At 39.7% G+C, this 113,527-nt stretch overlaps 5 protein-coding genes across 11 annotated transcripts; 1 reads left to right on the top strand and 4 right to left on the bottom strand.

The window, feature by feature from the left end:
* Positions 1-1,519: 1,519 nt before the first annotated feature.
* Positions 1,520-20,957, bottom strand: tmem192 (transmembrane protein 192). The gene is made up of 6 exons (XM_021320259.2): positions 20,800-20,957; positions 18,025-18,177; positions 17,670-17,931; positions 15,524-15,646; positions 4,940-5,045; positions 1,520-2,084 (listed from the first exon to the last, which is right to left on the bottom strand). Exons 1-6 carry the CDS (start codon positions 20,827-20,829, stop codon positions 1,970-1,972), a joined length of 789 nt encoding a protein of 262 aa, XP_021175934.2. The 5' UTR covers positions 20,830-20,957; the 3' UTR covers positions 1,520-1,969.
* A 1,416-nt stretch (positions 20,958-22,373) lies between these two features.
* On the bottom strand, positions 22,374-70,296 carry LOC105931337 (LIM and calponin homology domains-containing protein 1). 7 transcript variants are annotated; one of them, XM_036137508.1, is made up of 31 exons: positions 69,989-70,296; positions 57,445-57,515; positions 57,267-57,336; positions 57,066-57,172; positions 56,952-56,982; positions 55,969-56,079; positions 54,951-55,078; positions 54,738-54,808; positions 49,496-49,697; positions 49,183-49,380; positions 48,122-48,430; positions 47,719-47,961; positions 44,899-45,156; positions 42,847-43,206; positions 42,419-42,760; positions 40,541-40,873; positions 40,297-40,332; positions 38,714-38,843; positions 38,473-38,630; positions 37,172-37,775; positions 34,510-34,821; positions 31,759-31,858; positions 31,645-31,670; positions 31,331-31,444; positions 29,689-29,781; positions 29,362-29,581; positions 29,168-29,267; positions 25,982-26,056; positions 25,789-25,897; positions 24,583-24,685; positions 22,374-24,189 (listed from the first exon to the last, which is right to left on the bottom strand). In XM_036137508.1, the coding sequence occupies exons 1-31, from the start codon at positions 70,049-70,051 to the stop codon at positions 24,164-24,166; spliced, it is 5,103 nt and encodes a 1,700-aa protein (XP_035993401.1). In that variant the 5' UTR covers positions 70,052-70,296; the 3' UTR covers positions 22,374-24,163. The 7 variants fall into 7 exon arrangements, with proteins under 7 accessions (XP_035993401.1, XP_035993402.1, XP_035993403.1 ...); XM_036137509.1 differs by having other exon boundaries at positions 40,541-40,870; XM_036137510.1 differs by having other exon boundaries at positions 42,419-42,745.
* A 3,022-nt stretch (positions 70,297-73,318) lies between these two features.
* On the bottom strand, positions 73,319-78,090 carry uchl1 (ubiquitin carboxyl-terminal esterase L1 (ubiquitin thiolesterase)). Its single transcript, XM_012869933.3, has 9 exons — positions 77,957-78,090; positions 77,848-77,859; positions 77,334-77,462; positions 75,973-76,114; positions 75,478-75,563; positions 75,181-75,228; positions 74,965-75,034; positions 74,825-74,883; positions 73,319-74,070 (listed from the first exon to the last, which is right to left on the bottom strand). Exons 1-9 carry the CDS (start codon positions 77,987-77,989, stop codon positions 73,987-73,989), a joined length of 663 nt encoding a protein of 220 aa, XP_012725387.2. The 5' UTR covers positions 77,990-78,090; the 3' UTR covers positions 73,319-73,986.
* A 6,898-nt stretch (positions 78,091-84,988) lies between these two features.
* On the top strand, positions 84,989-96,660 carry anxa5b (annexin A5b). The gene is made up of 13 exons (XM_012869863.3): positions 84,989-85,122; positions 85,386-85,430; positions 90,284-90,368; positions 90,715-90,809; positions 92,210-92,323; positions 92,417-92,507; positions 93,373-93,452; positions 93,534-93,584; positions 94,994-95,087; positions 95,282-95,377; positions 95,493-95,551; positions 96,116-96,238; positions 96,328-96,660. Exons 2-13 carry the CDS (start codon positions 85,428-85,430, stop codon positions 96,388-96,390), a joined length of 954 nt encoding a protein of 317 aa, XP_012725317.2. The 5' UTR covers positions 84,989-85,122; positions 85,386-85,427; the 3' UTR covers positions 96,391-96,660.
* An 8,392-nt stretch (positions 96,661-105,052) lies between these two features.
* On the bottom strand, positions 105,053-106,930 carry LOC105931316 (fibroblast growth factor-binding protein 1). The gene is made up of 2 exons (XM_021320283.2): positions 106,734-106,930; positions 105,053-106,319 (listed from the first exon to the last, which is right to left on the bottom strand). The coding sequence occupies exon 2, from the start codon at positions 106,312-106,314 to the stop codon at positions 105,715-105,717; it is 600 nt and encodes a 199-aa protein (XP_021175958.2). The 5' UTR covers positions 106,315-106,319; positions 106,734-106,930; the 3' UTR covers positions 105,053-105,714.
* Positions 106,931-113,527: the final 6,597 nt, after the last annotated feature.

The following is a 113,527-nucleotide window of genomic DNA, read 5'->3' as shown; positions in this document are numbered from 1 at the left end:
CATTAGGATGAGAAACTGTCCTCCGTTCAGGACAAAGGTTTGAACCATGAAACGTTACGACGGCGCAGCGCTCACAGATGTGACCTTAGAGACCCGCGAGCTCCGTCACTGGAATCTCATTTTTTAGAGATCTCAGCCGAGAGAAGATTTATCATGAAGAATTTGTCCTATAAAGCTGCAGACCAAAGAGCTTGAACAATCTTTAAAAGTGTTTATAATGTATGTATGTATGTATGTATGTATGTATGTATGTATGTATGTATGCACTTCAGCTGTTATTTTACATTTTAACCTTTCTAATAAAATGTGTACAGGTGAATCTTTTTTTCTTTTTGTGTGATGGTGTCCGGTAAAATCCAAATCCAGAATGCTGCCTATTTTTTGCACTTTTTCACCTGTTCTAACGTTCCAAACACAACGATGCACCGAGACCCCCTGACCGAACACTTGGGGAAGTTTTTGATGCAATCACAGCTGCTGGTCTCCACCAGCTTTGCACGGTGGAGATTAAAATTGTCAGGGACATTTTAAAACCTTGCACCAGATTCTCAAATAAATTAATTAGGTTTTGGACTTTGACTAGGCCATTTCAAACCATGTCCCGAAAACATAAATTTTTTGGTCTTATCTGACCAGAGCACCTCCATCCACATGATCCCCGGCATTGGCAGCCTTTAGCTACAAACAGAATGCCTGGCCGCTTCCTTCTGTTCTCCTCCCTAATGGCTAGATTTGTGGAGAGCTTGACCTGTCAACAGAACGTCCCACCTGAAATGTTAGATCTTTTTTTTTTTTTTACGGTACCCTGCTTTCAATTTCTCTGAAACGTTCTCCCTGACCTCTTCTTTGTTCCTTAGCCGTTTGTCCAATAAAGTTTTCTAACAAATCTCTGAGAGCATCACAGAACAGCTTGATATATATAGAGTTTGAATTACCTAGACATGGACTTTTTGAATTAAATACTTTCCGATGGCAGCTGGTTGCACAGGACTTCACTTTGAGGTAACAGAACACAGGGGGGGATCATAACATATGCATGTTTCCTCCCTTTTCAGATTTTTAATTGTACAAAAGAAGAAATATTTCTTCCACTTTATATTCTATCTTGGCTTATCACATAAAATCCTAATGAAACGTATATAAGTTTATAGTTGTAACATGAGAAATCGTGATGAACTAAGTGGTGATCATACTTTTGCAAAAAAAGAAAAATAAAAAGTGTAGGAACCTGATTTTTAAAGTTTTTAAAGTGTTTTTTTTTTTTTTTAATAAGAGCACAAAACACCTGCAGGATTGTTATCTGAGCTCCCAGCTGAAGCTGCATGGGAACGGAGTCGTAAAGGCGGCGCTCCCTGTTGGGTTACAGATGCCAGAAAGGGAGCAAACACCAAGGGTTCGAGTGACAGCCTCGATATTTTCAAGACTATTAACTTAACACGCAGCAAATGAAACACAGTAATGTCCAAAACAACATGGTCCTAGAGTCTAAACTGATCCAAAAGTCCAGCTCAAGACCAAATAAAACCAGAAAATCCACATTTTTATTGAGATACATAATGACAAAACAGGTAAGAAAATTAAGCAGATTGATAAAACAGTACATTTTAACCCCACTTGCTTGGGCCAGATAGATGATAACCTCTCTGTCCTTTGTGCAGTTGATCTTACGGCTCTACGGGTCAGTGAAGCTCGTGGCACAAGGATAAAAACCCCCCGTCACCTCTGATCTGTGACCCACGACTCCGTCTCCTCCCTTCCACCTCCCACTCTCCTCCGAATCTCCTCCACTTTCAGTTCCTGCTGCGTTATCAGTCCCTCTCAGGTGTGGAGGAGCCGTCTGTGTGTACAGGTGCATTTTGCTCCGCTTTAGCCTTTCAGATCTTCTCTCAGAGCAGTAAACCGATCTTTCTCCTGAGTGCTGGAGGCTTTCACCGGCGGGCTGGCGTGCAGAGCTGAGGCAGGAGCGGGCTTAGTGCTGAGCAGTGAGGTTGAGCAGCCTCTTGCTCAGCAACGTGTTGTGCTTTTTCAGGTACTCAATCAGGTCGGCCTGCTTCTCCACCACCTCCTCAAGACTGGACGAGCCTCTGTGAGACAAAGACAGGCAGGCAGGGATTCAGGGGATTGCTGTGAAGAAAAGCTCAGTTACAGAATCCTGGCCTGTTTTGCTTTTCTACTCATTTTTCTGAACAGCCATTTTGCTATCATCACTCCCCACTTCATCAGTAAACCAAGCTTAGGTTTGCTGGGACCTTGCAGATGCTAAAACCACTGAGCTATATTATACAATGGAGTGCTAATCGCCTGTTAGAACGAGTCGCTGTGAAGCCACCAGCCGCCATATTGGTACTCCCCATTTCCCCCCAGTAACTAAGGAATATGTGCGCTACAGCATCGAATATCGAGGATTTTTTCATGTTCAAGGGGGCTTAAAACTTATGTCAAATGCCATATACTTTTATGTTATGTTCTAAAACTATCAAGTACTGAGAAAGTCATGTGCTGAAATATTTAGCATTTTATTTATTCAAATATATAACATTTATAAATATATAAACAATATACAAAAACATATATTTACATGTATACACATATATATATACATATATAAATATACACATACTTATATATACATATATACATATATTTAATATGAATAACATGTAAAATATTTCAGCAACTAATTTCCTAGTAGTTGATAGTGTTAGTACATCCACTGACTGTAGAATTACCTGTGAAACGTTTTCACTCAGCCAGAAAACTGTATGTTGTTGCAACCAAATCCTATTGAATTCTGTGAGAGTAGGGAGTAGCAAGATGGCGGCCAGTGACTTCAGTTTTTCGGCAAAATCAGCACTCCAGTGTATAATATAGCTCAGTGGCTAAAACACTATTTTCAGTCATCAGAACTGTCATCGTTAGCGTTTGTCCAAGTTACAACTAAGAAAATGGGATCAAATTGTGTTTTTATGACAGGCTACTGGTAAAGAGCCTTGAGATCACTTTTAAAGTTTAAATCTTTTCCATGTTTTATTTTTGACGCCACTGGTTTAACCCTTGAATCCAGGTGGCTTTTATGAGCGAATGAAACAAAACAAAAAAACAAAAAAAACATCCCCTTCCTCCGAAAATAGTCTTTTATTGGACTTGGAAAACTTGGAATTACCAAAAAGAAGAGCAGAAGAAGAAAAAACGGTCCGCCAGGAAAACTCCCTCTCTGTAGAGGTCAGAAGTTCAAGAGGTGCAATAAAAAGCTGGTGCAATATGTTGGGACGGTAAACAGGAGAGAGCTAGGATGCATCTGGAGGTCACGCTTTTCTTACAGGTGACAAAAATGGGATATTTAAGCCATTTTTGCAAAATTAATCAGCTACATCAGCAGCTAACACATCTGCACCTGTAAAAATATGAGGTTCCTGCAATCTTAAAAATAAAATAGGAAAGATTAATTTAAGATAAGAAAGAAAGATAAACCAAGCCAACATTATTTAGAGGGGAAAGATAAGGGGCTAAAGTAATGTGGTAGCATAAATATGCATAACCATAAACAAACACTTTATTTACAAAGTCAGTCGTTTTGGGTAGGAGTGAGTCTATGCTACGCTGTGGCACATCTTGACTCTGCAGAACTGCTAGTGAGCGCATCTCCAGAGAACCACACGGTTATGAAATAGACTTTAAATTAAGGATTTGTCCAGGCCATTCCAAAATAACAACCTTCTTATGGGGAACTGAAGGCACTTGTTTTCTGATTTGGATGCATTGGGTTGTTTTCACGCTGAAAGAGGAAGTCTTCCTTTATCTGCAGTTTTCCAACTGGAAGGCGTAAAGATTTTGGGCCAACACCGACCGCTATTTGAAGCTATTCTTAATTCGCCCTTATAGCTACAAAGCGAGATGCAGTCATGACCGTGCTTCACTCTGGGTGTTCTTTCGGTGAAGCCGTAGAGTTTTTGAAGGATGCCAGAAGTAGGGCTGTGCATAAAAATCGATACAAAGATTAATATTGATGTTTTTAAAAATGATTTAATATCGACATTCTGGCTTTCAATATCGATATACCTCCCAACCCTTAGGGGGCGTTATTACAGCGCACCACTCCTGTTTACAGCGAGGAAGAGCAAGTGAGACGAATTTGTGGAACGGCCGACAGGATTTTAGAAAAGGCGTTTTTGGTTTCTGTGATGCGTTAAATGCATTGAACCAAATGCACTTTTTTTTCTGTTACTATATATATATATATATATATATATATATATATATATATATATATATATATATATATATATATATATATATATATATATATATTTATTTATTTATTTATTTATTTATTTATTTTTTTGTCTGCACCATCAACACCAAATCAAATTCCTTGTAAGTGCAAACCTACTTGCCAATTAAACTTGATTCTGATTCTGACTATATCAGTGTTCAATAAATTGATCATAAATATAATATTTGGCTGGTTTTGTTGATTGAATTGAGCTTTAATTTGAAAGTAATAAATATCGATATTGGAGTCAAATCAAATCAAGCTGAGCTATAATCGAGAATCGTATCGAAACGGCTCATCCTAGATGATACCCAGCCCTAGCCAGAAATGTGACCATATCTATTTATTTGCTTAACTTATTTCCCAATGTGCTCCAGTGAGACTTCAAAAGTGTTTTGTTTTTTTTTGCTAAATTTATTCAGCATTAGATTTTTTTTTATTTTTTTATTCGGGCTTTTGTCTTAGATCCTAACCCTAATCGTGTCGTCAACCTCCCTGACCAGTTGTTGATGAATCCCTCCCCAGCCAAACTTTATGTAGGTTAATCAAAGGTGGAAAATGTTCTCAGATGATTCATCTTGGTGTTATATTTTACATCCAAATCTTTGTGTCGACTCTCAAACTGCAGGAATTGAAAGGATTGCGTGTCTCTGTGATTTGCCGTACCTGAAGCCGGTCTCAGTCGGCAGGCTTGTGACGGTGTAGGAGTGCGATTGCTCCTCTTGGCTCACGTCTGGTACGGCTCGCTCGTTGTTGAACTGCATCACCTTGACTAAAAAAAAAAAAAAAAACACAAGGACCCAATTTTACAGGTTTCAGGTAGCAATCTAAGCAAATAAAGCACATAATTAAGAGGTCTCCAGCCACACATTTGTGTCTCTATTGTTTTCCATCTGGTTCAAATCACACCTAAACTGTTAAATCCTACACTCACGAGCCGCCGTGTTCGGCACACGGTCCTCTAATTCTCACACCCTGAGCATCCACCTTAACACACGGTGTGTGGCTCGCAGCGAGGCGTGGGAACAGCCGCGGTAAAAATAAAAGTCGCCGGACGACGGGCCAACGTGTGAGGAAGGTCGACGGGAGTCACCGGCTGGATTTTGATAAGACCTGAGTGTCATTAGCCAGAGGAAACAGTGAGAGAGCTTCTAAAGAGCGTTATCTTCAATTGGCTACAGTTCAGCATCCCATCATCCACACAATCTAAAGAAATACTGCACATTCCTGCATAATGAGGCCCTAAATCTCTTTGAGTGTGTTTGTGTGTGTAAATAAAGCCGCAACAGGCAAGTAGGGGAGTAGGGAGAGAAGGAGGAGTAGGGAGAGAAAGAATGCAGAGAAGCAGAGATTAGGTGAAGAAGAAGAGGAGGAATAAAACAAGGCGGGGTGAAGCTGTTGCTGCTGGTTTTCTGTCGAAATGCATGAGTAAAAATTGCTTTTTAAATATTCGCCAGTGCGTGATGATCAAATTGTATTCTGAGGTAATTACACAATAAAAAGACTACAGAGAGCTTGTGTAAAATGGAAACCCAAGCAATTTTCACTTAGCAACAACAACAAAAAAAAAAAAAAAAAAAATCTGATTTCATGGCTATGAAAACACATTTTAGCACTAAATCCCTATGCACATGCAATAAAATATAGAAATAGACCTCAAAGGGTGACCACAAAAACAATATGCTAATAAATACTAAACTTAGACTTATACAACTTTATTTCGTACAGAACGAAATTTCGTTGCATACAGCTTGTAAATTGCAGTAAAATAAAATTACAGTATAAGGTGCAGGAGTGATTTAAAAGTGAACAATTGAAATGTAGACAATGGAGGTTTGCGATAAACAAAATTTATCCTTAAATTAAGTTAGATCAGTTAGAACCAGCAAAGTTTGTCATTATTTTATTTTCCTTCACAGAACATTTTAAATAACTACACTTAATTTTCAGGAATATATATATATATATATATATATATATATATATATATATATATATATATATATATATATATATATATATATATATATATATATATATATATATATATATATATATATAAATAAACGTGGAATTTGCAGAGTACCTTGTTATATCAATTTCTAATTATGTTCATGAACAGGTTGGAATTGCTGATGCATCTTGGGAGCTGTAGTTACCAGCACCTGTAATTGTTTATGCGGTTGATGAGAAATAAAGCCGAACAACTCGTCCTAAAAAAGACCAAATCTTTAGGTTTCTACCAACAGCTTTCATCAGCTCCTGTAACAGTATGTTGTTTGGGGTAGGATCAGGGATTAGTCTGTATGATTCTGTATGATTCCACAGCTATGGTGTTATTTTGTTATTGTCTTCCAATGTTCAGGTCCCATATGGCTGAACAGATATTCATCCTGCAAAACACCTAGTCATATTTAATTAATATTCTTCCCATTCTCTTTTCTTATGGTAAGGCCCAAGTCTTGCACACAGGGTTAATATACTGTAACACTGCAACGTGATTGGCCCAAAACAGTTAAAGTGGGAGCGGAACAAGATGGATTCTTGTGCGTTTGTGGAACTAACAACACCGTGAGAAATCAGCTCGCAGGCAAGCTTACAAAACTATTTTGGGCTGGTGTAAAACAAGGCAAATCCCAGAAAAGTCTTAAATGTTTTAATCATCATTATGGTTAAACTTCACATCTCTTAATTTTTAATCTCGAGCTCTGTGATTTAAGGTTTCTGGAGGAAAGAAGTAGAGATGAATACCCTCAGATTAGACATTAAATCTGCACATCCTCCCCATCTTTTTCAATGCAGTTGCTTCTCATGGGTTTTCCTTCTTCGTAATCCTGACAGTTGATGATTAATGAAGCGCAACAATGTTTAACTGTAAAAGTGTTCAAACTAAACCCCAATTCCTAACATTTCGCAGATTATGTCATGTAAATCCAGCAGAGCTTACCTTTTTTGTCGTGGTTTTCACCGTTTTCTTCTCTAAATTAATGTTTTTAATAGATTAAACTGAAAATGGTGAACTTTCTATAGCATACACGTGGCCTAATATTTCCCATTATTACCGTAGAGCTAAACCCTACAGAGGTGCACAGACTTATAGGCGGCTACATGGATGGAGGGGGGCAGGCGGCGTGGAGGAGGTGGCACATTTCACACGTTCCCGTTAGAGACTCTCACCAGGTTGGACAGACAGTGCTCAGACCGAGTCTGCGCTCATCTGAGAAGCTTCAATCAGCCACATGGAAGTGCACATTTCCAGGTGATAACAGTGAAGCCGCAGAGGTGCTAACAGCTAATGGCACCACACACGATGGGCTGACGGTGGTGGAACCAAAAGCGCTGACAAACACGTGTACAAGGACAGGTTTTTTTTAAATGCACCATGAGGAGACAACAGAGAAAGAGGATTTTCTGAAGCCTTATGGAGGCCTGTGGACGTCTCTGCTTAACAAACTGAGATGAGTGGGAACTTTAGATTAGCAGCAGTCAGGTTCAAGGCATCGTCTGCTGCTGAAGCCCATCAGCTTTAACGTTTGACATAAACATTCAGAGACGGCATTTGTGCTCATCTTGGCTGTAACGTTATTTCATTCATTGTTTCCTGTTTGCGTAACGATTTTTGGTGAAACCGGATAGGTTTAGTTTCATTTATACCGTTTGTCTATGCCACAACGATGCGCGTTTCCTATTTTAAAAAGGCCACCATTTGAAGACGGTTTCCATAGTGTAGCGTTTTTTAAAATCATACCGCTCTCCGTTGTCGTGTGCTGAGGAAAAACTCAATCAGTTAATGACTCAGTAACGCCTTTTTAAGTGGGGAGTGTTTATACGCATGCGGACGTCGCAGAGTTTCAAATAAAATACCGCCTACTAGTGGTGTGGCAGGGAAATGACATCGTTTTACCGATTTATGCACAGAACAATGTGGCGTTTACCTACTGCTAGCGCTGGATATGTCAGTGAGAAACGGTTTTAACAAAATGCATATTCAAAAAAATATATTAAAAAAATTACTGAACGACATAACAGTTGTTGGATCAGAATCAATAAAAGTGGACTAAATGTTTAGCCTACATTCATATCCACAATATATGGATTTATCTACACATGGCGGGATGATTTTTTTTTCCTTTTTTTACGAAGCCTTAAAGTTCTTCAGCAAATATGTTGCAAAAGGGTTCATTTCTTGAAGCTTCATATAAGCTATACAATATTGTGAAAAGAAAAATACTTGACAGGAAAATTTCTGTGGAGTCTAAACATCTTAATTGTGTGAAATTATGGACTAGAAAATGATTATCTAAACACATTTGCACACGGTTAAAGGCCTCCTGCTTATGTGAGGTAAAAAAGTAAAGATGTAATGTCCTAAAGTGCTTTAGTAACTGGGTCTCATTTTGATAAAGACCTTGTTGGGAGAAACCGGACCAAAGTGCTCCTAAAAAGGGGAAAATGTCCAATTCTCTCCAGTGTTAGAATAATGCACAAGTTGCAGTGCACAGCCAAAATACTCCACTCAAAAAGTCCAACGGTCTCCAACTATATTTTCTAAAGGCACAACTTCCCAAAAATCTAACCCACTTTGGAGCACCAGCTCTGTAAGCGAAGCTTCAAACATCCCGTTTCTCTATTTTGGAATAATCGTCGTCATCAGGGGCTTCGGCTGGAAGCTGAATAAACTAGAAGCTGTACGATAACAAAAAGGTAACACAATGTAGACAGAGGCCGTTTGCAAATTAAAAATAACAATTTACATTCTGAGACTGAAGCAGTTGAAATACCAGTTTGAAAAGCAAGAAGTGTCCAATCACGTGTTTATAGTAGCCTTCAGTAAAATTATTAATTCACAAATTGATTTATAGTTCAGACTGCAGACACCAGGGCGAACTGAACTAGGTTTCATTCTTTAAGACGCATTCAACACCAAACTTCTTTACTAGTAGAAGTAAAACCTACTAATGTGATTATGACTCTGGGAAACTGTTAATACTTAAAGTTTTGAATGGAGGCCTAGTATCGGCTAAACCTCTATAATTATTTAGCCATTTTATTTTTTTATTATAGCCTTGGATCCTGAATTAAGCATTTTCCAGGCATGGCATTACGCACCGACTCAATGTGCTGAACTAACAAAAATCAAAGACACTAGATCAAAGTCCAAAGAAAATCTTCAGAAACCTGCAGAACCACGAATCAAAACAGCTTTAAAAAAAAGAAAAAAGAATGTTTTTATCCTAGGACGCAGTGCCTGAGGAAGATAGGGGCGCAGTGTGTCCTAGGCATCGGCGTTTGCCCTGCGCCCTGCAGGGTTTACACCAACTTTAGGCCTGGCAGAACAGAGAGACGTATTCTAAGAGGAGGCCTTTGAAGGCCGGGTCGTGGCTTTGATGTGCATGCAGCTCTATGGAGCAGAGGGCATTCATGTTAAAATGAGAGAGGCAGAAACATACAGAAAAGCTCAAACACACACAAAAACAATCAGTACGCACTTCAAAGAGAAGCGGAACGAGGCCTTCCTGTATGGACTTCATAGCTGCAGGCTTTAAATCTCACCATGTGTCTCAGCTAAAAATAATTTACTGACGTCACCTTGACTCGTCGTCTACTGCCGTGCTTCGCGTCGTGCTCGGCCGCCCTGATCCGGGCTGGAATGCGACTGCAGAAAACAAGCAGCCCTCCAACCCACGAGCACACAAGCTGGATCAGCTGCACTGTAAACAGAAGGACAATACACCAGCGTCTCTGCCTCACAGAGGGGGCAGAGAGAGAGAGATACCCTTTGGCTACCTTAAATCCGACCGCCCCTTATCTTCCCTTCTTGGCCCGTCCGTATCTTCATCTGCAATCTTTGCCCTTCAGCAGCCAAACAGACCTTTAATATGGGTTTTCCTTTCAATGCAAACTCTTGGATATCAACATCCTATGATCCAGCATCTTTAGCAGCAGTTACCCAAATAAAAAAAGAAATGTACACTGGCATAAACAAAATAATAAAAAAATCCTGGACGGCTCTGAAATAATCGATGCCGCCAGGATTCTCATTCTGTAACAAAGAATATCGTCTTTTTAAACTAATATCTCCTGAACCTTTTCTAATTTTTCCGTATGGCAACCAGTAACCTGTAAGTATTTAACAGCTTCCCATATGATAGTTCAACAATAATTACAGCGCAACAGTAAAGTCAAAGAAAAATGATTTTCTCTTGTCCTAAATAAAATCAAGCGCTGTAGAGCCAGCTGTCTTCAAAACGCACTTACACTGCAAAAACGGATCTAAAAATAAGCAAAATGTTCTTAAACATAGTGTTTTTGTCCTTGATCTGAGCAGGTAAATATGATAATTTGCCAATTAAATGAGTATTTTGAACCCTAAATTAAGATAATTAGACATCCTGCACTTGAAATAAGATGATGGAGATGAGTTGTTCCTATTTTAAGTGCACAAATCTTATTCTATTGGCAGGTCATCTTATTTACCTTCTCAAATCAAGGACAGATACACTAATTTTAAGAAAATTTTACTTATTTTTATTTCTGTTTTTGCAGTGTAATTAATTAAATTACAAGCAGCTGCATGTAATTTAAATACGGGCTGTTTTATGAAGGCCTCCACGGCTTGTTGGAGAACTTTATGAACAAACGGCATCATAAACCCCAGCAGACGGGTCAGGAAGAACGCTGGGTTTGGTTCTACAACATTAAACATCTCACAGAGCTCTGTTCAGTCACACAGAGCCGCCAACATAATAAAAAGGCAAGACAAGAAGAGGATTAATCAGGACAGCAGCCAAGAGGTCCATGGTGACTCTGGAGGAGCTGCAGAGATCAGCAGCTCAGGTGGGAAAATCTGTTCTGCTCTTTTCCGTCAATAAATCTCCACTGGACCCGGCTGGACTCGATTCTACACGTTTCAGGAGGTTTTCTGTGGCGTACTAACTCACTTTGGGTTCATGCGACGCGATTTGTCACGTGACAAACCGCCGTCTAGCTCCCTCTTTAAGGCTACGTTCACACTGCAGCCTGAAGTGACCCAATTCCGATTTTTTTGACCATATGCGACCTGTATCTGATCTTTTTATGACAGTCTGAACGACACAGATCTGATTTTTTTCAAATGCGACTCAGGCCACTTGGATATGTGGTCCTGAATCCGATACGTATCTGATCTTTTCAAATGTGACCTGTGTCTATACGGCTGGGTCGCATTTATCCGACCTGTACGTCATGATACTCGACAAACGTCACTATTCTGCGTCCTGCTATGCAGAAGCTGGAAGAAAGACAACACCCATAGCGGACTACAATGAGAGCAGTCAATGGACGAAAAGCTCCGGTTAGAAAATAAATTAATGACCGCAAAATGTGCGACATCATTATAATCCATGTTTACTTCCACAAACACTAAGGACGCTTGCTACGTCATCAGTGTGACGTCATCGCGTCCCCGAGTGCGCATGCGGGACACTTCGGTTGAACGCATTCAGTTCACACGGGAGATCACATACAAGTCGCATATATTTGGAAATGTGAACGGACACGCAAAAAAATCTGATTTCACAAAAAAAAAATCGGAATTGAGCATTAAGACCTGCAGTGTGAACGTAGCCTAATCTTCACTCAGACCAAAACATTGCCAAGTGCTGCCGCTTCCCTTAAAGCTCAGGAAAAAACCCCGAGCTGCTGTTCTGAGTTCGTTTATAATGTCGGGTTTAATTCTCACAACGCGCCGGTGAGTCAACAGGTGACGCCATCTCTGAGCCAATCAGTGACCGGCATTCTTCTGACGCCACATCTTCAGCTCGACTTGGCAAGGTTCACCGTTTGGCTAATTTCATGTGTTAGAATGGCCCGAATCTAAACTTAAACTTTGTTATAAATTGAATTTTTAGAAGGCTTCAAGTACCCGGTTCGATCCCCACAGTCTGCGCTCTGGGTCCCTGAGCAAGACCCTTAACCCCTGATTGCTCCCCAGGCGACGCACAGTGGCAGCTCACTGCTCCCCAAGGGGATGGGTTAAGATGCAGAAGTGAATTTCTCCACTGTCCAAGATCAATAAAGTTCAATTATTATTAATTATTATTATTATAACACTGATGAAAATATCTGGACTGAGAGTGAATAAATAATCAGCCAAAGTCCAAAGAAAACTTCTAAAGGCCTCTTATAAAGCCAGGTGAGACGGACGACCGTTTCAAAATATTGCAAAAATAAAGCAATTGTTACTTCTAGGTGTGTTAAAACACTTTTGCACATTTATGTCCAAGTGAACAAACCTTCCTGCTGGTTTGAACTTTGATTCTGGCTGTTTTCACCAAATCACAGAATCAATGTCAATAAATTCCCTTTCTTAAACAAACCCAACTAAATGTTGGGTTTCCCTGTTTTTCCCTTTTAAATCTCAGTGGAGTCTGTATGAATGGTGGGTGGAGCCGCGAGCTGAATAATCAAAGCACACTGAGCTTTTAGGCTGGGTGGGCTCCCTGCTTTCTGTTTTAATGGGTAATCCAACAATTAAGAAGGCAAAAAGCTGTCTGCTAGCCGGATTAATGACGCACATTTCCTGTGAGTTTTTCCTCGATGCTTTAAAACAGGGAAGAACAAAAACAAAAGCTATAGATTAATAAACAGAAGAAACGTCCATTGTGTAAAATGTTATTCTGTGGTACCAGTAAACTCTGTTAACTCTGACTGTTCTGGTTTGCTAAAGAAACAAGATGCTAAATTAATCTACTGCTTTTCCACTTAGTTTAGACACCCAATGCTACCGGTCTTAGAATAAAGCAAATTAAAGCCAGCAATTTATTCTTCTAAGCTTAACAAAAGGAGGATTTTTTTTTTTCTTCCAGCTACGGTCAATTTTGATATCACCCCTGAACCTCGGGGTCATTTTGAAGAAGTTAAACGAAACTTAACCAATTCGTTACAGACTTTTAGCAAAAGACAACTGATGCACGGATGGGTCTGGTTATCCTCCTGCACGGTTTGTGCCAGAAGCAAAGAATCAGCAGATCAGCAGAGGATGGACGGGCAGCTGAATGGCTGATTGTCATGCTGTCGGCTCTTAGAAAAGGCAGGGCGAGCATTGTGATGCAAACACGGGCCGACAGAGAGCGGGGGGAAGGTTTTGAGTTTGGGTCTAATGTAATCTGCAAGGTGTGTCTCTGTAAGCGTGCTCATCATTTTCACCTCTTCTGCAGTGTTGCTGTTTTCGTAACCTTCTTGGGTTCAGAAAAGGAGCCGTCTGCTGCGAAACGTTTCATAAAAATCAACCCTTCGACCCGCCGGCACAATGATCTACTGCTGTGCGTCTCAAACTCTTTACAGCAAATGCCAAGTTTTTCCAAATGCACTCATCTTAAAACATATTTTAGAGCATCGCCGCAAAATGGCTTTTCGTTTTGTTGTGGTTTATTATTAACATCAAATGAAACAAAAAAGGAAGAAAAGAAGGAAAACATTTAATAACGTTAACGTTTCATAATGTGAGCATTTTTACAGAGAAGTTGGGAAAATTTAACAAAGATCCCAAGAGCTCAGATGTCCAAGTGGGAAGATCAGATCTTCCTCACCTACCTCCACTTTAAAATCCAACATGGCTGCCGTGCATACAAAATTTTGTAATCAGTGCATTAAAAAAAACAGTTTATTTGCATTTTTGATAATTAGTATCCCACTAAATGTTTTTCCCACTCATTGTGTCCCCCCTGCTGTAAGGAACACGTCGCTGCAGTGTTTAGAAGAACAATATGCAGAAAAATACCTCGTTAATAGCCTGAGTAGCTAATTTTAGCTAGCCTGGTGTCTGACATCATCGATTAGTAAATCTCACAGGTTTTCCAACGTGGAATGGGAACATTGTTAGGCTGGATCGGGTGTGATCACCGACCAAACCACCAGGACTATTTTCCAGGTTTATTGTCGTCCTCTATATTATATTTTAATCATGTAAAGCACTTTGCATTGTCTTTGTACAGAATTGTGCTATATAAATAAATTTGCCTTGCCTTGCCTCTAAGTCAAGGCTTGATTGTTGGTTTTGGCCTCATAAATTTTTATGCATCCGTTTATTTGTATAAGGACAGGCGCCTAACATCAAGAGATATACCATAAACTTTAATATTTACAGTTTAGGCTAATGTGCAGCGCCAATACCAAAACCCAGAGTTTTATCCGAGTACCGCAAACGGCAGCCCAGGCATCAGCAGTCCAGGCTGTAACCGGCCGGAAATATCCTGGAAATATCCTACAACTAGCCTGGACATATTTAAAGTTATTTTCTTTATTCTACTCATAATCTACTGTAAGGCAATGTCTTCCACTCATAAACCTAAAATTTATGATCCAATATATTTGAGCATTTTTTATATAATTTATCAGAAATATTTACTTACCTAGAAAGATAAACAAAGGCTTTTGTACACGAGTACCAACCAACTGGTTTCCTTATTTGAAGGAGATTGTGGGAACAAACTGGGGGAATGAATGAGCAAAGCGGAGAATCGAAACCATCTCTGAATAAATCAGCCGACTGACAAGAAAACACAGTAATCATTGAAGCTGTATTTTCATTTTTACCGCCACCAGTATGAAACCGAAGTCTGTTTTCTGTTTAAAGAAATTACAATATATAAAACATCTTTAATCAACTTTATAGTTGATCCTAACGTCTTGTTTTCCAAGGAGTCGCGCTTTATTTTCTTGAAACTTTCTTTAGGAGTTCAACAGCTTTCTCTCCTATTTGTAGTTTCTTTTGGTAATAGGAAACACATCCATCTTTGCTGAATGTGTTTCTTATTACCTAAAGAAATGGAAAAATAAATAAAAACAAGCCTCTGTAAACTGTTATTAGGCCCAAAAGTTTTTCTTTTTGTCTTCATCTTCCTCATTTTGTTTATTTTTTAAATCACCCATCACACATTATGCTGTTCCAGGTGCACGGACTGGGTAGAAAATCACAAGCTATAGGAACCAATGTCCAAAGAAAAACTCAGGGAGACCCGTTGATAAAAAAAGGCTTTAAAACATTAAAATAAAGTCTGACTCCTAAAGAACAAAACATAAAGAAATATGGGGTGGTTTAAAACTTTTATACCGTAAGATCTAAGTATCGCTTCCTTAAAATGTTGTCAAATGCATGTTAAAAATTACCCTTTTCTAACTTCTCAGTATGCATTCCTCACAACAGTTTGAGGCAAATGAGACGAGCTTCAGTGAACCACGGCGAGCGTCGTATAAGTGATTAGAGTTTACCTGTGTAATAAAGGAGGCAGGGCCAGGCGACCAGAAACTCAACGCCCAGAACGCCGAGCAGCAACGAGGTGTGCATCATCTGTGGTAACCTGAGAGCCGAGAGCAGCAGCACCAGAACATTACCTAGCACAGCAAGAGACAAGCGCGTTACTGCCACCCTGTGGAGAACATTGGGTTTTTATTTTAATGAAATGATTAAAGATCACACACCGTATTTCTTCCACTTTTTAATTATGCACTACTTTAGTTTCCCAATAAAATACACCAGAGTTCATGGTTGCAGTGAGACAAAAAAAAGTGCAAAGGTTCGAAGAGGTGTGAATCCTGAAAGAAGTGACTTCTGCTGCCATCAATAACTGTAACCACAACTGTTATAACTTTGGCCAATAACTAATGTGCAATAATCTATTTAATACACTGTGCTATAACCTGTGCAATGATCCGGAAGAACTTCTGCTGCTATCACAAAGTGAATATATGTCAGTACATATACATACATATACACATATATATATATATATATATATATATATATATATATATATATATATATATATCTATATATATATATCTATATATATATATATATATATATATATATATATATATATATATATATATATTAGGGCTGGGCAACGATTAAAATATTTAATCGCGATTAATCGCCCTGATTAATCGCGATTAATCGCATTGTATTTACAAACTCCAAGAATGAATTCAAAAGTAGTGTAAAGAGCACTTTTATTTTAATGTTCTGCTGCCATATGAACAAAAGTGTTCATATGGCAGCATTTGTAGCACTTATTTTATACTGGATATTTTCAACCCATCTATTGAATTTAGTGCACTAGTTGATCTTTTCTTCATAAGAGAACAGCAAGCACTGCAGCCAAAATATGGCCTTTTTTGACCTGCTGTATATTAGCCAGTCCCTAAGCTTGATGTATCTTGAAACTGTTGACCTTTTGGGTTTTGTGTTTTTTATTTTATTATTACAATTAAATAATAATAATAATAATAATAATAATAATAATAATAACAATAATAATGTTATGTTCAGTGTTTTTTCGCTAATCCACCTCTTATATATTTCAATCCTTATGTAATTTTGTCTGTGTTGTGTGCACCTGCCTGTTGCTTTAATCCTATAAATTTCCCCGTCGTGGGATAAAAAAAGGATTAGCTAATGTTATCTTATCTTCAATAACACTTTTTAATATATGTACTGGGTTCTTTCAAGGTCTTAATTACATGTTATGTGTGGGCTCCAGTAACATCCATCCATCCATCCATCCATCCATCCATCCATCCATCCACTGATCTACCTGGATGTTCCCTGGAGGACTGAAACGCCTCAGTCAGAGACGTCTGTGGGTCTGTCGGGGCAATGAGAGAAGTTTCGTCTCCTCTCTCCGTTTCTGGGGCTCGACGTTTTCATGTTTTTTCACGTGCTTAGATAAATTTGTTGTGTTTCCACTGAAATGAACCGGCTTTTTACAAAACATACAGCTTGATTTCATTTACGGTATTAAAATAAAGCCGAACGGTGCTACTTCCCCTGTTCATGTTTTTTCGCTGCTGCGTTCTCTCTCAGCTGTTTGTGTATTAAGTTTGTGTGAGAGCTGAGTGCGCGGGCCAGGCTGAGCCTGCGTGCTGATTGGCTGGCGCCGCTGAGCCATGTACGAGAGGGGAGGGGGAGCGGGAGAGTGCTGCCTGACTGACACTGACTGAAAGCATGTGAGCAACATGCGTTAATGCGCGATAAAATAAATATCGCCGTTAATAGTCTAATGAATTAACGTGAAATTAATGCGTTAACTTGCCCAGCCCTAATATATATATATATATATATATATATATATATATATATATATATATATATATATAAAACCAGGACGTACACATGACATCATCTGCCTACTCCGATTTCTTTTGTATTTTTATTCTTATTTTCTTTCTCATTTTCTTTTTTATCCACTGTATATAGGAAGATACACCGTATATAACTGATGCATCTTTTCCTACTCCTGACTATTGAGTCGATGTGACAAGTGAATTTCTCCAATGTGAGATCAATAAAGACTATCTTATCTTACTTCTGGAAATCACTGCTGTTGTGACACTGAGGTTTGCATGCTGTCCAAACCTGTCGAATGTATGACGAGCGGCGTCTGCTTCAGCCTCCGCGTCTGTCGGTAAAACCTCAGGTACCCCCGGCACCGGGCGCGGCTGTGATGGTGCTGCATCCAGACGGTGAGCAGCAGCAGCAGCGCCCACAGGAACACCTTTCCGAACACGATGGCGCTGTCGCCTTGCACGCTGCCCAAGATGCGCAGGCACACCTCCTCTCGGCCGAACTTCAACACGCACATTATGCCCACGCACAGCGACAGCACGACGTACAGAACCTTAGGCAAAGAAAACGGAGGATAAGAGGCGGTTAGGTAAGTTGTCATGAGATCAGTGACGACGATATATGAACAGATGTGTGCACGACATACATGGATTAAAGACAGGAAACCAGCAGGACAGGTTGTTGGCACAGCCTGAAACTCTCTCCTCATGGCAGACTGGAGGGCATCTGCAGAGATCAGCGGTCCGTCCACCAGCGAGTCCTCCTCGGTGCTCCGCGCCATGTCTGCTGACGGACCTGCCTGCTCGCAGGAGGAGGATGATATCATTGTAAGGGAGCGTTTGGCTATAAAACTTTCTTTTTGTGTGTGCAAAAACAGCAAAAGAATTAACAGTCTTTGCTCTACCATCTGTTAGTGGAATGGGGTTGCAGGAGGATCCTCTAACTAGGGCAGTTACTTTAGTATAAAAAAACCATAAATATGAAAACTGTAAAACAATATATATACTTAAATGATAGAAAAGTATAGAGTAAGCAATGTTTATCTGTCTTCATTTTCCTCCCCTGTATTTGTTTTGGTTTCTTTTTTATGACCTACAGCTAGACGCACCTTTTCTCATCCTTATTTAAGCAGTGCAACATCTCACCACTAGGGGGGCGCTAGACCAATACCCAATAACGGTCCTGTTTCAGAAAGCTGGGTTAGTGGATATCCAGAGTAATTTCTGGGGTAAATTCCTGCATACTGTGGCTTTTCTGTTTCAGAAAGCTCAGAAGCATTTACCCTGAGTCAAATTATGACAACAAATGACTCCATGAAACAACCCTGTTACCGAGCAGACCAGAGTTTTTCCCCCTTCTAAGCTGAAATCTGCACAAGAAGGTGTCGGAAAAGGCTTTTCCTTTTCTGGAGGAGCCTTTATGTCTCTAACGTAAGAGATGCAGAAAATCTTTCAGAGGCAGCCGTGTGTCGCTCTCAGGAATGTTACTGTTGCACTTGGTTTCAGTCGACTAGTCAAGCTTAAAGGTGTTCCATAGTCTGAGACCCACAAGATTAATAAAATGACTACACAGAATGAAAGCAATAATTTATACTGTATAACATTTTTAGACTTCCGGCTCTAATTTTCCATTCATATATTTTAGTTTCCACTCATATATCCAACCCCCAACACGGTTTGGGCTACGGCACATTTCTTCACTTAAAGGAATGATATTTACAGTGAAATCAACCTAAATTATTCTCAATTTTCACCCGGGATGGAAGTAACATTCCCTATAAACAATCAGTCCTCTCCATCAACAATGTCTTAATCCAGTTTTTCTCCTTTCAAACCTAGAGGTACGGTCCAGAACTACTTTGATTCAATGTGTAGTTTGTGTTTACTTCCCAGTTCCTGAGCCAGTTATGCAGCAGTTGCTGCAGAAAAAGCGAGTTAGTGGCATAAAATTACTAAAAGGATCATTGCCCGAGTGTTTGAGTGCTATTTGACAGAGAATTAAATCTGTATTCTTACACTACACCCAAAGAAACTAATTATTTGTATAGTTGCAACCTGACAGGATGTGGCAGCAAATCAAGATGAAGAATGAAAATACAGTTTAATAAAGTGAGGTCCAGTTATAAGTTATTCTTATGTTTAACTTTAACCAACTAGAGTATTCACTGATTATAATCAATATCTCCTGATTTACTGAAATACCTGATACGTTCATTCATCTTTTTGCCAGCATTAGGCTTCACCCATCCTTCTAAAAACGAGTTGACACTGATTTTCTTGTAGGCGCATAATTTGTGCCAATCTCACTTTATATTAATCATATAGGCTATATTTATATTTTAAGTTAAAGTACAGGTGGCATTATTTAAGTGAAGAACTCTGGCGTAGCCCTAATGGTGCTGGGAGAAAAAAAATATATGAATAGAAACTAAAATATATGAATGGAAAATTCTGTTTAGTTCTTTTTATTAATCTTGTGGGTCTGTGAAGACAATTAAACTTATCAATAACTGAGTGAAGCACTAACATTTCTGACAGTGCGACGTACAATTAAATCTTTTTTAATCTTTCAGATTAAATTCTACGTTATAAAAAATCTGCTGTTCGCATAAAAACGAAGAGCAACACAAAGGAAATTTTACAGAATCGACAGCGTCCCCTCGTTGTGTTATAAGAGCGATGTGTGGCCTTTCCCATTACCTCCTTGTGCAGATCTCAGCTAAAAAGGAGGAAAAACTCAGTTTGCTAACGAGCAGGGTTGTTTCACAGAGTCATTTGTTGTCATAATTTGACTCAGGGTAAATGCTTCTGAGCTTTCTGAAACTGAAAAGCCAGGATTTGCAGGAATTTACCCCAGAAATGACTCTGGATATCCACTAACCCAGCTTTCTGAAACGGGGCCCTGATCTGGAGTCACATCTGTTTTGTTGTTACTCTAGAACGGGTCATGTGACCTACGCTCTAGGTCACATGACCAAGAGCTGCGGATCCATCCGAGCCGAGTTAGAGAGTCAAGAGTCAAAGCATTAGAACTAAGATTATATTAAAAAATGCACCACATAAACTTCATCTCAATATCAATGTTGAGCACTGACGCAACCGTTTGGATGCCAACTGTCCTTAAAGCGTGACTTATGTGTAAAAATAGACCGCACTCATACAAACCGATTGTTGAAATTTAATTACAGGCGCAAGCAAAATGCTACATTGAAACCTACACATAAGCAACCAGGTCCGGATTCAACATTTTCTGTGTTCCGCTTGGTTTTCAGTCCCGACAGTAAAAGCGTCAGTAAAAGCTTCGTGCCTCAACAAGGAAAATGCGCCCCGCTGTTCACACCTGACAGGTCCACCTAGCTAACGAGCTCTAAGGCTATCTGGCTAGTTAGCCGTTAACATGGCAACCATGGCGGGTAACTTACTGAATAAAGAGGCGGTCCCGTTGACTCCATGATCTTAGACGATGTTACAGAGCACACGGAAGGTCAAAAACAAACATTTGGTCACATTTGTAAGCGATAACAACACCGACATACTTCCGGTGTTACGCTTTTCATGCTCGGGGCTCCGCAGGAACATTGGTTCCTAGCTTAGTAGTTCCGGTGGTCATTCCTGTTTTGTGTTGGCGCGGTTAGACGCGTCTGTGGCGTGTAGTTTATGTCTTTTTTCATTATAATACAAGTTGGTCTTCTTATAATCCGCTAAACTATGCTCCAAATATGTTTCTGGTCCAGCTAAATGTGTGCATAAGAAACAGTTACTCCAGTCGATTCTGGTTGCCTAAACAGTTTTCTTCTAATTTATATGCTGACATAACTTCTTAAATTCAGAAATACTGTGTTTGACTGTTTTAAAGCTTCCGCTTTCACATGTTCAATCCTGGTTCTTTGCTATTAGAGCAAGCCATCTAGGCTATATCTTTTTATTTTAGCTACTTAATCAGGTACTCCACCAGAGCACAGCAGCACCAGACTCAAGCTTATCATCTAATTCCCATCTGGAGTCCCTATGGCAGGTAAGGAGGAGGGAAATAAACATCGAGATAGATGAGACGTTAATACAGAAACAAGTCCACGTTGACCAAGTCTCAGCCTAGAAATAACAATGGAATCTCTTCTTTGAGGTTGGATTGGCTCTTTTCCATCTCCTTGCATAGATAAAAGTCTTGATTTTCTCCAAAACTTTCATACTAGTTTAAGGCAGATGAAGCATGTTGGCAAAATTTAAATATTATGTTAATAATTATGAGTTTAACTGTAATTCCCAGGCCAACAACATAACACTGAACAAAAGGAAAAAAAAACATAATCCTTGTTCAACTGATGTTTTGGGTTTAAAACTTTCTGAATGTTTTAGGACTTCTTAAAACTACTCAGTTCCACAATCTTCATTCATATAAAACTGCTTCTGAATTTATGTCATCTTATATAATTAAATAAAAAATAAGAGCCACAAGTCACAGATCCCTGCTTTGGGCTTTAACAAGTGTGGAGTTTGCATGCTTTCCCAGGGCCAATTTGAATTTTTATATGTGTACAAACTATACTTGCAACACTTTTCATACAGCGAAAATTACATTTATATACCATATTTTAACAGATTTCATAAGTGTAAAACAAATGCTTTGCAAAGTTTAAAACAAGTGGCTTCAAAATAAATAGGGTTTAGACAGAGGAAATAAAATTATGTACTTAATTATGTACAGTAAAAAAATAACTATAATAATACCATAGATTCAATTAGAAAATGCATTGGTAGTGAAGGTCGATTTAAATTTTTGAATGTGTTGTCAACTCCTAACCCAGTTCAGCTGAATATTTAGCAATAACGTTAGAGGCGTTTGGAAAAGGAAGATGTCAGATCTGGGTACAGTGGTTAGTCTCAGTGGCCCAGCAGAGGAAGTAAATAATGGCAGTTTGTTTCGTGTGTTGTTGGTTTGTGGACTGTAGCCAAGTAACACTGCGGTCAGGGAGTGTAAAAACCAGAAAGGCAGGAATCAAAAACTTATTTTATTGCATTAACTTAAGAACTTATCTCTTCTCAATAAATCCACTGTAAAGTCTTCACATTAGGTCCAAAGATATTAAGGGAAATAGATAAAAACACACCAGATTAAACTGTTTTATTGATAAACATACACTTGTTATAAAAGACAATCAGAGCTCTGTTCCTCTGAGCGGTAACGCGGCTGTGAGGTGTTTACACCAAGCTGAGACAAAGGAAAAAAATCAGTGGGGAGGCAGCACTTGTGACAGAGGCAAAGGGGGAGAGGCTTTGGGACGTATTGATTTGTCGTAAAACAGTAATTTACTTTATGTCACTGGCTTAATATGTAGAAAGTAGCTGCAGTAGGTAACTTTTGTATAATTTTTCTTCAACATTTGTAAAAACTATTACAATATCCAGACTGTTTAATATGTGACAGATAATCCGTGAAAAAAATAAATAAAAATAAATCAAGCTCATCTGGGTCCTCCCAGTGGTCCTACTGCTATTTGCAGAAATACGCCGCTCCCGGTCATAAACAACCAATCAGAGCCAAGAGGAATGTTTGGCTCTGATTGGTTGTTAGCAGTGTCAATCACTCTTGTGTACGCGCTGCTCTCACCCCTGCCCCTCCACGGTGCTACTGTCATTCAAGCTCAAGATTGCCGGTTGGCAGCAGCTGTGTGATAAAATGGTGGAGAAACAACCTGCTTTAGAGGAAAACGGCCAATTTCTTGAGTGGCAGGTAAACGTTGGAGCAGCGCGGCACGCTTCGGTGTGGGGGAGGAGCTGTAGTACAGCAGAGAGCAAGGAGGACCTGTAAGGTGTGCTTCTTCATATGTTCAGGCTAGGTCCATGGTTTTCTCACAACTCCCTACTGCAGCTTTAATTGAGTAAATTGTGGCTCATCAGACATTTGCTGGTATGAAACTGTACTTTGAATCAAATCACACGCAACATTCAGTTCTATATCGGACATGCACGCACTCAAACAGACATTGTGCCTAGACCCAAAGGTCAAACTGAGTGTAAAACACCTCATCATTGCATTCATTACATAAGGCACTGATCCAGAAGCAGTTTGAGAAGTAAAGCTAAAACATCAAAAACGGGAAAATACTTTTGAGTAAATATTAATAACATGCAGCCCCGTTCTTGTCAAACGAAATATGAAGAAACGTTTGTGTAAGTTAATCAAATTCTTAAAACTGTAAAATCATTATGAATTCCAAATAAAACTAGCGACTCACTGTCCGTCTGAGCAAACAACATAATAACTTATACGTTTTCTTCATGCAAAACTGTAAACACAAAACCCCAAATTATGTGTTAAAAGTTAGGAGTAAGGCATAACAATAATCAAACTACTTTAGGTTATTCAACCTGAATCGCTTTGCATCACATTTGGAAAACGATGGAGGCACATGATCAGTCCAAAAGCAGGAGTGAATGGGCCACCATTTAGTGTTTAAGGGTTTAGCATGTGGCAAAAGAAAGTTCAGGAATAGATGTACAAACCCCTAAATGTGTTTTTTTTTTCATGATTACATCCATGCCACTCACATTAAAAATGGGTGTTTACATGTGTACAGTTAAGAAGTACGTAAACGGTACTTTGTCAACATGTTCAGTCCAGTTCCAGTTTAAAAAAAAAAAAAAAAGACAAAAAAGAGTCAGTTGTGTGTGTGCAATTCAGCGTAAAAACACAATATTCCAGAGATTTCAGGGCTCCTGGTCACACGTCTGGAGTTTATTTCATCAGTGCCTCCAATGTTGTGATTCCAGTTAGTCACTCGGGTCCTAAAGAGGAGTGGGCTGACCTCTGCCTGCAAAAAAAAAAAAAAAAAAAAAAGCAGAGGTTTTATCTCTTTGTGGTGTTGTCTCCAGTAATCTATTAGAAAACACAGTCCCTACCAAACTTATGTTCAGGATGTCAAAAAAAAAAAAGTATTTATTAATTTTACGACAAATGGAATTATTTATTTTCTTTTGCTTCACATTATAACAGGAACTTTTTGATGGTAACATTTGGTCACAGTGTGAAACAGACCGTTGCTTCTTATCAAGCACATAAATACTGGATTCTCTTATACTTCACAACAATGGCAGCAGATTTTTTTTAACACACTTATTAATGCAGTGACGTTTTCCTTGTAGAACTAATGTCAAAGTGCAAATTTCAGTCTGTATTTCATTGATAAATGTGAACGTTTTCCCACCTCGAGATGCGATGTAGCACTCATAACAGCTCAGCAGTCCGTTCCGAATCCTGACATCAGTCCCAGCGGTGGCGTCGCCCAGCTGCCCTTTACATACTCCACACTAAAAAAAATAAATGCAATAAACACGACCAAAGATGAAAAGAGTTATGCTCTCTGATGTTTTGTCTTCTTTCTGTAGATACAGGATTCTTGCATGCTCACAGAGACCAAACAAAGCAATTTCCTTAAGTGGAGTTTATATCACTGTGAGGCTGAATCCTATTTTACAACTTGTTCTTCATACTTAGCCCAAAACCCTAGAATCCCAGAAATAAGGAGTCACAGCTGTATCTTTGGAGGGGAGAGAGCTAAGGGGCGTGGCTTTCTAGCCCTTCAAAATTTAGGTTTCTCAAGAAAACATTTAGTCTGAATCCAATCACCCAAAGCTATCCCTGCCACTTTGTCTTTGGAACTTCAGATAATTGGTAAATTATCCCACAGAGAAATGGGACAATCCATTAAAAAATATGACAAATCATCATTTATTGATAAACATACGTATGCTTGAATTTTCAGCCGTGTTAGAGAAGAACAAAAATATAGCGCCAAAGTATTCCAGTGAAGAATTAATCTACATTACTGTCTGTTAAAATAATTGTTTATGTAGTGCCAAACATATACTATATGGTGCATATTTGTTTGATAGAAATATCAAAATTTCAACGTTCTTTACTTTTTTGTGCCTGTTAAGAAAAAAATAAACAAATCCATTAGTAATTTAGAACAGGCATTGGGTTTAATGGATGTTTTTTCTTATTCTAATTATTATATATCTTTTATAACCTCAGCTGAATGGAAATACAAATGTAATGTCAAAATGTATGTTTTAAATTACCACTATTATCATTCTCGTTCTCATTTTATTGTCTCAGATGAAAAACCCAGTTTGCAAACAGGTAATCTGGGGAAAAATAGACTCTACTCACATCCAACATCACAAACAAGACAAAAACATTAAAATCCACCAAAAATAACATGGAAGACTTAATGACTGTAAGGGTCATTTGAGCCAAAGTTACACAGTAGAATAACTAAGTCTAAACTCTTATGTGAGATAAACATGTTGTAGTCTGTCGATCTATAGCTGACCTGAATTATTTATGTTTTTACTTCTAGATTAAGCGTAGTAATTATAATACATGAGTGTACAGTTATAAAACAGACCTTAAAACACTGCATGTGGAAAAACAGTCCCAGAGTGTCAATGATCATAGCTGCTCCTCTTCCCAGAGGTTTAGAGCAGCCAGAACAAAGTCGCTTCCCACTAACACACCTAAAACAAAGACAGGAGGAAAACAATAGATGTGAACTACTGAGGCCTGGATGTTTTCAGATAATTGTTGGTGAATATCTTAACCTGTTGTGCGACACAGGCTGAGGCGTTGAAGGGGAGAGGTCCGGGTTACTTGTTACAGCATCATGTGATTCTGATCTGAAGGACATCAGAGAAGCAGGATGTTTTTATCACAGAGAGGAGACACGTCTGCCAATCTTTAATTACGGTAAATCACTGAAGCCTTTTCAATGAGTAACATTTCTGTATTTTCTACCCAACATAAAAACCTTTAAAACCTGTTTAGATTACAAGGGTAATAATAATAAATGATAATAATAATAATAATAATAATAATAATAATAATAATAACAATAATAATAATAATAGTAAAGTTATGCAAAATAAAGGTGCTAAAGTTACAACCTTGACTCTTCAAAAACACACTACAGAATCCCCACGGACATTTTAAAGCAAATATTATAGATTTACTATATAATGACCTCATTATACATATACATTACATATTGAACAACATATTGAACAAAGACGAAGCCAAAATTAAATGTTTTTAAACAAACATAAAACTACATATTTGCAGCTTTAATATGAGTTAAGAGAGAAAGCAGGAGCCAAGTGTTGCTAATTAAAAATCAAGTTAATCTATTGGTCACACCCCAATAAAACAGGAGCTTTAAGTTTTCAGACCTGGATCATCACATAAACTTCTTTTAAAACCAGGCTTAAGAGGGAAAAACTCAGCATTAACATGAGAGAAACAACTGTTGCGGCTCAACAATCTGGGAAGGGTTAAATGGCTGTTTTCAAACAATATAAACAGAACATTCACCAGTGGAAAACAATTAGTTCCCAATCTTCCCATGAGTGGATGTCCCACTAGGCTCATCCCAAAGTCGGACCATCTAACGCTCAGTGTAAGATCCCAAGGGATTTCTCTCAGATGCTGCAGAACATAGTTCACCTGCTGAATATTAAAGTTAAGGACACAGTCCTTTGTATTTGATCACTATCTCCAGACTTACGTCTGGAGAAAAACAAATTCAGCATATCAGCCCAAACGTCTTATTTCAATGGTCAAACATGGTGTTATAGGGGAATGAGGGGTCACTAACTCCTCCGTATGCAATCAAGAATCAAGAATATTTATTGTCACCACCTGTTACCATAGTGACATTTTTATATGCATACAGATAACATATAACACGCAGTAAGTAAGTTTATTATTTACATGGAACATTTACAACAACCTCGGCCGACTGAAGCGCTGAGGTTTGGTCAACAATCACATCACAGGTAGACAAAAAAAAAAAAAAAAAGAATAAATAAAAGAAGGTTTGATAAAAAAAGATTAAAACAATAATAAAATTGGCAATAACGTACCAAACACCAACAATCCAAATAAAAACCAAGCCATACTTAATTTCAGTTGCAACAATTTCAAAAGAACTTCAATCAGTTAAGTTCTAATTTCCCATTCTGGTGTTGAAGGCCAGGAAAACAGAAACGTTTTCAGTCTCTGGACTTAAACTGACCCAGTGACTGAGAGAGCTTAACAGACTTGGGGAGACGGTTCCACGCTGTGGGTGCTGCCACAGAAAAGCGGAGTGAAGAGCTCAGCTAAGTAAGAAGGGCCCATAGAGTTTAGACACTTAAAAACAATCAATAAAACCTTAAATTTCACCTGAAAAACAACAGAGAGCCGGTGAGGGGAGCGCAAAACGGGAGTAATAGATTCACACCTCTTTGTTTTTGTCAGAAGACGAGCTTCAGCATTTTACAGACACAAAATGTAATATTTCACCTTTTAAAATAGAAATTACATCAGTTGATTGCACTGATTTCCTGAGAAGCTTAAAGCGTGCAAATAGGGTCTTTATGGTCTGATAGGAGAGTCCAAGAAGTCCGACATCAGTCCCTTTGCGAACAATAAGAATTACTGTGTTTTTGCATGAATTAATCAGTCAACGCTCCCTCGATGATGCACTCATGCCCGGAGTAAATACGGTGCAGTAATTTTAAGCCTTCATTTACAACTGTGCAATCAGACATTCCCTGAGAAACTGGAGTGTGCAAATTCATCAGAAGTGTGTGGTAACATTGCGACTTTTGTCTGACAGCGGAAGCTTGGTCAACACTGATCCCAAACACAGCAGCAAATCCACAACAGAACGGTTTGAAAAAGTAAAGGATTTAGACGTTGCAGTGGGCCCGTCTAAATCCAAAACCTCAGCATGGCTGAGCTACAGCTAGAAGAAATGTCAGAACTTTTCATTAAATTAAATGAGGCGGCGTGGCTCAGAGGAGTGGACAGAATTCATCCACAACAACGTGGAAATCTGATAAAGTCTTACAACAACAAAGCAATTGAGTTATTTCTGCTGAGATAAGACTTTATTCTCTTCCAAGGGAAAAACTGAACAAAAAGGTGGTTCTACAACCTGTTGAATCATGACATACTTCTTTTTTTCACAAATAGTTACATAAAGCTTTTTCATTTTGGCTTAAATAGTCTAGTATTAAGTGTGACAGCAAGATAATTATTGTTAATTTTTGTGCACTAAAAAGGTTAGAATAATTGTATTAGTTGTTGTAGAGGTTTGATCTTAGTGAGACGGCGAGGAAAATGCTATTTCTTACGCTGATATTCTCCAAACCAAAGTTACTATTTCCACTGTCAATGTCCATGTAATTGAAATAAATTCACTCCACAACGTCCTGAAATGAAACCTGAAGTTTAGTGTTCTTCTTAAAGCTTACAAAACGCACATGAACTAACAAAAATATCCTATAATCAAAATAAAAATGGTTTAAAGTCTGTCGTAAAGTTGAAGAGCAACATGTAAGAAGACTGTTCGCTTCCACGGTTCCTTGCGATCTGCCAATAAAGGCGAGAGAGCTATGGAAGCCGGCTCGTCAGTCCTTAAAGCGACAGTACACATTTTTAATCCAAAATCCAAGTAACCTTACAAACATGAATTCTTATTCTTTTAACTTTGTAGATGTAATATTTATCATTTTAATCATGAAATATATCTATCCATGAAATTAGAAATTCAAATAAGATTATTATCTAACTTTTTAAGCATTTTTAAGCGATTTCTATTTATTTAAACTAAAAGTCCACTTCGGCCGCTACAGTTGTGTTATGTTCTGATATGTAATACATTGTTAAATTCAGAGCGGTTGCACCTCATTTTCTTTATCATGTCTGTAAGCCAAAACTGTTCATGGGACATTTTTCACACTCACCTTTTAACGGCTTGAGTCTGGTTCAGCTGAGGGCTGCGGTCCAGAGACGCCGTCTTCCACATTTCCTGCTTCTTTGGGGGCTGATCATCAAATCCAGAATCTACCAGAAATAAACGACCACATATTGTCTCATATTTGCTGCGGTTTTAGACGAACGTGTGGACACAATCTGAGTAGGTCCGCGTCACTCTCACCCTGCAGAAAATGAAGCTTTGACGCATGCTGATCCTGAGTTCCTGTGTGGACTTCTTGTCCGTTCTGCTGCAGAGACACGTTTCCTCCCACTGTGCTGCTGGTGGTGGTGGTGATGTTTTCTTCTGCAGAAAAAGACGCTGCTGTTGTCTGTTCTGACTGCTTCTGCAGCAAGGCAGAGGGGCTGAGCGGTGCAACAGTCTCTTCTAAAATTCGTCTTTCCTGGTTGAATTACAGACGTGGAAAACAAATAGAGGGAAATCTGAGACAACAAACCAAAAAATATATATATTTTTTTATTTCCAGCGTGTCTCTCTAAGGACTCCCACCTCCTCGTTGTGCTTTCTCTCCTCCTCCTCCACCTCCAGCTGGGCCTTTTCCCACTCTTTCTTCAGCTTCTCTTGTTCTTTCTGGTATTGCTCCTAATGACAGGGACAGTTTACGTTACATAATAAGACACACATGCACTCGCACACAAATATAAAAACGCACAGCTCTGGTCAGAAACAACCATCACGGTCATTTTGAGCTTTCAAATATTTAAAGTTTTTTTCCAGGATGATGATGATCCAACAAATTACTTCAATACATTTTAAAACCAAGAACTGGGTTCAAAAGATTTAATAAATCATGGCCTTTCTCAAATCTTTACAGGGCAAAAAATACAAAAATTTGACACTGGGTCACTTATTATAAGATAAGATAAGATAGTCTTTATTGATCTCACAATGGAGAAATTCACTCGTTACATCGGCGTCTCATTCCTGGCGCAAAATCCAGAAACAAACTTGAGAAAAAACTCATTCTAAGCTCTCCAGTTGACTTTGTTGTAGGGCTGGACGATAATTCAATAACAATATATATCGATTAATAGACGTGTGGCGCGATAGAAAAAAACAGGGTCGATAAAACTTCGATATAGAAACAGTTTTCCTTCCTTCCTTTCAGCCTATCATATTAGTTGATGCTACAGTCACTACTTCCTCTCGACCAATCGTAATTGCGGACCCAGGCACGCCGTCACAAAGCGCCGCCCTCTCAAACCACAACACAGAGCACGTGAATATGTCGCAGCAAGGAGCGGCGGAGGAAACGGTCCCAAAACGGGGTTTTACTAATTCGCCAGTCTGACAGAAATAAACCACAGTGATTTGTAAAACTTGCAAGGAACCGATAAAAACAAAGTCTGGCAACCAACTTGTTTCGTCACGTAAGCCGCTCACTCCCGCAGCAGCGCGAGCCGTTTTAGCCCCGCGCCGCTCCGCGTCATCTTCTGAGAAATCTTACGGAGCTTCTTCCAAAACAAAGCAGGTACAGCAGCTAAACTGGGCTCCTTTCTTTGTGATAAAATGGTATTGGTATATTTATTTTGGTCATTTTACTGGTCACTTTAGTTTATTCTTTGTCAGTATTTAATAACATAACTCAGGTCTCTTAAGTCATTTTTCTTTTAAAAAAAAATTCTGTTATGGTTAAAAAATTTGGTTAAATAAAGATTTAATTGGATTTCTGTGTTTGTGTTCTTTATTAAAATTAAATCATTTAGCAATATCATAAAATGTCCAGGCAGAGCAGAGCTGCACATAAAATATGGTTTTAAATATTTTCAATAATTATCGATATCGATCAATATGCATTTTTTTTTTATCGATAAGCTTTTTTTCTATATCGTCCATCCCTACTTTGTTGTTGCAGGACATCGTCCAAATAAGATTGGGTTATCCAAACTGCTTTTCAGTTCATAAGTAAAGAAAAAACACAGACTCTTCCTAATTATATTTCAAAATTGTAAGAGCTGCATGTTGCACAATCACCCTGGAGAAAAAGCTCAAATAATTATTAAAACTCATTAGTACCTATGCCTGCATACATGTAAGCGCCTGAACCCAGCTCTACAGACACATCCAGAACATGTTTTCTCTCCAAAGCACTTGCTGAGCCATGCACATGTACAACCTCACGCTACAGTACCTGTAGGAGGCGCTCCTGCTCCTGCTGCCACCTTTCCAAGCGCTTACGCTCCTCATTGGGGTCCCAGACCCAGTGATTAACACGTTTAGCCAAGTTCAACATGGGGGTCTCAATCTAACCAGCCCCGACCAACAAGCACACGGACACACATATATACGAGGCAAAAAGGACAGAAAGAGAGGAAAGGTGAGGACACAGGTGTGACTACAGCGAGTACAGCGACCACTGGAGACAGAGGGTCAGGACAGGGTCCAATCTGAGGATGGAGTAGAAACAGAACGGAGGACACGGAGCTGATGCTGGGAGATACTTACAGTCACGCTGCTGTCCTCTACTCCTTCTGTGGACAGATGGACACATTAAATACATGAGCGCTAAAGGAAAGAGCCCAAAAGAAAGAGATGGCTGATAAAGAAGAGCATAATTACCTGTAACAGTAGGAGAATAATCCTGCATACTGCTGGGTGATTGTGCAGCCTCAGTCTTTTCCTCCTCTGTCGCTCTCTCGGAGAGTTCAGCCGTCTCATCCTGAGTGTCACACATTAAAAAATCAAATTATTAAAGCCAAAACAAACCCATCTGCAGGTATTTGTCTCTCTGAGAACATTTTCAGAGATCTAGCAAAGTGAAGCAACAGCACTAAAACATTACATCTAACCATTGTGGCGAGCTTTTAAACGTGTTGCTCTTGGAGCGGCCGCTGTTTTGCGTTCATGTAAATGTGTATTAAAATGTACAAGTAGAAACCGGACACCGGTTTTACTCAGCTCTGCAGTGGCTTACTTCCTACCTGACGGACCTTTCTCTGTGATAACTCCTCCTCTCTCCTGTCGGGCGCCACAAGGCTCCATTCTTGGCTCACTTCTATCTCTACATGCTGCCCGTTGGATCGGCTATAACTCAGCACCAGCTGTCATTGTTATGCTGATGATTTACAGATTTATCTATCTTTGAAGCCTTGTTACAGAAATATTAATATAAATATAAACAGTGGAACAACCGAAAGTTTCAGTTTTTAATCGGGGGGGAAAAAAAGACTCAAAGCATCTTATTTAAATATGTTGCTACAACTGATGTCAGTTCTCTGACTTTCAAATTAGAAAGTTCAGTTATAAACCTGGAGTAATGTTTGACAGGTAAAGTCGAGCTTTTTACCGCTTACATCTGATGGTCAAAGTTAAACCGATTTGAAATCGTCCTGCCCTGGAGAAGACCATTCATGCCTCTCTCAATCGTCCCTCAGTCGCCTTCAGCTTGTCCTCTAACTCCAAATTTGATAACGTCACCCCTGTTCTTTCCCGTTTACACTGGCTTTCTCTCTATATTAGAGAGTCACTAAGCAACTAAGTCTGAGTTACTAAGCTTTTGTGTGCCTGGCAGGTCATCAGATCATTTTTTATCGCATATACCAAAGACTGGGTCCAAACACTCGGGTGATCAGGCTTTTTTTTGTGGGTCAGCGGCACGACTCTGGAACCAGTTCCCTTTGGATCTACCCTCCACCGCTGATCTATTAAAAGAGTATTTTTAAATCAAATCTCAAAACTCATTTATTCAAACTGGCTTTTATTAGCAAGTAGAACCCAGAGATCCTATGATTTTTACTCTTTAATGTCCGTTCTTATGGTTCTTTAGAACATGTCTCTACCAGCACTGCATAGCGTTTTTTCTGCTGTATTTAAATCCAGTCATCCTCCCATCAGCTTTGACTAACTTCTCTCCTCCTGGTGAGGAACAGCATCTCCACAGCATGATGCTGCCCCCGCTATGCGGGTCGGGTGTTCAGGATCATGTGCAGCGTTTGTTTTCAGCCACAGAAAGTTTACTTTATGTAACATCTGACCAGGACATGTCCTTCCACGTGTTTATTGTGGAAATATGTGGGAAGAAGGAACTATAGTCAGATTAGAAATAGGTTATCAAACTATGGTTGATAGCATGGCAGTGGCAGAATCATGCTTTGGTCACATTTTCTATTTACAGGGGCTGGAAAACTGGTCAGAATAGGAGGAAATCAAGATGGTGTAGAGCAAAGACAAATTTACCAACAGGAAAACCCTCAATAGACTCATTCCAGCAGGATGATGACCACAAACACAGCATGAAAGCAACACTCTAGTGGTTTAAAGAGAATCAGCAGGAGTTCCTACAATAGGAATTTAGACATGACAGTTGTATAATCAATTAATTATTAAATTAAATCAGTAAGAGCTTATCATATTCACGCCTTTGATGAGTTTGTAAGTGTCTCAGTGGAACCGTACCCTGGGACTGGAAGCTTTTTTGGGAATCTCACACCCTGATACAGATTTACCTGCAGTAAAATCAGTCACTGACAACTATTACACTAACTTTGACAATAAAACCTGCTGTAAAGCTTTGTTTAAGCATCCAACTTTAAAACATATCCAACAATCTACATAAAACTATAGAAGTATATAGCGAATAGCTTCGATCATTTAGAATCACTGAGCTATATAATACACTGGAGTGCTAATCGCCCGCTGTTAGAACGAGTCGCTTTGAAGCCACTGGCCGCCATATTGGTACTCCCTATATGTGGTACTCCCTATATATGAATATGTGCGCTACAGCATCGAATAACGAGGATTTTCTCATGTTCAGGGGGGGCTTAAAACTTTAAAAATGTCAAATGCCATTTACTTTTATGTTATGTTCTAAAACTATCACGTAATGAGAAAGTCATGTGCTGAAATATTTTGCATTTATTTAAATATATATATATATATATATATATATATATATATATATATATATATATATATATATATACATATATATATATATATATATTTATATATATAACATTTATAAATATATAAATAACAATATACACAAACATGTATTTACATATATGTATACATATATATACATATATACATATACACACACTTATATACACATATATATATATATTTAATTTGAATAACATGTAAAATATTTCAGCACATAATATCCTAGTAGTTGACTGTAGAATTACTTGTGAAACGTTTTCACACAGCCAGAAAACTGCTTGTTGTTGCAACCAAATCCTGTGGGATTCTGTGAGAGTAGGGAGTAGCAAGATGGCGGCCAGTGACTTCAGTTTTTTGGCAAAATCAGCACTCCAGTGTATTATATAGCTCAGTGTTTAGAACAGGTATCTTTTAACATGTCACCTGTCCATTGTTCTGGACGTCTGGGTGGAGCGGCTCCACCTGGGTCTTTGTAAGCTCCGTCACAATCGTGGTGGTGATGATGCAGCTTCGGCCTGCGATCAGGGAGCTGATGGCAGAGCCGGCGGTCGGAGTCGCTTTTTCCTGCTGCGGAGCTTCCAGCTGCTCTGCAGGCGTCGGACTTTCCACGGTCTCCTCCGGAGGATCGTGTTTCTGCGTCTGTTCGGAGGAAACATCTTTGCTTTCCTGCAGGGAGTCCTGAAGGGACGGGAAATCCTCCGTCGTCTCTCCGTTCAGCCGCACCGCCTCGTCCATCTGAACAGGACACAACCACAAGGATCTGCTTTTCACATCCAGTTCGCATTTCTACAAGAATTCACAGTAAATCTTTGATGAATCAGTATTTACACCATTTAATGTTGTAGAATGTTGATTTACACCAACATTATAAAATAAGTTTCAAGACTGTGGCTAAAAATTACAATATAATAAATACCAATCTGTTTGTTTATTAGGGTCATAAAAATTGAATCAAAGTTCACAGGTTTTATATATATATATATATATATATATATATATATATATATATATATATATATATATATATAATTTGTTGGTTATTGTGAAAAAAAAATTTCATTATTAAAGTTTTGCTGCTTAGACATAATTAATTAAGCAACCCCGCGACCCCATGAGGGATTAAGCAGTTTGGAAAGTGGATGGATGGATATATATATATATATATATATATATATATATACATACATATATATATATATATATATATATATATATATATATATATATATATATATATATATATATATATATATATATATATATATATATACATACATACATATATATATATACATATATATATAAAAATTTGTTGGTTATTCTGAAAATAAATGTCATTATTAAAGTTTTGCTGCTTAGACATATTTAATTAATTACTGATAAAAAAAAATATCTGTGAAATTATTCGGTTAAAAAACCAAGCCACATGAGACACCAGAATAATGTGTAAACTCGTCTAAATAAATATTCTTTAATTTTCCATCATCTTTTTGTTGACTTGGAGGTGTGTCTGGTTGCTGCCAGGCTTTCATGTTGCTTCAACCTCAAATTCTGACCCTAAAGTCTGACCATTGCAGCTGAAATGGAGACTTATTGGACCAGGAAACCTTTTTCCAAAGTACTGTTTAACACATTTAGTGAACCTGAGTGAACTGTAGCTTTAGTTTCTGCTCTTAGCTTACAACAGTGGCACCAGCGAGGTTTGACCAACAACGCTTTAAAACATGATATTCCACACGGCTCTAACAAGTCATTAATTAATTACAGCATTCATTCAGACAGGTTGGATATTTTTCCAGCTTGTCAGCTAGAAGTTTGTCCGGTAAGTGGTGGGTTGCTAGTTTGAACGCCGCGCTCCTTCTGTCTCAGTTGTTGTGTCCTTCGGCAAGACACTTCACCTGATTTGCCTGTTACTGGTTGTGAGAGAACCGTCTGGCACCTCCGTGATAAAGCGCTTTATGAGCACAGGTAATTTATCAATGTGAGTGAAAACAACTGAAAACAACAGACTAAAATAATCTGGCACCAACAACCGCACTTCCTTCAAAGTTTCTTATTGTATTTGGTCTGTTTGAACCCCAGCTTGTTGTCTCCACCACATCTGGATGTCTAAAAATGTGCTACCAGGCAATTTAACAGGTGTACCAGGTAGGAGTGAGTTTGTGAAGTAACAGACTAAAACCATGATAAGTAATTTTCTAAACTTTTACCACGTTTATGTTTCTTCTGAAAAACTCGACTGAAAAAACAAACAAATCTGTTGGAGAAAAAACAAACATGTCAATTAATGCACTGAATTAACGTCCAAACATTTAAATTAATACTCTGCTGAGAAAGCTCTTGATTCGATTTCAGCTTCTGAGTCGGTAAGATGAGGTTGAGATGAGGTTTTTGTAGGGCAGCTAAATCTGATCTCAGGTGAATCAGATATTTGGTGTTAAATCAAACTGAATGCTGAAATTGTCTTCCAAACCGGTTTCCACATTTTGCAGGATCGGGGTCACATTTAAGGTGGAAAAGGCTTTAAAATAATTTACCCTGGTCTCATTTATTTATTTTTTTGTCCAAAAAATATTTTTACAGTCCTGAGATCCACAGCATAAGATGACAGAAATTAGGTAGGGCTGGACGATAATTCAATGACAATATATATCATTTGACAGACAAGTTGTCTGTCGATTGATATATAAAAAAAGTCAATAAAAAGTTAAATAGAATAACAGTTTTCCTTCCTTATACATTGTATCCATGTAGGTTAATATTACAGTCATTACATCCTCCCAACCAATCACAACGCAGACCCAGGAACCAAGCTCCGCCCCCTTCAAAGAGTTTAGAGAGCGCGTTTCTTTTTTAAAAACGTGTAGTTTTGGTAGAAAGTTGGTTAAATAAAGATTTTAGTTCAAATTCAGTATTTGTATGTTCTGTATCTAAAAATAGGTTGCTAAGCAACAGCATAAAACGGTCAGGGCTACACTTATAACATATGTTTTGAATTTGTAGATAATTATTGATATATTGACTATTCTACCGATGTGCTTTTTTTGTGCGTCGTCCAGCCCTGACAGAAGGTCACAGCTCTTACCTTTTGGACGTGGACGTGTTTGTGTCCAGAGGGAGAGCTTTTGGGCGCGCAGTAGGGCTTGGCCACCAGCAGGGGCAGCGGCCTGGAGGGTGCAGGTAGAGGGGACGGGAGTCCATGTTTAGGTGGAGCAGGTTGTGATGGAGCAGTCTCAGTCTGGGGCGGCGGTGGAGCTGAGTCTGGCTGTTTCTGACGCTCAGGTTGAGGCTCGGTCAGGTGGGACGGCGGCTCATGAAGCTCTTCTGACTGACGCTTCTCATCTCGTGAGTTTGTGTCTGGTGTGGAAGAGCTGGGGGAGATCACACCAGATTCCTCTTTCTCACGGCTACCCTCTGTCTTCACATCTCCATCTGAGGAGCGTTCCTGTTTTATTAAAACGTCAGAGTCCAGCCTCTCTGAGTTGATGACCGCTGATGTGGGCTTGGGCTCCTGGTCTGTCCGGTTTAGGTCCCGCTTGGGTTTGTTGGTGCTCCGGGGCAGCTTCAGGCTGTCCAGCGTTGCGTCGCTGATGGTGAAGCGGAGAGCGTAACGCTGTAAAACCATAGCTGCCTCCTCCGGAGTGGCTGCGTTTCTGTAGGCTTCGCACAGCTCCGCTTCCCTTCGTTCCCTGAAGAACAGGAACAACCGAGACATGATTTCAGACGCTGCGACTGGGCTGGTCTCACGTTAAAGGCAGCAGTCCTATACCAGGGTTCCTACAGCATAAGGCAAGTTAAATTCAAGACATTCTAAGACTTTTTAATGCCACTTGAAATAAAAAGTTAAGACCAACTTCACGATAAACAAGATAAACCTGGTTGCGACAACTTCACCCAAATGTTTATTTTAACATAAACCATTACTTTCTGGCTCAGTAGACATGTTAAAGATTTTGAAAAACATCCCATATAGGAAGAAAGCTAAAAAAAACACACAAATTACAGATATATTTTTAACAACTACCGAACTGAATTCACAAACTTTGTTTTGTTCCCTATTAAAGTAAACTATAAATCAGTGCCAACTCCTTTTCACAGCTATGGTCCGGCCGCAACAGTTTTTATTGGTTCCGCTATCAGGACGGAACCAATAATGGTTACATTGAGCCGTTCTGTAAATTTAAAAAAAATATAATTGTATCAATTATTTTACTGTTTGGTAAGGATTACAAAAATAAAATCCTATTTATGACCTGGTAACAATTTTAAGACCTAAGAAAGATTGATTTAAGACATTTTAATGCCAATTAAGGCCTTAGTTTTATATTACAGAATTCAATGCCTTTTAAGACTTTTTAAGGATCCGCAGGAACCCTGCATACTCACTTCTCCTCTACAATCTCCCTGTACGTCTTAATGCTCTTCCTCCTGTTGCCGTCCACTCCGTCCTCCTTCATCCTCTTCTCCATCCTCTTCCTCTCCTCCTCCTTTCTAATCAGCTCCTGGGAGGCGCTGCGGCGGCGACTCTTCCAGCGAGCCAGGTCCTGGGAGACAGCTCATGGTGTCAATCAGTTTTATTTCTTGCTAATCGCTGCCTCACACGGTTGCAGTACACGAAGAGCCTCACGTCCTGCCAGTGGTCCTCCTCTTCCAGAAAGGCGTTGTACTGCTGTTGCATGCGTTCGTACCGCGATGGGCTCAGCGCAGGTAGGTGCCCCGCCTCTTCCTCGCTGGCCATGTCACCCATGCTAACGCTCCTGGGAATGAAAACACGGCAAATGTTCCGTCTCACTCTGGAAAATACGTTTTTAAAATTACATGCATCCGGTTTTGTTTCAGTGCACACAGTGTTGCTCATTGTGAAGAATGTAATGATGAACAGAATGCAGTGCATGATCAAAAAAAGCAGCAGACGAAACAAAAAAAACAAGTTAGAAACAGAAACGACTGGCAGATAATGATTTTAAAGTCCCTTTTTCTTTATGTTATGCTTCCAAGCAGCCATGAAATAGTAGCCTTAAGTGGCTTTGAACAATATTTCTAAAGGCTTTCTGTGTTTTTTCAGGGAATTTCTCTGGACTTTCTGTTTCTTTCATTAATTTAAATTTTTGCTAATAATTTTTCTTGTTGACAAGCAATTTAAATCTTGCCCATGGATAATAATGCTGGGACATTTTGTATCCATTTCCATTTTGTTCCAATAAACCAACTATTTCATACCTCGTCCGGCTAAAGATGCGTTTTTGACAGATTTTGGGAAACGGTAAGTATTTAAATAGACATTGTTTTCACAAAAGAGGAAAAACAGGCTGAGTTAGTGGGAATATGCACAGTACTGATGTGGGCAGTCTGACTTTTAAGTGTTCATCAGAGAGACAGCCTGGGGAAAGAAACTGTCTCTGTAACAGTTTGTGTCCAGCATGTGTGCGGTCTGCAGAAACGCTAAACGATAAAAAAACAATCAACAGCGCAAAATGTTAAAGAGGAAAAATCACCTTTGCATCATTCAGGTATAAAGGGCTTCTAGACTTGAACCAAAGTTGTTCAGTTAGCACAGTTTTAAGTTCGATCTTTAGGCATTTTAAAATGTTCTTCTTTGTTCTGTGGAAAAATGCCAAGAATAAAATAGTTTGGCAGGCAGAAAATAGTATTTTAGCACCAGCTAGGTCATTTAAAGAGAATTATTAGCTGAAAACTAGACATGTCACTGAAAGATGAAGCTTCTTTTAGACTGTCACGTCTGATTTATTTTTACCTATTTTCTAAAGATATGACTTTCTGATACCGTTCATCATTTGTAAACCTGATGTTGGCCCAGTGCTTCATCTTTTGACTTTCTCTTTTTCACGTTCTCAAACGTGCAGGGACAGAATAGAGAATTAAAGAGCTGTTGAAACGAAGCTAAAACGATTAGCAGAAAATCTGGAAGATTACAACCAAAATATCATGAAACTGGGGCTCATTAACGGCTTTTAAACTGTATTGGCTGCACAACAACTAAAGCTACGGGACTAAATAATGAAACCATTGACTTAAGCAATCAAACATTCATGGTAGAAATGCACGATGAGATGAAGCCGTGATGACGCTCTCAGCATGTTTGCATGTTGCAAAGAGACTCTTTGCTGTTTTTGACCGACATCTTGACATGTGGCATGCAGACCATGCACACGTTATCATGCAGGACCTCGTTCAGATTTTAAAACTTACTCGTTGTCTAAGAGAAAAGCAACCCGTCGGCTCACCCTACAACAGCAGCAGAGGACAGTGGGTGAGAATAATAGCTTTCAAAGAAGCAGTTGAGGAGGTGAAAATGAGAGAAGTTTCAAATATTTTTATTATTAATATGAAGACATTATGAGCGAGACAGAATGAGACGGGCTTTGACGTCAGTGCTGCTGTCCTGCTGGTCAAATCAGAGACATGATGAAAAAAAAGCAAACATTCATCTCACATCATTGGAGGAAGCTCATCCTCCAGCCAAGATGGTTTCTTTTCCAGCTTCTTATCCCCATCCCTGTTTTTCTCCTCCTCTCTTCCAGCCTCCAGCTCGTCCTCCACCTTACACGTCTGAGCCGAGGGAGGACTGGCAGGAGGTTTGGGTGAAGGAGAGGAGGAAGAGGAGGATGGTTCAGTCACATCAGTGACAGCAGCGTTAGGGGCCATCATAGCATCTCCCTTTTCTTGCTTTTCCTTCTCCCGTCTCCCCCTCAGCCCAGGACACCTCAGGCTCGTTGCCGCTTTGAAGGGCGGAGCCTCGTGTTCCGCTGCCATGGTAACAACGCTGCTGAAACAACGACCCAATCACAGAGCCACGATTAACAGGAAATACACCAAAACGGGTAAATCAGAACTGGTTCCCTACAAACCGGCTGCTGATTGCCTCGTTGGGTCAGTTCACTCCGATTTCAAAACATGCTGTGCGTCCTTATTTATCCTCTGAGTGGAGGAGGCTTACTAACTAAATGTTTCTGTTAATTCAGCAGGTAGAGGAAGTATTTATATACTGATTAAAAAAATAACAATGAAAACATTTGGATTAAAATCAAAACAAAATTCAACATTAAAATAAGTCACTGTTATGATTCAAGGATGATAGTTAATTGAACCAAATGCATTCTGCTTTATTGTTTATTCTATCATAATTGTAAAGTCTGTTGATGTTTAAGGTCAAAACCGGCCTAGAAAGGAAACCCTACCAGGACAGCTGGAGTTTATTTTAGGTTCAATTGATTCCAATAACTGATGCCACATGTGAACTGATTGTTGATTTTTAATCAAAATATGCTCCAACAAATTACTAAATAAGTTAAAGGCTTTTTCTGTTATCAAAATAATTAGTTTTTATTTATTTAGGACTCTCTATTTTGAAAGCCATTGTAGTAGAAGTGGCTCAGGACGTTTCTGAAGCCATTTAAAGATTTACTGCGGCCATTACCCCCATTCACCTTTACTTAAATATAGAAAATACTCCAGCACCAGTGCTCGCGTGTTTGCTGCAAACATTTTCCCACTTTTAATAATAAAGTAGATTTCACTGTGCTGAAATATGTTTTGGACTGGATTTCTTTAGAATTTGTTATCTGGTTAGACTGTAATTAATTACATTGAATTTTCCCTGAATTGGATTCCATAACACTGGACTTAAATTAGACCTTCTTTGTAGATTGCCTTGATGTGATATCTGTTGTGTGCATAAAAATAAAATAAACTTAATTCAATATTAGCTTGTATTCAAATTGGTTTAGAGTAAGGATTTCTTTTTTTACATAAATACAAATACCAATTATTTGTATAAAATGTATTGTGCAGTTAAATAATCAGACGTTAAACAGTATTGTAATTTGAGTGAACTTATCCTTCAAGGAAGAGCAGCCTTTTCATTCTGATTCAGTTCTGATTTAATCTGAATCTATAAAACCCAACAGTTTCATTTTCAGCTGAAACTCCAGAACCAGAGTCATGCCAACCAAAGCCAGTTAGTGATGGTAAAACTAAAGAACATAACAATGTTAGCCCTACCAAAGCCTGAGGTGAGCCATTCATGTAAGGAAAACGGCTGATAGGACCAGTTAATCCAGCTAATCCAAGACAACAAGCCATTTAGCGCAGATAAATCCCCGGCAGCCATCCAAACAGATTCAAACAGTCCTGCAGAAAACCAAAACAAGTCAATTCATTCAGGATCAACTTTAAACAGCCAGGACACCAGCTCATGTTAGCCTTTCCATGCACATAAAGCTAATATGATCCAAACCAGTTGTGTAAACTATTCTAGTGTTAATTTCAGCAGATTTCCCACACCATGCCTTCGTTCCGGCACAGTAAATACCTTTCTCTGTCTATGCTTTCTGGGCGTTTAGAGCTGCTGCATGGATGTTTCACTGCAGACGCTGGGCTGATGTTGGACCTGACTGATGCAGGGGCCGGGAGGAACTGATTGAACTGGTTTCTCTTGACCGCACTTGCTTTCTGTAACAATCTGGTCCTCCGAGCCATCATGTCGTCCTTCTCTAGGTCAGGAACACGATCGTTTTTATCGTGCTCGTCTTCCTCCTTGTCGAGTTCACCTTCGGCTTGAGACGTTGCTCTGATCACTGCAGGCTCTAGTGGGCGTGGAGGTGTTTCTTCAGGAACCCTGGGACGCTGGTTCTCCACTCTAAGGCAGAACAGTCTGTAAATTAAATAACTAAAATACCAATCACGACGAAGCAAGCAACCCCAAACGTGTTAGTGGCCTCTGCACCCTGCTAAGCCCACCTGGAGTTGGGCTCCTTGCGCTTTTCCGCCTGCACTTCCGTTTTGTTCAAAGCCGCAGCATCAGCAGCGGCGACTCCTCGGCTGCACCGCTTAGAGCCAGGCAGGGGCAAGAAACGGCTGGAAGCAGCTGCAGCGGTTGTTTGTTTTTGGAAAGTGCCTGTCCTCCTTGCCATCATGTCATCCTTCTGAAGATCAGGGATCCTCTCCTCCTCTTCCTCTTCCTCGTCGTCGTCTTCTTCTTCCGCTCTCTGCTCGTACTGAGCGAAGCGAGCGTCTATCTCGGCGGCCGTGGGGGCGGACTTGTTGGCCCAGGGTTGGAAGTCCGCAGCTTGACTGGGTGCAGATCCATCAATGAGGGCGCTAAAGTACAGCATGAAGGACAAAGCCACAGCGACAGAAGTGGGTGACCGACACCCACAAACTGTTGCAATGATCGGTGTAACATTTAAACATGCAGAGAAACAGGTTAAGAGGAGAAAACAACAGGTTATGCTTCTCCAAGTGCTGTGAAAAATTATTTTATACCGCAAAGGCAGAAATACACAAGCCCAAGAAATAATTCCTTTCATACAGCTGTGACTCAAATAGAGGTGGAAGGGATTAAAATTATGTTTCAAGGTAATAAAAGCAGTGCCTTGCTGAAATATTCATGCATTCGGCAGCAAAGCGTTGGTTAGAGACTGGGAGATAATTAAACAATTTGAATAAGGTGTTTGAAGAAAGGATGAATCTAAAACATGCAGGACATCGACCTCCGAGGAGCAAACGGATGCAGGAAGGAACCACAGCTCTATGCAAAGGTTGTTATACCTCTTGAACTTTGACAACCACAACTTTCAATGTATTTTATGTGACAGACCAACAAAATAACCAAAATAGAGCGAAAATGTGAAGTGGAAGCCACATGATACATGGTCTTCAATATTTTAACATGTTTTCTTTAAAATCTAAAAAGTGTGCCGTGCATTTCGTGCTGTATTCATAACCAATGCTGCACATAAAACATGTTGGTGGCAGCATCATGCTGTGGGGATGTTTTTTTTTCTGCAGAAAAGGAAAGCTGGTCTTAGAGGTGATGGGAGACGATGGATGGAGCTAAACACAGGCCAATACTGGAAGAGCAGCCTGTTGCTGCAACATAGTTGAGACGGTGGCGTTCTTCCAGCAGGACAACAACCCAAAATTGCAGGAAGAGCTCCAATAAAATGGTTACAATTACATCATATTTGCGTGTCCAATTGAAGATTTGATACATGCTTTGAGCACAGAAGCTCTCCATCCAATGAGACTCAGGTTCAGCTGTTTCTGCAAAGAAGAATACGGTAAATTTCCTGTCTATAGTTGGTCAAAAGCAGCTGAAGGTGCTTCTACACAGCATTGAGTCAGGGGGGCTGAAAACAAATGCACTCTGTGTCCAACATGTAAAATGCTAACCACTGAATGTTCTGGGTGTAACCAGATAAATTATTAAAACGTTTAAGGGGTATTAAAAGGTTAGCAAGGCACTGAAGATTAGCGCGCTTAAAGGCTCTAACATAGGAAGCAGATGAAACACACAACTTCAGATTTCTTGGCTTATTTTTACAAAACAAGCGAGTAAATTGATATTCTCCACCTTAATGTGAATATTCAAGTGTTTTTTTTTCCTAAATCTTTAAAGTTTCTTTTCAACATTAATTATTTGTGAACGTGCCGTCACCGATTTATCTGGAGCAGGCTAATTTCACCAGGCCCATCAGACCGATTCATTGGGCTCTTCTTGTAATTCTGCATGCATGCGTGCATCTTTGTTTTCTATTGAAACTATGAGCAAATCGATGCTATGCAAAGCATTAGAGAAGTGCTTTCGAGCTACACAACGGGGGTGAAGGGAAACTGGCCATTAGGACCTTGAAACATTATGAAACGGTTGCAACAAGCAGTTTATTTGTTTAAGTTGATAAGCAAAACAACAGAAAAGGGCCCACTATCGCTCAGAGCAGCGCAGGCTTACGCGGGCGACTTTGGACTGGAGCCACCGCTAGCTCGTCTTGTGTTTGGCCTCGTTCATACCTGCCTTCCCGCTCTGAAAGCTGGGAGCCCAGGCCAATGGTAGGCATGGCTACTGTTGCCTTGGCAAGGAGTCGTCTAAGCAACTCCGTCTCCTCCCCTCCTCCCGACACGACTGCGTCTGTCGGCCGCTCGATCTCAGTGACGCCCCCAAAGGTCACAACTCTGCTGTGACCTCGTGCAGCCTTTGCTGATCCGCTGACAGGGCTCCCATAAGTTTTCTGCAGACAAGCCTGACACACGGGGGCTGGCCTATCCTCGCTGTAAACGCAGCCTCGCAGATTAGGACAAGGAGTCACACAGACGCACAGCAAGCAGACAAGCGGGGGAGAAAGGAACAGGGTGGAAGAGACATAAAAGAAGATCAGACTGTGAAGACAAAAGGTCGATGAGGTTGATACGTTTTGTTAGACAGGAAGTAGTGGAGGACAAAGCATGGGGTTGTCTGTTTGGATCACTTCAGCACACCAGAACACACTTAGCATTTAATCTCCTATACTGTAGGTAGCCACATTTTCCTCCTCACTGCGGCTCCGTCGGAGCACAAAAAACTCTTTATCCTGTTCCTCATGTCGCAATGAGATCAGCACGGAGACAAAAACAAAGCCGGAGCAGAGCTCGCAGCCAACAGTCGCCCATTTTTTTGGTCGAACACACACACACACATCAGGTCCCATACAGACTAGCCAATTCCCCGCTCCTTTTTAAATGCCAGCCGAGCAAGAATAAAGAGAACTGAAAGCTCCAATGATAAAGATAATCAACAGTGAGGCGAGAAGAAAACAGAGAACCGTGGAGGTTCAGCGCTTTCAGAACTATTCAGAACTTTAATGCTTAATTAATGTCACGTTCAAACTTCTAATATTTGTTTTCTGTCAGTGACTGCAAACTACATGTGTTGATGTGTAGTCTTTGAGCAAGACATGACAGACACTATCTTGGGATTAATCATTTCCAACAACTGGTTCAGATGAACTCATATAGCCCCCTCCACATTTATTGGTAAAGATGTACTCAAAGCCCTTTATTTCAGTAACATTATCTCACTTTGAAAATGTAGGAAAACAAATCCTGGCTTTAATTTAAGTTTATGCATTCAGGGATTTAAAAATCCTACAAAATCCCTGGTGTTTGAACTATTGGCACCACTTTGTAGAACCCTCTTTTATTCCTACAGGACAGCAATTAGTTTTCTCCTGTAACATTTCACAAACCTGGAGCACCCAGAGATCTTACATTATTCCTTAGACATCTCCAAACCATCTACTGTCCTGATCTGCTTCTCTTCAGCTAACTCCACAGGTTTGTGACCGCAGCATGATCACAGAAATGCTTGATTTTTGTGTCTGGTGAACCATTGCTGGGATGTTTGGACTGTTTTGAATTATTTTCCTGCTGACCAACTCAGTGATGAAGCATTTTCAGTTTTCTGGGAAAACAAACTACATTTTTATTTCAAACGTTGTGATATTTCAGAAACGTCATGATCCAATGGACTCTAACAAGCGTCTCAGAGCTTTTTGGGGGAGAATTGAACTCATAGTTTCAAAGTCACACAGCTAAACATCCCACTCCTTCAATAAAGAAAGGTCAGCACAAAATTAATTTTTCCTAAAATATTTAAAAGAGACAGAGATTAGGTTTCTGAAATAAAGATGGGTTCATTTTAAGGCTTTAATACTTCTTGTTTTTTACCAGGGTGCCAAATGTGGAGGGTCTGTAAGTTGTTGACAAATTTTCTAAACCAGATTCAAGTTTAAAGGTGAGAAATTTTAATATTAACACTAATGGAGCGTTCATTTTATATTCCTTCTTATGTAGCATTAGCTATATCTAAAGGTAATTTACAACACACACACACACACTTATGGACACAGTCATGTGAAAAAAAGGACCCCCTACCACAGTCTCTTTCTACTGGTAATGTAGAATTTTATATCACTTTAACAACGCTGCAAAATGTAATTAATATTAACTGCTGGCCCAGACATGCTAAAAGCAGTCTCCAAAAAACCCTAAAACCTCATCATGGGATCTGCAGAAGGTTATTGTTCCTGCTGACACCTCTGGAGCGGAGCACTAAACCTGAATTATCTGGACACTAAATCAAAGGAAATATTTAGTAAAAGCCAAATACGACATTCCAGGAAATTAACCTGGTACTTGCTGGTGGACGTGTCATTGTTAGGGGATGCTTTGCTACAGCAGAACACGGCCAGCTCACCATCATATAAATTAGCCTGAATTCTGCCGCATATCACAAGGAGTCGGAGAAAAATGCGAGATCGTCTGAAAAATAAATTAAAGACGAACCAGAACTGAACAGACCCAAAACATACAAGTAAATCCGCAACAGAGCTGCTTAGAAAAAATAAATGAAAAGTCCTGAGCTGAGTCCAAGCCCAGACCTTGATCTCCTCGAAATGCTGTTGAGGGACTGAAACGGGGCGTAACGGCAAGAAACCCCTCAAACATCTGACAGCTGAAAGTGAGGAATGGGGGAGACCTTCCTCAGACTGATGTTACGGACCAGTAGATGGCTACGAGAAGCGTCTTAGTTCAGCTAAAAGGGCTAAGACTAGCTGCTAGGGAGGCAGGGCGTCCAACGGTTGTTTTAAACATGTTTTTGTTGAGCTTAATGACTAAAACAGAGGACATTAACGGTGATTACCTCCAATTAAATCACTGTCTTTTCCTGAGATTAACCAACAAAAATAAGTGTTTTTAAAAAAAATACAATATTTAATGGGGTGTCCTAGTTTTTTCACCTGACAGTACATCCCACAAATGAAAAGCGTTGTACTCAGTGAGTGTGTTTGGCACCTTGGTTCAGCCATCCTGAGTCTCTCCCACTTCTGCATATCGGCTTGACTCATGGAGGATGAAGCAAAGCTTATTGGTCCATCCCGCTGGGGGAGGGGCCTACTTTGGCCCCGCCTATTAGCGAGGTCATCCTTCTGCTTATTGGGCAACAACTTATCTTTTCCCTCTTCTCCCACATCCCCCTCTTCCTTCAGGACGGGGGAGTCTTTACGAGTTATGATGTCAGGGGCTGCTTCCTTCTCACTGTCCAATCACCAGCCAGAGGCGATAAGTAGGACACGTTATCCGTCAGAGTGGAGCAAACGTTACCCGGCGGGATAGCAACACCCACAGAGAAATGGAAAAGGAGAAATGTATTAACGGGTCGGAGAAAATGGGATATAAACACGAGACCTCAGCTGACCTGATCTCCTTCTCCTGCAGGGTTTGCTGTGAAGCCCGTCTGATGCCCTCCCAGCGCTCCCTGTCCTTGTTGGTGCACGCCGGAGGAGGGACGAACTGATGGACCCTGGAGTTAACCGGGCTCCGGTGAACTCGTCGGGATGCCAGGTCGTCTCTGCGAACATCGGGAACTTTCCGCTTTTCCGCTTCCTGTTCCCCGTCAGAGGAGGAATCGCACGCCGAGTTGCGGGAGCTCAAAAATTCATTTTCAGAGCGGAGGATAATGTTCGGAGACGGAGACCTCGCTTCCTTCTCCTCAATTATAGGAGCGCTGGGATTTTAGAGGGGATGGTGGTCATTTTTTCAGAGAAGAAAACGAAACCTTTGAACCATTTGTCAATCAGAAGCAGGAACATGCGGGTTACTTTGGACAGTCTCGTTGGTTAGTTTTCCTTTGAGATGCAGCATTTGATCATTGAGATGCCCCTCGGTAAGCATTAAATATGACACTGTAACACAAACACCAAACCAGCTCTTCTGACAATATCTTTCTCACAACACCAGCAATATCAAAGCCATGGTTTCTCTTGGCAGTGACACAAACTCCATCATGAAGAAGAAACAAAGCAACTGGAATTGTTTTCCGTAGTTGAAGACATTTCGTTTCCTCTCCAGGAAGCTTTCTCAATTCAAAGAGTCTGGAGTAATGATGAGTACCAAGCTTTATACTGCTGCCTAACAAAGCCCTTGTAATGGCTTAGACATTACAAGGCAGTAGTATAAAGCTTGGTACTCATCATTACTCCAGACTCTTTGAATTGAGAAAGCTTCCTGGAGAGGAAACGAAACGTCTTCAACTACGGAAAACAAGTCCAGTTGCTTTGTTTTTTACTTTTTTTCGGAATGACCATGACCTGGATGACTGAGAACCTTCACCAGCATCATGAAGAAGCTACACACAGCCACAACCTCAGTTTAAACCGAGCCCATTCCAAAAAACCTGACAACACAACTTGTTAGTGAGTTCAATAAAAAAAACACACACACACGTCAGCCGCAGCTCTCATGCCCTCCAACCCTGACCTGTTGTAGCGAACTGCAGCAGGAAGAACTTTAATTCCTGCCTTCTTCAACTTCTCCAGCCTCCTCTGCTCCAACACCTCCAAGTCCGCTCCCAGTTTTAGCTTTTCAGCTTCGTTTTCAGGTGCCCAAGTCACCGTCTTGGGGGGTTTGTGGTGCAATCCATTTCTTTTGCTTTGTTCTGGGGTGGTTTGAAGGTGACTGAAGAATGGTGCGTCATAACGCCAGGGACAGATTAGGGTCGAAGACCAAACACTCGTGGGTTTTTACCTCTTTTAGCTCTCTGTAGCTTTTGTTTTTCTTTAAGATAAATTACCTCCGCTGCTCTCCTTCTTCTGTGTGTTGTTTTCGTCGCGGGGCCGGGATGTAGCAGCTGGCATTGGTTCGGTTGGGAAGAAACTGGTTAAAGGGGACCGGGCATCGGGATTCGCTGCTGGCTGTTCTTCTGGCCAACATGTCATCTTTCCGCACATCTGGTTTCCTGCCTGAAGCGTCAGCCTCCGAGTCGCTGCCTCGACCTGGTCATCAAAGAAAATGAGAAAGTCAGATATTATTAATAATACATTTTACTAATAACTGAAAATACCTAAAAAATAAATTACGTTGTAACATGATGTCTGTAAGACTGATAAGGAAAGAAATGCGTAATAAAGCTACAATATATTTTCACTCGACTATGATAACAAATGCAGTCAAAGTTAGTCAAGTAAGTTTATTCATGAAGTGCTTGGTCTTGTAGTGTTTTGCCACCATTGCTTTTCACTCTGTACAACTCAAACTGTCAGCATAGGTCAGAGCACCACCATCTGCAGAAGTACTCAGAGGAATTTTAGTCTGTGAGGCAGAGTTTTAAGACTAGGCTTAAAACTTTCCTCTTTGACAAAGCTTATAGCTAGAGTGGCTCATGTTACCCTGAGCTATCTCTATAGTTATGCTGCTATAGGCTTAGGCTGCTGGAGGACATCAGGGTCTATTTCTCTCACTCTGCTGAGTTCTCCTACTGTTCTCCAATTTGCATTGTTAGTTGTTATTTGAGCTTTTAACTTTTTGGTCTCTGTCATTTTTCTCTTCATAGAAGGTACACCTGGTCTGGTGTTCTGTTAGCTGTAAAATCATCCAGGGAAGACAGATCATCCTCTATTACCATCTAACATAGAATATATTCCTGGGTCAATGTGAGCTTCTGTGCTTTCTGTGTCTCTACTCTGTCTTCTCTAAGCCCCAGTGGGTCGAGACAGATGAGCGTTCACACTGAGCCTGGTTCTGGTTCTGCTGGAGGTTTCCTCCCCTGTTAAAGGGGAGTTTTCCTCTTCACTGTCGCTTCATGCATGCTCAGTATGAGGGATTGCTGCAAAGCCATCAACAATGCAGACGACTGTCCACTGTGGCTCTACGCTCTTTCAGGAGGAGTGAATGCTGCTTGGAGAGACTTGATGCAACCTGCTGGGTTTCCTTAGAGAGGAAACTTTCTGACCAACCTGTATAATCTGATTTAATTTGACATTGTAAAGAGCCTTGAGATGACAAGTGTTGTTAATTGGTGCTATATCAATACAATTGTATTGAAATGAATTGCATCTGCTGCTGTGGGATGTAGAGATGAACAAGAAGCTAAGTATAAATATTATTTCCATAATTAGAAATGAATACGTCAATGTTCACCATGACAACAGACTGGACAGGGGACGGAACAATGGACATAAAAGAACAGATTTCTTCAAGAAGCTTGGATCCTTCAGTGTTTCCAGCAGGCTGACACAGATCTGCTGCAGTTACTTTTACCCTTTAGTCACTGAGCTGGAGAAGTGCTGCCTCACCACCTGTGGACACACCTATGTCCTGCCTGACGTTCCCAACTACCATTACCAGGGAGAAAATATATATTCACAAAATATATAAATGGCTCCTACATCTTCCTTCAGTTTGTTAGTGAAAGTATTAGCTCCTTTTCAGTGATCTGTTGGGGTTGTTGACTTGAGGACCAAGTTTGAAAAGAAGGCTGGCTCTGTTCTGGAGTCACTTCATAATGCCCTGATGCATCTCAATAATCCAGGTAGAAAAATACAAAGAATTTTGTTAGGTCCGGTGGAACAGTTAGAAATTGCCGTGTTATCGCCAACCCACCCACACAGACCGCTACTTGCGGTTTGACTCCTAACACCCACTAGGAGTCATCAGGACTCTGAATCACAGAGCAGACAACGTCCCCGCAAACTTAGAAACTGGAGAGAAGGTGAAATCACACGCAACACAGGCCCTAGAGCAGGGATCAACCTTTTTGAAACGGAGAGCTACACCAGTACTGACCTTTGAACTAGAAGAGTCAGAGCCTTAAGTTTATGTTAAAGTAAGTTTATGTTGTCATATATATTGTTGTTTTTAAATCCATATAAATGCAAGTGTAAACAGGAAGAGTAACTGAATAAAAAAAAGTTTTAGAAGCAGCTCACTGGTGGATTGTGCTGTTTGTAGAACAGGCTCGTGGGCACCACATGTGTTCCCCAGGGGCCCACAGGCACCATATTGGTGACCCCTACCCTAAAGCAATGTGGTTATCCCAACTGGGCTTTCCTCAAAGCAGAAAAGAAACCCAAACAGGACTCCGGTCAGCCATTGGATGTAAAAGAGAACCCAGAAGTTCTAAACATGGCGTCCCAGTGGTTTTCAAACCCTAAAACACATTTTTGGCAAAGACTGGTTCACACCAAAGATCCGGTCCTCCAGCACAAACAGAGCAACGTTGTTAAAGGATAACTCACCCCCAAATAAACTTTGTTTGCTGATAACATGGATGTCTTATAGCACTGTCTACATATTCTGGTCATCATCTTCAATAAATTATTGCATACGTGTTGAAATATTGCTTTTGTGTCTAAAACAGCCAGTCTGGCTCCCTCCTAAGACTAAAATGTAATGTCTCGCATTAAATTTGAATCAGTATTGCTATTGGTTTAAAAGTATTTGTGATGTCACCAAGAGAAACTGATGTCAGTAGCTCTGCCGCTGTGGGATATAAAAGCATCTCAATCTTGAGCCTCCCTGGCGAATTGGAGTTTGAATGGTGATTTTTTTTCACTCCTATCGATTTCCAGGTTAGCGATTTATTAGCTTAGCATTCATTCATTATTTAGCATTTATTTAGCTTTTGCTAGTAGCCCAGCCGTCACCCCAGAGAACAATCCTCACTCACAGAAAGACAGACAGTACCTGTGCTGTTGTTACAGTTATACCAGACAGCAAAGTTAGAAGCACAGCGGTCACCAAGCTTTTACTCTTTTAGAGTAAATGTTACATTTCTTTTCTTCATCAGTATAAGTCAAGTCAAGTTTATTTGTAGCACATTTCAGCAACAAGGAGGTTAAAAGTACTTTACATCATGAACACATCAAACACATTGAAACTGTCACTGGTTGTGAGACAAGTAACAAACATTAAATTGTATCAGGTAAAAACATCAAATCTGTTGGTCAGTGTTCCTGTTATTACGGCTGAAAGCATCTCTAAACAGGCGGGGTTTTTAGTCTTGATTTAAAGGAACTCAGTGTTTAGGCTGATTTGCAGTTTTCTGGAAATTTGTTCCAGATTTGTGGAGCATAGGAACTAAATGCTGCTTCTCCATGTTTGGTTCTGGGTATGCAGAGTAGACCAGAACCAGAAGATCTGAATGGTCAGGAGGGTTGATGCAGCAACAACAGGTCTTTAATGTGTTTAGGTGCCAAGCTGTTCAGTGACTTATAAACTAGCAGAAGTATTTTAAAGTCTATTCTCTGAGATACAGGGAGTCACTGTCAGGACTTTAGAACCGGGTCAATGTTCTATCTTCCTGGTTTTAGTGAGAATACGAGCAGCAGCGTTCTGGATCAGCTGCAGTTGTCTGATTTTTTGGACAGACGTGTGAAAACACCGCTGCAGTAATTAATGCGACTAAAGATAAATGCATGGATGAGTTTCTCTAGATCTCGTTGGGACATCAGTCCTTTAACCCTGGAAAAGTTCTTCAGGTGGTAAAAGGCTGACTTTGTGACGGTCTTTATGTGTCCTTGAAGGTTCAGGTCTGAGTCTACACCAGATTCTAGGGTCTGATCAGTTTGTAGTTGTAATAACTGAAGCTGCATGCTGACTCTTTATGTGCAAAGATAATAACGTCTATAAATCTATATCTATACTAACTATCTATCTATAATAACTCCTTAAAGAAACTTAGATAACAAGAGAAACTGCAACCCTTTGGTACGAATCGTGTTTTATTGAACTGAAGAAAATTTAACTGAATTGGACTAACTGTCATGTAAATAAAGTTGATTTTTCAATGCTACAACTCTCGCCGGAGTCTTATCCTTACAATAAAAAGAAGCACAACTTTTAAACTTTTAAACATTGTGAATTAAAAAAAAGCCTAGAAGCAGTGCTCTCTAACATGATTATTTCCATACTTATTAACAAATTTACTAGACCATCTAACTAATTTGCTCACTGACAGAGGTTCCAGATACACCGCTCTCTCCTGAGAGGGAGAACTATCCGTCTCTGTCAGGAGAACAGAGTAGCTGGACTACACTGCCCTGTTTCTAACATAAAGCCAAAATAATCTTAACTTTTATATTGAATTAACTTACTTGGTTTATTGTTGCTAGCGCGTACTCCGGACAGGGCTGCCTTACATGAATGCACTTCTAGTTTAGACATTACAGTCAGGCAGTCTTGTAGACAGCTCAGGGCTTCGATCAGGTAGTGACACAGAGTACCGTAATGCTCCTAATATCCATAGAGCGGAGCAGCTTTGTTGCTAACCAAAGTCGTACTTACACATTTTAATAGATTTTTGAGTGTATTGTACCACATAAAATCGGTCAGCAAACACAACGGTAATCACATATAAGGCGCATCATCAACTTTTTTAGATAATTTACGTATTTTAAGTGCGCCTTATAGTCTGGAAAGTACGGTACATAAACCCAGTTTTGATGCATCTGGGGGACACACACACCTTTGTTTAATGTACATAGTGAGGACTATGCCTTGTCTTCCCTAGACATTCATTCATCTTCTAGCCTTTCTATGACCTAAGCCTGACTCTAGCCCTAACCTTTATTGGTTTAATACCTAAAGCCACCCTAACCTAAACCTAATTGACACCATAGTGCTAAACCTAACCCCTAGTGCAGAGTAAAAGTGAGGACTGACAAAAGATCCACACTTTACATCAAAGTCCTCACTTTTCTCACTCAGCTGCAAGTACAAGAACACACACAAGCTGTGATGCTCAGCTGTTGTCTGCCCTCAGACTGAGTAGTCACCTTATGCCAAGGGTAAACCCTAAATAAACATGGTAGAGGAAAGCATTCCTTTTATTTATGGATAAATTGTTTTGTATTCACAGGAATAGTTCAGCATTCCTGGACTTTGTTTCCAAGAGCTCTGGGAGACTGTGTCTGCCATTCTCTTGTGTGTGCTTAAGAAAAAAGACCGTTTGTAAATAGAAATGAGACTGAAAGCAGCAGCACAAAGCTGGTTTGGGTCTCTTTAAATACGACAAAAATACACAGATGATAACTAACCATCACTGTTGCCTCGATTCACAACATCAGGGGAGGGGCTTTGCTGCGATCGGGACCCAAACGAATCTAGACTGTAAAAGCAAAAATACCACAGAATATATACATTTGAGTTTTAAATAAAAAAAAAAAAAAACTCAAAAAGTTACATTAATCTAAATACAAACGCAGACTTTATATTGAGAAGGATCAGGCGTGTGTCCACTCATGTCTGACCTGTCCAGGGAGTTGTCCCGGGTGTGACGTGGCGGAGAAAGAGATTCGCTCCTCTCCGAGTCCCAGCAGTCGTAGCCGCTGTCTCGAACGCTGCGTTTCTGAGAGCTGTCGCCACCCTCGTCGCTTTCCTACAAAAACATCAAAACATCAGCGGAAAGTACAAGCTCTGTAAAGCTTTGGTATAAAACTGGACTTTGAGTCTGTAATATGGCACTTCTGAAACAGAATACTGCTCAAAAACCTTCAGTCATTTATCTTTGTGCCATATTCTCCTTCCACTGAGACACATTTTTTGTAATCTTTGAAATAGTCTTAATTATGATTGGGTTGATGATTAGAATCAAGCAATATCACCGATGTATAGAGCCACTGTTTTAAAACCATTAAAGTTTTAGGCTTTGGGATTCCTACTGTTAAAATGCTGGAGTGTCCAAGTTTTATTAAACTCTCTCACAATCACTGCTGTGCACTGCTGACCAGCTGGATCAAAGAAGGCTACTACACGTCTTACCTCACTGACAAGAAAGACAAATTCAGGCTTTGGAAACAATGGCAGTCACACACAAAAAAACACATGTAACCATGGCATGGAAACTTAAGGAGAGCCACGCAATCACCCTTATTATGACAGCGCTGTTTAAAAATAAAGGCTGGCAAGCTATGAGTGGCATGTGTTTGACTGCAGGCTATCTATTAAAGCAAAAGACTGACCAAAAACCAGCTATTTGTTACATTATTAATCTATAGAATACTTGTATCCTCTTCTTATGGCGTATGAAGACAAAAGTCATTCATGTTCTCCTAGATGCCAACAACCTACAATCAGCAAAATGTCTGCCCTGCTTGACTGAGAAGCCTGGCTTTACCAGACGCTTCCCATGGTTAAAGTTTGGTAAAGACAGAAGGCGGCCCGAAACACGCTGGTGCCATCTTGAGAGACCTTGAATGGGGAAAGAATGAATAACGACTGACTGAAAGAATGATGGATGGAGGGAACCAGCGCCAGTAGTGAACTCACCAGCTTCATTTGAGCCAGAAGCCCTTCAAACTCCTTGAGGTTAAGATTAGGACCACTGTAGGAAGCGCAGCCACTGGCCGCTTTTCCGAGCCAGAACACCGTGTTCAGCACCTGGCAGGCAAACATTCGACCTTTGGTTCATATTTATAAATTGAATAACCTGACAACAGCCAGATGCATGTCTCGCTCCACCTAGCTCCACTCACATACATCTGGGACATTGCTCATTGAAAGTGATTTCCCCAACCAAATTTATGGTCTGGCCAATCAGGACGCAGGGCGGGTGTTTCATGGATGTGACGTAGTGGAGAAGCGACCGTGAGATTCCAACAACAATGGCGGCTCGCATCGAGGAAGCAAGCGTTAGCATTGATGCTGCTATTTCTTCTGTGTTGTCCAATCTATCTGATATTGTTTCATTAAAAGAACATCAGAGAACGCCTCTGAAGGCTTTTGTTGGTGGAAACGATGTTTTCGCCCTTCTCCCGACCGGATTTGGCAAGCGGTTAGCCGCTAACGAGCAGTTAGCCGCTAACCGTTAGCGGTTAGCGCGAACTATATTAGGAGGCCTTTAGTCCTCAACGTGGTCGGCCCGGGATCGACTCCGACCCGCGGCGCTTTGCCGCCTGTCCCCCCCCCCCTTCCTGTCAGCTCACCGTCAATAAAACGCGTGCCACTAGAGCCGCAAACACTTAAAAAAGTACTTTTTTTTTTCCCTGCCTGGCTCTCATCAGCGTCACGGGTTAGCTTCAGTGTGAGTGGTTGAAATAGCACGTTGATAAAGATGACAGACAAGTGGCTTATCCAATCATATGCAAGAATTTTTCATAAGCCCCAGCCTTCAATAAAGGCAATTCCTATGGCGGTGTCCCAGATGGATGTGAGTGAAGCTAGGCGGAGCGATACATGCATCTGGCTGTTGTCAGGTTATAAATTGAAGGCAATTTAAGGAAAACAAATAAACTAGTAAGTTGCAGACTTACGTTTTTTAGCTTGCGGTTACAGTCAGAGTCCCTGAAAGAGTAAAGTTGTCAACATGCGATATCATGATGGGAGGATTTATGCATTTACAAATTCATTGAGGAGAGCTTAATTACTTGAGGTTAGCTCGTATGGAAGTATCTTGTAAATCTCCCGGATCAAAGAGCTGGGAGCCCTTCAGGCCCAACTCCTCACAGCCGCGGAGGAAGACAGACAGGTTGTCCTGGACGAAACAGCGGGGGATCAGAGGCAGTTAGCGCTTATCAAGAGGTCGGTTTACTGGGCTGAACATCACACGGCAAAAGGTGTCCTCTTACCAGCCCAGCAATGGGGGTGGGCAGTCTGTTGATCTTCTTGACCAGTCCTGGCTTGATTGCACTCAGCAGCCTGCGTGGAGGAGGGGAGGAACCAGAGATTTATTGAGTCTTAGGGCAGTTTATGTGCTGCTGTCGCGTCAGGCATCAGAAATCAAAGTGAGTGATGTTACAGGCCTACTCGCATAACAGGATGCCGTTCTCCAGTGCGCTGCGGAAGTCTTTGTCTCCGAAGCTCTTCCCTGTTACAGCCTGCAGAGAGAGGACAGGAAGCGGGACACGGGGGGGGGGAAGCAAACAGGAAGCAAAAAGGAAAGCTGAATATTTTTTTCACATGACAGACAAAAAAGGTAAAGTCTAAACCAAAGCATCAAACAGCGCATGGTGGTTTTTAGTTTATAGTCAAGACATCCTTTTCAAGGCTGTGGAATAATCTGTTCGGAGGACGAATATTAATTATTTTCTTTGTAAACGACGCATTTATGGAAGAGCGACTTGAAGAAAGCCTTTATTGATAGAAAGCCATAAGAAGTCATGTTTGATGATTTCCAAAAAGCCGTTTAGAAGACAGAGCAAAGAAGTGGAAGAAGGTGCTCTCGTTAGTTCAAGAAAATTAAACTTGTTGACATACAGGTAGATAGTGAAAAATGTAATAGTGTCAAAAAGATTCTTTGTCATTTTAGAAAGACTTATACTATATACATTCAACATACACAAAGATAAATAGTTAAAGCCCTTATAATTTTGATGATTATGGTTTCCAGATAATGGAAACCAAAACGTTGGTGTCTCAGAAAAATAGAACATTACCCAAGATCAGTAAAAAAGATATATTACACGTCAAGTTTCTGGAAAGTATGTTTATTTCTATGCACTCAGTGCTTGTTTGGCTCGGGGCTCCTTTTACATGAATTACTGCATCAGTGCGGCCAGGAGGAGATCAGCCTGCGGTTCTGCTGAGGTGTTCAGGAAGCCCAGGTGGCTTCTGGTCATTGGCATTGTCGGGTCTGGTGTCTCAAATCTTCTTCTTGACAATACTCCACAGATTCTCTGTGAGGTTCTGGTCAGGCCCGTTTGCTGATCAGTCAAGCACAGTAACATCATGGTCACTGGGCCAGCTTTTGGTACCTTTGGCAGTGTGGGCCGGTACGATGTTCGGCTGGGAAATTAAATCAGCAGCTCTATAAAGCTGGTCAGCAGAAGGAAGCATGAAGAGCTCTAAAATGTCCCGGTAGATGGCCGACTTCACTGTGGACTTCAGAAAACCCAATGGACCAGGACCATCAGGTGACATGACGACCACAATCATCACTGACAGCTGAAACAATGTGGATTCTGTGTCTCTCCACTTCTCCTTCAGACTCCTTCAGGAGTTTGATTTACAAATGAAATGCAAATTTTACTTTGACCTAAAAAGAGGACTTTGGACCTCTGAGCAACAGTCCAGTTCTGTTTCTCCTTAGCTCAGGTCAGAAGCTTCTGATGGCTCTGGGTCAGGATAGGCTCTGGACTCCAGATTGAGTCCAAATTCCTGGATGAATTTTCCGTGACAATCGTCCACAGGCTACAGCTGTTTCTGCTGCTGGTCCATATTTTTCTACCACACATTTTTCTGCCACTTTCTATAAAACACGTATATTTATAACGCTTTTTTTTTGTCTTCGCTTTTCACTCCAACCAAATTGTGCTCAAACGTACATTGTGAATTTGCAGATGAAGGACAATGAAGTCTGTGCGTGAATCTGCTTGGATTACAGCTCTCTGAACAACCAGTTTCCTCAGCAATGATCTTTTGTGGCTTGGCACGGAAAAGGGTCAAAAAGGTAAAAGGTCAGTCCTCAACTGCTTTTTATTAACCCTCAACTCAAGACAAAAATCCCATTTAGGACAAATTAAAGTAAAATTGACAGATTTTGATCACCAGACGACTGATAAACTCGTCACAGCTAGATAACGATTTGTCTTTCACTTGTAAACATTAAATAAATGTCTCGAGATCACAACCTTGGTACTGCTGCTTTTTTATGTGACAAAAATATAGAATATTTGCTAATGTGATCATAAGTAAAAACAACAATATAATCATTAGTAAGCGCTATCTTGATCAAATGAAAACATGAAACCTTATTAGTTTCCTGTAGATCTTATTTAAATTTTGGCCCTTTAATCTTGCTTTAGATCTGTGCGCTGTAACTGAGTGACAGAGGAACCTGCAGCTTCTCTAGTCGCCCTCCCCCCCCCCCATCATTTCGCATCAGGACAAATTAAAGTGATTCCAGGTCAGTGAAACTCTGCTTCATGTCCTCGTTTCATTCCGTCTAAAATACCAACACTCATAGCCTCAAATCCCCCAACCTGGACTCCAGTCGGGATTCATTCCTGTGCTGCAGGAGAGGAGGAGGAAAATAAACGAACTAACACTGATATTCTGCCAAAAAGCACCAACCCACATCCTCACGCAGGGAAACTGAGAGGAGGAGAGAGATTTCAATGGCTGTTGTGTAACCAGCGGCCACAGATTAAGGGGAAAGGAGAGAGGCTTGACTGATGCGGTTTAGAGGTTTTAATCCAGATTAGCTCAGATTACAGTTTGCACCCAAACTGTGAATTTGCTGATTCTGATGCTCATTAAGAACAGCGGTCAACTAACATTGTTTTGTAGTGGTTGGTGGTAATTATTAAGAATTCAGGATAGTGCTGGCAAATGTTTATCCCAAATAAAAAAAGCGTAAATTTTTAACTGGAGAGCTCACAATATAAAAGATAAGACTTTTTCACAAATATTTCCTAACTTGCAATGACTGAGATAAGAACATTTACCCTCTCTCATGTGGCCTTAAACATACAAACCTCCAGCCAACAACGAGTCGGATAAAATTAGCTTTAAATAAATTAACTGAAGGCCTAAGTAAGGGACAATCATTTATTGTGTTTGAACCTTTTAATCTAAAACAAAACCCTGTGCTCCTCTGCTCACTCAGCTGGTCAGCTAATTTTAATTACCCATAAAAAAATCCTCACTTCATCCAGAATACACCAAAAGAATGCCTTCAGGTTGCAAATCTAGGTTTTTGCCTTCAGTTTTCAATTGTTCTTTGTGCTCAACATGAAGGGAAAACGTACACATTTAATTGGAGAGCAGAATCCATATTTTCTCTGTAAAATATGATCTGCATCTCGCTGAAAACTCTGCTCACAACCCTGAAAACCATAGATTTTTGCCTCTGTGCTCAGACTGACGTTATGCTTACAAAAATATCTTCTGCTCCTGTTCGTATCCTGCGCCCCAATATTTAACCTCCTGAATATGAATAAACCTGCACTCACATGCAAGTTTTCTCTGCTGTTGTGATCATGGATTCAGTCAAAAACAGAGAACTGAGCAGAGAGCTCAGGTCTCCTCAATCAGAGGAAGTCTGAGCACGCGGAGCAGGATTCAAAAAGAAGCAAGTTGTGTTTGTGAAAGTTGCATTTAGCCTGACGACTGAAACACATTTTTGGTCGAGGCGTACGTTTTGTAGGGAGAGCAGTGCCACTTCTGAGATTGAAAATAAGAAATATTGTTAATACAGTAGCTGGTATTAACTGGTAATAACAGACAAAAGCTGCAGATTACCTGGGAATGACTATCAGCTTTCCTTCATTGTTCATTGCAATGTTCTGAAACATTTATTTTCATAGGTAATGACTTCTTTTATATTCTTACAGAACATCTGCTGATGCATCATAAGTGTTACAGGGGAAGAAACAACTCACATTTTACCATCTGCGGTGAGAAAAACCCAGTATTGTTTTGGTTACATAACGGACGACCAGATGTTTGCCTCTGGAAGCGCCTACTTCTTTGTCTTTCATCACACAAAATCTAAATGTCTATCTTTGTGGGGACCATCTGAGATCTGAAGCTCAGAAATGAAACAAAATCCATAAACCTACTGATGGAAAAACTCTAATCTGTTAATATCCTCGCTCCTACAGTCTGGGACTGACGTTTCCTCCGATGTTTCAGGAAGTCTGGGTCACTTCCAGCCTGATCATGCATAATTTACATACACAATACAGTGTTTTTTTTTAAATGGGAACACAACTCGTTTTTGGTTTTCAGTCGGTTGAAAAGTGGAGACAAAACCCAAATGAAGAAATATTTCTTTGAAAAAGCTGATGGGTGTGTTAGAGTGTGTTAGCTAGACAGGTGGAAAAGATGAGTTTTACATGCGAAACGTATTAAAACCAGAGTGTATTTGAAGTTACTTTTGCTTCTAAAACTCAAGCAAAGGCTTTAGAGGTATTTTAAAGCCAGTAATAGCAACTTGAGCCTTCTCCGTCTGCACAGCGCATTGCTTGGTGCAGCCAGGGAGAATGGCAGCAGCAGCTACCATACAAGACTTATGTGTCGGTTTATTCATTGGCCTTGTCACGATCAGGAGTCGTCACCGAATCTCACTGCAACGGTCTTAATTAGGGTTAGTGCTAATGTGAATTTAAGAATTTGACTTGAGCTGCCCACAATGACTGGAAGCCGATGCAGGGTACTGCTAAAGATAGCAGAGCAACCTCGTATGTGTGCAGCAGAAGTAGGGCAACGTAGCCGTCAGTTCACCAACTGCACACAGACGGAACGAATGGAAGGCTGAGAAATTAACAATGATGTTAGAATGGTGAAAACTGATGTCATGAAAATGTTTAGCCGCCAGCTTTCTTTATCTTTTTCCAACCATTTGGAAGTTAGTGTTTTCTGAGACAAAATAATGACAAAAAAACAAAACATATTAACTTTTAGATTTTTACTCTTCGTGTTGTGTTGCAGCTCCACATCTCTGTTGTCGCTCCTCTGATTCTGCAAAGCCAACCACTGTTTACCACCGCATAAACTAATATTTTTCCTATTTATTTGCAAAGAAAGATAATTAAAGACATCTGGCAGCAGTCTTGGAGTTTATACAAAATTGTGAATTTCTTGAGATATTCTCACCATTCTTATCAAAAAGCACCCAAAACTGCAGTGTTATTCATGCTTGAGCTAACTATACATAAAGACATTTCAAATTAATAAAAAAAAAGCTATAAGCCAACTTAGATTAAAGTTAGCACAACATTTTCTACCCTTGCGTTTCTCTCCCCGATGATCACCAGGGTGATGTGTCCCACAGATTAACTGCCACAAAGAGTGAGCAAATCACATGGATTGCTGTAAATATTTAAATACCGCGTTGACATTCATGAGCGCGGAGGATGTATTGGTACAACTGGAGGACACCGATGGTGTTACGACCTGGCTCAAAGGCCACAACAGAGAGGAAGACACACCATGTATACAAGGCAGCTGCGTTTTGTTGTCTTGTATCCCGGACGAGCCCCCACCTATGTCACGCCCACAGCTGGCTGGAAGAACGGGATAACATAAAATTAGTCTAGTTGGTCAAATTAACCAAAGGTTTATTAATAAGGTTATTTTTTTTAACAAAAAGAGACAACGTCCAACACGTTGTTAAACCAGATGAAAACAGACAAAAGGGAATAAAATAAAACAGTTTCTCAGCAAAACAACCCCGACAAGAAAACACAAACAAGGAGAAGCAATAAACTCAACAGTTTCAGGTTTACAAAACAATAACCTAACCAAAACTAATATCCAAGTTGGCTCTTAGTCCAGTTTACTAAGCTGAGAACTAGCAAGCAGACGAATAGCAGAGGTTGGCGCATTCACAAGGTTCTCAAACCAAGAGTGTTTCACACAGGAGCTCAGTATGTCGGAGGCGGGTCCAGTGTCCTCACAGCCAATCCCAGGCAGGTGCTGCCACAGTCATTTCTGCATGATTAAAGCCCATTCTGCACTACTGGGTGAAAACAGAGGGGAAGGCTACAAAGATTTGCTGGCCCATGATGATCCTCAGGTCTCCATCATGGACGTGTACAGATCTAGGGTCAGGAAAAGAGCAGCCAACATCTCTGCAGACCCCACACATCCTGAACACAAACCGTTTAGACTTTCACCCTCAGGTCGGCGCTACAGAGTGCTGCTTACAAAATAAATAAAAAAAATCAGTCACCACAAGGAAAGTTTCTTCCCCCAGGCTGTTTCTCTTATCAACAGAACCATCCCCTTACAACCTGATTAATTCACTACACTCCAATAAAACAAAATAATTAAATGGCACTTTCACAACTCACAACCTAACCTTTTCTTTGCAGAATAATAAAAAGTGTATTCCATTAAATTAAATTAAATTCAAAAACACTTCTTGGTGCCACTTTATAATCAGGCTCTCTTTAGAGATGGCTAATAGGTTTTAGATATGTTATATAGAGTTTATAGCTTAATGAATAACTTATAAGTGTTTATTATGCATGAATTAAGGGCGAGAAACAAAACTGACTTACAAGATCATAACTTAGTCTGAAATGTTTACTATAAGCAACTCTAAATGAAATACATAGCTGAACAGATCAGACTCAGTATTTGGTAAGAAACCGATCTGTTGAGTCTCTTGCTTGCCCTAAACTGATGCATAATAAACACTTATGAATGAGTCATAATATGTTTCCAGATGAATTAACAACATATCTATAAACTATTTATTAGCCGTCTATGAGGGGAGCTTTATTGTAAAGTGGTGCCCACTGTTTTAATCTGTAAGGGAGATTAAATGTTATTGTAACTCCTACTAAACAAGCTTCTTCAAAGAGTCGTTGTAGACAGTGACGCTGTGGGCTTCTGCGATTATTGCCGTCACTAAAAATTGTAGAAAAATCCAACTTTCGGTTTGATCAGATCTATTTAGAGTTGGGAAAATTGGTTACATTGAGAAATAATAGTGTTTAACAAAATCCCTTTTGCTAAATTCTTTATCACCAATCCTAACAATTCCCCTAATATTACTGTCCCTGAAGTATTTAACACACCCTCTGAAGCTCCCTGTTTCATCTGGGTTTTAAGACTTATTATTTGTACATGTCTGCAAGCTGTGTGTGTGTAAACTAAAGGAAAGTGTGCAGCAATCTGTCTCCCTTTGCTAAAGGGACAGATGTTAAATGTGTGGTGGCTGTACATGAACTGACCTTCTGATGTCAAAAAAGTCCTGAAGGCTTTTAGAGAACTAGAAATACATGTATTAATATAAATAAGCAGTGACCTATTTAAATTGAGTTCAGAGGTCTTCTTCGTTTAGAGTCATGGAATAGAGACGATGCATTGGCAATGTGGTGACCGTATTTCTTGTGGACTCAGATTAAGGTCACAGCAGATGGAGTAAATGATAAAGTCTGTTCATCTCAGAATTTAATTAGATTCAATAAAAATAAATGGGCATACAGATGTATTAAAGGGGACGTTAAAAATTATGTCTCTTTGGTTTGGTTCTTGCTAACAGCACCTATGAAGGATCTGCGTTTACTTGCTTAAAGACCAGGGGTCTCATTTATAAAACTTTACGTGGAATCCATACTGAAAGTGTACGTACTAGGGCTGAACAATTAATCGCATTTTCAATATAATTGCGATTTAAAAAAATACGCAATTTCCAAATCGCAGAGTCTGCAATTTTTGGCTATGTAACAATCAGCGAATTAGACACGTCCATTAAGTGTTGGTAAAATGTTAGAAGTGGATTTGCCTCCACATGGAAGGGAAGACAGTTGCAGCAGTGAGATAATCTAATTTTATTACTTGTTTTAGAGTTTATATAATCATACATAGCATTGAGTACAGGTCAATCAGTTTAATACATAGACTTGCTTGTTGGTTGCACTTTATGTTCAACAAGGATTGATGTCCAAATCAACTAAAAGCTGTTCTCTTGAATAATATTCTGATTAATAGAAACATTAAAAGCTCTTGTTTTAAATAGTCGTTGTTTACAAACATCTTTAATTTAGAGGCCATTTTTGTTGCTTGTGGTTAATGCAGAGAAAAGTCAAAATTGGAATTTTGGTTGAAATATATCATAGGCAGAACGCAATAATTTCTGCTCTGAGTTTAGATGCTGTGGGTCTTTTAGCAACTAATCTGCACAGCGAGGAAACAAGTTGATTTGTTGTTTGTATATGTTTAAAAAGACATGATAAACTAAACTGGGAAACAAAACAAAAAAATCGCATTAAATCGCAATATTAAGAAAAAAAAAATCGCAATTAAATTATTTTCCAAAATCGTTCAGCCCTAGTACGTACGCCAAGAAAAGGAAAATGGCGTACGACCATTAGTGGCAGATGCATCTATTAAAGCTTGTAGTCACAGCTTAGACATATCTACACATAACTCTAAGAACTGAGTCGACTTGCATATTGTCTGCAACCTTCTGAAACGTTACCTTTTTGGTGATTGAGCTTAACGAGCGGAAAACAACGAAACAGCAGCAGGCAGACCCAGTCAGCGCCATCATTGTTTTACATTCTTTCATTCCACTCTTGATCCGCGTAACGCCCATGATTCCCGGCTCTCACGCGCAGAAACAGCTGGCTGTCTGGGAGCGCTGGAGGTAATCCTTCCAGCACAGCTGTGACATCTGGCACACACGGCCGCTAAGTCAGACACACGCATTCTTGTCTTTACTCCGTCCGCGTTTGACCGACGGACTGCAGGGGTTAACTGCTAAAGCTGCAAAAAAAATATTAATAAACCAACCCGCCTGCCGTTGGTTTTAAATCCACTTCCATCATCTTTTAGACTGTCTGATATTTTCTGTGGTCTATAAACGGTCAGGTCCACCCTGCGCGGGTTATTTTCTGCTTTTGTCACTCATCTGCTTCACTCGCCCCTGGAAACACCTGAGAGGCTGTGGGTGTTATGTCCCCATAGTGACCAGTGTCATCCAACCGGGGTGTGTCAGAGCCTCAATGCTGACTGGCATGCATGCATGTGTGTGTGTGTGTGTGTGTGTGTGTGTGTGTGTGTGTGTGTGTGTGTGTGTGTGCATACGCTTTACATACTTCGGAGAAATGGCCCACAGCTTTGCGGGGCAGCCTGGTTAACCCTGAATCATGCCCACCTGTGGGGGGAGTATAAATACACCCCTAGAAATAGTCAGACTGAAAATAGACGGAGAATTAGGGGGCAGAAGACGACAAAGCAGAGACACTGCAGGGGGGATTAAGACTTAGGAGGGCTGAATTAACCCAGAGCAGACAGTTCACACCACCAACGGGACGCTTTTCTTTTTTTTTTTTTTTTAGTGCAGATTGAAATCTGTAAATTACTTTGAGTCACAAACCGTTCCCACGTTATTCTTGCTGTAGGTTTCAACTATTTCAGTATAAAAAATTCACACTGAAAAAGATTTGGTTGCTTAAAAGTGTGAATTTACTGAGATTTCAGAAGAGGATACATCGACATACACCGCTGTCTGTGAGTTTAGTTTATTTGTAATAAAAACTAAGAATATTTTCCCTCTGCTCTCCATAAGGAAAACAAACTGCAGTCTAACACAGTATTACATTTTATTAGATATATACCAGTGACGGGCCATGTGGACATCAAATTTGACTAGGATATTTTGAGGTATTTTTGTGATAACGATAAAAGTGATGATAAAAAAAAAAAAGAGTTAAAATTTTAAATATGCTTCTTGAGAACTCCTGAAACATTTTTTACTAAACTGCACACAGTAGCTGCATTTAATCATATTCTCATATGTATTGATATTTATATACGTTCCCATTGAACTAACAGTGGAGACGATATTAAAAGTAGAAATCATGACAACACTTTCAGTTTTTCGGGTCGGCAGACATCAATAAGATTGATCGTTCTCACAATGAATTCTAATTCCTATCACCATAAAGAGATTTTTCACGATATTGATATTGTCCATAATATACATTACAAGACATCAACAGTATTGGTTCACTCCTCCAAATCCTCTGAATCAGGTTTTCACTTCCATGCACCAAAACCATTTGTGAGAGAATGGGTCGCTCCCAGAACCGCTGTGAATTCCAGCATGGTACCGTGATGGGACGCCACCTGCACACAAAGCCTTTTCAAGCAACTTTCTCACTGCTGACCATTACACGGTCAGCTGTCAGAGGCATTATAACACTCTGGGAGAATATTAGGAACAACAGCAACTCGGTTATAGAAAGAAAGAAAAAAAAAGCAGTGGAGCTCAGAGCACGCCGTGGTTCATGTAAACTATCTTCAGCGCCAAAACCTCCAGACCTCACGTGGCCGTCCCAAATGTAAAGTTTGACTGAAAGAGCAAAATGTTGTTGTTTTTTTATCTGCTTTTCCAGGAGTTGTGTTCCAGTGCAAGGAACTGTTAATGCTGCCGCATATGAGGATGTTTTGGACAATCTTGTGCTACAGACTCAGTGGGAACAGTTTAGAGAGGAAATGATTGAGTGAGTTTGGGGTGGAGGAACGTGACTGATCTAACCAGAGCCACGGTAGAGCAACTGTGGGATGAATTAAAGCCAGAACATCTCATCCAACATCGGTGTCTGACCTCACAAACGCTCTCCTGGAAGAATGCATAGAAATGTTTCAGCTTCTCCATAAAACACAACAAACCTAACAAACGTGTATTATTATTTGAAGGGAAACAAACACAAGGGTGGAACATGTGGACGGTGGACAGAAAAGCTGAAGGCTGGATCCTCAAAGCCATTCAACATCTTGTGACTTTAGTCAAACCGGTTCTTCTAAAAGCACAAATTCACAGTCTTTAATTTCACACCTCGACCCTGTTTGTCACTTCGCTGCTTTTCTTCCTTGTCCAGCTCCTTAAACAAACCATCAGCCCTCTATATGAAGCAGACCCTTCACAGATTTGGTGTTTCCGTCTCACTCTTAATGCCTTAGGTTTAATCATCAGCTTATCTGATGACAAGACAAAAATCAGGTCAACATAAAAAAGCTAATTAAGAACCAAATGTTACACCAATACTCGACTTTAAGTCCAAATTATTAAGGAAGACGTAAGTTGAAGAAAAAAAGACTAAAAGATAATTTCAGCCTCAGGTGTTTTGCTCTCTCTGTACACTTATAAAATGTTATAGGAGAAGAGTGGAGAAGTGCCGTCCTATTAGCATTTTCAGATGGTATTTTCTTTCGTTTGGCTCACAGTGTTTAGGGAGCCAGGCATTTGCGTCTTGGAGAGGCTGCAAAGCTCGCCAGTTCCAAACACAGCCTGTCACTCTGGGTCCCTGTGACCACATGTTGGCCCCTGGCAGCGGCCCTCAAACTGGGCTCCCCGGACCCCCCAGGGGACCGCGAACCACGGGTTGGGGGTCCGTTAAATGCATGTTGTCAGGCCTGAGGAGGCACAGCTGAGGATGGATTGGGGTTGAGCTAAGTAACACAACGGACAAATATTTAACTCTGTCCACTTCATCAAGTAAGGCAAACAACAGTTAGCCTACATCGGGTTTGGCTTTATCAAGCATGAGGATCTAATCTCCACCTCTAATATTAGGTGTGTATATATATGTATTATTATTTTTTTAATGTATTTAACAGTACAAAAGGCTGTTTAAAAAATACTATCAGCATGAGGAATCTGAAGTGGTCCATGAAAATTTTTACAGCTGCTAAGGGGTTTGAGAACCCCTGATTTAAGTAAGGTATGGATTAAATGCAGAGACAAATAAAGGCAAATCATAATTTTTTTGACTGAATAAATGTACGATTATTAAATAATGGATTTGTCTTGATATGAAATTATACCACTTTAATATCAGATGAATTTAACTTAAAGATTCTTTTCTTTTTTACACACAAGTACAAACAAATTTGTAAGGCTTCTCTGGACAATGCAGACGACTGTCCACTGTGGCTCTACGCTCTTTCAGGAGGAGTGAATGCTGCTTGGAGAGACTTGATGCAACCTGCTGGGTTTCCTAAGAGAGGAAATGTTTTGACCAATCTGTATAATCTGATTCAATCTGTATAATCTGATTGAATTTGACTTTGGAAAGTGCCTTCAGATGACATGTTTCATGAACAGGCGCTATATAAATATAACTGAATTGAACTGAACTCTAAATATGAAACCCGTTAAGTGTTTTTATTTATAATTGTCTACCACAGGTGTTCTTATGGCAAGCTTTAAGAACAGCCAGATGAAGCTCAAATCGCTGTAGCCTCTGGGCTTTAATCCCTCAGATTTTAAAGGACAGAGCAGAGATGGGAGTTTTTTTTTTTTTTAAAGATAAATAAATGGGTCATAATAACTCGCGGGGAAATCGTGATTCACCGCTGAGGCTTTACGGAGGGAGGCGGATGATGATGATGATGATGACGATGGGATGCAGCAAAGCATAAACGATAATCTCATCCGACGCGATTAGATGCTGGTGGGCTGCCCGGTTTCATAGCCATGGCAACCGGCCGGAATACCCTCCATTCCCGGGAGAAGGGCGCTCCGACGCCTAGCGAGAACACTAACGGATAAAAATAAATAATAATAATAATAATAATAATAACAATAAATAATAGTAATAATAATAAAACTGATAAATTACAGGTTATAGACAAATGTCAGCATTATTTTTGTTGCTGGAGGTGTGTTAAAGTGTCCGCGGTGCTAGCCTTGTTGCTAGGTGAAACTCCGAGCTAAGCGACGGTTGAAACTTTGTCGTCCCGAACGGTAACGCGACACTGCGCACCACCCCCTCCCTCCCTCCCCAACAGGTGACGGTACGCGGCTGCTGTGTCTTTATTTATATCGCAGCGTGGCCCCATTTCAAACCAAGCGTGCTGCTGGTAAACGCTCCCCGGCGCCACTCACCTCTATCCATTTCTGCGCCTCCAGGCAGGCTGGCTCGGGATGGCTCTGCTCGGGACTAGCCATCTGAGACGGAGGGGATGGCGGTGATGATTGCGCGCTGATGGTGCGAAGTCTCTCCTCTCCGTTTTTCTTCCCCTCCACGCTGCACGCGCAGTCTGCGGTGTCACGTAGCGGCCCTCGTGCTCGAACTGAGGACCGAGGAGGTTCTGGCGACGCAGCAGCGCAAGCCACGCGCTAAAAATATCGATTCCGTATCGTGGGAGGCTGACGCTCCTCTGTCCCGCTGCTGCTGCTGCCGCTGCCGCTGCTGCCGCGCGCGCGTTTCAGGAGGAGGCGTGAACGCGCAGGCAGGAATCTCTGTGGGGGGAGGTCGAGCGAGGCAGGGAGGATACTGGAGAGAGAGAGAGCGAGGAGGGGGGGATAATTACTGAAAGCTTATATTATTATTTAGATTTCTTTTCTTCTACTAAATAAAAGTGGATTCCGGTAGAGGACGAAAACACAAGGGCTTCAGTCTCATGCCTGGGATCTGAAATAAAAAAAAGCTAATAAGGAACTGGTAATTGCAGTCTTTTTGATATATTATATATACATTATGAAAGGAAGGTCTTCAAATAAATAAATAAATAAACTTGAGGTGAAAGGAAAATCATTTAATTGATTAAATTAAATGTATTATTGGGTTTATTTGATAGGGACAGATAGACAACACAAGCTAAGAAAGCCATCTGCATCGTGGCGTGCATCGTGGTGCTTAAAACGTGATAAACCGTCGATGGACTGTCTTAAAAACAGTACATTTAGAGGAAATAGAATAGTCAAAGAAAAAAGATAGTGATAATGTTTCCTTTCCGCAAACCCTCTTTTGCTCAAAGTCCAGATGTACTGGATTTTGAAACTCACTCAGTTTGTAACCAGATTCAACATAAAAAAAGAATAAATAATAATAACAACAAATGTCAAAAACAGATTCCTGTTTAATATGTTTCACTGACATGTTTTAGTCTGTGCGGTGTAGTCGTCATCTGAGGCTGTTCTGGTATCTGCTGTAGCCCTGCAGTTTGTGTCCACTGCCACCTAGTGGTTTGAGTGCAAGTCCGTCGAGAAATTTGAAAATCAGTTTAAAAATGTTGAAATTCATAAAAAAAAATAAAAAAAATAAAATAAAATAAAAAACACTTAACTAAAATCTGTGATTAAATACGATTGGCTGACTGATCTGTAATTTGTTGTTTGAAAGTTTCAGCATCCCCATTCCCTTTATTGAATCTATTTATTTTTTAGTTAGTAATTTTTAAATAGTGTGGAACGCCAGAGAGATTAGTGTGTATTCTTCAAAACTTTTGGCTTCCATGTGACTTCATGCTGGTCTCTAATTGGTTACTTAAAGATTCTCATCTGGATGCTGCTCTCTGACTGCAGCCCCCTCCCCCATTTTTTTTATTTTTATCACGAACAGTCACTGGTTAGGAACACAGCAAAGCCAACAAACATGGCTTTGGTTGGCTAGGCAACATAAAAGCTGATTATGCAGGATTACATAAGATCAATTTTGTCTGATGGTATCTTACTCAGACATTCCTCCTTCACTCTTTATGAACCCATTTGAAGATTTAGTCATACATAATTAATAAAAAAAATAAAAAAAATATTTCAATAAACTATTTTCTGACAAACTCATTTATTTAACAATGACTCAAAAGACCCAGAACCAGGCCATACTGGAGCAGGAATATGTTCCAATCCACAATATAGAACTGAAGAAATGCAAATTAACAGGATATATAGTAGAATTAGTGACAATAGTCTAGAGTTAAATCAGATTGAAAAATAGAACGGTCAAAAATGTGAAATCTTCAGGTGGTATATAAGCTGTATTGAACATCAAAGCTTATTTCTTTCCTCTACAGGCTAAATAACCAAAAAATTCCTTTTAAGTTTTGACTAACTTTACAAACGGCCCCTCATATACCACAACCACTATAAAACAGAGGAGGGGGTGAGGATGGAGGGATGCTGCAGAAGTCCCATTATATCAAAGTTCAAATGGGTCACCTGGTACCACCTTCTTGTTGGAGGCATTTTTCATTTCAGGCATGAAAATGGGTCAGGGGCGAAAAGGTGAGGATTAAACCCCTCCAGGGGTCTGAGGGCATGCATCCCCAGAAGAAAATGTACCATTTAATTTAAAAGCACCAATCTAGAGCACTTTGATAGAATAATCAAGCAAAGATACAGGACAGTAGGGATGGGTATCTTTCACATTTAAACAGATACAATGACACCCATTTTCTTTTCTATACTGTAAAAACACTAATTTTGATTAAACATTTAAACTTGTTTGGATCTAGAAATAAACCCTAATGAACTTCAATACACTGACTGAATTCACAGCACATAAAAGGACAGTTAGAGGCACACATTGAAGCTGTGTGAATAAAATTCAGGGTATCGTTTTAGTGCAACCATTTCAAAATATTTTATTCAGCTTTTTAAGTCAGTGTGGGATACATTTGCAATGAGGGACAGAGGCACTCTTTGCTCCAACTACAGAAGAGTTTCACAAGGCAGCATTTCAGTCAGGTGTTTAGGGCCACTGCTCATTAGCAAGGCACTTTTGTTTGCCACAGTTTGATTACCCTTTTCAACCAGTTAAAAGGCAGTGGTTTTACATTTTAATTTAGACTATGTTACTATAGCTACTTTTCAGTTTTTGCATTGAATGGTAAGATTAAAAATTTTGACTACACAGTTGGAGTTCAAATTCGTTGAATTGTCACAATAGGCCCAGCATTCACACCAATTTTGTACCTTCCAGACTGACATTACTGCTTTGCTAGAAGCAGCACGTCCCGTGACATGAGTCAGCATTTTATGGGCCACCAGGTTAAACTTTTAGATGCATTGCTGTCTAGCACATTTAAAATCAAAATCAGCCTAAGTATTTTGATTATTAAAAAGGACTCATTTATAAACTTGTTAGATATGACCCTTCAGTCATATCAAGCATACACCATAGCTTTAAAGTTTGATTGCTGCAGTTTTCAGGGCATGGAAAACTGCCTACAGGTCAGGTGGAATAGCTGAAATATAATTCTCAGGCACCATTTGCATGCAGACTGGAAAATTTCAGATTTTAAGTTTGTTAAAGATCCAATGCAAATGGTCTAAAATAATCTGCCTCACCCTTACAGACTGAAGATGCTACCAGAGGTGGAGCCACATGCACCTCGAGTTTTTTGGGAGAAATCTGCAAAGTCATTGCTGGGCTTGTTGAACAAGGCTTCAGAGGAAGAGTCTTCAGTTTAAGATAACTGATCCAGACAGGCATCCAACTTTAAGGTTTTTATTTAGTATTCATAGCTGAACAGCAGCAAACATTTTGAAAAGTGCATAAAGGTAAACAATCTGAAAAGTTGAAGCAGTTACAAGATAGCAAATCAACTCAACCCCCAAGATCATTTTATCCAGACAGTTCTGTACTAGCCTGTAAAATCTGTGCTCATTTGACACATTTTAATCTAGAACCATTTTCACAAAGTGCCAACAGGTGGAACAAAATCTTCTAAAGAAAGTCAGGAAAAAGTTTTAGCCTCAACTCAAACATCAGAACAGACTATAAAACTAAGGTTAAATGTGAGTGGAGCCATTTAGAACAATGCCCAGTCTTTGTAAACCACAGCAACTGAAGGCATGCAGACACAGGGAAAGCTTTCCACTGCATTTCACTCATTTGGCACAAAAGGTGTTAAAGCAGTTTTTAGTTTGACAGATGAATACACTGAAACTATAACGACATGCACAGGTGATTTTACAACCTTTACAGAGTGGTATTCATGAATCACTTCCAATAAGTGATTAACATTAAAGTAAAGTTAACAGTTTGTGCTAATGCTAAACAGTTGAGAAGATGAGTGCCTACAGATGTAGGTGCACAGACCACTTTGGGATGTAAATGCTCTGGAACAATGTGGCTTACAATTTAGTCACATGAAAATTTAAGACTGACAGAGAGCCACAGCGGAGAAACGAACTTCGTCTTGCTCTCGTTCCATGAACCCACGGCACACTTTGGCTGCATCCTGCAGAAAACAAGTCATTCAGAAATTATGACGTGAATTGAAACAAAGCTTTTCAGACAGTTGAGCACAACTAATCAGAATAAGTAAACCAGAGAAACTTTAAACATTTAATGCCATAGAGTTTCCCATTGCAAACAAATTGGGTAAACATTTGTGTTGCTAAAGTCTCCTAAATTTAGAGTTTTTCTGGCTTTACTGAGACTCAATAAATTACTTTCTTATAAGCAGAGGTGGGTAAATCTGACTACAGGAAGTAAAATGCTGCCCAATTTTCCTTAATCTTGTTCACTTAACCAGGCATTTTAAGCCAGCAGCCTTAAGCCCTTGAAGGCCAGTGTCCTGCTACCTTTAGTCAGGTGCCTTACACACCTGAAGCAAATGGCTACACTAACTTGCTAATTGCATATTGTAGTCAGGTGTGTTGAGACAGACATCAGCCCTTGAGAACTGGAGTTTGAGACCACCGTTTAAACATTAGCTATGCAGTGGCGCTTGTTCCAATTTATACTGCCTTTACTTACTGAACCTAGATTACCCACCTGTTTAATATTTGGCTTTTTTTTAATCCAGGCTACCTTTAAAAGCCTTTTAGTGGTATTTAAATGCACTTTTTTTTTTTTTTTTAAAAGGCAAATTCAGGAAACAGTTAATTGAATTTTATACTTTAAGACCATGATTTAAAACAGGACTTTGTTTTATTCATTTCATATATAAATTACAAGTGTGGCTGACCACTAAAAGGAGTTTTGCTTACATCGATAAAGGACTCGTCTTTGGTTGCTCCATGGTTCACTGGTCCATTCATCTTCCCGTCTTTGGTGACAGAAACAGGAGAGTTAGGAAACCACAATGTGAAAAAACTAGACATTAATGTCAAAACAAGATGGTGCTTACCAAACTCATACAGTTGGCCATTCACATTGGCAAAGGCAATAAAGTGGAAGTTTACTTTTTCAGCTTCAGGCTGCATAGATAAAAAAACATTAGACATTCAGGTTTACACCAATATTGCAGAAGACTTATTCCTGACCTGCCAGTTATTATGGCAGGGTAAGGGTTTGTTTTAAACCATGGTTCATAAGAATCAGTTGAATAGCCACAGCTTCTTACCCGACATTGTCCCTCCTTTGCAACCTCATTGTGAGCATCACAGATTGCCTGGATGAAAATATTTCAGTTTAATAAACTACAAAATAAAAATGTGGACTTAGTAAAACCAGAGTACAAGTTAAGAGGTTAACAGTCTATAGTGCCCTCAAGTGGCAAAACCACAACCAGAAGATAATTACAGATTTAAGATTCTCTTCTGGACACTGAGGTTTCATTTCATGACTCAGTCATGAAATTTGAAAAGGTTGGAACACTAATGAAACATTTTAATTTCTCTTTAGCCTTTATGTTCATTACCTTGTTGCCCTCCAGATGTTTGGCCCGATCATCTGGAGACATGCTTGCTGTCTCATCTATAAAGGTCTTCAGAACTGAGCCGCTGTCTAAACGAGAGAGTTTGTCAAGTCAGCAAAGCTGTCAACTAAAGCTCAGTCATCCAAACTAAAATGGCAATTTTCTAATCTACAGTTAAGCAGATGTCAGTTTCTCCAGCAGGAATATTTCATCTGTTTACAACCACATTAGGTGCAGATGATCTACAGACTGAGCCTGGGAAAAACCGCTTTACCCCATTCTCATGAAGTGTCTGAGGGCCAATGACTTGGTGCCAGGTTGTTTACGGCGATCAAGACTGAACTTGTAATAGCAGCACACCAAGTATGAAAAGAAATTTGGGCCCATGTCTTTTTTAAAGCAGATTACCTTTAAGACTAACGTGCTAATAGGTAAGGTTTACTTTGAGGCTATCGTTAAAACATTTCTCCACTAATCTGCTTTTGTTGTTGCACTCACCAAAAGTCATTTTGGCCTTGTTGTTGGCCACAGCATGGACCAGGGCAATTGTGCCACAGGAATTTGAGGCCGTCTGCTTCAGGAAATAAACGTCAGAGCCTCCTGAAATCTTGTCTGCCTGCTGAGTTCTGAAAGAGTCATGCTGCCATGCAGAGATACAGAATCCATCAGTATCATCTACCCCACAATCTGCAGCCATTTCCGCTTACCAAGATAGCGGGAAACGATCAATGATGCCTACCAGTATGCATAGACTGATTGCAAGAAAAGGAACAAGTTATTTATCTTGACAGTCATTTCACGTTTGCCGAAGTATTCAGTGGGTTTTAATAAATAAAAATTTTACAGTCTGCTGACCTGTATTCCAGAAGACAGAATTACAGTTTTCCACCCATTGCTCTTAAGTCCAGGTTACTGCATTCACATTTTACAAGTTAGAGTACCCAAAATGTTCAGTCTCAACTTTCAAAATGACATTAAACCTGTTGCATTTACATTTTCTGAGTTATTTTTAAAGTGATCCACTAAAAAAGCTGTATGGCAGACAAACCATGCACAAGGTGGTTAGACCACAGCAGGTCTTTTGCTACCTTTTGTCTGTACAGAGAGCTGTATCCAAACATTTTTACAAGATGAGTGGAAGGAAAAAAGTTGTAAATGATGCTCAAAAAATGTTCACTACCACCTTGATTGTAAAGCAAAGTAAAGTCCAGAGTCAAGGAGAGCTCTTAAGGCACGGCCTGCAGCTAAACTGCTTCATATGGCCTACAACTGCTGCATTGCTCGTTTTAAATAACTTGAAAAATCACAAGGGTCTAGCCTGGCCTTAGAAAAAAAAAAAATTAAAAAAAATGGCTATCAGACCTCACTTTTCTAGAGTCCTCTTCAAATGAGAAAAGTTTTGGTTTAATTTAGAAACCGAAACTCAGAAGGAAGAGTGGCACAGAAGCTAAGCTGCTTGGGGTCCTGCTGGATGTCTGCCTCAGCAGTACCACAGTACACTGATATTTTACATTAAATTCTTCAGTGATGGGGTGTCATATCCCAACTTTAACAACTGAATTTCATTTCGGCATTAGCCTTAACGTCAAAATGACCAGCCAAATTGATGGAAATTCGTTGCAGTTTAATGAATCCAAGTTAAACGTTTTCAAGTTACGTTCGTTATACTCAGGGTTGAAGATTGGCCTTTAACTGCATACAGATCAATGTAGACACACAAGACCGCATCTGCTGATTCATTTCCTTACCGTCAGCCTCCTCCCTGCATCCCAGAGCCACCACCACACCTTGGGCTGCAGGATTTCCTTCAGTTTCTAACCTCTCCACCAAACCATCCCACCCCAGACGCCATGAATTACCTGTTGAGTCAGGGGGAAGAGCAGCATGAGGGCGCAGCACGGCTTCGGGACGGCGGTTAGCTGCTCCCCCTCCAGACCCAAAATGTCCACGAAGCGCCAGCCTCCGCTCACTCCGAGCTTGCTCATGATCTGAAACACGAAAAACTCCTGAATTAAAAGAACTTCTCAACTGGAAGGCAATAAATAAATAAAAAAAAGAAAGAAACGCAGACAGAGGCGACTGAAAGATGCTAGGTCGTGGTCCAGACCACACCCTACATACAGCCCAGACAGGAAGGATGCTATCGCCCCATAAAAATCTGATACAGGCTTTTCCTATTCGTTGTTAAACGTATTTATTAAATATGGCACCACATAAGGCGATTCACGGTTTATTTCTCCGTCGAAGACCTGTGGGCAGTCTCAGTTTAACTATAACGGTCCTTACAGAGCGGGTGCTGTAAAACTTACCTGACGGTTGCATTATAACGGTTATCAACTGTCGCAATTAACGACTCTAATGTCTGATACTCACTTTGTTCAGCATCTGAAACGAGATTTAAAAAATATATAAAAACATTAAATTTCATTTTCTTACTGCACAAACGTTGAAGTACTTGACAAGTAGCTGTATTTTCCCCTACCTCGGGGTTGATTTCCATCGCAGTCCACTCCATTTTTAGAAACGTTTGGCAGTGACTCAGCAGTTACACCGTCTGGATCCTTAAACGAACTCTGATAATAACGATGTCAGTTGGAGCGGACTGTGCGCCCGCGTTTTATTTCACTGGACCATACCATTTATCAGCACCCAGGGGGGGGAGGGGGGTTCAGAATAAAGTAACCGTTTGTGTGCAAACTAAAAGGAAAATATGAGTTCTATTTAAAGACCAGTCTTTCTTTGCTACATCGATAAAAAACAATGACACACAAAATACAAACCTTGCTGTTCTGTGAAATAATTACTTGAATGTTAGAACTCACCACTTTACACAAGACCATAGTGGTTGAAGCGGCATTTCTGGAAACAAAGGTGTGACGTATTGATCGCTAGCAGAGACGTGCTTCATATTAGGAGGATATCTATCTATCTATCTATCTATCTATCTATCTATCTATCTATCTATCTATCTATCTATCTATCTATCTATCTATCTATCTATCTATCTATCTATCTATCTATCTATCTATCTATCTATCTATCTATCTATCTATCTATCTATCTATCTATTTATCTATCTATCTATATGCATTTTCTTTTATTAAAATGTAGGTGTCAATGCACCTTGAGAAATAGATTTAGGACAAGAGAAAGAAAATCTTAGTATAGATTTTTTTATATACATCAAAACATTAAGTTTGTTAGTTAGTTTTGTTTTGATTTCATTTTCACATTAAAAACATATATATATATATATATATATATATATATATATATATATATATATATATATATATATATATATATATATATATATATATATATATAAGATAAATAACCAGCAGAGAGAAATTAATGGCCAGTTTGATCATATGCTGACACCCTCAACCTTTTTGGCAAAACCTTTCTGATCTTGTTTTTATTAGGGTTTATTGTTGACATATTGCTGAATTTGTAGAGTCCTTTGGGTGCAGTGAAAGCACCCAAAAGTGCTTTCAAGTAATACTAATACTAATACTACTACTACTCCTACTACTACTACTACTACTACTACTACTACTAATAATAATAATAATAATAATAATAATAATAATAATAATATAATAATAATAATAATTATTATTATTATTATTGTGTGTTTTCAACATCGTGATTAGTCAAGAAAATTCAGTTTGTTTATTTTATATTTTCTTGTTCATCTGTAGTTGTATTGGAATCAGTGAGCAAAACACTTTTAAAATTCCTAGAAGAAACAGTGACTCCAGTTGCTGCATAAGATAGATTCAGTAGATTCAGGTGTCAGTTCAGGAATATGAAAAAACTAAGCTGTTTCGCTTTGGCCATCATTTAGTTTCTTTATTTATAATATGACAATAAATTACAATTGAATGTAAATTACTCTTATCAGTTTTTGGCAAAAATGAAAAAATGGCCTCAGGAATCAATATTGCCATCATGTCACAGTAATAAAACTTTGGTGAGACAACGGCTCACAATTTACATTTTTATAGAAAAAATTTATATTACTATTAATTGATTTATTTTACCTTTCATTGGTGGTTTCATGTGGACATTACCCAACTATGTTGGTTGGTAAAGTAAGTGAGTACTGTCTTTTAAGCTTATATAATGTTTTTATTTATTTATTAATTTTTTTGCTGCTTTTTCTTTCATCCCACAACTGTGAGACCAAGCTGTTTTTGTGTAGTTTTTCCACAAAAGCAAGTCTTTCTAACAGATAGCGTATAGTAACAGGCTGACCGTATGGGCCAAAGTCATGCAGCACTAAGATAAAAGTGAATGAACTTCTCTTAAAATTAAAATGACACAGCTTATACAAAAAGACCGGACATGGTGTCACACATTTGGAAGGAAAGAGCTTTAAGACAAAAAAGATTTCAGAAAGTAGCATCGCAAGAAACATCTCAGCTTCATAATTCTTGTTCAACATGTCTGTCTGCAATCGTCTTTAATGAGTCAGCCACTCTTTTTCTCTGGATCCTCCTTACTCTGTCCATTAGATGGCGCTGTAACCAAGGATGAACCAAGGATGTAGTTTTTTGTTCTTTTAACTTGTTTTTTGCACAATATAAAAGCACATAGGGCTTTCCCAACATGTCTATAATTGTAATTCTTATTTTATTTCTTATTTTTCTAAGAAAAAGCAATTGCATGGTGGCTGTGTGTTTATTTAACTTCACATATTTTCCTGTCAGATGTCAACTATACTGGACTGTTTATTTATAGCCTTTGTGTCCATGTTGTTGTTCTTTTTAATTTCATACATGACCAACAACCAAACAAAGCAAAGAATATATAGATTACTCAATAAATATATAATTCGACTATACTTGGTTTCTTAAAAGATGAATTTGAAAGTGCTAGAAACCTGGACGTCACTGCAAGGAATCGATAAATTGACATTGTTTTGATTGTTTACTGAATATAAATGTATTCCTAAAGGAACAAATACAAATGTTAAAACTTTAGAGGGAAGTTGCTGCCTGGTGGACCATATTTCGCTGGATAACTTCCTCTTCAACTAATGGGGAAACTAATAAAGAAATTCTGTTTAATGAGTGATAAGAGTTGAAAATGGATGTTCACAGACGCTCTTCATCCAATCTAACTGAGCTTGAGCCGTTTACCCAAGAGAAAAAATGGTGACAAATTCTGTGTCTAGATGTGGAAAGCTGGAAGTAATTGGAGGTAAAGGAGGTGATTCGATAAAGTACTTGACACACTTTTCACACTTTTAATAATAATAATGATAATAATATAAAAACACATATTTTGTGCTGGTCAATCACTTCAAAGGGGCTGAACAGTGTTGAATTTGGTAGCACTGTTGTTTTGCAGCACTGTTGAGTTTGCATCCCAGCCTGGGGTCTTTCTCAATACAGTTAGCAAGTCCTCCATGCGTTGGTTCTCTCTGGGTACTCTGCCATCCTCCTACAATTCATAAAAATGACTTTTAGGTTAATTGGTCTGTCTGTCTTAGGGTCTAAGTGTATGTACATGGTTGTTTGGTGCCCTTGGAATTAACCAGTAATGTGTCAAAGGTATACCACAGCTCACCTCCAATGACTGCCGGAGATAGGCACCAGCAACCCTGTAAGGATACGGGGCTACAGATATCATATTGGACAACAATAAAAACACACTTCCCCCTCAGGTAAGTGCCAATCTGTCCGTCTTTTTTTGCTTTTTGTTTTGTTTTATTTTCATGTTTTACCATAATGAAATTCTGGTGAGACACCGGCTCAGAATGCACATAGATTATATGTAACACATAGCCACAACAAGACATTGTTTTGAACATTTTTTTGGATTGCACCAAAAAACACTTCCTGAGAAGCTTAAAGTCTGCATTCGATAAAAGTTTGAGTCAAAAAGAGTGTGATGTTACTGGGAAGTTAAAAATGTGCAAATAGCCATTATTAAAAATGTAAATGCTCAAAATGAAATGATGCTCGAGACGAAAAGACCGGTAGCTGTTAGTTTATAGGGTTATGTAAAATACTGACCAATTTAATTAAATCTTCAAGTTACAGAACTGTGCAGTTTACATAGATGTTCAAACAAACATTACCTGAGAAGCTAAAGTGTGCAAACAGACATTATCATGTGTAAATAATTCTCGTCGGATCAAGGCCCTGTGGAACCAGTAGTATGTTTGTCACACCTAACAGACCACAGATAAGGCTGGTGGTTTAGCCTTCACAGCTTTGGGACAGAAGCAGTAGTTAAGTCTATACGTTTTTAATGTAATGTTCCTGCATGTTTTACCTGATGGAAGAGGGACAAACAGCGCCAGCCAGGGTGGGTGGGATCTGTGGAAACGCGTCTGGCCCGTTTCTGGACTCGTGCAGGCTGCAGCATAAAGTCCAGATCCTGTAGACATCCTCCCACAATCCCCAGTGTTGACATCACCAGCCGCGAAATGGTGACTTATCAGCATGAGGATTTTCAACATGCCAGCCGGCGAGGCACCAGAAGGAAAACATTGTTTCCCCGAACAATGCCAATCAACATGGTTTGATTCCATGGTGATATTTGTTATTGTCTCTTCTCATGACAGCTCCTATATTCTGTTTGGTTTTGACCTTAATATCATGTTGAACCTGAAGCTTTGTGTGAACTTTATTTTAATAGAGAATACAACAATTGTTTCTGGAGCAGGGGCCTGGTGGTTAGGGCTTTTGCGTCCTGGGATGGATGGAAGTTCCCTAGTTCAAATCCCACAGACTGACCTTCTGGGTCCCTGAGCCCTCAGCCCTAGAATGCTCCCCAGGTGCTGCACAGTGGTAGCCCACTGCTCCCTGAGGGATCGATTAAATGCAGAGAACATGTTTCATAAGAATGTGCAAGGTTGCAATCACAAATATTATTATTATTTTAAAAACATAACCTGCAGCACTACCCCCTGGTGTCTTTTGAGTAACATTGTGTTATGCTTCTGTGAATGTTTTCTGTCCGTCTTCCTATCTAATGATATTTAAAACTAATACATATTTAAAGACCTTGTATGGATCAAGTGTCCATGTCTAAGCTGCATCCTTCTCTTTCAGGTCTGGTTTTATGCCTGGCAGCAAACTACAACAACCCATAAAGCTCTGGTTTCCGTTTCATGAATTTTGCAGCACACAAGTAGATCCGGCAATATGAAACCATTTTTTTTTTGTTATTTATAATCCAGTGTATGGGGCCCTGGCAGGATATGTGACAAGGAAAATACAAGTGCATGTGTAGGACTTTTAAAAACAAACAAAGGTGGAGCCTTTAAAAAAAATGTCAGACCTAATATTTATCAGGTGGTGAGGAAAAACATCTCCAGGCTAAATGGATCTTAATGTTACTTCAACAGTCTGCTCCATGAATGAACCGCTGTCTGGCTGTATGTCAGTCCTACCACCCTTAATTAGGTTTTAGAGACAAAATTGTGTTTTCAACTAGTTTTTTTTTCTGACAAAGCACCCTTTACTGCAGCTTCACCAGGTTGATGTTTACATGCCTGTGGCGCTATATTGAGGACACTTCTACTCGAGCTTCCTTTATGAAAGGTGTAAAATAATATAAAACTAAAAAGGAAGTGTGTCATTTCTCATATGCATTGTATAAAAGGAATGGGTCTCAAATTCTAGTCATCAAGGGCAGGATCCTGCAACTTTGGTATTTGTATCTGATAAAACTCACCTGTATAAAGTAACTGGGTCATTATCAGGACTATGAAGAACTTGCATGCAAGCTGAGGAGACTATTCAATCATTTGACTGAGATATGCCAGACCAAGGACACATCTCAAAGTTGCAGGACACCGACCACGAGGACTGAAATTTAAAGGAGGAAAAAGGTTATTATGATCTGTTTTTGTTCTGCAGGGTTTCTGAATGTCTTTCAGTTATTTCTTTGGACTTTCCTTCCTTTTCATTTATCTTCAATCCAGTTCCTGACCATTTTCAGAGGAATGTTTCGATCTGTTTGCTAAGCATCTTATCTCCCACCTGTGAATCATCAATCAAAAAGAGTATGATATGGTTGCAAACCAACCAACACATGCCTTGTGACAGAAAATGAACACTTCAAATCACACAAAACGCAACATACCCACAGGGATGCATGGGGTTGGCAGCTTTATGCTTTAGGTATGTTTTTCTTTGGCACAGACAGGCAAGGGTTGATCAAAATATATATGGAGCTAAATATGTTGCAATCTTAGATGAAAATCTACGAGAGGCTTTAAAAGACTTGAGACTAGAGCTGGGGTGTACTTTCTAACAGCACAACCCTAAACATTGAGCCAGAACTACTGAGTGGGTTAGTTAAAGGCATATTAATCTAACTCATCTTTGTTCAATTTCAATTCAACTCAGTTCAGTTTTATTTATATAGCGCCAATTCACAACACGTCATCTCAAGGCGCTTTACAAAGTCAGTTCAATCAAATCATATGGACAGATTGGTTAAAAGGTTTCTGCCTAAGGAAACCCAGCAGATTGCATCCAGTAATTGACCTGCAGCATTTACTCTTCCTGGATGAGCATGTAGCCATAGTGGAGAGTTGCTGGCATTGTGTCGTTGACTTTGCAGCAATCCCTCATACTGACCATGCATCTAGTGACAGTGGAGAGGAAAATTCCCTTTTAACAGAAAGAAACCACCAACAGAACCAGAACCAGGCTCAGCGGGAACGGCCCTCTGCCACAACCAACTGGGGGTTTGAGAAGACAGAGCATCCACACAAAAAGAACATCAAAGCATTGATCTAGTAATACTTTCAATGTGAGATAAAAGTAAAAGGGTAATGGTAGTAGCAGTTTGATTGGAGGATATAACTAGGAGATAAACACAGCTAAGCAGACAAACTTTGAGCCACTCTTCAAGTCTAGAGGATGGAAAAGAGCACATACAGTCAATTGTAGTAAATGCTTAGTTAGCAGCTATGATTTCAAGAGAAACAGAAACAAACAGAGTCATCTACAGGAGAGCATGAAGTTGTTGGCAGCAGTAGCTCTGGTGATACCCCCCCTTCAGGACGATGTCCAGGGCGACTATGCCAGACCAGATGTCACCGCTATGGAGAGAAATAGCAGAAAGAGAAAACATTTAGTTAAAAGCTGAAATGAAAGTAAACAATATAAATTTGGAGAGTAGTAGGAGAATATAGCCAAATGAGGGAAAATGGAGAAGCACTTTACATGGACTGGAACAAAAATGGTTGAAAAAGACGCAACTTTGAGAGAGCTCAAGGAAACATGAAAAGGTTTCTCTTTGGGCCACTTTAAAGTATCATAAGAATGTATATATATATATATATATATACTATCTATCTATCTATCTATCTATCTATCTATATCTATATCTATCTATCTATCTATCTATCTATATATATATATATATATATATATATATATATATATATATATATACATGTATGTATTAAAGTTTATGAGCAGCTCCACTGTGAGAACAGCATTTCCCAGAATGCTTCAGGAGCAGCTGTACAGCGTCATGGGACACGCCGGGGTGGGGTCGGTGCGCCACAGAGAGTTTATGTTAGTGGGTTTCCTCCTCCTTGTCCTTCTCTCCTTTTTGCTTCCCTCTCTGCAGGCCGATCTCAGAGCTTCACCTGACGGCTACAGCTCAGCGGTAAGTCCCGCTCACACCCAGGTCCGGGTCCGACCCAGCCGGACAATTTTAGGAAAACTTGATGCGCATCCGCAAGGAAACAACCTGTGGAGTTAAAAAAAAAAAGAGACAAACGCACAGACGTCTGTCCCCGGAAAGGTTAACAGCTGCCAGACTGCAGAGCAGGAAACTCGATTAAAGCTGATAAGATAGAAGTTAAAAATGGTCGAAGTTGTTGTTTCCCCCGGTGGTAGAATAAGGCTTCTCTTTTTTTCCCCTTGCAGATTTTCTTCTAACTGCTGGAAAAACCTTCAAAGATCTTCAGAATGGTACGTTTCGTTCATCTTTCTCGGGTATTAACAAACAGGAAAAAGACACATTTCTTATTTAAAGCTATGGTCGTAAAGTCCAGAATTTAAACCGTTATTTATGCAAATAGGTTATGTGACCCCTTGGTTTTTAACTCTCTGAACCTGTGGCCACGCCCATTCCACTCACAATCCTCAGCCTTTCCCCACTCTGTCTCTTTATTTGTTGTCAAAGAGGCTTATTTGCTAGGTAAAAAAAAAAAAAACTAATTTCTAAACAGCAATTGTTCTGCTTTTAAACTAAATTATGTGGCTGTTATTTCAGTTTTTCTAAGAAAGGGGAAAAAAACAGGAAACATAGGGTTAGTATTTCAGTTTCTACAAAAGTTAGAATTGGGGTGATTTTTTTTTTTTTTTTTTTTTTTTTTCAAATGAGATCTTTGAAAATGTAATGAAGTACATTAATGTATAAAATCATCAAGGGTTCATCAGGTTTTCTGTGTAATAAGGGCGTTTTTGCTCCCGTGGCATACACGGAGCTGTCGTTTGGGGAAGTTTGCTGCATGACTCACTGTTGTGGGCTGTTTTCCATTGGGTGGGCCCCTTTCCACGTTTGCAGTCTCCCTCCATCCCTCCTTTAAAAGCAGAGCAGCTGTCTCTCTCCTCGCCAGGGTGGAGTTTGTATGTTACAGTCCAATAAACTAACCAAATGTTAAACATCCATGTATAGTAGTCAGTTGGGAGGAGTTAATTCATAATTTTTTTTTATCTCTGGGCTGAAACTGTTTCCAGATATTTCATCGTGTCTCTAGTCAGGAAAGCTTTCACATTTTGGGATTTTTACATGTTAAAATAACTAACAATTAGACATATGTAGACAATAAATAAAAAACTATTATTTAAGTAAATTAATTATGTGGAATGAAACATGACAAAATTACTTTTTTTAACAAAATAATTCTTGCAACATTTGTTTGCACGCCGCTAACTGAAGCCCCTTTTAACTTTCACTTTTCTTGTTTGAGTTGTTCAGGTTGACTTCCTGGTTTCCTGAGGTATAAAGATATGACATAGAGGCTAAGCCACTCTTTATAAAAGGGATAACAAAAATCAACTGCATGTAATTTAAACAAGGCAAACATCATAAGTCAGGATATGGCAATAAGAAAATAGCTCTTCACCTAATCTCACTTCACTCGATAAGCAGGATATGGAGAGAGCTAAAATATCTCCAAAGCTCTTTTTTTAGTGAACTGTAGCAAAGGATAGCATATTTTTAGATAATAAATTCCCCATAACGACCCTTATGGTGTAATCTTATTGCCAGACAGTTGTTTTTGGAGTGATGCAAGGAAAGAGACTTTGCTGTCCTGCCATGATGAGCGCAAAGGTGTGAAGTTTGCTAAACACTAACTGCACCTTTTTAACTTGAATGTTCTGTCAAATGCCACCAAGGCTGAACTTTTTAGCAAACAAACTCTACATGTAGATCTGATGCGAAGGGTAAAAAAGGCAACATCTTAGGCCCACTGTTAAGTACGTTGGAGGATCTATCATGCTGTGGGCCTGTTTTTCTCAAAGCCCATTGGAAGCTTATTAGTAAGCATATCGTAATTAAATATTTAAAATAAAATAGATGTTTTGTTAATACTATTTACAATGATACATTTTCATATTTTAAATTTCATCTACACTAAGGGAATATTTAAATAACTGTTTACACTGTCTACACATGGTTTGAGCAATGGATCCAGCATTTCGAAACACCAAAATGTGCCCATGTGAAACTTTAAAGTGCAAAAATTTGGCAATAACGGCATTGCATGTGCAGAAAGACTGACGCAAGTTGTTGAAGAAACAGCCTTATCACATCCAAGCTGTTCAGTATTTGAATTACCGGTATTTTACAGTTAACTATAAAGCGTGTTTTATGGCATAATGAGGCTCGCCCTGTCGTATACCCATGGCTACGCGGACAGTTTCTATGACAGCCTCAGTTCCTCTGTTAATGAGGGGAGGAGAGACGTGAAGTCAGTGATTTAGCAGCTTATGTGTACACATAGAAGCTCAGCATGTCTCCGTGTCTGAACTCGCTCAGCAGACCGTGCCACACATTCCAGTGGAAATTGGTCAGAATTGTATCAGTTATCTTCCCAACCAGCTGTTTGTCTGAGCAGCCAGCAGAGCCCCCAGATTTGATTTAGCCCGTGATGCTGAGTGTGTTGATGATGCAGAGAGGGAAGCCTGTTGACATGTTGGCATTCCTGCCTGCTGAAACGAACACGGTCCTCCCTGTTGGCTCGGGCAGTTTTTTTTTCACCTCCATGTTTTTCAGGCTCAGAAATCCAGAAGCATTCCAGTGGTTTTCCTTTCCAAACATCTGTCTCTCTTCTCTCCTCCTCCTAGAAAAGAAAAAAAACATTACTGATTTAACGCAGATGTGTCACAGTCTGAGAATTTTTTTTCAAATGAATTTTAATTTGGTTCTAAGATTTGTTTAACTTATTTTTTTTTGGCCAGTGTTACTACATTATCACCTTCAGTTCTGGTTAGTCAACTGTTTTCAAATTTTGTGCAAATGTCCATATCAATTAACTAATAATCAAATTGTGTTGCGGTTACTTTTTGGCCTTTTGCTCCTGCTTTCTTTGACACGTGTCTCCCAGGAATTCAAAAAGCAGATTGTACCAGGTACATAAAGATGTAGAAACAGTTTGTGCCTATCTTTGCATCAGATGACAGCTGATCTCGCTTTCACTACAAACACAGCAGCTGTAAAGACAAACAGAGAGTAAAATATTTACTCACAGGGAGCTCCAGGTCTGAACAAGTATCCTGAAAGGTGTAAGAATGTCTTCTACCCGTGTCAGGCCAGGAGTGTGCTGGGAATGCTGTTTCTGAATAAGATATGGAGGTTTTTAAATGTACCGGTGCAGTTTAACTTGTGCTTCCTTGACCTTGATTACATCCTGGTATTTTATTTTACTTTGGTTTCTTTTGCAGCATAGTGGCTGGCTGTGCTTCTACATGGTTTTTAATTTATGTATAAGTAACAGGAATTATTATAACAACACACACACACACTGTATTATTGCATTATTTCTACCTTTGGTGACGTTCCTGCATTTAATTTTTGAAACTTCCACGGTACAACAGGTTGCCTTTACCACATGTGCTTCTCTGATCAGGATAACATCTAGCTGTTTTTGCTTAATACATGAAAATATATGCTTATATGTTGCATAATGAGGACATATATGAGGTCTTCATAATTTGTTTCTTAAGGTTGAAGCTCTTAAGAAAACCAACAAGGCAAAACACTGCTACAACAGGAATAGTCTTTTATTTATATATATATATATATATATATATATATATATATATATATATATATATATATATATATATATATATATATATATATATAGACCTGTCCAGGGTGAACCCCGCCTCTCGCCCAGTGAACGCTGGAAATAGGCACCAGCACCCCCCGCGACCCCATGAGGGAGAAGCGGTTTGGAAAATGGATGGATGGATGGATATATATATATATAAATAATACTTCATGCAACAGAAGACAGAATAAATTCTACCTTCTTTTACCCTCTAAAAAATCGGACTATCATGTAAAAACTGCATTTCCTCTCTTTCTCTGATGCTGAAATTAAATTGATCAGAAATATTTTAGTGTGACTAAAATCTATAATACTGGAAAATATGTTTTCACCGCACTGTAGCTGCACAAACAGTGCATTAAATAAGTATGCAAAACTAAAACTTGCCGTTTGAGTTTGAAAAGTATACTATTTAATTTAAATTGATCATGTTTCACCTTTAGACTATAAAGGACATGTTTAAAATTTGTAGCTGATATTTAGATGTTTGTTTAAATTAAATATCTTATTTATGAATCCTTTTATTGATGCATATTTTACTTCTTTTAATTCTTGTCCTTCTGGTTTTGTTTCTGCCAAGTTTGAATATTTTAACTACCAGTTTTTTCCCCTTTGGTAATGTATGATGAGAAATCGCCTTTTAGTTATTTTGTTTTACAGCAATGCAGCAATGCTATTCATTTACAAAGTCCCTGTCAAATAAACCCATTCTATTGTTTTAATCTAAGAAATATGTTTTTCTTTCCTGGTTAAATTGTAGTAAAGGAGACAAGAGGTGTTAGATGACACAATGAGAATCTGCAGAACGAATGATGAAATATAAATATTGCTGTGGCCCAGCTTTGACAACACAAAAAGAATCCAAAAGGGCTACAGATGCACCATGGGCGAGTAATTTACGCAGGCAAAAATAGATACAATTTTCAGGTAAAGTCCTTTAGTTTATGGTTTATTTCTCCTTTGCAAGCAAGCAAACAGAAATGGACAAACATTTTCCTCCCTGCTTCTCTTGTGCTGGTAAAAAAAAAAGCATGTGCCCACTGTTATGGAAATATTATTCTGAAGTCACCATGGCCTCACGCCACTCTGACATGTGAACACGGGCCTGCTGATTGCAAGTCTGTGCGGGATGATGATTGTCTAGGATAGACTTTGTTTTGTCTCATGCCAAGGCCACTATCGAGTACTAGAGAGAGCCGAAAGCAGACTGCAGCGGGACCGTGGGGTGCGATTACTTTCCATCTATGTGATCTCTGCTCTGTTTCTCAATAAAAGTGCTGGAACGTCATCACTCCACCGTTTTCTTATTCAATAATTCTTGGAAGCCAGTTATTGTTTAGAATTCCAAGCACACCCACCCAGGTGCATACTGGTCCTACCACTGACAGCCTATTTATAAACTTAATCTAGCCAAATTGCTCATAACTAACCAGAAACAAAGCAACCTAACATAACTTGTCCATTATTTCCTTGTTTCAGGCCGGCAGAGGAACCGTTAAAGCCAGCGCTAACTTCAACGCCAGTGCAGATGCAGAGGTTCTGATGAAAGCCATGAAAGGACTGGGTAAGATCCTCATTCTGTTCCCAAAATGGGAGCCAAAACTCCCGCAGGCCAGTGAATGTTGCAGGGGAGTTCCTCGCTGATGGGCCACAGTGTAGTAAGCAGCGATCTCCACCCACTCAGACAGCAGTGAGTCATGAACACGTGAGCGGCTCAGTGTAACATGAAACTCCTCTGTGGGCGCAAACGCAGGTCTGCTGACTCTGAGCTGTGTTTATGTGGGCTAAACTGATCCAACCAAGAGTCCTCCTGAACAGAGTGGGCCTGTTGTTGTTGTTACGTAACACAGATATCATGTGAGCGTGGTTATCGCGGCTTGGCTGAGTAACCATGGTGCTTGTTGCTGTAGGGACCGACGAGGATGCCATCCTGCAGCTGCTGACAGCTCGCAGCAACGGCCAGCGGCAGGAGATCAAGGCTGCCTACAAGACTCTGTTTGGGAAGGTGAGACGGCACGTTGATCAGCTGATCCACGCGGCAACACTTAAACCAATAACGAAGAGTCAAACTGAAATCACACTGACCCCCCTGATATTTCCTAGTGGTCATAAATTCAAGTAATTTAAAGTCAAAACAGTTGTTAAACCTTCAAATGAAACATTAACCTACTACAGGGCATTTAGGAGAAATTGCAGGTTGTCTCCGGATACTCTGGCTTTCGACCGGAGTCCAAAACCGTTGAGTTGATTGGTTGTCTAAATTAGCCTGAGGTGTGAGTGTGTTTTGTGCATGGTTGTCTGTACTGTGTCGCCCTGTGTTGGACCGATGGGTGTATCCTGCCCTTTACTCAGTATTTGCTGGAGATGGGGACCCGCTTAACCCTGAAAGAAAAAAAGAAAAAAGAAGTGGATCAGACAGCTGCAGCTGATCCAGAACGCTGCTGCCCGCGTCCTCACTAATACTAAGAAAGTAGAGCACATCACCCCAGTTCTAAAGTCCTTCCATGGCTCCCTGTATCTCAGAGAATAGACTTTAAAATACTTCTGTTAGTCTATAAATCCCTGAATGGCTTAGCACCTAAATACATCACAGACTTGTTATTAGGGCATCAACCTTCCAGACCACTCAGGTCTTCTGGCTCCAGCCTGCTCTGCAGAACCAGAACCAGAGCTAAACATGGAGAAGCAGCATTTAGTTCCTATGCTCCACTGATCTGGAACAAACTTGCAGAAAATTGTAAAGGTGCGGAAAGCCTGAGTTCTTTTAAATCAAGATTTAGAAACACATTTGTTTAGGATTGACTTTGACTATTCTAGTTAAACATCATTAGTTCAAGTTTGTAGTCCAACTGTTTTTAGCATTTGCTTTTAGTTTCTATTCTCCCATGTTTTATTTTGTTTCTACATTTTATTCCAACTTGCTTTTATTCTGGTTTAATTTCCTATATTTTTATCATGTAAAGCACTTTGCATTGTCTTTGTGCTGAAATGTGCTATGCAAATAAATTTGCCCTGCCTTGCCTAGCAAGGTTAAGTGGGTTTAGTCAATGGATGTTTGGATGTTCAAAAAGAATCCGGACCCAAGAATGAAGAATATTTTGTCAGTGAGGCAAAATTACTCTTTGGCTGCTCTGGTTCCATTAACAGTTCACATTAGAAATAATGAAGGTAAAAAAAAAAGGCTGACAAACAGACAGACAATGAACAAGGGTTACATTCTATTTAATTATTTTTTTTTAACATCCAGGAGCGTCACAGATAACAGATAATAAGGTAGTAGAGTGCTTATTGCTGTTACCATGTGGAGGATGAGAAGAGACATGTTCAAAGAATGTGATTTTTGAGCGCATCGTATTCATGATGCTGTAACTTTAAGGCGTTTATATCTCTGTATCTTCATGGCAGGACCTGGTGGACGACCTGAAGGGAGAGCTGGGCGGTAAATTTGAAACGCTGATCGTGGCTCTTATGACCCCGCCTCTTACCTACGATGTGACGTGCCTTCGAAACGCCATCAAGGTAACGGACATGAGGCTGATGAAGCTTTCAGGGACTCTCAGATTAACGTGTTGACAGTTGGTTTTCTAAGATTTTGCCAAACTTCACCTGTAGGGGGCAGGAACGGATGAGAAGGTTCTGGTGGAGATACTTTCCTCCAGAACACCTCAGCAGGTGAAGGACATTGTTGCTGCTTACAGAAAAGGTGAGGCATCCAGACAAATGCCCTGTTCATCACCTGATTATTAGCCGGGTTTAATGTTTAACTAATCTCTACCTCTGAGTAAACATCAGAAAATAGCTTGGCAGCCTAACTTTTGCCTCATTGATTCCCTGTTTTTTTTGGAGAATTCTACTTAAGCTGAAGGGAAAGCTAAAATGTTGGTTAAAGTTTGGATCTCTGTGCTTTCACTGTACACTATAATTTGAGTGGAAAGCTGTACAAACCATAAACATCTATTGTTTTTTTTTTTTTCCCCACCTAAGCACATCCAGTACTAGACCAAGACGGCTGCTAATGTCTTGATCCTTTAAAAAAAATCCAGTTAAGAAGCGGCTTGGTTTTAGTGAGCCAGAGATAAAGCTTGGTGCCGCTTCATTACGTCACTAAAACATCTGTTGTGAGAAATGCTGGATTCTTACGGTGCTGTTTTCTAAGTTTTTTGTGTTTGCTCACCGAGCAGATAGATGGTTTAAAACAGAGTATTGGAGGAAGTTCAACAGAGATTCAGAGATAGAGACTTAATTGATATTAAAGCACCTCTAGAGTCTAGCTCATCCTCGCTTGGTGCCAACATCACGAGTGAAGCATGTGGTCATAATGTTATGGCTCATTAACAAGTAGTTACTGCTGCTTACAGCTGTACATTTTGTTTTTTGGAATTGTGTCTGTTTTTGGTCATGATTATCACATCCAACCACAACAAGGCTTTTTTTCCACCTAAATTCTGGACAGTTGCTCTATCTGAGGTGTTAATTTGACTCGAGGGGGTTGTTTGCTTCAATAAAGAGGACTCTTGGATTGTTGTGAACCCAAATAGAAGGAGAAGAAAAACTTGTGTTTTCCTCAGAGTACGATGACAACTTGGAGGAGGATGTATGTGGGGACACGTCTGGTCACTTCAAGAGACTCCTGGTTATTCTGCTTCAGGTCAGTCTGGGCATTTTCAATTCTCTTGTTTTCTCTTCTCTTTTAACAGCAATTAAAAAACAATAAAAAATCTCTTTCCAGGCAAGCAGGCAGACGGGAATCCAGGAGGGTAACATCGAGACTGACGCTCAGGTGAGTCTGCTTTTCAATTTTTATAAGGCTTGATTGCAAGACAACAGCCTATTGCAGCCCAGTGGTAATTTGAAGCAAGTGTCTGTATTTTAGTCTCCTGTAAGGAAATTAGGTTATAGGATTCCAATAAATATATCCTTAAGGAGGAGGTTGCTTGGAGCTGTCTTGGTTTGATCACAAGTCATATTCTAATGGTATTAAATGATAAAATGACATTTACCCAGTCACACATTGATCCACAGATCAGTAGAGGCAACTTGAGGTTAAGTGCCTTGCCCAGGGGTACAACGACATGTGACTGGAGGAAGCTGAAATCAAACCTACAACTTTTGGATTGAAACACTCCACCTATTTGCCGATATTGTATTTTGGTAACACAAGCTGCTTCCTTAGTAGAGGCCCATTCTGGGCCCCGGCATCCATTGAACCCTTCTGTCCTGAGAAAAAGCCACATCTACTCCACATAAGCATTTTGTTTATATTTGTAGACACTGTTGTGCAGATATCATGTGTCGGATTGCTCCGGATTATCCGAGGGCTGCTCCTGCTTGGTTTTTGGTTTAGGTCTGGGCTGCACCGGGAGCAGACTGGATCACTTCAGTGCTGCTTTAAAGGGCTGCATAGGTTGGGCAGCTTGGTTAAAAACCTGGGTGCTGAGCCATTTAATCCACTTAAGTAAGAAACATAACTTTAAAAAAATGAGTATGAAGATGCACAAGTAGCCCTTATAAAGCTTGCGGTAATGTGATCATGTCTGGTAATATCTGGTAAAAGATGAGCAGAAGCGTTCTAGGCTGAGTCCAAGAGATGTAGAGAGGATTGTTCAAGAGGTGAAGGCATGACTACAAATTTTCAATGACCTTTGTAGGAAATTAAGAAATAACACATAACTAGGGGGATTTTCCATTACAGTCATTTCAGTTCCATTTTTATTTATTGTAAGAAAATATAGCAACAGTTGAACAGAGGCTAGGGGGGGGAGGCCACGAGTTAAAAAGGAAACAAAATTTGGATGTCATCAGCATATAGTAAAAGGAAATGTACTTCCTGTATTGCTATAAAAATGGTGTAGAGGAACCAAAATTGACCCCTGAGGAACACCATGGGATGTACATGATATGCTGACTGGAATAGACTGTTAGGTTATGTAAATTAGCTCATGCCCTCTATCATTTATCGTTGACATAGATTCTTATCCATCCAGGATACGGCATCCGCAAGGCTTCCCTAAAGGCAGCTGGATGTCCCGTCACTTTGAACAAGTCCAAAATAAAGCTCGTTAGCCAAATCTGAGGGCATTCATTTCAACCTTTTCTCTCGTCCAATTTAACTTTTTAAATGTGTACGGTGTGTATATATAAATTACAGAGTATGTTTGCAACAACTTGTTGTTCTTTTCCTGCTTGCAGGCTCTGTTTAAAGCAGGAGAGGAGAAGTTTGGAACTGATGAACAGGCGTTCATCACCATCCTGGGAAACAGGAGTGCCCAACACCTGAGGAAAGGTTTGTTTCCCACATGAACGCTGGATATTACGTAACCGCTTGGAGCAAATGTTTCTTTTGATTCTTTGAGAAACACACGGGCAAACTATACAACAAGTTGCTCCTAAAGCCAGTAGATCAGAGATCTTTAAGGTTCTCAGTCAACCGTTGTGAAGCTTCTTCTGTCAAAACTAAAATCTGGAGCTTTATTTCAGTGTTCGATGCCTACATGAAAATGACCGGATATGAGATGGAGGAGACTATTCAGAGGGAAACTTCTGGAAGCTTGAAGGACCTGCTTCTAGCAGTGGGTAAGAAAAACTGACAGCCCTTTTTTTTCGACACTTTCTGTTAGTTTTTTTTTTTTAAGTTTAATTTACTGTTTCTTCTTCTTAAATGACCGTATGCTTTGATTTTCTTTTGAAGTGAAGTGTGCCAGAAGTGTTCCTGCCTATTTTGCCGAGACCCTTTACTACGCCATGAAAGTAAGACGAAAAACAGCTGCAGAACCTGGCTACTATTTTTATTGTATACTTCCTATTAAAGTCATAGTTGATTTTGGGTTTTCATCAACTCATAAACTTGTACACAGTTCGCTTCTTGCGACTCTCAGTGATGTTCAAAGTCTACCGTGAGAGAAGCGGAGCTACAATGAACGGCTAACACCGAAGCTAACCGCTAAGCTAACCGCTATGCTAACCAGATACATAAACTAGAAGAGCAGGGTTTTGTTAGTTTTTATTGGCCTGCAGCTCCAACAAAGATCTATTTTATTATTTTTCTGAATACATAATGTATTAACTACTTTCAAGATGGAAGGACAATTTTACCCAGTATAATAAAAACTGTTTTTGAACAGGATTACCAAGCTTTAAAGGCAAGATTTGAGTTAAATATGTATTGACTGTATATGGACTGTATACATGTAATTATGTTTTTGGCTTTCTTTTTGATGATCTATTCAAAATAAATAATAAAAAAAAGGTTAAAAAATATTGCAGGAAATCACCTAAAGCCCTAAGAGTATAATGTGTATATCTTTGTTTCAGGGTGCAGGTACAGACGATAACACCCTAATTAGAGTGATGGTGGCCCGCAGTGAAGTCGACATGTTAGACATCCGTGCCGAGTTCAGGAAGAGGTTTGTTTGCTCTCTGCATTCAATGATCAAGGTGCGTACGCACAAAAATAATGCCCTGTCCCACTGAAACGCTTAGGAAATGATAAATAAGGTCCCCAATTATTCTTGTTCGTATTACAGGGAGATACCAGCGGTGACTACAGGAAGGCTTTACTGTTGCTCTGCGGTGGAGATGATGCATAACTTCATCAGCAGTTCTTGACAGGAACCCACCTGAAGTGGCTCCTCATATAAAGTTCTGTTGTTTTTGTATGAGAGAATATATCCATCAGGTCTTTTAAATCCAAATGTTGTCTTTGAAAGGTAGCTAACATTTTTCCACGTTATTGCAGCTTTTTCTACTAATATGATTCATATATAATGCTGAAGGACCAGATTACAGTCGTATTCTTTGCACTTTGTTTGTCAGGACCAGTGTATGCAACATTAAATGTTTCACTTATTGAAATTTAACTGAGTTTATTGGTTCATTCTTTGTTTTTGTTTTTTCAGCGATACTAATTTCTATTACACATGTGGTACTGTCAGTGGCCAGGAGGGGGAGACAAAGCAATTTATATGAAAATTGCAGTGGAGCTGTGAAGCTCATTGGACTCATTTTACAGCAAGTCGTAACTGATTAACGCAACAAGGCAGTTTTTTACTTCTTCATTTACTCTGTGGTGTAACAATTTTTATTTTATTTATTTATTTTAGTTTAGTGTCTTCAACGTAAATAATGTGAAATCTTGAGCATCGTCGCCTAAAGCTTGTTTTAAAATGATGATGCATTTCAGAAGTTTTTTTGTGAAGGGCATGCACTGAAAAAAATAGAAAACAAACATCTGTTGGTTTCCATGATGGAAATAATAGTAAGATTTTGAAACAGGAGCTGAAGAATTGTGTAACTTAAGCAGAAATTACACTGCTGAGATACGTTGATCTTGGTTTTAAGTATTCATTCATCTTGAATCATCACTCAATCTTTGGAAATGTACTTGAATGACACAGTTAATCCATCCATCCATCCATCCATCCATCCATCCATCCATCCATCGTCTTCGGCTTAGCTGAGATTGGGTTTTGTGGGAACAAGTCCAGGAGGGACAGACAGACATTGTTCTGTCCCCAGCATCATCATCTAGTTCATTCTTGGTGACTCTAAGGTGTTCTCAGGCCAGAGGGGATATAGAGTCCCTCTAGTGAGTTCTGGGTCTTCCAAGGGGTCCCCTCCCAGTATGATGAGCTCTCTGTCAAGTCAATTTTATTTATATAGCGCCAATTCATGATGTGTTTTTATTTAGTACTTACCTGTTTTACTATGTAACACTTTGGGATTTGTATAAATATAAAGTGCATTACAAATCCTATGTATTATTATTATTATTATTATTATTAGATGTCATCTCAAGGCACTTTCCAAAGTCAAATTCAATCAAATCCTCCAGGTTGGTCAGAAAGTTTCCTCTCTAAGGAAACCCAGCAGGTTGCATCAAGTCTCTCCAAGCAGCATTCACTCCTCCTGAAAGAGCGTAGAGCCACAGTGGACAGTCGTCTGCTTTGTTGATGGCTTTGCAGCAATCCCTCATACTGAGCATGCATGAAGCGACAGTGGAGAGGAAAACTCCCCTTTAACAGGGAGGAGAACCTCAACCAGATCCAGGCTCAGTGTGAACGCTCATCTGCCTCGACCCACTGGGGCTTAGAGAAGACAGAGCAGAGACACAGAAAGCTCAGAAGCTCACATTGACCCAGGAGTACTTTCTATGTTAGATGGTAATGGCGGGTGATCGCAGCTAACAGAACACCAGACCAGTTGTACCTTCTAAGAAGAGGAAAATGACAGAGAACAAATAGGTAAAAGATGAAATAACAAGCTTGTTGATGGGATCCAGGAGCTTTTTGTGAGTCTGCTTTATCCATACTAACAACTCTGTGTGGTTGGGATAATTTTATCAATTGTTATTCACAGAGCCCTTTTCGTACACAGCATAATCAACGCAAAGTGCTTTATGTAAGAAAAATAACAAGAGGCAATGACATACAAACAACAGCAAGGACAAAGTAGAATAAATAATGACTGAAATGCATCATGATCCTGTTGGAGTGACTTGTGTCCATTTTCAACCATCTAGCTCTAGATTTGAGGTGAGGTTGAACAAATTTGATGGAAGTCCTCCTACATTAATTCATCCACCTCGTTCACTGCACCAGCCCTGCTGCCTCGCAGCATAACGCCTCCACTACCATGCTTGATAGTTGGTAGCCTGTTCTTAGGACTGACACACTATTAGCTTTCTTTTCTCTTCCTTCCCACTAATCAAAACAACAGATAAATGTTTATTTTTATCAGTAACTCTTCTTCTCTGACTTTAACCAAAAACTTTCAAATCAAACCATAACACATCAGTTCATGTTTTAAGTCTTAGATCATCCTTCATTTCTTTATATTTTGCTTCCAATGAGCCGGACTTTCTTCTAAACTGTTTTTTCCCCAGTAATATTCCTTTAGATTAGTGTTTTTGTTTGGGTATATGGAATTTATAGTCATTTCAGATTAAACACATGACAGAATATTCCAACTCAATGAGATGAACGTGTTTTACAAGTTTGTTTAGATTAACAAGTTTTACTCAATGAGACGAACAAGTTGTAATAGTACTGAAAACTTAAATTGAATCTTTAGGGTCTTAGTTGTTGCTGTCATGAAAACACAATTTATTTCAATTTCTTTAATTGAATGTAAAGAGATACCAATAATTACACTTTGAATAAAGAACAAATTGAGGTTTTGCATGACCATGTATGTATATTAACCTGTTTTGTATCATTTTCTCATTCTTTAACATGTTTTACTTTTAAAGCAAATCACTTTGTTGACTCTTTAAGTTGCAGCAGAAGAGACAAACTGTTGTCAGTTTCTGAACTCAGAGGATTCCTCCTCTCCTCTTTTTCTCATTGTCTCTCGCTCTCTGTTTGCTCTCCTCTGGAGTTAAAGGAAGAGTCCTCTGAGGGTTTTTATTACGCCGCTCTCACCGGTCTCCTTTTCATGGAGATGGATGCTGCTGAGAGCCAATCAGGTGGTGGAGAGGTGGTGTGAACAGCAGATCGTGTTGTCGGACCACCTCGAGTCCCAGGAAGATAATGCCCCCAGCTCCTCCCACAGCGCATGTTCGCAGGTGCATGAGGGTGTGTTGTGCTGTGCATTCATGCAGCTTTGCAGGTCAGATTAGTGGAGAGTTTTGTTTTAATGGGTGAGGGGTGTTTGCCATTGTCTGGTGCAGTTCCGTCACCCCCCCCCCCTCCTCAGACACACTATACCCACTCTCTGATCGCAGCGTCTGACGCAGGATGAAGTACAAGCAGCAGATTACATCTGAGCTGACCCTAATAGGGTGCATTTCATGCAGAAATGGTAACATGCCAACCAATGCACTGAGCGATGTCTTTGTTTTACCGTCATATGTCAGTGAACACAGCCACCGCCTGTCCTAACATGCAGTGTTGTGAAAAAGCATGTGCCCCCCTTATAGATTCTTTTTGTATTTGATTATTTCATCTTTAAAATGTAAAAAGCTATGCAAACCAACCTGGCCCCAAAGTGAGAAAGTAATTGCACCCTTCGTTAAATCATAAATTAAGTGTTTGTTTTTTTGGTTACACTTTATTTGAAGGGGTCTACATAAGACTGACATTACACTGTCATAACCATGACATAGCACCTGTTATGAACATAAATGACTCTTTATGAATGTTTATGACTGTTGTCATCAATTGTCATTTGGTAAATTATAACACTATTAAAGCAAAGTTGACATTGTTTAAAATGTCTTTCTTATGACAACTTGACATTAACAGAGACAAGGTTAAATTTAGGGCTTGATTTGGGATTAGGTTAAATTAAGATCTTGATTTGGGATTAGGTTAAATTAAGTTTAGGGCTTCAGTTGGGATTAGGTTAAATTAAGGGTTTGATTTGGGATTAGGTTAAATTAAGGGTTTGATTTGGGATTAGGTTAAATTAAGGGTTTGGTTTGGGATTGGGTTAAATTAAGGTCTTGATTTGGGGTTTTGTTAAATTAAGGGCTTGTCATAACAAAGACATTTTAAACAATGTCAATTTTGCTTTAATAGTGTCATAATTTACCGAATGACAATTAATGACAACAGTCCTAAACATTCATAAAGAGTCATTTATGTTCATAACAGGTGTTATGTCATGTTTATGACAGTGTAATGTCAGTCTTATGTACACCCCTTTGAATAAAGTGTTACCGTTTTTTTACTTACCGTAAGTAACTCAAGCCTTTTGACTTTAGACAGCCGGGATGAGGTGGGCTAAAGGATCTCACAAAGCAACACATGTTGCCCAAATCTAAAGCAAATCTAATGTGAGAATAAAAGCCACGGACGTCTATCAGTCTTCGTTAAAGATTACAGCTTTTTAAGGGTTTGGGAGCCTAAAATGGAGAAATTATGTAACAGTGGAAGAACCTTCCCAGCAGTGATCTAACAAAATTACCCAAGGAGCACCCAGAGAAGTTATTGAGAAGCCCAGACCAGCAGCTGAAGGACAGCAGGCCTCTCAGCTAAGATCAGTGTTCATGAATCAACAAGAAGAAAGAGACCAGGTAGAGGTGGCCTCCACGAGTTTGCTCCTGGACTTCAGGGGAAGCAGCAGTGATCCTCCTCTGCTGTCCATCAATGGCCATGTGGTCTAAAGGGTAAACAGCATTGAATTCTGGGGGGTGCAGATTGCAGATAACATGACCTGGTTCACTAACACCACTGCCATCACCACAAAAAACATCCTGTAGAGGGACAATAGAGAGCATCTTGACTTACTGAATTACTGCCTGTTATGGCAGCTGCTCTGCTGCAGACGATAAATCCCTGCAAAGAGTTGAGGATGGCAGAAAGAGTCCTCTCAGCCTTCACATCACCTTTTTTGTGCCCCATGCCTTCTGGTAAGAGGCTGCAGAGCGTCTGGGCCAGAACATCCAGAGTGAAGAGGAGCTTCTGTCCTCAGGCCATCAGGGCAATAAATCATCTTCACAAGCTGCACTGATTTCCCCCTGTTAACACCAGGGATGGAGGAAATACAAACTTTTATTTCATTTAGTTGATGTTTTACTGCGATAGACCGGCGACCTGTCCAGGGTGTACCTCGCCTCTCGCCCATTGACAGCTGGAGATAGGCACCAGCAACCCCTTGCGATCCCACAAAGGATAGATGTGTTAGAAAATGGATGGATGGAGGGATGGATAGTTGATGTTTTAGCTGGTGTCCCTGTGTGTAGATGCATACGTGGACCTTCTTTTAAATGTTGTTTTATTAAACACCATGATCCGTGTGGAAATATAGCTCACTTGTGAAAGTGCTGAAGGTGTATGACAGAGGCAACGATAAACAGGACTCGGCACGGTGTGGCAATACTTGGTCACTAGGGCCTTCCATTCAACGACTGAGTATAATTCATTGATAGAAAATGGAAACTCTGTATCCTTTCGTCCATTTGATACCATGCCGTCCCACGTGCTCCTCTACTTCTCCAGAGTGTTTAATCTTGCCGGCCGCAGCCTTCTCTGCTTTCTCTATTTTCGCTTGGAATCGGACGAGACACCTAAGCCTGAATAGCATTTTCAGCGTTGCCACCATCTCCTCCGTGGTTGCGGAGAATAGAATAGAAAACAATAGAGTAACCCTTTATTGTCCCTAGTGGGTGTATCAGTAGCAACTAATTGAGGTTTACAAGATAAGAAGAAACACTGTTCTGGTTTTTAAAAAGTAGCGTATAAAGATTAAATGCAATGTGTAGGCTGATTTGAAAGTGTACAACACGTGAATGCATAAAAAAAACCAATGAGGGTAATTACAAAAATTGACAAAACTGCAACTGGCAGCAGGGATAAAAATAACTTCTGCTGCTTATAAAGTCAGCTTTATAGCTGCCGGGAGGAAGGATCTGTGATAACGCTCCTTTCTGCACCCAGGATGCAGCAGTCTGTTGCTGAAAGAGATCTCTCTCGCTCTGCAACAGCTTCATGCATGGACAGGGTGGTGGGAGACACTGTCCATTAGTGATGTTATCTGTACTGTAGCCCTTCTGTCTGGGTCAACAGGGCATCCCAGGACATCGCTGGCCTTCCTTGCTGCGATAGTACGGTCAGGAAATGAAGCAATTCACTAGCATGTTATGAGGAATTTCAGCAAAGCCCCTCACATTTAGATGTTTTTGCTTGTATTCCTATCAAGATTCAGTGGTGTGATGTCACATTTCTAACCAGAATATGATGGGATAGAAAAATATTTGTGGTGACGCATGAAGAAGGCTTTTTCTCACAGGTTTTGACAGGGTGACCGTGAATGAGAACAAGATCATTGTACCTTGTTGTTTTTTTTTTTTTAACTGAAACACACCTTAGGAAGGATCTTTTCTTACTGAGACTTCTCCGGTTGGTTGGCAATTGGCAGCATCTGCATGTATAGAAGGAAACATGATGAGACATGAAACACGAAGAGAGTCGCATACCTGAACATGAGTCAGATGAGATGATGATTATTGCTAATTATTTTTGCCTCAGGCTCCTCTCTCTTTCTCTCTTTAAGACATTTTAGAAGTGTGAGAGTTTTTTGAGTATATTTGTCCTGTGTGTGCATGCAGAGGCTTCACTCTGAATCTCTGACCGTTGAACATGTCGAGATCATTTAATGAATGAATGAGTGTGGATATTCTGGGACAAATTCTTTCTGTCTGTCTGGTTGAGACACTTGACTGCTTAAGACCCAAGAACTTTAGTCCAAATATAGGCTTTAGACACTTGAAAAGACTGAAAAGATAGTTTTTTTCTTCAAACATATATGTTTGATCAATTGTCAGCCTCATTTACAGATATGTCAGAAGAAATAAAAATGTGTTTGAAGAGAAATTGGTACTTTTCAGGCATCAAAACGCCAATGTTTAGATTAAAATGATCAAGTTTTAAGAAGTTAAGTCTGAGGGCTTCCCTGGAATCTGTTGAATTGGTCTTTATGAGATCTTCAGGCTTTCTGAAGGTCTTTCAGAGTTTTCAGTTCGGACTTTAGATTAGTTTTCACTCATTTTTAGATTGAGTACAAAAGCTGAACATTTTTCATATGAACGTCAATGTCACAGTTTCAACTTTACAGCATTTTTACAACATGCGAGTTGCACCACACCAAGAACTATTGATAGAAGTCAAAAGAGAAAAAGAAACAGAATACATAATCAAAATAATTAATTTGTTTGAAAGAAGTACAAATAATGTAAAATATATTTATCAAGCCTTGACATATGATCTAGTCATACACAGAAAACTCAAACCAATGAGATGGTCAAATGTTCTGTTGAAACCGGAAATCTGTTTTGTTTGTTTTTTTTTTTTTTTCTAATTTCTTGCATCCAACGTATAAAAAAAAAATCAAAGACAGAAGCTCAGAAAAAAGCTAAATCAGCAAATAAGAAAACCAGTAATAACAAATATGACATTCATGTTGTTTCAAACCCGCTGCAGTTTATGTTCATGTGTGAAAACCGACATAAAATGAACTTAAAACCAGGACATATGATATTCCTGGTTCTTCCTGAGAGATATGTATTCTTTCCTCTTAAATTTTAAAAAGACAGAACAATCAACTCACACAATGAGAGAATTACGTACAAGTGGACGGACTCCCGCTTGCATGGTCACCCCGTTGTCTTCCGCCTCATTGACCTCTGATCTCTCCTTCCTCTCTCACTGTGTGCAGGTGCTGGAATGAGATGTGAGCAGTCAGGTTTGTCATTAAACGCCCTCTCGTTTGCTGTCAAACCCATTTGAAAGGCGGAAATCCTCCTCCGAGGGCAGGCCAGAGGTGATGCGGGTCAAGAGTGGACAGGAAAGCTTTAATATCCACATCTGGCGGTGCACTTGTTCAGGAAAGGCGTTTAACCTGTGCACCTCGGTTGCTTTTGTTGCACACCTCTACAAAAAGCGGCCCCCTCTTGTAAATGTGTCTTAGTGTAGAATAATGTTTAGCGGTCTGCCATATGGATCTAAAGATGTGTGGCTTCTGATGGATGCCAGGTAGAGGGACTTAATAAGACATCATCAAAACTATGAAGGGAGAGAAAAAAAAACTTTATTGTCCCACAGTGGGGAAATTCAGGAAAAAAACCCTTGAATCATCTTTTATGTAGTAAAAACAAACAGTTAAAGAAACATTTATTGGGGAAATAAATACATTGTTGTTTTAGATGGTTGATAAACAGAGGTAGAAGAAAATATGACAAAGTGTAAAAAAAAGAAAATCACATTTTAATGTTAAAATGCAACTTTTAACATATTTTATGTTGGAAACTATCTTAAATATTCACTTGGATTTCAGTGTTTTTTTAACTTATGTTCAGACCAGTCTTTGTGAGACACAATTTAATGCCTTAATTATCCATTAAGCAGCAAAACATGGCTAAACAAAGATGAGGATATCAAACTGAAGAGTAAAAGAGGAAACAAGATTAATTCTTTAACTTTACTCACACCACAAAAACACCTGCAGAAGACTTGAGTATAATTCTAAACTATGGGTGCAATTAACAAAACAAAATACATTTTAAGCAATCCATTTTAAAAAATACCACTTGAAACAGAATGAATCAATAAGTTATTTAACACTAGCTATAAAGAGTTTCACAAGTTTAAAACACATTTTACAATACCATGCTCAATAATTAATTGCATTTGACCTTTTTTGCATTTTGCTCTGGTAGAACCAAAACCACCAGAGCACTTTATTTGGATTTTGTGTAATTGACCAATAAAGGTGGCACAATTATGAAGGAGAAGAAAAATCATACATGCTTACTTTTTTTTTTTTTACAAATTAAAATCAGAAACACGTGACATGCTTTTATGCATACAGACCCCCTTTACTCTCATACCCCTAAATAAAATCAAATGTAAACAATTACCTTCAAAAGTCATCTTATTGGTCAATAGAGTCCATCTGTGTTGGAATGGCCTAGTCAAAGTCCAGACATAAATGAAACTAAGACTATGTGGACTTAAATAATGGACACTCTCCGCAAGCTGATAGAACTTAAGTTACTTTGGAAAGAAGAATGGGAAAAATATCTCTATGAGCAAAGCAGACACTCCCTAAAAGACTTGAGGATGTAACTCCTATGGGCTGCACACCACACTTAACAGATTTTTACAAGTAAAGCGATACAAACTAATTCCCTACCTTGTGTTGATCTATCATCTAAAATCCCAATAACACACATTAGGAGTTAGAGTAATGGGTATGATGATGAGTTATGATGTGATTTGGAATCTAAAGAAATAAGTCATTTGAGGTGGACCCAGCCTTGAACACAGGGCACTTAGATGGGTAAACTGGCCATAAGTTACCATATTTCACAACAAATTTGAGAACAAATGAATGAATTAAAGCCCTGTCTGTGTTTGGTGTTTAATAAACAGGTCCTGAGGTAAATCCTGCATGCGCCCTGAGTGTGGCCTGACTTAGCAGTCTTCACTCTGCACCAAGGACATGAGAAAAGCGCAGACGCTGGCCCAGGAGCTGCTGCAATACTCCTCCGCTGTTCTCTGGTGATCTGCGCGCTTTACGCACGCCGCTGTCGTCGCGTGGAGAGGCGGCGGCGGCGTCGTGGGAGCACTCGTGCTTTTCTTCACGCTGTTCGGATCCAGCCTGAGATGCGCCTCTCCTGGCGCGCGTCTACACATTCCGACTCTCACCAGCGCGCGCCTGTCTGCGCACACTTTGCGCTGCAGCTTCTTGAACGCGCGCGCCGCTTGTTTCCAGAAGGCTTTGGGGTCGGAGTAGTAGCCCGCACAGCTCCGAGGTCTGCCCAGGTACTCGCAGCTCGTTTCGGTGATTCCGCCGTGCCCCCGTGCCCCGGATGTCTCGCAGTGCACCCGCACCTTCACCGCGTCTCCGGCTTCTCCCGCGCTCCACGTGCACCGCATCCCGTCTCTGGTGGAGAACTTCCCGCCGCCGATCTTCTGCGGGATGCGGGGCTGCTTGGCACCAAAAGCCCATGGGGATCGGTGCTCCAGAAGAACCAAGACCAGCCACAGAGGGAAAGCTCTCAGCGGAAACATCGCCGCTTTAAGCAGAAAAAAAAAAACACACACAATTTACCTGAAAATGAAGAAGAAACGGAAGAGGATACACACTAAGACACAAAACAGAATATTTTGTTGAGATCGAAAGTAATTTGGGTTTTCAGGCTAAGTTAAGGTATTTCAGGATGCTGAGTCAAAGTATTTCAAGTCTAATGTTAAATGTTGATGTTTGAGTTAACTGATGACGCAATATGATTTGTAAACACCGAGGTATCTAACTGAAGAAAACAACGTTTTAAAATGCAAACTAGCGACGATTTACGCTTCGAAAATATTAAAGTTACCATAGCTGTAAATTCATAGACCGTTTTGAACAGCAATTAATAATTTTACAGTAGGATACCACACTTAACGCATAGACTCAAATAAATCACACATGAGACACTGGGACTTACCAGAATACTGAGCGTCGCCGTGCGTAAATCTACACGTTCTGGCTCTCTTTGGTCCGGTGCATGGCTTTTCAAAGCATAGCTGTGCAGCACGCCCACCATTCAACACACACAAAGAGGTGGGTAGTTACATTTGCATTTAAACCAGTAACTTTCTGAAAGATTTTTTTTGAGTAGTTTTACTGCACCATACCCGAGTAATATCATTTTGAAGTAATGCAACTCTTACTTGAGTGCAGTTTTTTGCTTCTTTACCCACATCTGCACACAGACACTTTCATGTTTTCATGTAAATCCTTTGAGAGGAATTCTGGCACCAGCTTCTGATGAATAGCTCCTTCGGGGCCTGACACTACATGCCCACATCTGACTTCACGCCTGATGCAGATCAAAACGCCGCTTGAACCGGGGGTGGATTCTGTGTGTCAAAACAAAGAACCCGGGGTTTACGCTCTGGTAATTTTAACGAGCCCGATTATTATCTTAGCATCACATCCGCCACACACCGTTTTCCTCCATTCATGATCATCGTTCAGTCGGCAGTAGGTCTATGTTGTATCATATTTGTGCTACTATTATCAGCTTTAATTTATCTGGAAAATACGATGAATGGTTGTACTATTTTCCAAGACGAGAAATGAAATTGTCCATGAGGCAAATGGTCCCTAACAAAAATATTTCAAATAATAATAAATCAGACAAGTTCACATTGGCTAAAAAATCTGGGAAACAGATTCCCTTGAAAAAAAAATGTACATTGGTAAAACTATTACACTGTAAGATGCTTTAGGTTGACTTTACTTAAAAAAGTATGCCAACTTGATGCCTGAAAAAATGTGTTTTTAGTGAACTTAAAAAAAATTACGTGCAAATTCTGCACTTAAAGTTTGCAACTCTATGAACTTAATGATTTTGAGTAGACTTTAGAGCTCATCTGCTTGCAGGGAGCATCATGTCTGGATCCCAAGCTACTTTTCATATCTCCTTATTATGTTTCCATGTTGTGTTGTTACTCATGCAATTCTGCAGTGGCAATTTGACAAAACTTATCACTCAGGACACTGTGGTACTCGTTGTCTGGTTGAAACATATTCATCAAACAATCAGCAGATCACAGTGTTCAACTGTCCTGTATTCTATAATATTAAATACACCCATTAATCGCAACAAATTTGCTCATGGTTTTGTCTGGCAACACCCATGGACAAAAAATAAAAAATAAAAAAATGATCTAACAGTTTACCACACTTATTTTAAAAGTGTATAAAGAACACATTGCTGATAATTGAGTTCTGCTTTTGTGAAGTTCTTAATTAAATTGAATGTTGCGTTTTAGAGTGGGGGTGGGAAGGCGGTGTTGGTGCCAATCTCGAGTGACCTTTTGTCAGATAATAATAATAATAACAATGAAGCAAAAAAAAATAAAAAATACCTTGATGTTATCGTTGACCAAGACATGTAATTTAAATCCCATATTAAACAGGTTTTCTTTTTTCCCCTCCAGAATATCGGCAAAATTAGAAATATTCTGTCCTTGTCACGTTCTGGTTTGTAGAACCTGAAAACAGCCACACATAGAGCTGAGTTTAGGATGAGGAAACCAGAGTCTTTTACCAGACTGGAGCAGATGAATGATGAAGTCAGAAGCTGGCAGACAAAAGGAAGCTGGAGGACCGGGGCAGGACCAGAGTCTAAAGATAGGATGAGGGCAGAGAATAATCCAAGGGAGAATGACCACGGACCAGCAGGGAAGAGCTGACTGAGGAGTCCTTAAGTAGACAGGTGGAATGAGTCCCAGTTGATTGGTGATGGCAGGTGGAGATGATTGAAGGTGAAGTGGCAACTGCAAGCTTGGAAGGAGGAAGGTGCCATAAAAATGTCCATGGTACAGCAGACAAAGCTGCACCATGACAGTCCAGGACTTACGCTGAAAAACTACTGGTCCATGCATTTGTTACTTCAAGGCTGGGCTAATTTAATTCTTTACTATCAGGAAGTCCACAAAATGCAGTTTAAGCTGACCCAAAATGCTGCAGCAAGAGTTCTGATGAAAATCAACAAGAGGGATTATATTTCTCCAATTTTAGCTTTCCTTCTATTTTTCTCACATATAAAGCCCTTAATAATCAAGCTCCATCATATATCAGAGCTCTGATTACCCCGTATGTTCCTAACAGAGCACTTCGCTCTCAGACTGCAGGTCTGCTGGTGGTTCCTAGAGTCTCTAAAAGTAGAATGGGAGGCAGATCCTTTAGCTATCAGGCTCCTCTCCTGTGGAACCAACTCCCAGTTTTGGTCCGTGAGGCAGACACCCTGTCTACTTTTAAGACTAATCTTAAAACTTTCCTTTTTGACAAAGCTTATAGTTAGAGTGGCTCTTGTTACCCTGAGCTATCTCTATAGTTGTGCTGTGATAGGCTTAGGCTACTGGAGGACATCAGGGTATATTTCTCTCACTCTACTGATTTCTACTGTTCTCCAGTTTGCAATGCTTGTTATTTCATCTTTTAACTTTTTGTTCTCTATCATTTTTTCTTCATAGTAGGTACACATGGTCTGGCGTTCTGTTAGCTGTGACATCAACCAGAGGAGACAGATCACCTGCTATTACCATATAATTTCCAGGATTCCTGGACCAATGTGAACACTGAGCCTGGTTCTGGTTCTGCTGGAGGTTTTCCTCCCTGTTAGAGGGGAGTTTTCCTCTCCACTGTCACTTCATGCATGCTCAGTATGAGGGATTGCTGCAAAGCCATCAACAATGCAGATGACTCTCCCTGTGGCTCTACGCTCTTTCAGGAGGAGTGAATGCTGCTTGGAGACTTGATGCAACCTGCTGGGTTTCCTTCGATGGGAAACTTTTTGACCAACCTGTATAATCTGATTTTGTAAAGTGCCTTGAGTTGACATGTGTTGTGATGTGGCACTATATAAATAAAATTTATTAAAATTTATAATATAGATATATAAATTATTCTTTCTTTCTGGTGACATTATCTTACATCATTACCTGTAAGACCAAAAATTTGGTGTCATGAAATGATGTAGTTTTTTAAAATAAGGCCACACTTGTGGGCAAGGATCTCACATCGAACGCTATTTCGGTTGACAATGTCTCCACTTTGCTGTGGCTCACCTGACATATCGATGGCTATTTACATGGCTGACGACAAGTCAGAAACAATAGTACAATGGCTCTATTTAGTGCCGCTTTCACTTCCCTGCCACTCCAGTCTTCTCACTCACTTACCTGCAGGCTTGCTTCTTTCTGGACTTGTCTCGCTAGTAATAATTGGTTGAGTCCTACAACTCAGGCCAACCGCAGATGGCCACTAGCAGCTCATTTGCCATGTTAACTGGAATCAAGTTTGTGGCTGTGTGAGCTGTCTAAGTGCATCTAATGCACACAGTACAAATCTTTCAGTAATCAACCCCGCTCCATCTCATGATCAGCTGAACCAACTCTTACTTTTAACAGCTGATTTATGCAAACATTTAATGAACAGCTCTAACAAAAGAATCCTACTGTCACCATGGAGAAACCAGGGAAAGACAACCACGAGCATATGTAAAGAGACAAAATGAAAAGGGGGGAAAAAAAAACACCAGCAGCAACAATATGGAGCAAAACTGTTCACACTAATGGAGAAAACTATAGGGCAATACAGCTAGAGCAGGGGTGTCAAACTCATTTTGGTTGAGGGGCCGCATTCAGCTTTATCTGATCTCAAGAGGGCCACACGAGTAAACTCATTGCAAGATTAAATAGAACTAATAAATGTGGACTTATTGTTGATTTTTATATTAAATTCATTTCACTTTTACACAATATATTATGAATAACCTCAGCGTTTTTAAGAAAAGTATGTACAATTTCAACAAAACTTTTACTCAGTTAAACATTTACTTGTGCATTATGCATAAGAACTGATCACAGTGGTTGTACAATGTTGAAAAACATTTATTCACATTTTTTGGAACTTAAAAACACTGTCCTACAAGACAATACATCAAACAGATAAAAATTAAGAAATGATTTAAATTTTTCCACACCTGAAGCTTAATCTGCCAATTAAAATACAGCGCCCCTCGTGGACAATATAGGAACTGCATATTTTCAATTAAACAAAGTACATGTTTTTTTCCCAATAATTGTTTTATCATTCTCTTCCTTTTATCTCCTCTTTCTTTCACCTTTTCTTTTTTCTTCTTGTTCTTCCTTTCCTCTCCTACTTTCCCATTATAGTGTCCATATCATTTGAGATATTACTCGCATGAATCATAATAAAACTATTCACATTCATAAATCAAGCAGAGCACTATGGCAAAAGCAGTACTGCTCCACTTGTGAAAGTCAAATCTGATGAGCTCTTTTTGGCATTAAGACAAAAATTCTTATTGCCACATTGCCAGACAGGACACTGGGAAAAAAAAAAAAAAAATATATATATATTTTTTTTAATGATAATGCATTAAGCCACAGGGCCGGACTAAATTGTTCGGCGGGCCGGATCCGGCCCGCGGGCCGTATGTTTGACACCCCTGAGCTAGAGTATTAAAAGTACATGAGTACAATATATGTACAAACATGCAAAATAAGTGGTGTTGGTCTTACATGAATTGTGCTTGGTCATAACAGCCAGTTTCATCTCTGCAGGTGGAACAAATCAAACTGGGCTGAAACAGAGTTCGTATCAGACTGGATCAGCAGAGCTACAGCCTAAAACGCAATGAAACTGCTGACATCAAAGAAAATTTTCGAGCAACTGAATGGATTTGTGTGTCATTAAAGGGAAAGAAGTTATGACTTATTGCAGCTTTAAACAGGTTTTCTATGCTAAGGTCATCTTAAGTAGTCTTTCCATAAAAAGTTCTAATTTGTGCTTTCACCATTGTGGCAAAATGAAACCGTGCTCACAGGTTCAGCATCTTTAACAATCGCTGTTGTCAAATCTAACCATAAATCCTTGGGGTCAGTATTGACTGAATGGTTACACATTTACTAGATGCAATTACCTGTTTTGCACTCCTGAAGATTATTCCTCCTGTAAACCAGCAAATATTAACCCTGTACCAGCTGGTACGAGCTTTGCCTTAGTTGTTGCACATTTCTCTTTTAGTCTATTTATGACTGAAGTCTTCAGGACAACATTTCGGTGTCTGACCTAAAAATGCCTAAGCCAACAAAAATTTTTGTATGTATGAAAATAATATATTTTTTTAGTCTTTGATTAATAAATGTCTAGAGCTGCACCTGATGTTCAGTTTGGAGTGCGATCATGTGAAAGTGCTGTACCAGAAGCATAAAAACTTTTGCTGTTGGTTTTAATTGATCAAATTCTTCATTTCAACATGCAGATAAAAACAAACTAAGGATGTTGGTTAAGAGTTTGTCTAAAATCTTTTAATACCTTTCTAATACTTTTGTTGGAACTGGATATTATGTTCATTATCTGTTTTGATTTTATTTATTTATTTTGCCATGATTTCAGGCGAGTTGGTAGAACTGTTGCCTTGCAGCAAGAAGGTCCTAGGTTCAAGTCCAAGCCTCATGTTTTTCTGCATAGATTCTCCTGGTACATGTGTTCTTTCTGGGAACTCTAGTTTCCTGACACAGTTCAAAAACATAACTGTTAGGTTAATTTGATGGATAAGCAGTATAGACAATGCATAGATTAATGGATAGTTTAAGCCCTTCAAATTCTCCCTGGTGTCTAATAAACAAAATTAAATTAGACACAAGGGGTTGAACAAACTCCTAGTGACTTTGAAGCTACAAATGTCCTCATGTGTTTTCAGAAAGGCTTGTTATTGGTACCTATAAGGTAAAAATTAAAACCAACACATCTGAATCAGCCTTTCTGAGCATCTGGCAAACTGAAACCCCTTTTTATAATGTGGATTTTGACTGGATTTCATTAATTCAGTTGTATTCTTATCCATTTTAATAATTTAATATTTTTGAATGTTTCTTTCATTAGTTTAAATGCATATTTAATTTAGTCTTAAAGCCATAGCTGGTAATCCTGTTCAGAAACACTTTTTGTTATACTGGGTGAAATGGTCCTTCCATCATGAAAGTAATTAATACTTTATGTATTCACAAAAACAAGGTTAAAAAATCAATCTCTGTGGGAGTTCCAGGTCTGTAAAAACTCTAACCAGTCTCTGCCTTTCGGTCCGAAGGGCAGGGATTGGTCAGAGTTCAGGTCCTGCTCTCATCCCCTTATATCCCTCAGGTACCGGGGTTATCACCTTATCTATTGGTTGTCCCACATGCCATCATTCTGATGTGCTCAAGTAACGCCAGTGTCCATGCTCTTTCCTTGTTCGTTTCGCCTTGCTGGATGCACATGCGCACTGCTAGTGTTTGTGTATCTGGTTAGCTTAGCAGTTAGCTTCAGGGTTAGTCATTCATTGTAGCTTCACTGCTCTCAACGTAGACTTTGAACATGACTGAGAATCTGAAGAAGCGAACCTGGTACACGTTTAAGAGAAGAAGAGGAAGGCCTCAGTAGAAAGAAATGAGACCAGAGAGGATTTGGCCCCCTGAGGAGAAGAAGAGCAGGTAAGACAGTCTTGTGCATGCACAATTATTCAAAAAGAGACTTGGGGAAACTTCCGGAAAAATTGTTGACTCTACCTTTAATTCAACAATTTCAGTAATTGTCATAGAATGTCTTCTTTTTATTTCTTATTTTTTTGTTGTGGTTAAGCAAAAAATCATAAGTGCTATTTCTTGAGATTTACTGTTTATGATCATGCTTTAATAAAACAAAAATTTCAATTAACGTCAG

The sequence above is a fragment of the Fundulus heteroclitus genome, chromosome 5, assembly GCF_011125445.2.
Source record: "Fundulus heteroclitus isolate FHET01 chromosome 5, MU-UCD_Fhet_4.1, whole genome shotgun sequence".
Lineage (NCBI taxonomy): Eukaryota > Metazoa > Chordata > Actinopteri > Cyprinodontiformes > Fundulidae > Fundulus > Fundulus heteroclitus.
The sequence above is the reverse complement of the archived record's forward strand: the minus strand, read 5'-3'. Positions and strand labels throughout refer to the sequence as shown.

Excerpts from the sequence above, each read along its gene's own strand:
- tmem192 (XM_021320259.2), bottom strand. The coding sequence starts at position 20,829 with ATGGAGTCAACGGGACCGCCTCTTTATTCA. Across the intron at positions 18,178-20,799 it reads CGGGACCGCCTCTTTATTCA|GCAGGTCCGTCAGCAGACAT; the intron begins GTAAGTTACCCG and ends TCCTGCGAGCAG. Across the intron at positions 17,932-18,024 it reads GTTTCCTGTCTTTAATCCAT|GTTCTGTACGTCGTGCTGTC; the intron begins GTATGTCGTGCA and ends TCTTTGCCTAAG.
- LOC105931337 (XM_036137508.1), bottom strand. The coding sequence starts at position 70,051 with ATGGCTAGTCCCGAGCAGAGCCATCCCGAGCCAGCCTGCCTGGAGGCG. Across the intron at positions 48,431-49,182 it reads GCTGCAGTTCGCTACAACAG|CGCTCCTATAATTGAGGAGA; the intron begins GTCAGGGTTGGA and ends CTAAAATCCCAG. Across the intron at positions 34,822-37,171 it reads AACACGTCCACGTCCAAAAG|ATGGACGAGGCGGTGCGGCT; the intron begins GTAAGAGCTGTG and ends TGTCCTGTTCAG.
- uchl1 (XM_012869933.3), bottom strand. The coding sequence starts at position 77,989 with ATGGAGTGGACTGCGATGGAAATCAACCCCGAG. Across the intron at positions 75,564-75,972 it reads CAAGGCCAAAATGACTTTTG|ACAGCGGCTCAGTTCTGAAG; the intron begins GTGAGTGCAACA and ends TCTCTCGTTTAG. Across the intron at positions 74,884-74,964 it reads TGGCCAACTGTATGAGTTTG|ACGGGAAGATGAATGGACCA; the intron begins GTAAGCACCATC and ends CTGTCACCAAAG.
- anxa5b (XM_012869863.3), top strand. Across the intron at positions 90,369-90,714 it reads GAAAGCCATGAAAGGACTGG|GGACCGACGAGGATGCCATC; the intron begins GTAAGATCCTCA and ends TTGTTGCTGTAG. Across the intron at positions 95,088-95,281 it reads TGCCCAACACCTGAGGAAAG|TGTTCGATGCCTACATGAAA; the intron begins GTTTGTTTCCCA and ends GCTTTATTTCAG.
- LOC105931316 (XM_021320283.2), bottom strand. The coding sequence starts at position 106,314 with ATGTTTCCGCTGAGAGCTTTCCCTCTGTGGCTGGTCTTGGTTCTTCTG.